At 54.6% G+C, this 142,285-nt stretch overlaps 2 protein-coding genes across 3 annotated transcripts in view; one reads left to right on the plus strand and one right to left on the minus strand.

Moving 5' to 3' along the window:
- Positions 1–4,914, plus strand: part of CEBPG (CCAAT enhancer binding protein gamma) — a 10,168-nt gene extending 5,254 nt beyond the window's left edge. For both annotated transcript variants that reach the window (XM_027044899.2, XM_027044900.2), the window contains exon 2: positions 1,336–4,914. In XM_027044899.2, coding sequence (XP_026900700.2) covers positions 1,432–1,875 — 444 coding nt within the window. In that variant the 5' untranslated portion in view covers positions 1,336–1,431 and the 3' untranslated portion in view covers positions 1,876–4,914. The remainder of the gene's footprint in view (positions 1–1,335) is intronic.
- A 3,222-nt stretch (positions 4,915–8,136) lies between these two features.
- PEPD (peptidase D) lies at positions 8,137–119,087 on the minus strand. Its single transcript, XM_027044898.2, has 15 exons — positions 118,990–119,087; positions 110,300–110,483; positions 108,186–108,313; positions 100,189–100,252; positions 94,337–94,384; positions 92,660–92,721; positions 85,729–85,773; positions 76,664–76,739; positions 75,683–75,729; positions 31,605–31,673; positions 29,851–29,928; positions 19,954–20,102; positions 12,169–12,353; positions 9,006–9,197; positions 8,137–8,639 (listed from the first exon to the last, which is right to left on the minus strand). Exons 1-15 carry the CDS (start codon positions 119,004–119,006, stop codon positions 8,502–8,504), a joined length of 1,482 nt encoding a protein of 493 aa, XP_026900699.2. The 5' UTR covers positions 119,007–119,087; the 3' UTR covers positions 8,137–8,501.
- Positions 119,088–142,285: the final 23,198 nt, after the last annotated feature.

Genomic DNA, 142,285 nt, shown 5'->3' on the forward strand with positions numbered 1-142,285 from the left:
CCAGTAAACAGTGTTTTATACGGAAATGCCCAGCTAAAAGTTTGGGTGAAGCTTCTGGTATTTACTAACTGAGCTTAAGAACTATGAGATGTACTCATTTGAGGCATTTCAGAATTCTGGCCCCAGGTTTTTTCCACTGATGTAGTTTTGGCAGTTTTGTGAAAAGAAGACAGGATAGTTTTATGGTTCATAACATCGCTTTCTGAATTTCCAAGAGTAAGTTGATTTCTTGCTGGACGTGGCTCAGCAGCTTAGTCAGTTTGTCTTGAAGTGGCCTCAGGATAGGATAGGTATCCTTTTGACACCTCTTGAGGCAATTGTAGGGGCCTAGTTGGACTCACAGTCATCCACACACGACCAGTTTCTGAAACTGTGGCTTCATTTCTACGGGCGGCACTGCCGTGGCACTTGGAGTCGGCGTTTCCCCTGAGCCCCTTCTTCAGTGGGCCGTGGGTGTGGGCACTGCCGCTGCTCGGCCTCTGTCTGGCCTCAGCCCCAGGCTTGCTCTGCCTTGGATGCATCTTTAAGGCTTTTATGTCTCTCGTTGCGGTTCAGGTTGCCCATGTTTAAATGTGTTTATTACGTCAAGAAGAAAAAAAGCACTGTTAGAAGAAGCATAGTGGGGTGGGACAGCAGACTGGGTGTCTCAGAGCTCCTAAGTCTAGGATCCAAGAAACAAACTCAGGAAATCTATGTAAACTACTTCTCTTTGAGGCACTAAATAAATAAATAAATAAATAGCCAACACCGCCCGCCCCTGCTTTTCAGAATATCCCATAAAGATGTACTCTGGGAGGAGAGGCAAGTCCTCGATGACTCCGTCCCTGTATGTCGGCATCAGGAGTGTGCGGCGACCCTGATGAGTAGTGGGGACCGGGCGCTGCGCTGCAGTACGCTCGTTTGACGTGAGCGGACAATCGAAACTTTTCTCCCCTTCTTTGCAGGTGTCTCTTCTATCATAATTGAACTCAGGTTTTCCATGTTTAACCCAAACATCTCATTTCTCTCTGGCAGATTGCCAAGTGCTATTAGTTCATATGTGCTACCTAATTAGCGGTATTCTTTTGTTTTTCCTTCCATTTTTGATAACAGTCACAGATGGGTAGTACCCTCAGGGGTTCAGGTGGGCTGGATTTGGCCTTATGGTGCTTCTGTACTAACTCACCTTTCTAAATTAAATGATTTAGACTTCTGAAACATTGGAACATTTGGCAGTTGCTGTAGACTTTTCTCAGCATAATCAATTAATGTTGGCCTGCTGTTAGGTACTTGCAAGTTTAATCTCATTTGATCTTGTCATTTCAAACATTTTAATGCAATTTATTTTTTAACTAGGTACATGTGAAGATTTCTTGGCAGCTTAGTGTGGAAACCGTTGATCACCTTGCCCTCATTTCTACCTGTTCCGTGTCAGCAAGAGAGCGTGCCCAAATGAGCAAGATAGCACAGCAGAACAGCACTCCTGGAATAAGTGTTATTCATACTCAGGCTCATGCCAGCGGCTTACAGCAGGTTCCTCAGCTGGTGCCTGCCGGCTCTGGGGGAGGGGGCAAAGCCGCGCCTCCGAGCAAGCAAAGCAAAAAGAGCTCGCCCATGGATCGAAACAGTGATGAGTATCGGCAGCGCAGAGAGAGGAACAACATGGCTGTGAAAAAGAGCCGGTTGAAAAGCAAGCAGAAGGCACAGGATACACTGCAGAGGGTGAATCAGCTCAAAGAAGAGAATGAACGGTTGGAAGCAAAAATTAAATTGCTGACTAAGGAATTAAGTGTACTGAAAGACTTGTTTCTTGAGCACGCACACAACCTTGCAGATAACGTGCAACCTGGTGGCACTGAAAATACAACAACAACTCCTGATAATGCAGGACAGTAGACCTCACCCCTTCCAAGTTCACGGTTTGTGGCTTGAACGTTAAAGGTGTGACTACCTACACCACTCGTATCAATGGCCGAACGTTGTCTTGTTCCATTATTCAAAGATCCATTGAAGGTTGTTTTCTAGGATCAGCACTGAAGAGTTGATTAGCTAAAAATGTTAGCCATGTAATTTGAATATCTAGTTTTAAATGATACGGATTTTTTTGTGGGGATAAAACAAAGTTTTAAGGTATATGGTAAAAAAAAAAAAAAATCCTGGACCTTGATGTTCTTAATAAATCCTCACTTCCCAAGAAATGCTTCTTTTCTAGGTTGATAAAAGGAACAGGGAACCGGCAGGTCCTGCAGGAGGTTCTTGGTTTTATTGGAGATGGTTAATTGGACTAAGAAAGTTGAATGCCATTTGGTTGATCTATTTGTGATTTTTTTTTTTTTCTAAATTATGTACTAAAATTCCTTAGGGCTATAGAAATCAATCACTTTGTGATTTGGAGTGATTCTATGTATAGCATAACCCTTGTTTTAGCACAATTAGTATTGTTTCCCCAACAAGTACAAGTTTCTGAGTAGCAATGCCATGTTAAATAAGCCCCATTGTGTTTTAAAAGCAGTATACAGCCAGTTGGCTTAAAAATACAAATAATTAGGAGGTGAATAGGTTTTTTAAAAATAAGAGTAAAGCATATTAGAATTATGCTTTTGGGACACCTTTGGGTTATTGGATTGGTGTTATTTTGTTTTCTAACAACAATAAACCAAAAGACAGCTCTGGTTTAGAGAAACTTGTGCACCAAAATTTTTGTTTCTGTAGATGCTAGTCAAGTAAGCATTTTTAAGTTACCATTTTGACAGCCAGGTTAGTAGACAGAATGGCTTGTTTACCGATTGAGATTTAGGTAGTTTCTTCTATGTCCAAATATCTGCAATGGGGCCATGATTTTTAAAGGCAGAAATGTCTTGGTAAGGATCATTTGGCATTTGATCCTAACCAGGTGATTATCAGAAAAATACATCATCAACTCTAGGCCATCTCCCCAAATAGTATAGTCTAAGAAAACTTGAAAATGTAAGGTTTAACCTTTAATTTATTTCACATAAGTACATCTTTTTATATTGTTCTTGTGACATTTCTTTTTCTAGTTAGTGGGCTATTCTAGACTTCTTGTACCACTGCTTCTGTTTGTTTATTTGTATGCTTTGTGTCCCATAAATTATTTTAGAAAGAAAATACTGATAAAACTCAGGATATTGACATCTTTGTCGAGACTAAAAAATGGCGATTACTAAAGTTGGGGAATCTCTAGAGTTTGGTTTGTATTATCAGTGTTGGTAGTTTTGATCGTCCGTGTTGATTTCTCTTCTTTTTTCTTTCTTCCTCTTTTTTTTAGCACAATTCTAGCTCAGATTTGTTGGTGTGTGTGTGTCGGTGTGTGTGTGTCAGTATCAGTCTAGGCTGGTGACAAGAGTCTGAGTCACCTCTGAGTCACCTCTGGTTAAAACATTTGTGTTACCAGGTATCTCATTTGAACATGGTCACCTTTTGGCCACATTGTTGTTTTGCGCTAGGACTTGGAACAGTTTAACCAGGATGTAACTCAGGTCGCACCCTTAGGTTGGTCTGTGCTCTTTTGGGCAGGCGAAGATAGCATGGTGACCTGCGATTCAACAGAGCCATCACTGTGTCCATGGAGCCTCTTCCGCATGTGACTAGGACCCAGTGCTGTTCCAGGAGAGCCACTGTCCCCGGAGGCTTCACTCCCTGGACAGCCAGGAGACAGGATCGGGGTTTCTATTAGGGTCCAACCCCAATGTACTTTGGCTGGAGTATCAGTGTACTTACAGGTTGATGGATTTTTTTTTTTTTTTGCCTAACTAGGAGATAGCCCCAGAATCCTACTGAATCTTTAATAGCTGACCCATGTTCTATAATTAACCTTATTAGAGGTACAGTTAGGCCACTTGAATCTTTAAGCACCTAGAAAGGTGTTACATTAAATCTCTTGTTTACTAAAAACTGTGTTTCAGAAGTTGATGTCCCTGTGGAATTTATGGTTACCAATTATATGGATTGAGTTAACTTGGAAAAAGAAGTTGTAGGGAAATCATCAGGGGTGTACACTTGATATTTCAAATCAGAACACAAGATTGAAACTTTTGGAAAAATTGACTCAAGCTTTCCTGTTACCTATGCAAACAAGAACTTTAGCACAAACAGTCATGTATTCGTAGAACAAAAATGTTAACTGTTGTCTTGACTGTCTTACTGAAGTGTTTGGGATTGAAAGTTTTTAGTTTGATAGATTCATTAGTGTAAAATTGAGGGAAACCAAGTATGGGGAATGGGTATGTTTAGAGCTTTGGGAATTGTAAAATGACTTTTGTAACTTTTGTTCTGTAGGTTACATATGAACCGTTAGGATTTGATCTGCCTTTGCAGGCGGGTCCAGTGGTTTAGGAATTAGGCTTTCGTGTAAATTTCTAGCTGCGTCTGAGTCTCCGGAGATAGGCGCTCTCTGGCCGGTGTTGGCTGCAGGTGGGGAGATCGGAGCTCTTCTGCTGTCTGGCCCCTTTCAGTTATTGGGATGTGAGCTTAGATACTTAGGATTCTTACTAAGAAGTAGTAAGACGTTAACAGCATATTACCAGATTTTTGAAATTCGGGTCATGAGTGTGAAATTCTGAAATTTACGTTTAAAAAAAGGTAGTATTTGCAATTTAATAATTGGTATTAAAAGAAATCAGCTTTTGATGTTTCTTAATCCTCATTAGAGGCTTGAAACTTTGTACCTGAACCACCCAGTTAGCACTCAGAGTGCTTTTTGATGCCTTAGAAATAGGAAGCAATTTTTTGTTTGACAAAAGCTAGGGAGGAGAAAGTTCATTCTATAGCTGTTAGATCTGCCTCTCAGGAAAAAGCCCTTAACTTGTTCTTTTGTTCCTGGCTTTCCTCAGTTTGTGAGATTACTCTATTTTTTTAAATATAATTTTATTTCTTTCAATGAATATGAAATAAAAACACACTTTGGAATAATGACTGCATTTCACTGTGGGTTTCTTTATGTTCGATACCAGGGAAGTAGTCCAGGTGTTGGCTCTACAGAGCAGGCGGTGCGGTCTCTCCCGTTTCCAGCCCAGGGCAGGGGTGAAGGCAGGGGAGCGTGGGGGACAAGCAGGGGTGCTTCTGTCCAAGCCTAGATTTCCCTGAATGGCCAGGAACATCATCTCCTGCGAAGATGGAGCGCCTCTCTAGTCACATGCTTTGTCGCGTGGTCTAATCCCCGCGAGTGTGCTAGACTAGGGGAGGCCGAGCTGGCGTTTCCAGCGCAGACACCTGGTGTCTCGGGGTGTGGTTCCCATTCACACAGTGGTAGGAGGTTCGTTCTTCAGGCTCTGAGGTAGACGGGGATGTCTTTCCCCAACAGTGCAATTTGTGGTACGTACACCATCTTCATTTACATGGTGCCAGTGTCTACAAAAGTGAATAAATACTGAATCCATGCTGACTTGAGTGTCTCAAGGGAAGATGTCATTTAGATACGTCTGTGATCCTTCAGCTATTCTCAGGTCTTGGGAAATAGGTTTCCACTCACTGCCTCTTAATGAAAATTGTAGTGCAGTAATTATTTCTGTGGGTAGGACGTCCTGTCTTGAGGAGTTTTATATAGAGGTGATTTGTGAAGGTGCCAGCTGTTTTTTAATAAAAGCACTTTTGGACCTGCTCGGTCAGTGTGTAGAGTCCATATGGCTTTTACTTGTCTTCAGACCACCAATCCTGAATGTTCTTTCACTGCCACACCCACTCCTCAAAGAGCTCTAGGCCTGCAAGTTAGGCAGGGGTGCCCCGGGGGGCTGGGGTTGCAGAACTGGGCTTCGAGGCAAAGGGGGTTGTGCTGGTTTGTAGCTCAGATAACTGGGTCTGGCCACACCCTCTGAAGCAGCTGTTAGAGCCAGGTGCCTTCCCACATCCCCGCCTCTCAGTCCTACCCCCTAAATGTGCCTCTCGAACCTGTCTGCTCCCCTCCCCTCCCCCGCCTTCTGCAGAGCCATCATCCGCTCCTGTCTGAACTTTGTCTCCTTGGACCATTGCATGCTCTCCAGAACCTTCTGTCATTCCCCACTGCACCCAGTGAGGCCCGGTCTCCTTGCGATGTGGCTCCATTTGGTCTTGTTGACTTAACATCCCTCCATTTTCTAGCCCTCGTTTCTTTGCTGTGGCTGCAGGGCTTTTCCAAGCTCTCTTTACTCCTTGGAACAGCTCAGGTCTGGATGCCTCCTCTTCGCCTTGCTTTTCACTTTGAACCCTTCCTATCTCAGCCCCACCCTGGCTTTCTAGACAAGGTCAGTCCTGTTACTTCCCTTCATGGCACTTTTCAGTGTATAAGATCATGTATTTGCAGCCTCCTTGGGATTCTCTCTCCCTCTCTGCCCCTCCCCCGCTCGTGCATACTCTCTCAAAATAAACAAACTTAAAAAAAAAAAAGATAATCTATTTGTGCTGGTTCAAGGCGGCGAAGTCTCTCAGTAAACTACAGGCTCGGAGAGCAGGGAATCATGTTTTTATACTACACTGGCACATAGTGGATGCTCAATTATTTATTGAATGAATACCTAGACCCTTCCAGGGTTTCAGAAAGCCTTGTTTAGTGCTGTTCAGCTTTCTGGAAGGGTCTCTAATGTATTTCTGAAGCTGTATGGATTTTTGCAGAGGTTTGGAGACTTGAGTTGGGTGCTCCCTCTGGAACACGGGGTGGAGGGGAGATCTGTTGCCGCCTCCCCCCCCCCCCCCCCCCCCCCCCGAGCCCTGCACCAGCAGAGAATGCCCTTTGCCTTACTGACCTGGGCAAAAGCAGTCATACTATGCTCCCAGTGTCCCTCTTGGACAAAGAACATTCAGTGACTGAGATTTTTCTTTATGCTTTTTACCTTCTTGAGAATCATGGGAAATGGGCAGTTTGGAGAGGAGATGTCCCAAGGAAAGGAAGGACAAAGATATATAATACATTCAGCTATGTTTTTTAACGAACACCAACTAAACTATCCATTTTCAGTTTCCACCTAACCGCCACTGATTCTATCCTGGCGGTGGGCGAATTGAAACCCTGTATGCCACAATGTGTCTCAGGTACAGCTGGGCTGGAGAAACGTTTGGTGAACTCAAACTCCTGACACTCAAGACTGTCGTTACTCAAACCGCTCAGCGTCACCAAGAACTTAGGGGCTGTCTGTGCACCAGCAGAAAACCTGAAAAAGTGGTTACAAATCTGAGAAGCAGGGTGCCTGGGGGGCTCAGTCGGCTAAGCATCTGACTCTCGATTTTGGCTCAGGTCACGATCTCACAGTTGGGGAGTTCGAGCCCCACATTGGGCTCTGCGCGGATAGCGTGGGGCCTGCTTGGGACTCTCTCCCTCCCTCTCTGCTCCTCCCCAGCTCACACATAAGATAAACTTAAGAAAAAAAAAAAAAGTCTGAGAAGCAAACAGGAAAAATGGTTTCGTTTTAACTTGGTCACTTCACGAGCACTTTTGCGTGCCTGTCGCAGGAAGAAATCATCTGTACTAAACGTTTCAGTGACTTTTCAAGGCATCTAGCTTGGGCCACAGAGTTTTCCACCCCATGGTGGTTTCACCTCTGGTGTCCTGTCTTATGTGCCCTTCATCTTGGCCTGGAAAGTCCTGGATGACGGCACCGTGAGGAGACAAACCTGGACCGGTTTGGCACAGAATCCCCAGCCCCGGGTTCTGCGGGAGTGGGGAGCTGGGCCAGCAGAGGTAAGGACAGGCATTCTGCCCTCGGCAGGGACCAGGCCCCGCCGGCCTTGAAGTCTCCTTGCCGGAGAGGAATCTGGCCCGTGGGTTTGCGCTTAGGGAAGACGTGGTCTCAGCAAACACGGAGGCCACGAGAAAGCTCACCACTGCCGTGGAGCTGAGCTGGGGGGCAGTGTCTCTCGGGCAGATGCCGGCTTGGCCAGCACGTCCGGTGTGAAAAGGAAGTCAAGGCAGGGAATCTCTGCAAGTCTCAAGTTTTAACTATGCCTTAAGTGCCCCCTTCAGAAACGCAGCTTTGAGGCTGTAGCCGTATCAGAAAGGCTTCTTCCTCTACAGCTTCACCTTCTCCCGTGCAAAGGCGCGTGGAGGCCGGCTCCAGCTACGCGCCCAGCACCCGGTGCTCTGCACCGTCAGCGCCCACGTCCTAGGTCCGGCCACGCGTGCTCATCTGCAAAGGGAGAAAGGACAGAGAGGGAGCCGCGCACAAAGGCCCATTTTTGGAAACTTTTTATTGCAAGTTCCATTCTGCATATTGATTTTTGAGAGAAAACACTGGAAATGGATCTTCCCTGAGCAGAGGAATACAAATGACAGCAAGACACATTTTAGTTGCTATTAAAGAACAGAACTGTTTTCCATTAGCATTTCAAAAGCCACTGTCATTCAAGCAAAGTAATAGCAGACTGAGGTGTGATCTTGCAGAAGGTTAAGAAAGATTTTCCCCCGAGGAAACAGCATGATCAAACACGGACCCAGCCACGTGATTTCCGAGCGCCCATCTGGCCGCTGGAGGGCCCGTCGTGAAGAAAGGTTGCCAGGCTGGGTCCCTGGTCCCACTGGGTGCTCCCAGCTGGCTCTATTTGGGGCCAGAGAAGGGAGTAAAGGCCTTGTCGCTGCCTGCCATGCACGCTTCGATCTCCTCCACTGTGCGGGGCACACAGGTCAGCAGTTCCATGCCGCTGCCGGTCACCACGACGTCCTCCTCGATACGGACCTGGCTCGGAACGGCAGACACTCAGTATTCCTGAGCTTGGCCTCGTGCACCAGATTAGAGTGTCAGAGGGGCCCCTTCTCAGGAGCGGTCTGTCCTGCCCCTGATGGAAGGGGCTGGCCTCCGGGCTTCCGGGGGAGGCCGCGGAGGGGAAGGCCCCTCCCATGGGGCCATCTGCTCTCGCCACCTGCCCACCCCGTCTGCGACAGACCAGGAGAAAGGACGGGCCCGGGGTCCTTGTCAAGTGAGGAAGCGAAGATCATCCCTCCTCCCACTAGGGCTCCTGTGTCAGGACAAAGAGGCGACCCAAGGCAGCGTGCCCTAGGGGGATGTTCTGGAATCAGAGACCGGGGGCCTGTGGGCACTCACCCCGCCAAATCCGCGGAAGCGCTGCAGGACCTCACGGTTGAAGAAGCAGGCGCGGGCCGGGTCCGCCAGGGCCTCGTCCAGGAGGTGGTCGATGAAGTAGATGCCCGGCTCCACGGTGAGCACCATGCCGGGCTCCAGGTGCCGAGTGGTGCGCAGGCTGCGCAGGCCGGGCTCATCGATGCGCTCCACGCCCTGCGCGGACAGGAAGGCCACGGGGGCCTGAGGAGGGCTGGCTCTACCCCGAGCGTCTGCGCTCCCCGGAGCTGCGGGGAGGCTTTGTGCTCCGGAGGGGCTCTGGCCCAGGTTGCCCCTTGCTGGGCCGTGCCCCGAGCGCTTCAGCGCTTCGGTAAGACCCTCTACTCCCTGCAGACTCTGCCCGCCCCCCCCCCCCCCATACCCCCGGAAGCGCCTGCGGGAGCCCCGGGGACAACCGGCGCGCACACACCCAGGGCCGCCCGCCCGTGCTGGCCATGCGGCCGCCTGGGGTCCGGCTGCCCTCACGCAGGCCTCTCCTCGCCAGAGGAACGGCAGAAGCCAAACTCGTGAAGCCAAAAAAGCTCTTAGGGAGGCTGCGAGGCTTCCCGTACCACATCTTTTCCTTCTAGGCGGCTCACTTGGAAAGCGGCCCCGGCGGTGCTGGGCGCTGCTCCCCCAGACCCAGGTCTCCCGTGTGGCCTTCCAGGAGGGGGGCCAGGTGCCGTCAGCAGGACGGCCCCACGCACATGCTCAGATGCACATGGAGGAGGCCACGTGGGCGCCCCTAAGGAATGGCTGCCCGCCTCCCTGCAGAGGCACCCTCTCCCCACAAACGCACACCTGGCCCGGGCCTCTCGACTCTCACGGCGTAGCCAACACCCGTGTCCCCGGGTCCCTGAGGCCCGGGGCCAGGGAGCAAGCGGGCAGTGAGCAAGCTCTGGGGCCGGGCTGCGGGCTTGCCCCGCCCCGCCTGCGGCTCTTCCCTGGAAGCCCAGCTGCTGGACACGGAGCTGTCATTTCTGACTGTTTAGGGGCCAAGAACATCAGACTTCAATTAGCGGTTCATGTAAGGTAACCAGAAACAGGCTGGCTCGGCCTCCACAGCTGGGCACAGCAGGGAAGGCTGTGACCGGGATTCCACGAGGGTGGGAACAGAAATGCGTGTGCAGCCACTCTGGCATGAGCTGGGCTGGGGCGGAGGTGATGAGGGGACGTTAAGGCACTGTGACCCCTGATGAGTCATGCTTTGGGTACAGACGCCTATCTGGCGTGGTACCGGGTCCCGTGACACTTTTTGCCCGGATGGGCTGGCGACACGGAAGGGCCCAGCCTGGAATGTCGGTCCCCGTGCTCAGGTGAGAGGTGCTTGCAGGGCAGGGCCTTCTGCCACCTGAAGTCTGTGGCTGCCCCCGGGCACCCTCTCCCTTTCCCTCACCTTCGTGCCACCCGAGCACCTATCCCTTTCCCTCCACTCCAAGGGCGGCAAAGCCAGGGCCCTGGCAGAGGCAGAAACCTGGCCAGGTCGTGTCTCCCCGTCCTCCTTTGGTCACTGTGTGCCCGCACTGAGCCACTCCATGGGTGTGCCCAGGGGAGGGGCCGTCTACGCAGGCCTCCGGAAAATTCCAGGACCACCACCCAGACTCCAGGTGAGGGGGGGAAGGGACCCTGGGGGCAGGAGACTATGCTGGCCCCGACCTCTACCCCTTCAGAGCACTGGCTCTCAGGAGTCTCCCCACAAGAACGCCCGTCCGAGCGGGGCCGGGAGAAGCATGGGGGCTGGGCAGGGGAGAGCAGGCCCCACAAAGGGGAGAGGCCGAAGCCCCGGCCCCTCCAGCCCAGGGACCCGAGCCTTGTGGGGAGCGGGGGCGCCTGCCCGTGCCGCACCCACACCGGCTTCCGCTGGGGCAGAGGGCTGGATGGGGCCTCTGCTTTGACTGGGCTCTGAGCAGAGGGGACCCAGATGTGTCTGCAGGCCTGAAATAAAACAAATGACTTTTATAGGAAAAGCCATATTTTTTCTACAATGTTTATCTGTCAAAAGAATAGACTCTGTGAGCACAAAGGGCTGCTTACTGGAAAAGATAAAAGCAGTTTGCTGCCAATTTTCTCTGGTGGAAAAAAAGAGTCCTGGCGACTAATGAATAACGAACCTCAGTTAACAATGTCTGGAAGGCCCTGCTCTTGGCTCCCTGTACACAGTGTGATGGATAGAAATTAGGAAATTAAAACTGATTTTGTTTCTCCAAATTTAACTGTTTACACTTGAGGAAAAAATAATTGAATAATAATGCTTCTCTTGAGCAATTTTTCCCCCCAAAAATCGTTCTTGGTGCTTTCAAAATACCCTGCAGCCAACAGGCCAAGCCTAGTCTTGGCTAACTGGCTGGTGGGCCCCAGGGTGTGCACCGATTGCATAATCAGCCCCCTGCACCTTGGGCACCGGGCCAGGCGGCAGGGCCGGGCTCACCCCCACCCACCCGGGGCCCGGAAAGACCGCAGCCACCTGCCGGGCAGGGCCTCCCCAAGGCTGGCTGCAAGCACCCTCTGGGTGGTCCTTTCGAGACTCGGTTGGTAGGAGGGGGAGGGGAAAAAGCCTCGTCTGGAAATGCCCACGGAAGCCTCCCTCCCCTGCCAAGGGTGCCTCTAGCGCCTGCAGACGAGGAGGCCACGGGGTGTGCTGGCCCAGGGGCTGGGTCTGCTGCTGGGCTTGTGAGGGGTGCTGGGCTCTGCTAGTCCCTGGAAGGCCCAGGGCCAGCCATGGTGCCTCACCACCCCCACCCGAAAGAAGCCAGAGGCAGGGGACAAAAGGGCCGCAGCACCAGCCCCATCACTAAGAGCCAGCTCTGGGGTCCCCACTGCTCTCTGGGGACCCCGCGTGCTGCACACTGGCCACCTCCCACCCTTCGGGGCAGCTGTCACCCCCAGCGCACAGCCTGGGACTCACCAGGCAGGGCACACCCACCTGGCACTAGGTCCTGAGGTGGCAGCCGCCAGGGGAGGCGCACTCCGGGAAACACCCCCGCAGCCGCCTGAACCAGGACCGACCAATGGGTGGAGGGACAGGAGGGGTGGGGGGCCTTGTGGGACCCACTACACCGCAGCTGATCCCAGAGCCCCGACCCACCGTGGGCAGGGCCAGCTCAGCTCCGCTCACGGGCAGGCCCCTGGCTGATGTGTCCACACTGACCTCGGGGTAGCCTCCCACGTCGTGCACGTCAATGCCCAGGAAGTGGCCGAGCCCGTGAGGCATGAACACAGCTCCCAGGTGGGCCTGGACCATGGCGTCGATGCTACCGCTCAGGACTCCGAGGCGGGCCAGCTCCTCCAGGTGGATGCGGTCAGCCAGGCGGTGCATGTCAGGCCACCAGACCCCTGCGGCTCCAAAGGAGGCTGCAATGAGCTGCGGGGACTGGCAGTCCGGCTGGGGCTCCCCAAGGGAAAGTCTGGGGGACACGTGGAGCCCTCACACTGGCTGAGGCAGGACGGCCGGAAGTGAGTGGTGAGGGTGCCGCAGCTGGGGACCCCGAGACCCTTCCTCTGTCTCCGTTGTGCCCTCAGGGGCAGGCTCCTGTCACCCGTGGCCGGGCGTCCAGCTTAGGTCTACTCCCCAGCCCGTGGCGTGTCTGCCCGCGGCCAGTGCGTGCTTCCGGGGCTAGTGAGCCCAGGAAGGTTCCTGAGCATCAGGAGGAGAAAAGCACATGTCCCCCACAGATGTGGGGCTGCCTCAGTGAGCCCCAAATCAAAGCTCAGGGCCTCAGGCTGTGGGGCGAGGGCATGGCTGCACACCCCCAGGCGGGGCTGAATCACCCCTGGAGCCACTGTGGGGAGCAAAGGTTTCAGGGTGAAGGTGCAGCTAGCACGAGCTAGCACGGCCTCGTGGGCTGGCCGGCAGGGGTCTGTGGCTCCGCCTGCCATGAGCCAGGGTTGACCGTCTCCACGGCAGCCCAGACATCCAGGCCCCAGACTGCTAATCCAACTCATCTTTGCCCCACGCTTCTGGGGCAAAGGTCACCGGGGAGAGCATGTCCCCAGGCACTGAGTTTCCAGGCAAGCAAGCTCAGGGGCTCTGTCCAAGGTTCTCAGGCAGCCACCCTCAAACAGCCTTGGCCATCGCGGGGTACGCCGGCCCTCCCCACTGGGCTGGCGGGGTCCCACTCCAACCTCACTCCAGGGCACTGGGCACTCCACCTAAGTACCACACAAGGACTGAGGTTGGTGAAGCTCCCTGCCCCACGCCACAGGGCTGATTTGGGGGCAGGCCACATGCTGGCTGAGGCCGTGGGCCAGGACACGTGGGGCCAGGCAGACGTGGGGGCGTACACCCCTGAGCAGTGATCCAGCCAGAGGGGGCCAGTGCCAACCCTTGCGGCCTCCTCCCTGTGGGGAGCGACACTGGCTCCCAAGTGGCACCCCCATGACGCCCTGCCCTCCACATCCACCAGCACGGATGATGGCAGCTGCAGAGGGGCGCCCTGGCATCCCGCACCATTGGGAACCTGCACGGACCCCGCGCCCACAAGGGCTGGACCAGCAGGTCTGGGCTCAGGGCTCCGAACCTCTGTGGCTGGCAGAAGGTAGCCCAAGGGCTCAATCCAGGGGTAGAGAGGGGGGCCCACTCTGGGACACAGGGCATCACCCTTCAGGCACTTGCTGGGCACCAGTCCTCCACCTGGGCCCCCTTCCCCGCCAGGGATGGAGACCCCACAGTTGGGGTCTTGGGCTGGCTGGAGGCACAGCGCTGACCCATCCTCCTGGATCCCTGCGGGCCAGGCTCTGAGCAGGTGGCGAGGGCTGCACCCCGGCCAGTTCATAGGGTGGGAGTCAGCCCAGGGCCCAAGGTGCTGGGAGGCCGAGGGGGGAAGCCCCGTCTCTAGAGACAGACAGCCTCCTTGGAGTCCAGCTCCTGAGGCCTGACCTGCCTCGGCCCACAGAGTGCCAGGGTAGTGGCGGCATCCTAGGGTCTGGCTTTACCCACTCAAGCAGCGGGGAGAGCCCGGTTCAAAGCCCTGATGGCCGAGTCAAGGTGGGCGGCTTTCCTCTGAAAGTTGGACATCCTGAAATGGAGGGCTGGGTACTGGATCCCAGCTCAGCTGCTAATGCACTTCTGGGAGCCTCAGATGCCTCCCTTTGTCAAAGAGCTGCAATGCTGGCCCTAGAAGACTGGCCACAGAGACTCTGGCATCTACTGGGGGACCGGGTCAGTAACCCCCGCAAAACTGTCGGCCAATATTCATCTGTTGCTTATGGCCCAGCCAGACCCTACTTCAACGCTGGATGTCCGCCGTGTCCTGGGGTACCAGCCAAGCCTGCCCCGGCCTCGGCTCCCCGCTCCCCCGAGGCCGACGCACCCCACCTCGCCCTCCCCAGGCCGGGCCACCTGTTACAGCCGCACACAGGCCGCTTGGAGTGAGACCCACTGCTCAGGTCTCGACATATGTGGGCCCTGCCCTGGAGGGACCTTCCCGAGCACTCTCTCCACCGTCCTGGTTATTGCCCTCCTAGCACCTTGTTCCCTGGACGGGTCTGCCTGCTGGCTCCTCGCACCTCAGGACCAGAGAGCTTGCTGGTCCAGGGGCAAAAACACAGCAGCTCTTCTGCAAGTTGTGCTCCCGCCCAGATCCCCTGGGCCTGAAAGTGCCCCCAGGCAGCTCTGCAAACTCTCCCGGCCCGCCTGGCCCTGGGGCTGAGGAAGGGCATCCTGCACCCGGACTCCAGAGCAGCTCCGTTTCTCTTGGAAAGGGGCCTTTTCCGGTGGCCAAAGGGAAGCCCCAGGAAGCGGCCTGACGTCAAGCCTGGCTGGCTTCCAAGTGGGCTGCGGCCTCAGCAGAGGGGAGTCAGGTATAAATCATGCTCGGCCGGCAGCTCGGCTCCTCTCCAGTCCTCTTGGGGCCAGACGCGAGGGCCCAGGCGGTCCCCACGGCGCCTCCAGTCTTCTTCGCCTGTGTCCTCGGGGCCGGCCCTGCACACGCTCTCGTGGCTGGCAGTGGGGCTGCTGCCTGTGTGTGGTTAGGGTTGTGACAGTGATCCAACCTCCAGCAACTTGGCCTCAGCGTCTGGCCCGGATGGTGGTTACGACACCCTCCGCCAGGACAGGGGCCCTGAAGTGTGTGAAGGTTGCCGTCCTTGGGCTGGGTCGGAGGAGTGGATGCAAACCAGGGGACCTCAGGCTCCCACACAACCTCAGCAGCTCACAGGCACCTCGGGGCCCATGCGGCCAGCTCGAAGCTCAGTGGTCCCCTAAGCCTGCTCGGGTTGGGGATGCCACACTGGGGACCACACTGCAGACTGGGCATCGGTGGCCCTGCCCGCCCTCCCACCTCCGGCAAGCCCCAAAGCTTTGTCTCACCTTCCCTGAAACATCTCTGGAATCTAGACCCTGACCTTTCCTGGACTCCTGCCTGTTTCCTCCCTAACCCTTGCAAGGCCTCATTTCCCTGCATCCTGCTTAGAACGCGGGAGCATCCTGCCCTGAGGACAGAGCCACGTACGTGCACCTCAGCCTGGCCTTCTCCAGGCTCACTGCCCTCCACCCCTGGGCCCACGACCCTCGTGCTGGCGCTTCCCTGTGCTTTCCACCTGCTGACCCCTCAGCTGGTACCACCTCTCCAAAGTCCTCACCTTCTCACACTCTCTCCTGTGAGCCTCTGTGTTAAGGCCTTCTCCGGGAAGCCCTCCCTGACTGCCCCTTCCTGTGCTGTCAGAGCTCTTCCCACCAGTGGACAGCACGCTGGCCAGCTGTGGCTTGGTCAAAGCCTCTGAGCCCTGGGAGGAGGGCCCTGTGTCCTGTTCCATGCCTGGCAAATGTGTGGCCTGAGCAGGAGCCCCGGCCCCCCTCATGGCTCTCTCCTGCAGCCAGTGCTGTGACCTCATGGGCCCAGGATCCAGGTGTGACCTCCCCCCCCCCCACACTGCTCCTCTGTGCACTCAGACCCTGGGGTGCCAGGGTAGCATCTAGGTTTGTGCCTGTAATCCGGCTGTTGGCTCAGAGAGACCAGAGAGCCCTGGTGCCCAGGCCCCAGGTCACAGGCTGATCTGTGCCCACCTGGCCCCCTTTCCCCACACCTTTCCCCAACGGGCCAGGGTCCAGGTTGGCCCCTGGGAGCCTCAGCGGCATCCCTCACCGCCTGAGGCCTCCCGTCCAGAGTGCGGCAGCCCCAGGGGCTCGGCCAGAGCTCAGCCAGGAGGGCCCGGAGAGCTGAATCCTCACTGCTACTTCCAGACAAAGAGCTCACTTCATCCAAAGACAATGGCCCTCGGGAGACCACGTGTGCGCCAGACCCTGGGGGTGCCGCAAGGAAGGCGCAGGGCCTGGTCCCAGGGCAGGCCCCGGTCCCAGGGCAGGCCCCGTGGGCTGCAGGGAGGCGTCTGGTGGGCCAAACTGGCGCAGGGCTGAGGGCCTCCAGCCCACCCCACCGCAGACCCGGCTGCTGCCAGGACCTCCGGGGACCCATTCACCCTGCGGAAGGGCAGGGGGCGGCATGCGCCCTGGGGCTGCAGGCGCCTCCATGCTGAGTGGAGCGCGGTTGCCTCTCAAAGTCTCCGCACGCTCCCCCTCCCCGCACCCCCCAACCTTGGCCAACAGCCTGAGGGAGTAAATGAGGCCAGGGAGGGTGGGAACTTGTCCACCATCCTCCAGCCAGCAGGGGGGCCTCTCAGGGCCCTCCCCAGACAGCCTCCTCTGTCCCGGCTCTTGCCACAGAGGGCGCCCGCAGACGGGGAGGCACACTGTCCCCGCACCCTTCCGCTCCTAGCCATCTCCAAGAAGGGGCCTGAGGGGAGCCCAGCCACTCCTGACCCTGTTCCCACCTGGCAGGGAGGCAGAGCTGGCAAAAGCACCCCGACCACAGGCCACAGCCGACACGCGTTGTGCCACGCGGGCCGGCACAGCTCCGGGTGCCCTCCTCCTGCTTGGTCACCTGATGGCTCCACAGCGTCCTCTCTTGCCACCTGGGCTGCTCTGGGGGCAGTCTGCTTCTGACTCTGTGCTGACTGCACCGGCCCTCGCCCCCAGGTGGCCAGAGCCCGGACACCAGCCGGGCCAGGAGCTGCACACAACTGCACGGGCGCAACGATGAAGGGCTTGTTCATACAGACCCGCCACTTTCACAGCCGTGGGCAGCGGGGCCCAGAGCCGAGCGAGCAGTCTACACTGCCTCTGTGGGGCCCTGTGGCGGTGCGGGCTCAGGAGGGCGGACCTGTAGCTTAAGCGGGGGAGGCCAGGGCGGGCAGGTGAGCACAGAGGGACACGGAGGGGAATCAAGTGCTGGAAGTGGCAAGAAGTGCCCTCAGTGCTCCATGGTGGCCGGAGGGACGAGGGACGGAGAATGCACGATGGACAGCAGTCTTTGGGGCGCTCCTGCTTGGGTTCACCCCAGGCCTCCCTGACGGGGGCTCAGGGGCCCCACTGGCATACTCCCTGGTACCCATGGAGACAGGGTGGTCTGCACGGGGTGGGCCGCTTGCCCCAACACAGGAGCCAGGGAGAGCTTCAGCTCCACCCAGCCATGGCGGCCAGGCCCCTGCCGTAGGACTGGCGTGGGGGGCACCCTCCCAGGTACGGCCCCTCTGAGTGGGCTCAGCCACCCTCCCCTGGCTGTCTGGGTGACAGGGAGGGAGGCCCCGATGCTGACCCGGGGTTCTGTGTGTTCTGACACACAGAACGCCTTCGGGGTTCTGGTCCTTCTGTGCTTCTCCTCTGGGCATCTCACTGCCACTCTGGTGTCTTTATTTTCGCTTCCCTGGAAGGTCGTCGGAAGCAGCCGTGCAGTCTCAGTGGGTGTGTGTCTTGGCCCAGCAGCCGGACCCACAAACCAGGGGCATTTCCGCTAGGACAGGACATGGGGCTGACCTGGCCACGGCCTCCTCACAGCTCTGGGGAGATGAGCTGTCCCCACGTGAGCAGCTCTGTGGGCACAGCTCGGCCTGCCTGGCGTGGGAGCCGACAGAGTTGGCCCTCGGGCACTGGCAGTTGTGTCGCGATCCCCAGTATCCGTGGGAGAGGTGGGGACTACAGCAGGGATCCGTTCCCACCCCGCACCCAAGGGAACCTCCAGGCCCCAGCACAGGCCCAGCCCGTGCCCCACTGTGCGCTGGGGGAGGACCACCCCGCCCAGTCTGTGCAGACCAGCTCCGCCGAGCCCAGCCTTCTGCCTGCTCCCAGAGGGACGTGGCCAGGCACATCCAGGGCACAGAGCACCAGGCCTTTCTCAGTGCAACTGGCCGGGGGCCCTGGGGACAGCGGGCCCGACTACTTTCTGGGCAGAATGAGGACCGCTTTGTCAGCCGTCGGCCAGGACGCCCACCTGGGAAGCGCTACCCAGGTGTGAGCAGACTCTCCCGAGGTGGGGGGTGCTGCCAGGTAGGCCGGGCTGGGGGCACAGTGTGGGGAGCACAGCGGAGGGAGCCCCTGGCCCAGTCCTGGAGGTATGCCCGGGGGCTGCGGGCGGCTGTGCTCACAGACGCCAGGGAGCATGCCACAGCCCATGGCTAGTGTTGTTCAAAACTGAACAAACCCTTCTCATTGTGGTGTCGAGGGAGCAGGAAGGGCCATGCCCCTCGGGGTGATGGGTGACTGCTTCTCGAGGCTGGACCTCACTGGGAATAGGGGATGTGTTCCCTGGTTTAAAGGTCAGAAACACCCCACGCCCACCAGCACGCTCTTCCGCTGCCTGGCTTCCAGCGCCCCTCCCACACCTCCTCCGTGGATTTGCAGGCACTTTTACACTCCCTTCTTTTACACAAAAGGGGGCCATCGGCCACTCCATCCTCCACTTTTCTGACAACTCAACAACCATCCTGGAGGCTCCCATGTTAATACTCAGTGGCCGCCAAGGCTTAAAAAAAATTTTTTTTTTAAGTAGGCATCATGCCCAGCATGTGTGGGGCTCGAACTCACGACCCTGAGATCAAGACCTGAGCCAAGATCAAGAGTTGGACACTCAACCGACTGAGTCACCTAGGTGCCCCGTGACCTTGGCTTTTTCAAAAATTAACAGAAGATGCTGCTTCCTTCTGCAGCTGCTGAAACACGCAGGTCCCATCACCTCGTCACCCCAGCAGGGGCTTAACTTTTAAGCTTTCCTTTCGGGTTGAGCTCCCTGTATTGGGACCACCGAGCTCTGTTCTTGCTGGATGAGTGAGGGGGCTGGGCTGGGGTCTGCCAGTGTCCCTCTGTGGTTCCCTAACCTCTGGTGGGGTTAGGTGGGGGGGCTCTGCGGCCAGATGGGGGCCATCCAGAAAGGCCTGCTCAGTTTGCCTCCGAAAGTGACAGTTGCTGAGGAACCCTCAAAAGCAGCTCTTGGCCTGATGACGGAGGCTGTAACTCATCCCAACAACGGGCAGTGGGGGCCCTGGGGCCCTTTAGCCAACACAGAGCCATCAGCCTCAAGAGGCCACATCCTGGGGATTTTATAGTTTGGGGATCTTTTCTTTTCCTGAATAAAGGCTCCATGGAGGGATGCCAGTCTGACTGCCATAGTCCCTCTGAGTTCAGAATGAGCTTAGAGTCCAGCCTTCGAGGGTGTCATGGCCAGGTCCCCAGAGGGCTCTGTGGCAGCCATTCACCATTCCCCAGACACTGGGGAGACACTCGGCCCACGCCAGAGCCAGCTGCGGCCTGAACAGAAGGGCGCCCTGACGTCCAACGAAATGCCAGTGTTGGCATTTGCTGATCAAGCCCTCTCTGGAGTGGACCCTGCTCCAGGAGAGGACAGCGGACATGCTGACATTCCAGTGGCCACTGCGACCAGGGGTTCTTGCTGGTGGAGAGTAGCAGGTGGGACTTGGGGTGACCTTGGGCTGAGCTCCCCGATTCCCAGCTCTGTCTCTCCTTGCTGGCCGGCCCCCTTTCCTAGGACTGCTCCTGGGGATCTGACACCGCCTGGAGTCTTGGCCAGCTGAGCTCCTCCGGTGACCGGGGACCGAGTCAGGCTGTGCAGTGCAGGACCTGCCCCACAACCACCACTGCCCTCACCTGGCTTCATGGCGCTCATGACAGCGCGGCAGCTCCGCAGCACCGCCTCATAGATGGCCTTCTGATCTGCGGTGAACTTGCCGTTGGCGGGGAAGGAGCAGGTGATGTCGGAAGAGAAGCAGTAATACTCCCCACCCATGTCGAACAGGCTGCAGGGAGAGGAAGGTGTGAGGTAGGGGGTGTCCTCCCCCCCTCCAACTCTCCACCGCGCGGCTCAAGGGCAGCCTGTCGGACCCTGGAGGTGCCGGGCGCTGAGACCGAGCCATCTTGCTGGGTCACCAGCGCAGGAAGCAGTATGGGGCCTCCCACCCCAGTGCATCCTCACGGTGCCATCAGCAGAGACCTCTGACCCCAAAGCAGGGAAGCCTGGAGTGGGGCCGATCCCTCACACATACCCCTGCCCTCCAAGGCCTATGGACGCCCAGCTGTGGGGACTGACTTGGAGAATGAGGAAGGGGCAGACAGGTCCCCAGGCCCTGACGCAGCATCTGGCCTCCATGCACTGCTCATGGGAGCCGTGCAGGGGCCATGGGGAGGAATGCCCCCATCCAACAGACAAGTGGGATAAGGAGCACCACCCAGCTCTCCTGGGCCTTGGTGTCTGAGTGAAAGCTCAGCCAGTGGCTCTGTCCCAGCACGGAGGTCCCCCGACCGGAGGACCCTGCTGGGATAACACAGATGTGCTCTTCCAGGGCCTGAGGGAAGAGCAGGGAGGACCTGGCAGAGGACGGTCCTCACACGCAGCAGGGTGCCCTGGCATCCCAGTGGCAGGGGAGGGACCAGCGGGCACAGGCAGAGGTGGAGAGTAGGAAGGCTGCAGAGGCCCTGAGCCGGGGTCTGTGAGCCAGCAAGCAGGATGGCGCCAGAGTCCGGAGGACAGGCCGGCTGGGCCTGCCCTCTGGACCCCCTGTGACAGGGCCCAGTGTGGCAGGGCTAGGAGGGGGTGGGGTGGGCCACTCCACCACCCTTGCTGCCTGCCCGGGCCTCAGAGCCCTCGCGGGTCAAGGGCAGGAAGGAATCCTGCCCTGCGCCCCCATGGCGGAACGCAGCAGGTCATGCGAAGGGCTGCTGGGTCACCACGCCAGAGGGGCCCCGGATGAGAGCAGTGAGGGGGGCACAGACCGAGCCCCCCTCCACATCCCATCCCACCCGAGCATCTCAGCAGGGTGTTTGGCAGCAGGCACACAGGGGGCCCCACCAGCACCCCCAGCCACTTCATCAGCCAAGCCATGACGCTCATGGTGACAAAACCGATTGAGGGCCACTGGTCTAGCCCCAGGCCCAGGATTCTGCTGAGTCTTCAGTGCCAGGTGGCCACAGAGTCGGGAGGAGCTGAGGGGTGGTGGGGCTGCCCTCTGCGACGGTGCCCGGCTCTGTCCTCAGCTTCTCCTGGGGGTTGGTCTGCAGCTGCACAGGTCCTGGCAAACCTGAGCCAGGGGCAGAGCTGTGCCTTCCACCGGGGCCTCTCCCCCAAACCCAAATCCTCGGGGTGAACACCACCATCCACAAACATTCCAGGGGCTGCCTGCGAGCCTGCCTTTGGGGCCCTGACCCCAAATGACAGAGCAGGGGGTCCCTGGCCCTGCTGGTGGAGCAGGGGGTCGGGTTATGTGGCCTGACAGGAAGCACCAGCTACTCCAAAGAAACAGATCTTTGGAGAAGATAAACTTGAATGCTCAGGATCCCTGGACACTTTGCTGGAATCCAAAGTCCCCAGCCAGGCACTTTTTAATCTCCTGTCTTTTTCCTATTGCAAAACACCATAAACAGTGTCAACAGTGCAAAAAGCAGGAGATAACACCTCAGGTGATTCTCCGGGAGTGGGGGGGAGCCCCAACCAGGATGGCACAGGAACTTCAGGCTGGGTCAAAGTCATAGACTCCAGCAGACTCTGCTTGGGGCAGGCTGATGGGGAGGACCTGGGCCTCACTAGAGGTGACTTGAAGATGAAACAGAGAGGCCTTGAGCAGACACGCCCAGGCATCTGCTCCCTGGGAAGCTCCAGATGCAACAGGGTGTTTGGGCCAACAGCTACCTGTAGCTTTACTCCTTCCAGGGGCACACTCACAGAGCTGGGTGGGAGGGCGGCTTAGCCCTAACCTGCTGGGAAAGTGAGGCTCTGAACACTGATCCAGCAAAGTCCCATGTCGGGGTCAGAAGCTCAGAGCCCAGGGATGGGCTCTCTTGTCCTGGCTCCAGCACTGGGTCTCAGGGCCTCAGCTTTGCTTCCTTTAAGATGAAGATGCCTCCACGGCTGCAGGTTTGTGTCCTTTTAGGGCCGATGTATAGAAAGGCGTGGGGAGCACGTCTGTGTGGGGCCATGGTCCAGTTTCACTCGGGGAGCAGAGCATTTTCATTGGGGCCCCTCAGAGGTAAGAAAAGAAAAATCGTTTGTGGTTTGTGGATTCAGAACGTCCAAGAATGGCCTGAGCAGATGGGACAGAGCCGGGAGCTTGGGGGACACAGACTCCTGGGGGCCACCACATCGGCAGCACCCCCCCGGCAGAGGGCTCTATTGGTCCGTCTGGTCTCAAACAAAAACAGAAATTGAACTATTTAAAAAACGAGGAAGCCCACAAAAGCGCATGGAACACTGGAGTCATCTAGAGCAGCAAAAACAAGATGCTTCTCCTCGGCAGACAAGACTCCTGACCAAGTTTTCCAAAAACTCTCCTCAAAAACACAGAACATGGGACAGTGGGTGCTGGACGCTCCTCAGCCAGCCTGGCCTTACTGTTCAGATTCTAGAAGACTTTGCTTGTATTTTTTGTTTGAAAATCATCTGCTTACTGTAGAAGGAAGTATACGCCCAGTCGGCCAGCTCCATCCTGCCCAGCGACGCGCGGGGCACGGGGCTGGAGTCTATTTTCGTGTTCTCAGTTCCCTATCTTTCTCTGCCCCCCCCCTTTTTTTTCTAAACCCCCCTCAGAGTTCCTACACACATAAGTTATTCACATTCAAGCTGCTCTGGAATCCAGGGACAAAAGCTATCTCTTTCATAAATCATCTCCCTCCAGCTCCTCTGTGTCCATTTCATCCGCCCTCTGAGCGCAAAGTGACAATGGGGAATTCGGTCATACTTTGGCTCCACCAAGCGCTCAGGATCCCTCCTCCCCGGCTGCCTGGGGACACCCACCAGGGCCGCTACCTTCTTTGGCCGAGTGAACGCGTATGATAATCTAAGACATCTGGGGAGATATTACACATCTCCAAGCAATACGCTGGCGTCTCTTTCCTCACATGTGTTTATCTGGTTCTATTTCTGGCCGGGATGAGAGGTTCTGTCTGCCCTTGGCTCCTCCCCAGCAGCCTCATGCCCGGGCTACCCGCCACCATTGGCTCAGCCAGACCCTCCCTAAGCCCCTACCTCAGCTCCCCTGGCCCCACTGCAGAGGCCGGCCGGCCTACAGGCAGAAGGCCTCTGAGATGGTTCGGCCAGCTTGGGCCGCATCTTGGGGAAACGCTGCTGTGCACGGACAAGGCTCCCTGCGCTCGGTAGGTAGCTTCACTTCAACCTCCCGAGCTGTGGCCTAGCCCTCGGCCACCTCTCACTCAGGACCGGCACTGTGCATGCACACAGGGCTCTATGCGATGGCAGGAGCATTTCAGATCGCAATTTGCAGTTGCCCCAGCCTGCATTCCAGGCGAGGCCAGGGGATTTCTGAGAAGTCGGAAACTCCTGCTTCCCTCCAGGCCTCCCTCCAGGCCTCGGGGTGAGAGAGGAAGACGTACTAGTCGCTTTCCCGCTGATGTACTCCAGCGGGCAGCCCCTCCAGATGAAGCACACGGGCTGCCTGCCCGCCTCCAGCCCAACCTTCTGTGGAGTGCCAAGGGCCTGATGGGACCAGCGGGGCAAAGGCCATCACTTGGAGGCTGCGGGCTGACTCATCAAGCAGACCTCTGCCCACACCTTCTGGGCATCCCTGCTCCACACCCTGCTCCACGGGGCGACTGCTCCCATGGGGCCCAGGCAGACAGGAAAGCTGCCCAAGCAACCACCCCCAGGAACCCAGAGCTGGTGATCCCTGGTACCCATGGTAACAAAAGCAGGCACAGGCTGGGGGCGTCCTGTGTGTCTGGAGAGAACGGCTATTCCCATTCTACGGATGACGTGGAGAGAAGCAGAGCAGCGGTGAGGGGTCAAGTCCCCAGGAAGGACACTGCATGGCACCAGGCCTGATGTGTGGGCGGGACACAGCACCCACCCAAGCCCTTGCCGCCACCGAAGCACCGTGGACAAAGCCTGGGCGTCAGGGCAGCGGCCTCCGCCAAGGAGGGACTCAGTCGGTGTCACGAGCACAGCACATGGTTCATTTCACTTTTTTGGAGTGCAGTGTCCCATGATGTGTGTGAGCACCCAGGCTGTCTGGACCAGTGCTTTTCAAACTATGGGTGGTGAAGTCAACAGAGTGTGGGGTATAGGCCAGGATGCAACAGACAGAAAGCATGTGGTAGGGGGATCTGATTATAACTGGGGCTGGGTTAGAACATCAAGGATACATCTAACTGGGCGGAAGGCTGAAGGTTACAGCCACCGGTCTGGCTGTCCAGGTTAGCAGGGCCTGTGCCCTCCTGACAGTGTTCTCTTGCCCTGAGGCCTGGGCACATCCGTAAGACCATCAAAAACTCAGGATGGGGCTGCCGGGTGAAAATCAAGTGTTCCCCTGTGCAAACAGCAAGGGGAGAGGGGTCTGGGCTGGGCCTGGCACCAGGGAGTAGGCAGGCCCTGGAGGTGACACTTGTTCTCTGAGGTCAGCCAGGGCATCAGGCACCAGGACAAGTGGGGCCTAGAACCCAGCCCAGACGTTCCACCAGCTGGGGAGGAGCCCCCAGGCACAGACTCACCCCTCCCTGTGGCCGCAGAACGGTCCTGTCAGCCTGTGGGATGCCAAGGGGGCGGCTGGGGCCCTGGATGAGCGGCAGCCCCCCTCCCCCATGGCCTGCAGGGTGTCCCATGGATGCAGGCTGCTGCCCATGGCACGGTGGCCCAGGATAGAGGGAGCGAGGTAGGGTCACTTCCCCAAGCAGTTTCACGCCTAGCCCACATCTAACCTACAGGACCGACTGGGAATGAGACAAGGGAAGGAAGGAGTTGGCGGTAATGGTGCTGGTGGCAGGAAAGGGTGGCCAGGTAGGGAAAGAGCCTGCTTGGGCCATGGCCCCTCCCAGGCCAGTCCCCTCATCTATGGAAGGAAAGGACGGGGCAGCTTGGGGCTGTGACATGGGCAGCAGGAGCAGTAGCATGTGTCACTGACATGCCAGCAATAGGTCAGAGGTCTCCAGGGGCTTCCCTGTGAGGAAAACCCTGGTTTCTCCAGGCAAAAAGAAGGGGGCTTTGGCCACTGTGTGCTGTGTCCCCACCTCTGCGTTAGCAGGGTAAGGCAAGAGAGAACCAGGGCTTCAGGCTGACCATCATCAGGGCGAAGAGAAACAGGGGTCCCTGTCTGCTGACAGGAGAGGAGAGGAGAGGAGAGGCGGGGAGAGGGTACTGCATGGGGCCGGATAGGCCTCTCTCCCCGAAAGTGGGCTGGCTCCCATGCCCCAGGGGCACACAGGAGAACGGCCAGCAGGGAGGAGGCCCGCCCACACATCCTGAGACAACACTGCCCTCTTCTGGCCAGTGCTGGGAGATCCGGCTCGGCACCCACATGCTGCCTGCAGCTGGGCCACCCAGGCCTGGTGATCCTTAGGTGTTCTAGAAGGTTCTCAGAGGGAACACAGGGCATGCTACCTCAGGAACCATTGCTCCGCTCCCTGATCAAATGGATGGAAGCAGCAGCTGAGGAGGGGTGTCCTGGCCGTTTTCCAAATCAGAACCCATTGGAGGCACAGCCTGGCCCCCTCCTGCTGAGGGCCCCAGGGGAGGCGGGAAGGCTGCCAGGCCAGGCTCAGACCCAGGAGTTCAGCACAAGAGAGGGTCCAACCCTGGGTGTACTGTTTCCGGGTGGACTTGAACATGGACAGTGGTGCTCCCTGGGTGCACGTCCATCCACTTTGGGACTTTGGTTTCTGGGAAGCCAGTGCAGTACATGGGAGCTATGTCTCTCCTCACACCCACCTGGCAGGGGCTGATTTGGTGAGGAGGGGTCTTCTGGGGATCCCCCCCAGGATGGGTGTCCAATGACAGTAGCCACCACCTCTTGTGTGAGCATGTGAAAAGCATTAATTAGCAAGTTTCCCACACTCCTGCCACCCTGGTTTACAAGGTCTGCCACTTGCCTCAAACTCCAAAACAGAAAGCAGCTAATGGCTCCTCTGGGATAGTGACGGGGAGATGGGGTTCCCGGTGAAAGGGCTCTAAGCCCAGGGCAAAGCCCCAAGAGGTCCCACAAGAGGCCTCACGGTCCTGAGTGAGCTGAGTACTAGGGCCCCAGCAATCTGAAGCCACATCAAGGTCACGCAGAGCAAGCAGGACAGCATCTAGCAGAGAGAAATGGGAAGGGGCCCACGGAGTCGGCAGGCCCTTACTTCTCAGCTCTGGGTGACAAAGCTGATGTGCAGGGAGAAGCAGCAAGCCTAACCTATAAGCCCCAATTCACAGGGAGACGACGGAGGCCAACAGCCGTCATGGCCCAGCTCCTAGGAAGGTGCTGGTACTGGAGGGACAGAGGCATGGGCGGTGGGCCGGGCCCAGCTGGCTTCATGCTCTACTTGGCACACACCTTGAGGACAGGGCTGGGGCTGAAAACATACCACAGGCCTTGAGACTCGAGAGCTGTCTGGCTCAGGGTCTGCCGGTGGCTCTCACCGCCAGTCTGTCATGGAGCCAGCTGCTGGAAAATGGCCTCAGGGCCCCGGAGCACAGGTATAAGCCCCAGACTGCTGGCTCTGAGGATGGCCACCATCGCAGCTCTCACCTGCCAAGGCCATGCTGTGCCAGGCTCCCCACTCAACACTGTGTATTCTCCCAGAGACAGGCGCCCTATCACCCCGTGACTGATGGAGAAGCTGAGGCTCAGGGTACCAGCCACTCAGCTGGGGAGGGGGAGGGCAGGGGCATCATCACACAGCCCGGGCTCTCTAAGGCTCCCTGTAGGGGTGCGGGGGCACGTGTGGGACTGCGAGAAGGATGGAAAGGCTGGCTACCTCAGCCCTACCCCCACCTTCTCCAGTACAGCCTGACTGCCCCGGCCCAGCTCTGACCCCAAACAGCCCCTCACTAAACGTTCAAACATCTCTGGGGCATTTTCCCCTGACTTCAGGGGACTGAAGCACCCAGAGCGTGCCAGCCGGTGGGCACCTGGAATAGCCGTGGCTCTGGGAGACACTCAGCTTCAGGAGAAACTCTGTGCTATGCTCATATTTTGGTTTCATACCTTATGATAAAGTATTGTGGCTTTTATGTTGGGATAACAGAGTGATTTATTATTTACCGAACACAGGAGGCACTCGGCAGATCAATTTCAATAAAACAATGGATTATAAATGCCGCCAGCAATCTGGCAGCAGCAGTAATCAACAAAACATGTTGTTCTAAATGCTGCATAATAAATTGACTATAATAAACTCATAATTATTCTACTGGCTACATTTCAAAGTTAGTACGAGAAAAATAAAATCACCAATTTGGACTTGGCATTAACATCCGTGGGATTCCTGGATCGCTCTCCTCTCTTAGCTGCAAGCGGCAGATGCAGGTGCCATGTGCTCCCACGAGGGCCAAGGCCGCATCTGGGCCGTGTGGAAACCTGATCTATGCTGCGCCCTGGTCAGCCGGGCCCCACCCCAGCAGTGGCCACCCCAGGAACATAGCCGTGACCAGCCTCTCCTGGGGTGAGGATCGTACTGGGGGCAGATAAAGAGGAGAGCAGAGAAGCAGACAGTCCTCTGGGGTATGCCAGACTCACAGAGGAGAAAAACTCATGGCCCCATGATGCTGCCACAGGGCCCTCCGGCAGGCCAGAGCTGGTCCAATGACAGCTGAAACCTGCTGGTAGGACTAGGTCTCTGCCTCTGCCCGAGGACTGATTCCCACATCCTGGCCTCCAGGCCCAGCCAGAATGGGCTGCACAAAGAGCATTAGGAAATGTTGCAGGAGGCAAGAGTGCCTGGGGATGCCAGGTGGTTTCTTGGGGCCACGAGTGGCTCAGCCATGGCCCGGAGGGCAGAGCCCTCCCCTGTCTTTCCTTTGTCTCCAGCTGAGCCAAGTCTGAAGCAGCCAACTCCCTCCCCAAATCCTTCTGGCTCTGCACCTGGACCCTCCTTGTGTCTCAGTGACCTCACCTACACATGGAGATGGGCAGTGGGACACAGGGTGGGGACAGGGTGAGAAAATCTACCCAAAGGGATGTCCCTGGTGCCAGGCACTGGGGAGACTCCTGTCAAGGTTTTTGCATGCCCTTAGCCCCTATGCCTGGAATGACTCGGGAAGGGTGCAGCCACTTTGGGTGCCCCCCTCTGTATGTTCTGGTCCCTGCCCTGCCGGCCCAGGCCCCTGGGAAAGGGCACATGAGCTCAGCACCTGCGTTTCTGACATGTCTCTTCTATCCCTCCATGTAGTCTTGAGAGGCATGTGCCACCTCCACCAACAGAAAAGTAAACTGAGGCTCTGGGAGGGAGCTAAGTGACTCTGTTTCCTCCCAGAAGGCTGAGCTGGGCTCTTGCCAACAGTGGCCCTACCCAGAACATCCCGTCCAGCCGCTGACCCGGGTGAGCGCAGCTAGTCACGGAGCCTGCAGTGCCCCTGGCAAGGACACCCTGGGATTGGGTGGGCTTCTGCAAACACATAGCGACAGCTCAGAACATGGCTCATGCCCCCCAGTGGATGTGGACCAGGGACCCCTGCATGCAGGCTCCCCTCCACCCCAATGCAGGGCTGAGCTACACGTGCGTGAAGCCAGGTTCAGGTTCAGGCCAGCGTGCAGGCATCGCCAGAGCTCTAGCTCGGGAATTGAGCCCAGCAGGGCAACGCCCACACTCTGAGAAGCAGCAGGATACCGACTGGAAGCAGGCTTGCTGAAATCTTGCTCAGGTGCCCTGGCAACCAGGAGGCGAAGGCACCAGAGAACCAGGTGGGACAGTCCGTGTCCCCCACTCCGCCCATGTGTCGGTGACCACAGCAAAGATGCCTGCAGGCTAAGGCAGGGTGGCAACGTGGGGCTTGCAGCCTTTAACTGGTTCTCAGTAGCCCTGTGGCAGCCTGGGCTGACCCTGCCTGATATGTGGGTGCTGGAGAGGAGAAGCAGGGAATGCCCAGCGCCCATGAGCTGAAGAGAGAGCTGGTCCAGGTCAGCAAGGTCACAGACCCCTCCCGAGGCCTGGAGCAGCTGTCTGGAGAGGAGCGGCATATGCTCAGCATGAGCCCTACAGACCGGGGTCGTGGGCAAGATGTATGATTCTGCCAACAGGGGCCAGTCCATCGGAGGGGTGGGGGCTGCAGATCCCGCCCACGCCTGCTTAGTCAGGGCTCCACGGGGTGCTGTGAGCACTGTAAGCTGTGCTCAGAAAAGCCCTGCAAACAGTCTTGAAGGTCAAGCACTGCCTCTGACCTCCTGGGCTAATGGCCATTTATGGATGGCTGAGGCTGGCAGGATTCAGAGGGGGCGAGGCTCCCTCCGGGTCTTCCCTCATCCAGACTAGGTGCCCACCCTCCTGGTACCGAGACAGAGGTGTGAGTGTGGCAGGTACGGGGCAGGGGCTGGGGGCCACCTTGGGCCCCCAGCACAGGGCCCTCCACATCCTCTTTCCCTGATGATGGACAGAAGGTGCCATGCAGGTGGGGGGCCCTGGCAAAGAAGTTTGGGCCCAGGGCAGGCCTGGGGGCCTCACTGTGCTCAGCCTTCCCAGGGTGGGGACCAAGAGATCCCAGTCTGTTCCCCTTGAGGTGGAGCCCCACTGCGGCCCTGTGGGTCACACGCAGAGCCAGGGCAGGGGCGCCTCAGGGCTGGCCTCACTCACCACATGTCTCCGTCCTGGATGGTCCGGTCATTGGGGGCCCCGGCATGTCCATAGTGCAGCACGGCCGAATTCTCACCACTGCACAGCAACCAGGGGAGGTCAACAGCCCATCTTCTCCCAGCAGGCCCCGGAGGGGGCACCCCACCCTGCCCCGTGGGCACTACCGCCCACCCTCCAGCAGAGGCCCAGTGGGGGCTGTATCAGGCCCACAGTCTGAGGTGCGGGCGGGGAGCACACCGGCCCCGGCACCTGTAGCCATACAGCTGGTGGAAGCCTCTGAGTGCACGGTTCACAGCGCTGCCACTGTCAGGGCTTCCCCAGGTGAGTGCTGTTTGGGCAGGTGCCCTTGGGCCTGGGGATGTGGGACTGGTGGGGGGGACATGGGTCTGAAACCCAGGGAAGGGAGTTTGAGGAAGCCCTCTTGTCCTGGCGGAGGGAGAGGGGAGACCCATGTCAGGGGCCACCATGCTGCAAGGCTGGCTCCTCTGCTCGAGACTGCTTCCCTAATGAGCGATGCCTTTAAGAAAAAAAGGACTTTTAACTCTGTCCAAAGGAAAAAAAAAAAAAACCCACCTGGGTGTAATATTTATGGCCCTGTTCGGGAGTCTCAGGAATCATAAAAGTAGAAATAATGATTTTTCTCTCTATCCACCAGAGAAGAACATTTCCAAAGACTGAGATGTTCACATGTATTATTCATGTGCCGAGGACGTGCACATCAGCAGAGCTGCAGGCTCCGTCCTGGCTGGGCAGAGGCCAGACCCTCTGACCCAGGGGGGCAGAGCAGGGGGAGACTGGCTGGGGCGAGCCTGGGAGAGGAGGGGCCACTCGCAGCCAGGTTGTGCCCCTCAAAGACACACACCTAGGGTGACACATGCAGACACACAGACACACAACACGGCACACTCGGGAAGCCTGGGTGGCTCGGTTGGTTAAGTGTCCAGCTTCGGCTCAGGTCATGATCTCATGGTTTGTGAGTTTGAGCCCCGTGTCGGGCTCTGTGCTGACAGCTCAGAGCCTGGAGCCTGCTTCCCATTCTGTGTCTCCCTCTCTCTCTGCCCCTTTCCCGCTCACACTGTGTCTCTCTCTCAAAAATAAACATTTAAAAAAATATATAAAAAAAAATAGTACACACTAACAACCATGAGCCGCCCCATACTCATGGTCATTTGTACCCCATGCCTCCAGCCACCGTGCAGGTGACACACACACAGAGACTCAGAGCTCCCTGCCTCAGCCACAATGTGCCACATGCAGAGGTACCTAGAGTGACACCCCCTACCGCAGAGACCCAACCACAGTGGTGATGTTCCTTACACAGCCACACTGACAACCATGCATGTGCGTGCGCGCGCGCGCGCGCACGCACACACACACACACACACACACACACACACACACACACACAACCACGGCCTCCTGCACTGACAGAGCTCCTTCCACCTCTGCTGCACACAAAAGCCATCACAGGGTAAAGCCACGTCCTGGCCCCCACACGCTGGGTGTGTGCTTGCGTGGAGGGGACGAGGAAGGCCAGCCAGCAGCCCCAGGGGAGCGGCCATCCTGGAGGAGGCCAGGAAGGGCACGGCAGTGAGGGGGCCACCCCGGCTGGGGGCCTCAGGAGAGGAGAACAATTTCCAAGTGTAAGCGGGCACTCATGTGGGCACGGTAGTGAGCAGGCGTGCCTGAGCTCAGGGGGGCGGCGGGGTCTCCTCGCCTTCTCACGACCTCCTTCCTCCATTGTTCCCACTTACCTGCCGCAGATGCAGGTGTAGGAGCTGTGGCGCATGCCACCCCGGGAGTAGCAGTAGTGCTCGAAGAGGCTGCAGGGGAAGGAAGGAAGGAAGTCAGGGTGCGGTTGCCAGAGCGTGCACAGCCCCCACCCCAGGAAAACCTTCAGCCCAAGCCTTGCTTGGCTGCACCCGCAGGAGGGCCTGAGTGACCCTGCATGGGTCCAAGGGGCTCATAGCCTAGAGCCCAGGGTTGGCCACAGGCCACAAGAGCACAGAGGCCAGTGAGGACAGGGAGCAAAACTAGAGAAGCCACCCCACCTCCTGGGCCCCCTGAGAAGCGGGGGCTACTGCTGTTTCTGCGGGGCTGGAGGGAGGGTCTCCCTGTGACTCCCAGGTCCAGTGGCCACGACCCACCCCACCAGGAGGGGCTGGACACATGGCCAGGGAGGGACATGAACTCTCCAGGCCCCAAGCTGGACTCAGATGGCCCTGGGCCTGACCCTGGGGAGGGGCACAGGGAAAGGAGAGCAGGAACCACTGGGCACTGGCCTGGGGGACAGGATTGAGGGGCAGGCCCTCATGCAGACCGAGCAGGGCAGAGCCATCTCTGGTCACAGGTAGAGGGGGTGGAGAGAGGCAGGGTCTGAGGACAGGCCCTGTTTCCCGTCCTCAGGCCAAGCAGCAAACAGGCTGGCCTCGTGGACCAGCTCCTAGCCTGGGAAGGGGAGGCCAGAAACAAAGTCTGGAGGGAAAGATGAGACCCTAGAGGGGGCAGCCAGCCCCCAGGCTGAGCCCAGAACCAGAGCCTGGGGAGGCCTCCGGGCGTGCAGGATGTCTGCAGACCCCTGAAAGCCCAGGAATGTAACAAAGGTCAGAGGGTAAGCCACCCTTGGCAAAGGTCTGGGCCCTGTCCCTGTCCCCCTGCCCCCACCCAAGGGGCAGATCCTGGAGATGACTGCAGGGGCTATTGGACCCGACCAGCCACATCAACACATTAGGAGCAATGAACCCCAGGGGACCACGCTGCCAAGAGCTCTGGGGAGGCCACGACCCTGCCCATACCCCCACCATAAGCCCCAGGATCTGGGGTAGGAGCTGGTCTTGGCATGGGACGCTGTGCTCTAAGAGCTCAGTGTCTCCAGGCCTCGCCCCCTTCCTCAGGTCCAGCCCTCCCGCATCCCTGGCAGAGAAGCAGGTCCGGGGGAGGGGGGGCCCGGGGGGGCCCACCCCTACCCCACCCACTGGCCACCAGGGCAGGGGACCAAGCACGGGGCTGTGCCGCTGTCCCTGTCCTCAGCACACCGAGGCCGCCCGTGGGCACGCTAAGTAGCAATCCTGCCCTGTGCATTCTAGGCCTGTTTTGGAGAATGTCTGTATGGAGGAGTCTAATCTTCCAGGCACTGTAAACACCAATTATGTATAATTGTGATGACTGGGTATTAAGTAGTTGTCATGCAGGAGTGGTTCTGCTACATTCAGTCGGCTTTCAGACTTGCTTTACAAACCTCCGGGATAATTGGGTATCTGCGAGCGAACTATTTCCTCAACATAAAGGATTTCAGGAACTGCCAGGAAGGCGAGGAAGGGCGCACACGTCCCCTTATCGGTGCCCTGTATTCACCAGAGAAAGCACTCTGGTGGCCGCCACCGACTCCCACCTCCGTCCCAGAGACCATGGGGTTAGTCACAGCCCCGAGTGTGGCCACAGCCCGGCCCATTCCTCCATGGGGCAGGCAAGCCTGCCCCGGGCAGCCTTGGACACCAGCGGTGCACCACCTCTGCTCCCAGCCTAGAGACCAGGGCCTCGGACGCCAGGCTTCCACACAGCGAGCCCACAGCGAGTGGAGAAGGCCCAAGCCACCACGGAGCTGCAATGCTCCCTTAGCTTTGGAAGACACAACCGTGCCTGGTCAGAAGCAGACCTTGGGGCTGCACGGCCATTCTCCAGGTGATGGGAACAGCGGGCCTCTCCTGGGGTCGGGGGACAGGCAGGCAAGTGCAGGCTGTGGGAGCCACCAGTGTCAGGAAGGACAGGCAGAGGGACAGCTGTGCCACCTGCACGTGCAGGTGACTAAACAGGAACATTCTGCGGCAGCCTGAGCATGAGGGGTGGGTGCCTTGTCTCCCTCCTCTGCAGCCAGACTCAGCGGCCTGCCATGTAATCTACTCAGTGCAAGCAGCCCTCGCGGCACACCCCTGGCTTCCATTTAAGAAAAAAGGACTTTTGGGGGCACCTGCGTGGCTCAGTAGGTTAAGCGTCCGGCTTCAGCTCAGGTCATGATCTCATGGTTTGTGGGTTCAGGCCCTGCATCAAGCTCTATGCTGACAGCTCAGAGCCTGGAGCATGCTTTGGATTCTGTATTTCCCTCTTTCTCTGCCCATCCCCTGCTCATGCTCTGTCTCTCTGAGTCTCTCAAAAATAAACAAACATTAACAAAAATTTTAAAAAAAAGAAAAAGAAAAAAGGACTTTTGGGTAAAAGGCATAGCTTACAGAAGCACCAAACTAAGCAATGGCTGACCCAGTTTTACCCGCAGATTGCAGCCCGGCTCTGGGTCATTCTCCACACACGGGGACAATCCCACACAGCGATAAGGAAGAGGAGAACGGCCACAAGCTGAAAAGTCACTCTAGCTGAAAACGATTTGAAGTTCTTCAAACTGGACTTCAGCACCTAATTTAACTTTTCTGATACGATGTGAGGACCAACTGGTGACGATGACAGGTGAATGCAACAGGCCCACATTTTCTGCTCCCACACCTCAGAGGCCCCTCTCTCTGGGACCTCGGATGTTCAAGTTCTGGGACAAGTGCAATGGCTCGGGGGGCTCATGGAGAGATGTGAGTCCGACATATTTCTGATTTTCAAGGGGTAGGGGTGAGCAGTGGGTGCTCCAAGCTGGGGCCACATCAGTGACACGAAGTTCCTGCAGAGCGTGGTAAGCATCGGCCCCGAGGACAGACCACAGCAGAGCCACCTGTTCCCACTGCACAGTTCACAGACCAAGGTGGCAATAGAAGGGCAATTACTAAAGATCCTTCTAGAACCTTACGGAAAATATGGCAAACTGTGAACCGGATGAGGGTCCAGGTGACTTATAACCATAGGAGCTTAACTACGGACTGACGCAAGTCTACAGCCAAATTCGGCCATAGGCTACCAATTAGCCCCTCTAGAGCCACAAGGAGATGACAGCAGAGTCCGCGGCTGGAAATCCTCCTTCTCCCACACTCAGAGGTGCTACGTAAAAGAGAATACGCAGAGCCACGTTCATAGGACAGGAAGGAAGGTGGGGCCAGAAGGAAGAGGGAGCTGTCAATCTCGGGAAGCTGGAGGCCTTGGCCTTGCACTGCCATGTGGGGCTGGCGACAAGGCCTCAGGGACATAAGAAGCAGGGGAACAGAACTGAGACCCCGCCCCCGCACGCGGCTGTGGCCCCGGGCAGGGATGCACCCTCAGCAGAAGGGCAGGCTTGGAGAAAACTCGCCAGCGTCATAACAGGCAATCAGGAAGCCTGCCTGGGCTTTGGGAATAAAACAAAATACATGCCCTCCCTCAGAATTCATAGTGTAGGCCTGTCCTCCATGGGGTTCAGGTTCCCGGTTTTGGAAACCCCCACCCCCACCCCAAGCCAAGAAATGAGCAGAAAGCTATGTTCCTGACTGGTGATGCCTGGAGCACCCGCACCCGGCAGGGGCAGACACAGAACCAACTGGGCTGTCACACCCTCGACCCAGGCCAGCCAAGATCTGTGCACACGGACACGCACATGCACATGTGCGCACACACACACACACACACACACACACACTGAGGATGAACTCACAATCCGAAAATAGTCCACAAGAGTTGTCTTCTGCTAACAGAACCGTCAGATGGAGACTGCACACATCATTTAAAATAACTGGCGCCTAAACCTGGAGCATGCAGACAGAACAGGCAGGGCTTGTGAAGAACCACAGCGGAACTCCTGGAGGTGACCAGTCTGTCCATAAGGAGACGGGGGCAAGAGGCCAGGCAGTGGTGCTGGAGGCCCAGAGATCACCTCTGCTTGCTTTTTCCATCTGCGGCTCTCCCGTGTGTCACAGTGTCCTGCTGGGCCTGACTGCCCTGCTCCCTCCTGCTCTACCTGCACAGAGCACCTGACCAGGCACCGGGCATGTGGCCCAGCCACCACTGCCTCCCGCCACCCCCCCCCCCCCCCCCCCCCCGCCTCCCGCAGCAGGAGGGCTTCCTGAGGAGCAGAGGAAAGCAGGGGTCTCTCACACACCTGCCACTCTGTGGCCCCTGACGCTCCCCCAGCATGGCCATTCCCCAAACTGTAAATTTATACTCCTTGCCTATAAATATCTCCCAAGAAAGACACAAGTGGAAAATGCTTTGTATCCAGGCATCAATGAGAACCTTTCAGTAACCTGGGAGAGTCTGTGCTGTGAATAACGAGGTGGATGGAGCCACCACAGCGACAGAGGGGCAGGCCCATTTGTCAGTGCCTAGAGTGACGAATGGGGCAGGGAGAGCAGATGGCCTCGGCCGGATCTGCAGGAAAGGTGTCTCCAGGGACAGCACTGTGGGTCTCCGCCGGGGACTGCAAATCCAGCCCACGGAACCTTCCTGGGCACACGGCCCAGCTCCTGCCCCCTGAGGTTTATCACCTGATGAGGAGATAGCCACAGCCCTATAAAAAGGCATGAGCTGCCCAAGATAATGGCAGAAGGGCTGCCCCGGGCAGCCGGTGTCAGTGAGCTATCAGTGCGAACGTGAGCACTGGCAGGCCAGCCAGGGAGGTCAGCGGGGGCCACATCAGCCCCCTCCCAGGCGGGGCCCTGATGCACGTCGGTTCCCGGGAGGCCAAGCCAGGAACAGGAGAGTGGAAGGGAAGCTGAGCAGGCTGGTGCAGGCCACTCGTCAGAGCTGCGGGTCTAGGAGAGTGAGCAGTGAGGACACAGGGTTATTGTGTGTGGGCCGAGGCACTCCGAGCTAAATGCGGGGTCCTCCTGGGCCAGGGTGCACCCCACACCCACTGTTACTGCGGTCTCAGGCGGGTGCCCCACGTTTTCTCCTGGCAGAGGCAGGTTCCAGTTGCTCAGACCTGTAGGTTCCCTACCCTGTCTGTGCCCCATAGTCCTTGCTCTGGGCCACATGCCTCCCGGGGCACTGTTCCGTTCTGACACTGAAGTCAAATCCTAGCTCTCTGCCACTTACCAGCTGTATGGCCGTTCCGTGACTCAGTTTCCTTATCTGTAAAATAGCATCATAAGAGTACCTCCCACAGAGTTGTTGTATCACTTAGGTGACATTATACATATAAAGTACATAACACACCAAGCCCTATGTACAGGACGCATTAGCTGTCACTGTTGTCATGGTTCAGGGGCCTCAAAGGGAGTCACACAGCAAGGATCCCTCGCTGAAGGAAAAGAGGCTGGGCTTGGAGCGTCTCTTGCCTACTCTTTTAAAGCCAAACAGAATCCCTCCATGGCCGGACACTGGCGCCCGCATATTCCAGAGCAGCCAGGGTCTCCATGGGCGCCCACCAGCCCCACACGCAGGTGGACACGTGCAGCATCCCTATGACCGACATGCACACGGGGCTTCCCCTGACACGGGGCATCTCAGCCGCCTCTGTCCTGCTCACACATCCTGAAGTCTCCCCTCCTCGGGGAAGAACCAGGGCCTCGGGGGATAAGAAGAGAGAGGAGTGGGGGTGTCTCATGATGTTTGGGGCAATGACTATGCTCTGTGCAGTTATCACAGCACTGAGTTACTTTTCATTCACATTTCTTCTGTTTAATTACTCTTAGTTTTGGGGTAGAAATGACCACAGCTGTGTAATGAATGTGATATTGCCTTTTGCAGATTTAGCTACTAAAAGAAAATTCTTGATAAGTAAGGAAACCACAGTCCCACAGAGAGGAGTCATGACATCCACTCGGAGGCGACTGGAGGGTTTTCCTGTTTTCCCAAAGTGGAGGCAGCAGCCAAAGAGGATCCAGACCCAGAGGAGAGGTTTCTAGTAGGACGAGAACAGCTTTCCCGGGGAGCCGGAAGCACAGACCACATTGTTTTTGAATTTCCGGGGAAGGGTGGATGCTGCTTGGCTCACTTCTTCCGGGGGTGATCAGATGTCATCAGAACGCACCCAGCAGGAGGGCCCCCATCCCGCCCTCATAATTGTTGCCATGCAGCGTGGTTCCAGCCACCCATCCAGGGCACGGCCCAAATTCCCAGGGGGATCCCAGCTTCCGTGACGGAGTTCTCTGTGGGCCTTCTGAGGGGTGGGTTCCGGGCTTGGTGGTGGTGAACTGAGAGGCTGTCCTGTCCATCTCCCTCCCCAGAACCCCAGTGAAGAAGGACACAGGGCAAGCTAGGGAGCCACCGCCGAGGGGTTTTAAGTGAGCGAGGAGCATCCACACAGTCTGTCACCAAGAAGGGACTGCCTTCAAGCCTTGGACTGAACCCAGACGTGCGTTAGTAATAAAACCAGAGCTCAAGGCACAGCTTGTGAGACTTGGCACCACCAGAGACACAGACCATGTGTAACGGCTGTGGTGGCTGTCTCCGTCAGCAGCAGTTCCTTCTGCCTGATGCTCCCCGGATCCCTTCCTGCTGCCCCACCTGGGTCCCGGACTGGGGACAGTGACACCCTCCCGGCCAGGACCTCCCACGGCCTGTAACAGAAACCGAACAGTCACCAGCAGCCTTCAGTTTTCCACAGTTGTTGGTGGGAAGGAGTGATGTTCCTACTTTGTGGATGGAAGAATCTGTGGCTCAGACAGGTGGCGTGCTGTGGTCAGGGAACCCACCGCATCTGTGTCTGAGCTTGGCGTCTCGGCAGGGTTTCTGACCCCGATGCGCCTGAAGCCTCAGGCCTGTTAGTGGTGCACGTGCGGGAACAGCACCTGCCTCGGCGGGGCGAGGCGACCCGCTCTGCAAATGCTGGTGGTGGATGGTGCCACACCGTGCCTTCCAGGGCCCTGGCCTCACACGTGTGCACAGGGCCCCACCCGATCCCGGGCCAAGGCCGGCCACCCTGGGACAGCGCCCCAGGCAGGACGGTGCAACATACGAGCTGGTGCTCCAGGAGAGGCCTCTGGGACGCAGAGGCCCCGCAAGGGAAGATTCCACCAACCAGAGGCAAGGGCAGCAGCAAAGACAGGGTCACGGCGGGAAGACGAGGAGCACCAGAGAGAAGCCACTCACTCTCTCCCTGAGAGCAGCGTTATCAAGGTACGAGATAATTAGCATTTTAATTGGATAATTGGGAATTCTAAATTGCCTATCTTGTATTAAGCATAACTGAGGACATAACATGACATTCAATTAACAAATATTCCTCTTTATTCTTGACATGCTTGATTAGGTTGAATTTCTGAGTTCTTCGGTATCAGTTACTGGATAAAGCCCTGGCCACGTCAGACTGCTAATAAATGCAAATCATATATATATATACACACATATATACATATATATACATATACATATATACATATATGTATACATATACATATACACACATATATATGTGTATATATATGTATATATGTATACATATACGTATATATGTATATATGAATATATGTATATATATGTATATATGTGAATATATGTATATATATGTATATATATGAATATATGTATATATATATGAATATACATATATATGTAAATATGGAAAAGATTTTAGAAATTCTCTACACAAAGAAAAAACTCACCCATAATCTTATGCCCCAGAGATAACCTCTATCAGATATTTTGTTGACCATCCTTCCAGGCATTTTTTTAATGCAATAAACACAGATTTAAAATTTTTTTCCATTTTATATTTCTAAAGCTTATTATTAATTTATTTTGAGAGAGAGAATGCACGTGTGAGTGGGGGAAGGGCAGAGAGAGAGAGAGAGAGGGAGAGAGAATCCCAAGCAGGCTCCACAATGTTGCAGGGTTCGAACTCACAAACTATGAGATCATGACCTGAGCCCAAATCAAGAGTTGGACACTTACTGACCAAGCCACCCAGGCACCCCTTAAACACAGATTTTCAAAAATAATAACTCTATACTAAAATAGTAAAACTGTTTTTTAAGTCACTTTTTGACTGATGTCTGATCTGACATGCATACAGAAAAGGACTACAATCGGGGCACCTGGGTGGTTCAGTAGGTTGAGCATCTGACTCTTGATTTTGGCTCAGGTCATGATCCCAGGGTTGTGGGATTGAGCCCCACATCTGGCTTTGTGCTGAGTGTGGAGCTTGCTTAAGATTCTCTCTCTCTCTCTCTCTCTCTCTCTCTCCCTCTCCCTCTCTCCCTCCCTCCGCTCCTGCCCCCCCCCCCGCCCCGCGCACTCTCTAAAACAAAAAATGAAAAAGAAAAGAAAAAGAAAATGACTACAGTCCTAAGGACCCAGCACAGTGACCTGTCACGAAGTGAGCACCCCCATCCAATGTGCCCAGCACCCAGGGGCCCCTCCCAGTCAGACCTCACTCCCAGGGGGGTGGCCTGACTTCCAACACTGCAGGTTAATTTCGCCTGTTTTTGAACTTTATGTAAGTGGAATCAAACAGCATGGCCTCTCTGTCGGCTTCCTCCGCTGCTCCCCAGTAATGCTAGGTGGTGCCAGGTGGTGGGTACTTGTCGTCGTGCGTTCTCATTGTCGGTAGCGTTCCACTGGTTCCGCTCTGCTGCTGCTGAACATTTTGGCCGTTTCCAGACTGCAGCTTTCACAGGCGGTGCTGCTGTGGACATCCTGGATTGGTCTTTGCGGGGCAGGGCACATGCACCTCCACCGAGCACACTCCGGGGCGGACATGCTGTCACCGGATTTTGTGTGGGCTCAGGGTTAGCGGGTAACACCAGTCTCTCCAGGTACTGTATCAATTTATTCACCGGCTCATAACTTCCTCCTGTGCACGGGGCCCTGTGCGCAGGGCCCAAAAGAGTGGAGAATGGCCCCACCCAGTCCTGGACGAAGGCTGGGATATTTCAGGGAAGGTTCTTGCTAAAGCAAGAATGTTTTCCCCTGTCAATAGATACATGTCTATACTATTTTTATTTTTAGGGCTGTCCCTCTGTCCAGAATCTGACTACTTCTCCCCACTAATGCTGGTGCGGGCCACGTTCTTCTCTCGCAGGTTGATGGTGACGTTGGTGTGGCTGGTCTCCCTGCTTCAGCCCTTGTCCTCTACAGAGGGCTCCTTCTTCACGGAGTCCTGGCTTCCCAGGAGCTGCCCACCTTCCTCTCACTTCCCGGTCTCCCCTCATCTTCTCCATCTGTCTCCTTGCTATTCCTGGGACCGCTGGGCAAGCTCCCACCTCAGCACCACTAGATGAGCCCCATTCTCTCCGCCTGGAATGTCTGCCCCACAGATCCATAGATTGCTCCCTACTTCAGGACTCTCCTCCAATGTCCCCTTCTCAGGGATGCCTGTCCTGAGCTTCCTGGATAAAGGACTCCCTCCCCTATAGCCCTCACCATCTAACTTTATCCATCCGGCCTTACCTCCATTAGGCTAGGGTTCTATTTTACGTTCACTCTAGTATCTCCTGGGCCCAGAATAGTGCCTGGCACACAGGCGCTTCTTGGTACGTTTCTGTTCAGTGGCTGAATAGTAAATGCTTGCGTGGGCAATACCACGGCCTATAATTTACTCAACCAATTTCACGCTGTTGGATATCTAGGTTGCTTCCACCTCCGTGTTACAATGGACACCCATGGCCATACGCCTGTCACTGTCTTTGGACTAAATTCCTAGAAGGAGAATTACATGGGCACATTTGGAGCCTCAGAGCCTGTTGTGCCAAACACACCCCAAAAGGTTCATAAGGATTTTCAGGGTCCTGAACGGTGCCCCATGGGGCCTGTCTGCCCACTGAACCGTGAATCTGGTGGGCAAAACACAAAAGTATTTTGTTTTTCATTGATTAAGTGGCAAGTTTACATGTTTATTTCCTCATATTTCTTCCTTGCTGAATGGCTCATTTCTTTTTTAGGAAGCTAGACGCTCAGTTTTCTCTTATTGATCCTTATGGGATTTATATATGAAGGATACTAGCTAATGGTTTTGACCATCATCTATGTAGCAAGCAGCCAGCCCATGCTGACCCTCTCTAGTGCCTTCTTGGATGATTCCCTGGAAGAAGGGCAGGGCAGCCGGGGCAGGGGCTACACACAAGGGCAGGGATGACTGGTGCCCTGAATGTGACAACATACAGGAAGACAAAACCTGGAGCCTGCAGCGCACGGCTCAAGTGGAAAATTCTATATCTGTGAGCCCCGACCCCTTTGGGGCTGACGTCTTGAACAAGTGAGAGGGCCCCAGCTTTGGGAGGCCCCTGGAGAGCTTTGTAAATGTTTACTGGTACAACTGACAACGATCTGCCTTAATCTGGGATCAGTGTCTGCTCACATCCGACCCAACCTCACCAGCCCTTGCCGATGTCATCAGTAACACTCTTTTCGGCCCCAAACGGAAAACTCTCCCTTGAAAAAATGCACCAGGCCATGCTAGGAATCATCCACAGAGGCTTAACGTATGACCAGGAAGGGGTAGAGGGAGATAATACTTATTCAACACAATCTAGAGGCTACTCTCCCTCCAAAGGATGCTTGCACCCCCACCTCCCCTCCCCAGAAAGGTGCAGGGGAAGGAAGCAGGCACATGGGGCACCTTCAGGAAGAATGATGGGGGGTGGGGGGCTTCCTGTGAGCTAGTATTTCCCATGGCATGACAAAAGTCCACAAGATGACATTATAGGGTAGACTGACAAACAGGTTTTATGCATTAGGTATTTATTTCAAAGTGTTCCACTCCATTTATGGCAAATTATACTGAGTTTCACTCACGACAGGGATATAAAGCTTTCTTTTAAAGGATATTTAAAGAAAAAAAAAAGCAAAGAAACTATTAAGCAAATAGTGCTACAAGTGAGACCAGGATTTGGCAGATGGTGAGAGCGTGTCACGTGCCCGATGCTGGGGGTTTCTGCTTCTCTGAGGAAAAGCCCGTTTTTAGTTCTGGGTGAGAATATATTGGTCCAGAAGCTCCCTGCCAGAGAGCACCTGCTGGTCTTTGAAAAACAGCTGGTGGGAAGGACTCAAACAGAACCCAGTCTTTCCTGTACCCCCACTTGCTCCTGTCCCTGGCCCAGCAGCCTTGGACCCTGGGCCACTGCGGACCCCAAGGGCAAATGCCACACGGGCTCCTCTGTCCTTAGCACCTGGGGTGAGGAGAGGTGTCGGGGAACAAGGCCACGTCCAGCAAATCTGGCCGCCAAGGGCCTCGGACAAGCAGATGCCAAGTTCGTACCACGTTGCTCTGCTCCGCCACTGACTGAAGACGAGGAAGAGCTTCCCCGTGGCCTGAATCCTGGCTGGAGCCTTACTTGGCACTGTTTCCGCCTTCCTTTATTTAATAGCTCCTCATAAAGCCGGGTCATTAGACAGAGGCTGTTCAGGGCAATGACTCTCTCGAACGCCCACGCGGGACCACAGGTGAACAGCACCTCGGGTGCCTGGCGGCTCCCTTTGGAGGCACCACTCGCCAGGAGGTCCCACGCCCCAAATTCCCGCCACCACCAGTGGAAGAAGCAAAACTTGCGCTCTTTCACCACACGGGTGCTTCCTAAATACCAATCCTGCGGAAGACGAGGGTCCGGGATTCCACTCGGTGCACTCAGGACAAGACCCCTCGTCATCCCTTCTAGAGAAAGAGAGGGCTTTGCTCCTCGAATGCCCCCAGGGTGGGTGTCTTGGTTCTACAGAGCCTGGTGCTACTTGATTTCCAAACATCGAATTTCTTTCTCAGTCCCATAATCTTAAAGTATTTCATAAATTTGCCGTTTCCCATGTAACTTTCATGGAAAGCACCATTTGACATCAATGCCTTTCTAAAGTGGCGCTCCAAAGTATCGGCTGGCTCTCCCCATCCCGTCTCCAGCTCTGGCCAGCCCTCTGGGGCTCGCTCCCCTCTTCTGAATGAGTCACCCTCTGGGTCTCACTGGTGTCCACATGTTGCCTCCCAAACGCCCTCTGCTCCAGGCTCTGACGCCAGCCGGGCCCAGCTGCGCACACACAGACCATTCGAGGTGTTTGAAGCACAGGACACTAAATACAGGGACCTGGCAGGGAGGATCACTGCACAGCAGAAGGCTGGGGCCACCTTTAGGCGGGAGGACCCAGGAGAGTCCCATCACTGCAGGATCCTGGTCACCTGCAAGAAGTGAGAAGCATGGCCGCCTCACCAGGTGAGCACTCCCCCAGGGACCTAAGACACAGTGTGTCCTCTTTGAGAACATTCTCCCAAGCTCCCGGGAACCACAAAGCCCAGGTTGGAGCCAAACCGGCAATGGAAGGAGGCCCAGACACCGTTGGGCAGGCCTGGATGGGCCCTTGGTGGAGACAGCCCTTTCTACTCCAGCATATGGGCTACTCTGCCTGGGCTGCCGAAAACCCTCTTCTAACGAGCCTTCGCGTCCCTGCTCACAACTCCAAACGTTATTTCAGACACACTTGGCTGAAGGAACAACGGCAATGCTATTTATCACTTTGAAAGTCTTTATCCACTTAAGATGATAAATGGGGAAAGCATTCAGGCTGCCCCTGTAGAAAGATCAGCCCTGAAAAGAGGAGGCACTGCCACGGGGGATGCTCCACAAGCACGGGCTGGGGAGGGGGGCGGACAACGGGGCAGTGGGCTCGACTTTCCCGGGCCCCAGGGCCTCAGCACCAGCTCACATCACATGGGCAGGTGGTGGCTGGGGGGGACGGCCACGGGTGCTCTCCACCTGCTCCCAACCTGTTGCAGGACGTCCACTCTGGGTCCATAGGGAACAGGTGAGGTGACTTAAGAACTCGTTCTCCTACTCTGGGCCTTTCCCCTGCTGAGTTCCTGCAGATGAAGGGCAGGTTCATGAAAGTACTCCTCCAACCCCCGTGAACTAAAAATTTCTGTAACGTAAACCTATTTATCAATAGCTAATTAATAAGGTCTAAGTCCTATGATGACAGGGTGATTAAAGGGTTTCTGAAATAATCCATTTTTAATTAAAATGCGACCCTCTCTTGGTTTCTGGATAGATTCAAAAGAAAGCCTTAACAGATGTCTTGTTTTTAAATACACATTATATGAAGCCAATAATTAGAAGAATTCATGCTTTTAATTATATTTTAATTATTCTTTGCCTATTGATGCAAAGTTAAATATTCTTTCTTTATGGTACTAATAGTGCTAACCAAAGCCAGCAGACAGCTAGCAGGAATTTTTGCAGGTGTGAGTCCCATTTCAGAGAGCTGTGTAGCAAGCAGCAAAGGCACTTTGGAACTCTGCCTTCATCCGGATGGCAATCTACTTCTGGTGAACCGCATGGTCTGGAGGTGCTCTCCTGGCTCCTGGTCTGTAAGAGTCATGCTCCAGGGCAGAAGCACCAGCCACGTGATAGGAGGGTCTGGGTCTCCCCTTCTCCTGTCCAGCCATGAGGCAGAAAAGTCCCGTGGCTTCTCCATCCCCTTCCTGCACATACCGTGAAGCACCTCACCAGGGCAACCCACATAAGCAACCAAATCACCCACCAAAATTCAAAAAGCTTACAAAATGCGATGAGAACTTGGAGGAGGGGGCAGAGGGAGTCACAGTGTCATGGTGTGCTTCCCCGTCTGCCATGCTGGCCACTGTGGGGAGCATCCATACAGCCCAGCGTGCCCTGAGCACTCTGTTCCAGGGTCTCCCTGACTCCAGCACAAGCCCTGCCCCCACTGCAGCACGCTGTTGGCTCCCCTCCCACCAGGATTGCTGCAGCCCCACCTCACTGGTCCCTTGAGTCCAACTGGCTGCTCTGCTGGCCTCGAACCAGGTCCCCTCATGGCCCACCTGCCTGCCCAAGAGGTGGTGGCTGGGGGGAGTTCTCAGTGGCCTCTCCCCCCTTTCACCATCAAAAGCCCTTCCTAGGTCAGCCTCCTTCTCCTCCCTCACCACACACCCTTCATGGCTTTCACTTTTGCATATGGCTATGCCATGGCACCTGTCCTTTTTCCTTACCGGTCTCGAAGGGAACCCCTAGACGTAGGCCCAAGGCACCCTATACCTGAGGCTGGGCACACAGTAGGTCCTCAGTAAATATCTGAGCAAAGGGTAACAGATGGCAGGGACAGCTGGCCTGAACATACCTAATGGTCAAAACAGAACACACACACACACACACACACACACGCACACAAGCACATGCATGTGTACACACACATACACGTGGCATTAACCCCCAGCTTCCCAGGAGGTGGTCTTTCTCTCTCCCCTCTCAACAGGGGCAGAGCTGGGCAATGGAAGCAGCCCTGACACTGGTGAAGGACAGCCGTGGGGCCTGCTTCAGGCTACAGCATGGCCGGGAATAAACAGTCACTGCGCTGACCCAGTGAGATTTGGGTTTTTGTTGTTAGTGCAGCAAAGGCTATCCTATGCTGACTAACACATGTAGTGGGCTTACCTGCCAATTCACAGGGGGCAAAAATGTCAGCATCCTTCTTACTCGTTACTTTTAAATGCACTGTAGGTAGACTAAAGAGTATAAGTATAAAAAACAAAACCATGTGGATGCATGGATTTGTCATACTATCCACACCAGTGTTGAAATATTTCATAACTGTAAAGTTTCTAAAGAAACTCATAAAATCATAAGGATAGGAGAAGGCATATGCAAATAGTTGAATTGTTTAGAGGCAGCAGAAGAGGCCTACGTACTCATGCAAAAGACACCAACTCTACAGGAAAGGATGAATTTAACCATTTATCAAATGGTCAAAGCTACGTAAGAAACTAGGAAAAATATTTTGACAAATAAAACTGAACATGAAGAGCACATGAAGTGCTCTTACAGATCAGTAAGTCAACCACGAATGTCCCAATAGCAAATTGTGCCAAGGACAGACAAGCCACAAAGACAAACGCCAGAGAAATACCCGCAAGAGAAGTGTCACCTCTCTGGTAATCATTGTTTCCCTTATCAGATTGGTAAAGATGAAAAACAATAAAAAATAAAAACAGCACAGTTAACTTTGAGGGCCAAGTGCACTCGTGTGTGTGTGTGTGTGTGTGTGTGTGTGTGTGTGTGTGTCTGTGTGTGTGTGCACCCGGCTCAGTGGTAGAGAGCATGGGTTCTACAGAGAGGCTGCCTGGCTCCTCCAAGACCCATCTGGCCTCTGTGGGATTGTGGGTCAGTTGCTGAAAGCCTTGGCTCTTACAGGCTTGGTGTCTGATCAAGTGCAGAAGGTAGGTCTCCTCACCTCAGGGGATTAGATGAGAAAATTTCTAGGAAGCACACAGTATGTGCTCACCGGACATGAACGTCATTGACAGCTATGAGGGAGAACAAGTTCCAGAGGACCAGATGGGCTCCGTGCATCAAAATTTCCCCCAGCGATTCCACTTGCGGAACCTACCCCGAAGACATGACCGGCTGAGATGGAGAAGAGATGGAGAGATAAGGTCGATCGCTGCAGTGTCGTTCACACTGGGAAGCCACTGCCGGTGCAGGACCTGTGTGAGCGGAGATGGCAGGGGCCCCACAGGTGCGCCGTGCCCTGGCTCAGAGACGGAGGAGACAGCCACTTTGCACAGGAGGAAGAACAAACTCTGCCCTAGCGTGATCCCAGAAGATCAAAGTCCGTTTGTCTGTGCCCCTGGTGAGACCCAGAAGCATGTTTGCTAGAGCAACAGGGGTTAGCGAGCCTCTGCATCACAGGGTTTTCTCGTATCTTGTTCATAATGTTCTGTACTAATTTTCCTACTGGAACAGGTAATATCCTTTTATCAGACAAAGCCATTTCACTTTGAAAATATTGTTTTGGAAGAAACGGAAGCTCCCTGTTAAAGACCAGCTGGCCTACACCCAGCCTTGCCCTGCTGGCCTGCCCAGGACTGGCAAGGTGCTGGCCCAGCGGACACAACCCACGCAGCCGCGATCCGGGACGACTCCGCGAAGCTGCCACAAGGGGTCGCCAATGCACACCGCCTGCCACCGCTGGCACAGAGCATCTGGAGAAACCTCAGCCAGGCTTGAGGGCCTGCAACGCAGAAACTAACTCTGTAGGCAAGACTCTCGGGTATGGGGTGTGGAGAATCCGAGACACAAGAAGGTCTTGCCAGTGAGCCCTGCTTCAAAAGCGCACTCAACTTCCTTTCTTCTCTGGAGTCAGATTCTGTGGCCAAACCCCTGTCTGCACAGAGGTCTCCCTCCTGCAGGGGGACACTTGGGGATGTCAGAGACTGGCTGGAAAACAGAGCTGCCTGCTTCTGCTGGCTGCCCACTGCACAAATGCTGCCCACCCCTCAGGGAAACACGGAGGGCTTGGGGCCCCCCTGGAGTGAAGAGAGCAAGAGACAGGATGGGGCCAAACGTGCAGCCCCGAAGGACAGAATTAAGACACAAATCTGCCTCCCGTGCTCTCCATCTCCCCTAGGGGCAGAAGGAAGCTTCCCTGCCCAGGGGGACTGTGCTGCTCCACAGAAGCCATTGTAAACAGATTCAGCAGGCACAGGGCAAATCACCTAGAACACACACAACATGACATTCACCAAATGCTCCTGGAAAGAACTCGGATTCAGCAAACAGCTCAGATCTGAGTGGACTTCCATTCGCAGCTTCGGAATCCCCTAATGGAATGCACTGGGGCCTGGCAAAGGTGGGATGCCGGGGCTCCCTGCACAGGCAGCCCGGAGACAGTGGCCCTAAGGCTGCCCGAATCACAGGCACACAACCCCCAGAGGCGCCCTGCCCCCGCCCCACTGCCGTACTGACCCACAGCCACGCCGGGTGAGGGGTGTCAGCCCTCCAGCGCCTGCAGCAGGGTGCTGTGGGGGCAAACACTTGAAGGGAATTGTTTCTACCCCACTAGTTCTGGAACGACCAGGGATCCCCAGGGCCCTGGGAGCTACACAAACACTTCTATCCCGTGTGAACTGGCTTGCCTTTCCTGGCCTTCCTCGCCTCGGGCACAGAACAAACTCAGCGATGCCTCAAAGCGCCAGCCTGACCGGAAACTTCAATAACTAGGGAAGGAGAGTTCTTTATGAAATTTTTGTAGTCTGGCTGCTAGTTCTCACCTCTTTCAGTGTGAGCAGGTGTTTTATCCTTAAACTACAGAGCCAGAGCTCTCCCTCCCTACTAAGGGGGCATTCCCACTGAACAAACACAGGGCACACCAAGGCCCTTGAGACTGTCTTAGAATAATGATGCCCATTTTGCACCTCCAGGGGACTTAACTAATTTAACAGGCAATTTTAATAATAAGTATATATTAATTCTACATTCCCTTTTTACCTATTTCTGTGACTATGAACTGTTAGGAATTAGGCAATATATTACAATAGGCTTCTAGGGACTTTTTATTAACTAATGCCCCATATTTAAAAACCTTCCTGTCAAATGAGAAACATTAAGAAATGTGGTCCCTTTTATAATTGCTTCTAATAGACTCAATATTCAGGTCCTGGCCTTAACAGACAGCCGGGGAGGTACTTCCCTAAATTGCATTTAACTTTTCATTTTCTTTCTGTCACTGGCCAACGGAATAACTCTGAAAGCACACAAATGGTCATTTTACTATGTCAGCCTGTAGCTCTCGAGAGGCCTATAAATTTGCAGAGTATGAGGACGGCTCACGATAAGGGACAGACAGCAGCCTTCCTACCCAGACTGTCACTGCAGTCACCCTGCTTTGTAGGTTTGCTCTTTGCTTTTTGGTTTCTTTGGTAAACCTTTTTATTGAAATAGAACACCTACAGAAGAGTACAAACATCTTAGGTGTCCCAGGCTGATGACAGTTCACAAACAGATCCCTTTGATCAAGATCCAGAACATTCCCGGTCTGGCAGGTGCCAACCCCACCTCTTCCCTCTGCCCCTCTGCTCCTCCACCACACTGAAGTTTTGCCTGTTGGGGAGCTTCATGTAAGTGGGGTGATACAGCAGAGGCTCTTGAGTTTGGCTTCTCGTGCCAGACACGGCCCGCATGAGAGCTGTCCGCCCGTGGTCTTGTGCACAGCGACAACCTGGCTGTCCCCACCACTCAGCAGTACTCGTCGAATGAACACGCCACAGTTTATTCATCTCTGCGGGAAGGCTTTGGGTGCCCCCGGTGTTAGAGTACGCCCTGTCCGTGCACGGAACGTTCTCGCACACATCTCTGGCCATGTCTGCTGTGTACTAAGCGGAAACGCTGGTTGCCAGGCATGGAGTGCTCAGCTTTGGTGATGCTGCTGGCTCTCTCCCAGTGATGGTTCCGGCACCTCTGCTCTTTATGTTCACTATTCTTCCTTAACAGGGAAGAAGGTTTCAAGCCCATGCCTTTATGAACCAGAGGCTTGAACCTGAGCGTGAGGCACCGGAGTCCCTGGGAGCTGCAGGGACCCTCCTGCCTTCCTTGACCATCTTTCCCGTGGCAAGACCTTACCCACAGGACAACAGCGCAGTGGCCTTCCCTCCACCCCAGGGCAGGACCACACATTTGTAAGAAACAAAGAGCTGCGGATGGCTTCCGATGCCCCCTCGGAGGTACCTGTCTTTCCACCAGTAGACGCCTCAGCAGAAATGGAAACTTAATCAGGAATAAGGAAGGGGGAGTGAAACACACAAACCAGTTCAACTACAGAGAAAGCTGCCAGCTGAGGGCACCCAGAAGTGGCTGGGAAAGGTCACACCTCAGGAACAGGGTCAGGAAGGAGCCAGGTGGAGGAAGAGGACGTCCAGCAGGCAGCAAGTGAGGCCCAGTCCTCTCAGGCCTGCCCTCCCTGCTTCCGATAAAGGACTGAGATGGGGCAGGCGGGGGCTGTAACACTAGACGGTCATAGACATTTGAGGACAGCAGAGACAAGGAGCCCAGACAGACATCAGCTCCCACGGGGAAGGAGCCCCAGGGCGCGAGTCTGTTGCACCATGAGGGACAGGGAGGGATGCTCAGGGGTGGGGTGGGACAAAGGAGGTGTTGGGGCAGCCAAGTTCGGGCAGCTGAGGTGACGGCTCCCTTGTCTACTCCGCACTTTCAGGCAGAGGAGAGAAAAGGCCCAGCCCCCCAGGACTGTCCCAGTAAAGCTACCAAGCTGAGGAGGATCCTTTGTTTTCATTTCCAAATTCAAAGGGCCCTGGGCTAGGCTAAGCCAGCATCTGATCCTGACTCAAAGCCATAAGGGACCCTGGTGAGCCCAACACAGAGGAGCCTCAGCTGTGGCAGCCCAGGGGGCTGGGAAAATTGAGGCCCCAGAAGCCAGTTTCAGAAGTTTATGAATAATAAATGCAATTAATGTGATGGAAAACAGAATCTGGAAGCTAAGCTGAGGTCCCAGGGCGGGTGACTCACCAGGTCACCCTCCCTTGTCACATCTCTGCCCAAGACTCTCAGAATAGACAGGTGGTATGGAGGCGGGGCATCAATCCCTCATCTGGCTATAGCCCAGAACAAAGGACAATTGAGGCCTGGGTCTGGCTAGAGGACAAAGGCTAGAGAACCATCCCCCCTTCTCTAGCCCCGGGCACAGTGCACCAGGTGGTAGGCTCCTAGCCCGAATATGTCTCTCTGGCCTCAGTTCCCTTCACTGTCAAATGGGGATGACAAACATACTTTGGATGTTGTCACGTAAGTGCTGACCTCAGAATCTTCAAAGGCTGCAAGCAGAGGACTGCCCCGGGCCCTCACACAACATTCCCATGGTGTCCCCCACTTGGGCTCTGACACCAGCTCCACATTGAGGGCCTCCTGCTAGTCTGAGGCCCATTCACATGGCGGTGTCCCCTTCAGGCTCTCAGTAGGTCCTCTGCCTGCCTCGTGCAGGAGGAGGGGAGCAGGTGTGGAGGAAGGTGCTGGCCTCCAGGAAGCAGTGAGGAAGAAGACAGGCGGGAAGAGCAGGGGGAGGAGAGGAAGAACCTGAGGTTCAACCGGCCCAGAGCTCCCCCTGACTTCCCAACCCCAGGCTGGTTTCAGGGTTCTGCTCTGGCCTAGGGGAAGTGGGGGAGAAGGATGGGGTGGGGGGAGGGACGGGCTCTAAGTGCCTCACTTGAGGCTGGCACGAGCTTTCTTCCGTGTCTCCCACTGGCCCAGGGCAGGGTGCTCCTGCTTGACAGGCTGGACACAGCCACGAGCTCCGGGCGGCCTGAGGCTGAGGAGACACCTACCCCACCACGGGCCACAAGCCTGGTGCCCCCGGGAGGCCTCGGCAGATGCCGCAGACCCTCCTCACTCTCCCCACGAGGGCGCCAGGGCCGTCCATGAAGATGGGTGAGGTATTACCAGGAAGGCTCTCTCACTTACTACAAATTGCGCCTTTATGGGAAAATCAATGACACTGCCTCCTTGGTCTTCCACACTTGTTGCTGGTCTAAAGTAATTACTCGGCAGGGCGACAGGCCGGAACTGGACTGGTGTTCCCGGGAGCGCCCGCTGGCCCCCAGCCCTGCAGCCTGGGGAGCCCAGGAAGGGAAGCTGTCTGGAGAGCTCCATCCATCACACCCGGTTCTCTGTGCTTGCTCCTCGGGTCTGCTGGAAACACACATACTGTGTGCCAGCCACGAGGTGCCATGATCACGGGGTGAGCAGGGCGGATCCAGGCCCTCTGTCCAGAGAGAGACAGAGGTTCCCTGAGTGAAGGTGCACAAGGCAGAAACCATGTGGGGAGGGGACCCGTGGGAAGACTCCCTGGAGGAGGAGGTCAGCAGAGAGGGCAGAGCAAATGGGAAATCCAGAAGCAGAGAGATGTAGGGCATGTGAAAGGAACAGCAGCAAGGCCCGAGGAGACAGCCGGAGCTCGGGGGGTGGCACAGAAAGCAAAGAGGTGGGGGACCCGAGGATGTGGCCTGGGAGGCCAGAGAAAAAAAACCCCTTCTGCCTCCGACCCTCAGAATGGCCGTGGCAACCCTTCCCGGCAAAGCCACTCTGAATGCTAACTTCTCGCTATAGTCTACCTCTTTCTTCCAAGATTTCTTTAAATGATAGCTTGTTTAACTACCAACATCAATTGGCCAGCAATTCCATGAACAAATGCTTCTCTGCTTGTCTCCAAGTTCAGCCACTTTTATTTGTCCCCGAGTATTTGGCAGGAACCAGTTACATCAATAAAGAAACGTCAATTTTTAACAGCCACATGAGATGCAAAAGCTTCAGATGGATTTTTCGTCAGCAAACAGGGCGCCTGGAGGAACAGTTATTAACAGCCATTGGAGACACACGGGCAGGCCCGGGAGACAGGGCTCCAGATTTAGCCTGGATTAAGGAGCCACTGCAGGCACCGGACCTCTCGACATCATAAATAATGCTGAAATTTTACACTGTGGTTGAACTCCTCGTTGTCACATCGTTTAGTCGCGGGGTGTGTGACGCTCTATAGCAAAATGACAAATCTCTTTCTCAACTGCTAAGTGGATAGAGCCCATCGGAATAAATCCAACCAAATTGCCCGCTACAGGTGAGCAGGCAGCGACACAAGGGAGAGAATGTGCAGAGGGTGGTGGCATCAGAAACAGCTTGGACAGTGATTTCCGGAGGCACCTGGACTGTGCGGTGAGGGGCCTGTCTTCTCGGTGCCCCTTGCCACTTACTGCCACATTGCCTCATGGTTGGAAGAGGTGGGGTTGCAAACCCTCAATAAGACAGGAGTCTGATGCCCAGGCTCTCCCCCAAAACAGCCGGGTCGCAGCTGAGCTAATGACAGGGCAGAGAAAAGTAATATAGGCAGAATAATGTAGTGACGTGTCTCACCGTGAAATATGAGGATGGGGAAGTGTGTTCATATAACGGGTGATCCTCCTGGAGAGCCGGAAATAGCCCTCTGAGTCCTACAGGCTGGACCACTGCCCAGACGGAAGTCCCACGGACATCACTGACCAAAGAGACTTCAGGAAGCATTGGGGGAACTGAGGCAGGATCTCGGAGGGCAGCCCCTGGGCACTGGGTTTCTGGTACACACACTCAGCTGAGCACAGGGTAAAGAGACCCATCTGCTCCCTGGGACTGGAGAAGAGTCCCAGCGGCAGGGATGCTACACCCCAATGGGGCACCCCCTCTGCCAGGCCCACGCTGTGCCTGTTCGGCGGGAGAAAGAGTGCCCGTCTTACGATCCCACCCTGGCTCAGAGCCCCAACCAACACAGCGGGGTGCTACCTCTCTTGGGCCAGACTGGCCTAACTTTGTGGTCATCAGACAATGGAACCTGCAGGGCACCAAGAGGCAGATCAAAGGGTTCCACTGGCCCTGCAGCCCGATAACATGAAAAGGCCAGACCACACCAACAGCCCAGCTCTGGCAGGGCAGCTGTCCTGGAGGAAAATGTTCTTCCTGCACTGGTTGCTCTCCTCAGAGTGGTAGACTGGAGCCTCATAATGGCAGATCTCTGGGACTGACGGGTGGTGGTCCCTCCCCATTCTTTAACAGGAACACAGGAAACAAGCAGAATGCTTTCCAGCAAAAAGGGATCTGTTCTCCAGGACAAGCTGGTGGCACCATTCTCCTCCCTGAAGTGCAAAAGTGTCTGTTCTTGGAAGGGACCTGGAGTAGAGGTTTGGGGTCACGGCCCAAGGAGGAAAAAGTGTGGTGTTGCTGGGGCCCCCATAACCTGGCATGTCTCACATGCACTCACAGCCCTCAGAGTATTTGGGCTGGGGCTGCGTCCTGCACTTCCTGGCCCCACACCTGCCCTGGGCTGGGCTCTTAAGCTTTCGGGGGCCATGACCTCTGCCTGGATTGGGAGCCTCCAAATCCTCTCCCAGAGGGGCCAAACCTCAGGCAAAGTTGGGTCAGCACCAAGGCTTTCTCCCCTGTGCACAAGGGCAGTGGGAAGGGGGGCCCAGGCACGGGCAGGCTGGCCTCTGTGCAGACTGGTTGGAATGCCTATTGAACCCCCCTGGGCATCTGGGTCTACTGCGGGACCCAAGCCATTGGTCTTAGCTTCTGAGAGCTCTCTGCAAAGGAGACGCTCAAGGTAAAAGGGACCTGAAGCAAACATGACCGCTACAGCTGGTTCCTCCTCTGTCTGCAGTCACGGAGCGCATCAGTGTCCTCCTGAAGGGTGGCTGGCGCCCCGACGGTCAGCCTGCTCTGTGACTACATCGGCTCACTTCCTCTCAGGTGCTACGACCCTCGGGCTTCGATTAATGCCTCGTATAGACCCTCCAGGGCAAATGCCAAACTTTACAAGATGAGGTTCCAAGAAGTGTCCTTAATGATTTTATGCTGGCTTTTCCTCAAGCACAGCAATGGTCCATTTATAACGACTCTAAATGACATCCAGTGGGACCTGTCGTAAGATGGGTGACTTTGGCTGGAAAGGAACTTGCCCCACATGCTCCTCTGATCTTCCACTGCTGCCTCAACTTCCCCAGGCACAGGTGGTCTGGACTCTTCTTCCAGCGTTCCCCACCTCACTTAGTAGCAACTCTATCCTTCCACGTGCTCAAGTCAAAAACCCTGGAGTCACCCTTGATGTGACAGCAAATGCTGCTGGCTCTACCCGGTCCGGAGTGGATTTCCTGAGCATCGCTGGGCCACCAGGTTCACCAGGCCTGGCATAAAATATGCCCAAAACTTGCCCACTTCTCCCCTCCAACACTCTGACTCCGGGCCGGTGCCCTGTCACCTGTCAGCCTTTAGGGGCCTCCTCACTGGTCCCCCTGCAGTCAGCTTTCCGGTGACCACCAGACCAAGTCCCTCCTCTGCTCGACCTCCAGCCCCAGCCCCGGTCCCTCTTCTCTGCCACTCAGGCCTCTCCTGACACCCCAGGGCTCAGCCCCCCAGCACCTCCAGGTCTTGTTGGACCTCTACACAAGGCCTTCAATGCCACCCTACTCAAAACCGCAAATCACTCCCAGGACTCCCTCTGTTATCTTTCCTGGTTTTATTCTTCCCTGGTATTTGCTACCACCAAAAATGCTATACATTTTACTTATTTATTTTGTTTATCTCCCCTCTGGAGCTTCACAGACAGGTTTTCCTCTGTTCTGTCTCCCTGCTCCTAGAACAGTGCCTGGCAGCTGTAGTTACCCAATAAATTTTTATAACCCAACGAACTGGCACAGGCAGGCTGGGAATGAGCCAGTACTCACTGGCTTGCCAAGAACAGAGGTGTGTGGCGGGGGGGGGGGGGGGGGGGGGGAGGGCATGTGTCAGCCTGCTCGGCCGAGAGCTACAAGAAAGTCAAGAGAGCTTCTGCTGTGCTCCAGGCAAGCCATCTGCATGATCGAATCGGAGCTCCCTGAGCTGGACAACCCTAGGTGCAATTCCTAGCAAGGTTCGGCTGCACCAACTACATCTGGAAATGTTTTGGAAAATCCTGGTCTTGTAGGGACAATGAGTCCGGTTTATGCAGGTTCCATCAAGCCCACAGAGATCAGCTCTGGCTTTCCCAGACCTCCTGAGATGGCATCGTAAATCTGCCTTCAAAAATGCCCTGGCATTTCACCTCTTGCTCGTCAGCCTGGCCAGCCCTGGGGCCACCTGTGAGTGATTGCCACACGTGCCACATTGCAACACCAGCACACGCCCCTTATCTGCCAGCGCAGGGGCACAGATCCAATTCCCCGATAACCACTGGGCCGTCGGGTTCACCAGGGCCAGTGACCACATCCACAGGAAGGGAGGCTGCCTGGAAGGGTGCACGGCCAGGGGTGAGGTGGGGGGTGGGACACGACCTTGTTCTGACACACATGACTTTGGCCCCAGTCGGGTGGACGCTACTTGGACCCTGAGTCCTCCGAGGGGTAAGTGAGGAGCCATCCTTCCCTACCACCAGAGGAGGAACAGGAACGTTTATTGAGCACCTGCTCTGTGCCAGGCCACCCTAGGCCCTGGGGCTCTGACTGCAGCCTGGAACCTGCTGGGCCTGGGCTCCTGGGACACCGTCCATCCCTGCCAGTGACCTCTGCCTACCCCTCCAACTGCTTTGTTCCAGACTCGTTACCTGTGCAGGGTCACAGACAAGAGGCTGCAGCAACCTCTGAAGGCCACACCTGGCTCTCAGGCAACGGCTCCTGGGCTTTCTGGCTGAGGCTGACCCTGGCCGGGGTGGGGGCAGGGGTGAGCTAAGCCTCCTACGCCTTCCTAGGCAGGGGTGGAAACTTCTACCTTAGGTCGAGGTGGCCAGATTCTGCCCCGATTCTGGCTTTAGGTTATATGTCACCATAATTCAGACCATCAACATTTTGTCCTTTCTAATTTTTACAGGTGTTTTAAAAACCAAGACCCCTTCCCCTCCCCCCCACCCCCCCAAACGAGACAACCGGGCCTCTGTGGTGCCCTGCGCCCTACAGTGGGAGCTGCTAGGCTTTGAATCCTGGCTCATCTGCCTGCCAAAGGTATGACCTCATCAAGTGACTTGGCCTCTTTGTCCCACACTTTCCTGGCCCACGGAAGGGACTGAACAGTAGTCCCTACCCTTGAGCAGAGAAGAGCAAGGGGCCCAGACCAGGCTACTGTGTGATCAGACCTCAGAAAATGCTGCCACCACTGCCGCTGTCCCCGGAACTACACCCCATGGAAGCAGGGCCATCCCTTTGCGTTGTGTCCCCAGAGCTCAGGACAATGGCAAACGCTTGTGAGAGAGAAGTGGTCTGACCGAGGGGACATGCCCCAGCCTCATGGGTTTTGCGTCTTACATGCTGGTCCAAGAACTCCTCCCCAACTTCCCCTTGCCTCTCCTGGAAATCACCATCTTCCTGTCCCCACATGTCACCACTGTGTCACTTCTAAGACCCCAGAACTACTGCCCCTGCCTCCTCCCTGCTCTTCTACCTGGATGGCGACCCCAGATTTGTACCCTGTCCCCGGGAAAGTTGTTGAGTGTTGTCAAAAGACTCACCTACTGCCTGCCCTGGTTCCTGTGCCTCTTGCCCGGGGCCAAGGGGGACCTCCAAGGGCCAAGCCTGTGCGCGCGCGCACACACACACACACACACACATGCCTGTGGCCCCAGGCAGGGAGTGTGAGGAGGTGTGCTTAGTGGGTATGCACACCACACACACACTTGTTGGAGGCTGGGGCACTGAAATACAACTAGGCCCTGACTGAAAGTACAGCACCAGGGCCCGGGGGATCTCTCTCCTGTCCAAATCCAAGGGCCTCATAAAAGCACAGCCCGAAGGCAGAGTCTCTGCCATTTTAGGCAGGAAATATGACTGGGAGGCAGGAGGCAGGACAGAAACCAGACAATGGGCGCCAGGGGGAGCAAAACCGGGTCTGCGCAGCACGGCCCGAAGCCACCAGGCAGCCAAGCCAGAAGTGGGGGACTCACTGCCATTCCTCCTCTCCCCTCTCCCCACCGTCTGTGAGTCCTCAGTTCCTGCTCCAAACTCACCCCCCACCCGCCCTCTCCTCCCACAGCAGCCTCCCTGCTGCCCTCCTGCTGCCCTCTGTCTACTTGCCACCCAAAGCCACAGTTTCAGCTGGTCAGGTCCCTCCCCCGTCACAGAAACCTCTGAGGGGCATCTCACTGAGACCTCGCCCCGCCACCAACTCCTCTCTTAGCTGCCTGGCCCCACCCACTGTGCCCTCTGACCACCCGGCAAGTGCCGGCTAGCTCCTCGCCCCCTCTCAGTCTCAGCTTGAGGGTCATGCTGGGCCAAGACAGCTCCCTGTTCTTTCCTGGACTCCAACTTCCCACCATGTGTAATTCTCCTGCTTGTCTGTCTCCCCCTCTGGAATATCAGCTGGGAATCTGCCCCCCACCACCTGCCCAGCCCAAGCCCTTCAGAATGCCAGTACTGCTGAGTTACCTAATGAACCAGCAGACAGGAAACCAGGCCTGATTTCTCCAGGGAGCAAAGGCAGTTATGTATGGGCTGAGTTGTGTCCCCAAGAATTCTTATGTGGAGGTCCTAACCCCACTCCATCAGAATGTGACCATATTGGGAGATGGGCCTTTAAGGAGGGGATTAAGTTAAACTGAAATCTTTAGTGGGGCCCTAATCCAGTCTGCCTCGTGTCCTTATAAAAAGAGGAAATTAACACAGAGACACCAGGATATGTGCCCACGGAGGAAAGGCCACGTGAGGACACCAAGAGAAGGCAGCCTTCTGCTGGCCAGGGGGATAGGCCTCAGAAGAAATCAAATCTACTGACACCTTGATCTGAAACTTCTAGCCTCCAGGACTACAGGAAAATAAATTTCTGTTGTTTAAGCCCCTCCGTCTATGGTACGTTGTAATGGCAACCCTAGCAAACAAGGTACCTTCGGGACAGAGGGATGAGAATGGGCTCTAGAGGGAGGGAGGCTGTGGCCACAAACCACCAGGCCTGAAATCACCCATGACCTGAAAGCTGAACTAGAGTCCTGCCAGGGTCAAAGCCAAGACCTTGGAGGAGCGGGGAGGAGGGGGAAGGGGAGGAGGAGGGAGAGGAGGAGGAGGGGGAAGGGGAGGAGGAGGGAGAGGAAGAGGAGGGGGAAGGGGAGGAGGAGGGAGAGGAGGGGGAGGGGGAGGCAGAGGGGGAGGAGGAGGGAGAGGAAGAAGAGGAGGGGGAAGGGAGGAGGAGGGAGAGGTAGAGGGGGAGGGAGGGGGAGGAGGGAGAGGAGGGGGAGGGAGGGGAGGAGGGAGAGGGGAGGAGGGAGAGGAGGGAGAGGGGAGGAGGGAGAGGAGGGAGAGGGGAGGAGGGAGAGGAGGGAGAGGGGAGGAGGGAGAGGAGGGAGAGGGGAGGAGGGAGAGGAGGGAGAGGGGAGGAGGGGAGGAGGGAGAGGAGGGAGAGGGGAGGAGGGAGAGGAGGGAGAGGGGAGGAGGGAGAGGAGGGAGAGGGGAGGAGGGAGAGGAGGGAGAGGGGAGGAGGGAGAGGAGGGAGAGGGGAGGAGGGAGAGGAGGGAGAGGGAGGGGGGAGGAGGGAGAGGAGGGGGAGGGGGAGGCGGCCGGGAGACAGAGGATGTGAGGAGCCCCTCCCTCAGGCCAGCTCCAGCCACAGCTGTGTGGTCTGCAAGGAGGGGCCGGGATCTCTGTGGCAGAAAAGTGAAGTGGACCCACCGCCAGCCCGTCCCCAGCCCCACAAGGAAGGACTGCCAGTGCGGAGCGTGCAGACCGTAACCTCTTGGAGATTCATTTCTTGCCTCTTCAAAGCATTATAGATTGATTGCCAAGTCTTGCCGTAAATCAAAAGAAAGTCACTACTCATTACCTACTTAGAATTCCCGGAGTTCTTCCTGGGAAACCATTTCTCAGCTGTTTGATCTCTGAGCCACCAGCACTATCTCTAGGCATGCCACCCATCACGGCAGCCACCAGACACTTTCTTCTTCCAGGCTCCTTTCTCAGCACCTAGATGAATTTCCACCTTTCTCAGTTTCAAGAAGAGCTGCCAAGACAAATGATTCAAAGACTCCAGGACTCCAGCTCACGCTGAAAATATATGGACTGCGTACAGCCTGTTTGGAAACATCCCACGCCGGAGGGAAAGGCACGAACCACACTCGTGTCGGACAGGTCATGCTGGCGGCCAGGCCCCAGACTCACCAGGACACCAGGACACTCTCTTGTGTCCTTTTGCTTGTGGGACAGTGACACTTGTCCAGCTTCAGCTAGCAGCAGCTGCCCTTTCCCTGGTCAAGACCCTCCTACCCTTGAGCAGAATGTCCCCAAGGGCCCCAGGAACTCACTAGCTGGCTGGGGCTAGTAGGAGCAAGGAAGTGCCTCACTGGAAACTGTGCATCCAGGAGGGGCCTCCTTCCCAGTCCTGCAGCTGGTACCATCTTCCCAAGGAACCCCTGCCCCAAAAGGGCTCCTTCACCCCTCAAGAGAGCAAGTGGTGCTCGGCCGACATCAGCTTCCCCCACCCAGAGTGTCTGTCTCTACATCCACCAGCCGGCTCCAGCAAGAGCAGTCAAACCCCACTTCTCTTGCTGGGATGAACAGCAAGACAAAGTAACACAGCAAAAACCAAGTCCGGCCGGGCCCAGACCCCTAACAGCCACCAGGCGTGTGCTGTGGCGGGGGGCTGGACGGGCAGGGCCTTCCACCAACGAGCCCCAGTCACCCCTGGCTGGAGGGCAGTGCACCTGGATCTTGCCAGGAAACCTGGAAGACCCGCCCAGGCAGCCCACAGTGCTGTTCCTGAAGGTCATGAAATGGGGGCAGCCCCAGCCCAGGCCCAGACACAGGTCAACAACCACCACTCACGAACAGGGGAGCCAAAGTACTGTCACACGTGAGGGTGTGTGGCACACTCACAGAGGGCGGCCCCAGGGGAAGGCACAACGCAAGAGCAGAGGGGGCGGGGGAGGTGCGGGCGCTTGTGCTGCGCCACCAGAGCACCGTCTTTTCTAACAAAACCGTAGAATAAACATGAACGCGGCCGGCTGGGCCTGTGAGGAGTGGTGCCGGAGCTGGGAGAAGCCAGCCCTCACGGCTGGGGTCTCGCCCAAGGGCAGTGGCTGCCATCTCATTCCACTCGGAGGAGCGGGGAGCAGGAGAAGACCTTGGAGCACGGCAGCGCCAGAGGCCCGGGAGGAGCCTGCGATGTTCCACGGTGACAACGTGGAAGCCCAGACCCCCTGGCCTGCCACCACCAGCAGCCATCAGCGGCCTGGCTTGCAGACGCCTGCATCTCTCCTGGACCCAAGTACCACGTGTGGGGTCCCGCATCGGCGAGGGCTGAGGAGAACAGCAGTAGAGTGGGGCAGAGCTGCCCCAGCCCCTCTGACTGGCCACCCCGACCCCACACCCTCCTCTGGGGCGGCCGCAAGTGGAGGCAGCCGGGGCGAGGACGGCAGCCTGGACTTCGGTGACCACTGGAGGAAGCCGGAAGGCTCGCACTGACTGCACGCACCATCTAGCCTGCACACCAGAGACCAAGGGGAGCCGCGACGCAGGCCAGCAACCGGTCTGGCCCGGGGCTGGGGACCCTGGGCGACTTGTGTGGGACATGAGCCCGGCTTCACAGAGAACCCAGCACCTAGAGCCTGTCATTGGGGCCTCTAAGTGGAAAATCCCTCTCTGTGGTTTCATCAAAAACTACCTCCAGGTTTCAAGAGCAGACATGCCTGCTGGCAGATAGGGAAACGGGCTTTCTGAGTTCCTGGATTCAACCCTTCATGACATCTACAGAATTCTGAGTTAGGAGGGGAAAACTCCCAGCCCAGAATAATTGCTCCCACAGGGAGCATCTTTCTGCACCAGCATGTAATAGGCCTGGATGAGAATTTTCTAAAGACCGGCACCAAACCTCACCATATGATCACAACTGTCTGCCTACTCTGGGCGCGACACCCGGACAAAGGCTCCTACTGGACAGCTCTGCGCTGACGCTCCTGGGACTTGGGAGCCCTGCTCTCTGGTGGTCAGAACTGAACAGGACTACTCCCCCTCCCCGATGGACACGGGTCCACAGGCCGCATCCCCACCCCTCCTGCCTGCCACTGGGCTCCTTCAGGGGGTGCAGGGAAAGAAAGGCTCTTCCGGGGTGGGGGTGAGGCCTGGGGGCACCTGGCAGGTAACCTGTAAAAGACTGAAGCCAACCAGAAATTTACACACGAAACATGAGAAACAGTCTTTTTTCCCCCCTACAGCTCTCCCATTTTTCTTAAAATACATGACCCTTTGGCTCTTATTTTTCCTGCTTTTGATAGAGACGTTGGTATGAGAAATCTTTCTTGACTCTGAAAGCAGCTGCGGCCTCAAAGTGATGAAAAGGGTGATGGAAGAGGGCCGCCTGGCGCTGGGGGGAGTGGGGAGTGACAGGGTGGGGTGGGGTCTGTGGTGGGTGCCTGTAGCTACTCAGTGCCCACTGGGTTGCTACTCCTTGGGAACTTCAGCCCAAGGTTACCATCCATTTCAATTTCTAGGAAAAGCCAGAAAAGTCTCCTGAGTTTTCATTATTGAGGTTAAACAACCAGAACAAACCCAAAAACCCCACTGTGTGAGCCCAAGGAAAGCCACCTATGTCCTAGAGTCTAGCCCAGAGGCTACCAGTTTACAAACTCTGGCCTTTGTCTTGCTAGAAAATTCCTCCTTGGGAGTGAGAAGTGGGGACACCCAGGGTCTTCCCACCAGGACCCTAACCTGACAGAAGCTTCTAGAAGCCCACGGGAGCTACAGGCAAGTCTCACATGGGCCCCAGAGGGGAAAGCAGGCCAGCTAATGGGGTGTGGCCAAAGCCAACTCAGCCAACTCAATGATCCGCTACAGAGAAGAAGAGGTCTCCTACCGCCACCAAGAGAAGGCTCAGCATTGCTACAGCCAGACCAAAGTCGTGGTAGCCAAGTCATAAACAAGGATAATTAGTGAGCAGTAGAGCCGGTATATGGCGGTTACCATAAGTGAATGGGAAGAGAAGCAGGAGAACTTTCTACTGGTGCAGAAGTGGGAATCATGACAGAAAAGATAAGGGCCAGAGGAGGCATCCAGGGGACCCCATGCAGAGCAGGAATTTAAAAGGAAGATCCTGAAGTGAGGAAAGGTTTCATTGTTCAGATTAAAGAACCAGATCTTGGGGCGCCTGGGTGGCTCAGTTGGTTAAGCATCACACTCTTGATTTCGGCTCAGGTCATGATCCCAGGGTCGTGGGATTGAGCTCCATGTCGGGCACCGTGCTGAGCATGGAGCCTGCTTGGGTTTCTTTCTTTCCTCTCTGCCCCCACCCCTCATGTTTTCTCTCTCTCAAAATAAATGAACAAACATTAAAAAAAAAAGAAAAAGAACCAGATCCTAGGCTCACAGGGACAACTCTAATCCTGTCTGCATGGCTTCTGGCCCCCAGACAGGTCACCACATTAGCTTCTGTAACTGAGAAGGAAGCCACAGAGAAACTGGGGAGTGACGTCTGTCAGAGTGACATGATAAATAATAGTATCCCAGGTCTCGGATAATGTGACCCAAGAGGATAAATGCCCCTGGGGAGTGACCAGGGAGATAACAGGAAACACACAGGCATGATATTCCCACTTGAGTGTGCAAACAGCCACCACTGCTGGCCTGTCCTGCATGGACAGACCAGCCTCGCTTGTGGCCAAGCTGCTCCTGACTCCACAGGGCTGTTGCTGACATCACAGGACCTATCACCTAGATCACAGTCAACCTGCTGTGTCCTCTACCCCGTCTGGTCTGTGTGTGATGTATGATGCTCTACCAGCCACTGGCCTAAGTCAGAACACACCTGATCTATGTCTCGACCCTTGAACCGTGTGGCCCTCCGTACCCCCCAAGACCCTTGCTGACCACTGGCTGCAGAACTGTATGCTAACGCAAAGAGCTCACACCTCTTCTCAAGGGGACGCCTTTGCCTGGGCCTTCAGGCCAGCTGGCAAGGCTGGTGGGATTCTGACACCCTAAGTACGGCTGGAGCCCAGACCAGCACCAAGAAATAGCACCAATCCTTGGGAAATCCTGTCACCCTCAGAATAAAGAAAGACTCCTATAAGCATCAAGGCAAGAAAATTACAAAGTTCCCTAGAAAGGAGAAAGAAGATGATTTGCCTAAGATCTCTGGCAACAATGGAGGGTATGGTTTCATGGAATGAAGATTCAATACCCAGTGAAACCATCCTTCACAGAGGAGGCAGCAGAAAAACTCTCCGATGTGCAAGGTCAAAGCGAAAGCATTCAAGGAAAGGAAAAACATGGTACAAAACAGGGGTCCACACTGGATTCAGTGAGACAGTGCTAATTCTGAACTGTTACAAACATGATTATAAAACAACACAAATGTTGAAAATAACTGCTGGAAAGAGAAGTCAGATAGTAAAAAACTGGAAGGCAGAGGTGGTGGGGGAGGATAAAGAGTAAAACCATGCTGAATGTCTCATTTTTCAAAGTGAAGAATCGATATTTTTCACAGAGGTAGAGACTATAGAGAAACACAGGGCCTTTCTTCTTAATTTAAAAGTAACTCTACACCAAAAGTGGAATGTGTAGAACAAAGAAAACTTCAGCAACTTTCCAGAATGACAAAAAAATTTAAAATCCTGAAAGGTGGTACAGAGCCAGAAAGCACCAAAGCGCATGAGAGAGGAAACCTTCTGGTCATCAAGACGGATGCAAATGGCTCTCCTAACACCTAGGGCCCTCCATCTGGAACACAAAAACTGCAGCTGAGAAAGTTAAAAGCAAGAGTAAGCAAAGATACACCAGGAAAATGCAAACACACACACACACACACACCCACCCACCCACACACACACGCGCGCGTGCACACACACACACACACACACACACACACTTAATATCAAAACCAGTAGCAGATAAAGTCAAATTCAAGACAAAAAAGATTAATTAGGTCAACAGGGGTTCCTCGAAGCTGTACAAAGGTAAAATACAAAATAAAAAACATAACAACCATGGGAATGAATAAAACACAAAAATCTGTTAAGAACCACAGAGGAATTCATAAAACCACCTCTCTTAATCCTAGAGAAAATGTACAAAATTAAGGGACAAGGCAGGAAACTGGAATAAGATAAGAAACAATACATCAAAGCATGTACTCTAAAAATAAAAAATTAACATTTTCCAATAAATGTTTAATGTTTGATTTTATCCCACAAAATACTGACAAAAATAATTTTAAACAGGTCACAAAGAAAAATCTCAAAATTAAGGAAAATAAAATTTACATAGACTACACTTTTTTTTCTTAATTTTTTAACATTTATTTGTTTTCAAGAGATGGAAAGAGAGAGTGCGAGTGGGGGAGGGGCAGAGAGAGAAGGAGACATCGAATCCGAAGCAGGCTCCAGGCTCTGAGCTGTCAGTGCAGAGCCTGATATGGGGCTTGAACCCACTAACCGTGAGATCATGACCTGAGCTTAAGCCGGATGCTTAACCGACTGAGCCACCCAGGTGCCCCTACATTTTCTAACTCCAGTGGAAACCAGTAACCAAAAGTTAACCAAGAAAATTAACCAACCACATCTATCTGGAAATGAGAAGAAATGCTCTTAGTCCATTTCTTAGGTCAAAAATCAAATCAGCTAAAACTTCTTAGGATATGGTAAAGGCAGCATTCAAAAATATATGAGCCAAAATTCATTTATTACTCAACAAGAAGAAGATTGGAAAAAAATGAAGTTTCAACTGAAGAAGTTTAAAGACAGATGTTCATAACGAGGTCAGGAAGGAGGAGAAAGGAACAAGCATAAAACTGGGGATCTAGGAGGCAGATCAGCAGTGGAGCTGATAATTACATCTGGAAGCTGATTGTATGAAGATACCATCAAAGTGGCCACACAAAGCTTCCCCATACAGAAAGAGCAGACAGTCAGAAACAGGAAAGGAAATGTAACTAACAGACACAGAGCAGGTTTTCACATTTAACATAATAAAATAACCCGGTTCTAATAAGTTCAAAATTCTTGATGAGAATAAAAACGTTCCAAGAACTAGTTTAATATTACATGTCAACTATACTTCAATTTAGAAAAATAGATAAGGGGCGCCTGGGCGGCTCAGTCGGTTAAACGTCCGACTTCAGCTCAGGTCACAATCTCGCAGTTCGTGGGTTTGAGCCCTGCATCGGGCTCTGTGCTGACAGCTCGGAGCCTGGAACCTGCTTAGGATTCTGTGTCTCTCTCTCTCTTTCTCTCTCTCTGCCCCTCCCTGACTCATGCTCTGTCTCTCTTACTCTCAAAAATAAATTAAAAATAAATAAATAAAAGATGGGGCGCCAGGGTGGCTCAGTCAGTTAAGCATCTGACTTCAGCTCAGGTCATGATCTCACGGTTCGTGGGTCAAGCCCCACATTGGACTCTGCTGTCAGCACAGAGCTCACTTCAGATTCTCTGTCCCTCTCTCTCTGCCCCTTCCCCATTTATTCTTTCTTAAAATAAGTTTGAAAGAAAGAAAGAAAGAAACAAACAAACAAACAAAGAAAATGATAAAAAAGAAAAACACCCTTCCAGGAAAATGTACTATATGAACTCTAAGAGGAATAAAGGATAAAGTCAGACTGAAACAATGCCTTAGGAAAACCTGAAAAAGTTGTCCAAGAAATCCTCCCCCCAAGAAACAATAAGTTCTGATAGTATCGAAGGATTTCTTTAAACGTTCAAGGAATAGACATGCCTCTTTGCCTTCTTTTTCTTTAATTTTAATTTTAATTCCAATACAGACAGCATACAATATTATATGAGTTTCAGGCGTACAATAAAGTGATTCAACAGTCCTATACATGCCTCAGTCCTCGTCACCACAAGCGTACTCCTTAATCTCCATCATCTATTTCATCCCCCTCTGGAACCATCAGTTTCTTCTCTATAGTTAAGAGTCTCTTGGTTTCTCTCTCGCTCTCTCTTTTCCCTTTGTTTGCTTGCTTTGCTTCTTAAATTCCACAGGGGTGAAATCATATGGTTTTTGTCTTTCCCTGACTGACTTATTTCACTTAGCATAATACTCTCCAACTCTATCCATGTTGTTGCAAAGCCCCTCTGCTTTCTAAACTGTTCTAGAAAACAGAAAAATGTGAAGAACTTCCCAAATCACAATCTCAAAAACCCTGTTCTCAAAATATGGCAAAGGGAGTTAAACAAAAAAAAAAAATGTGTAGCTCGATCCTCTACTTTGAGCCTTTATAGTAAAAGAGTTAACAACAAAACAGTCCTGGTGATGAGGACTAGATGCCAGGCCTGCTCTACATACTGTCCACATAATGATTCACTGGGTCCTCCGAATCATCCTATGAAACGCTTATTACCTTGTTCCCAGATGAGGAAACTGAGGCACAATGAGTGGCAGAACTGGTATTCAGATGCGGGGCGCACCAGTCTCCGGAGGCCGTGCTCTAACCACCACTCTTTACTGCCTCCCCATCTCAGTCATGCGGCTTGTTACAGCAGAAATCCGCCGTGACGAAGCAGTGCGTGACACAGACGCCACACTAGCTCCCCACCAGGAGGTCCCCGCAGAAAATCCACCTAAGGTACACCTAGTGCCCGATCCCGGCGTCTCATGCCCCGCTCCGATAAAAGGAACTGCGGCTCCTCGGAGAAATGGCTGATTCTAGGCCTGGAGTGGGGAACACACAAAATGAGCCTGGAGCATCCTGCCGAGCCAGAAAGTAAGACAGAGCTCAGAAAGCAAACTGACCGGGGGTGGGTGATGTCAGAGGGACACAGGAGCCTAACTGAAAGAGCCCCCGATGCCCAAAGCTAGAATGATTTGAGCAAGAAAATAAATAACACCAGATTCTAACTCAAAGTAGAAAATAATCAGCTATGAATCCATATAGATAGAAAATAGTCCATAAATGAGTGATTCAGCAAATACATAAACGGAGAAGAAGAGACAAATCCCTACACAGAAGAATTACAGACAGCATATGTAGACGCTTCCAAACCAAGAGGACAGAGCACAACGCGGTACGGGAGGGGGGAAAGAGAAGCTTATGGTGGAGAAACTTGACAAACGCTGCCTGTTAGGTGAGGGAGGTCAACACCAGGGATAAGCGAGGTTGACAGCACGGAGCCCTGATACGACACGATGCCAAGAGGCACTCTGCTTCTGTGGTCTTCCTCCCAATGACCCATGACCCCAGTGTAACCCTGAGAAAGACATCAGAAAAACGAAAACTGAAGGATCTTGTACAAAGTATCTGACCAGCATGCCTCAAAATTGTCAAGGTCATCATAAGTTAAGGGCATCTGGGAAACTGTCACAGCCAAGAGGAGCCTAAGGAGACCGGACAACCAAAGACAGTGGGTGTCCTGGGTGGGATCCTGGAACAGGAAAGGAGTATCAGGTAAAAGGTAAGGAAAACGGAATAAAGTGTGGACTTCAGATAGTAATAATGTGTCAACGTTGTCCACGAGCTGTGACGAATGTGCCAATCATGTTTAACGACGGGGAAATGGGTATGGGGTATGCCTGAACTAGCTAATATACTTGTAACTTTTCTGTGATCCAAAACTATCATAAAATTAAAAGTTTATCAATTCCTCGAAACACATACACACAAAAAGGCCAAGGGAGACGCCAAAAAGGCATCTGACAAAATGCAACATCTTTTCCTGATAAAATCTTCTCATAAGTCAGGAAGAAAATACTACTTCCTTAAGCTGATGATATCTATTTATGAGAAGTCAACGGTCAGAATCGGGTTCAATGGTGAAATACTACAGGAAAATCCATACAGATGCCTGCGGGCACCGCTGCTACTTACCAGGATTCTCAGGGGGCAATTTCCCGAGCATTTGAAGAGTGAATGCCTATTTCTATTGGCTTTGTCCCCAAAAGCTCTAACTAGGGCTGCATCAACCAGGCTGCTTATTTGCAGGAAGCCTTTGTCTCTGGTTCTTTGTCCACATTTTGCGGCCGAATACCAGACCTGTTTGCACCCTAAATGCACCCATTTTCCAGTTACTCTTGTGGGCAAAACGCACTACTTTGCTTTAAGCCTCAGAGGCCCACAGCCCCTCCACCACCAAGGTCCCAGCTACACTTTCAGACACGGGGTCTGCTGAACCTCACAGAGAGAGCTACTCCCCTCCCTCATGTCTGGTCGTGCGGACATAGAAGGCTGGTGAGCACGCGGGACCTGCCCTGCCCAGTACGGGATGGCCCAGGATGAGGCAAAGCCTGTTCTGAACACTGAGGAATTGTCTCCCCAAGGTGGGCCTGCCTCTTAGAAAGGGCTTGCTCAGCTCACTGAGGTACAGCCAGCTGGGTGCAGTTTCGTGGGCTGCCTTCCTGAAGGGTGTACCAAACAGATGGGGGTTTCCTGACCCCTCTCGTGGTAGGCTGAGTGCGGCCTGCCTCCAACAGCCAAGGAAGTGCTGGCAGGAAACCTGCATCAGCCTCACAACACAAGGCAAAGAACGGGTTCCGCCACACCCAGACCTGGGGTCTCAGCAGGCCCTTTATGAGCCAGCCGTGCCGTGGCTTCGTCCCTCAAGGTGGCCAGTGGACAGAGGATGTGCCTGCCATGGAGGGGACAGGACATGCCCACGACAGTGACCAGGCCCACAGAGAAGGCCTGTCACATCCGTTCTCACCCAGGGGGGCTCAGGGTCAGAGGATGACTGGACCCACACCTGCCCCAAAGGCCCCGAGCAAAACTCTAGCACCTTCATGGAGGAAATTAAACGGAGGGTGGCCTTACTGACACCCAGGCTTGCCTAGAGGGAGACCACATTAGGTCAGACCACTCCCAGGGGACTGAAAGCTATACATCTCCAGAGCCTCCAAGAAGGAGGAGAATACGGGCTTCCTGGTAACATCCATCACCAGTGAAACCTGGATCCTCTGCACGACCCATAAGGGGCACGGCCAGAGCCATACAGGGCCATGTCTGACCACCACATCCAGCACGGAGAGCCCCCGGCAAGACCCAGAGCCAGAGTGGGGCACGCGGGTCCAGGCACCTGAGAGATGGTCCTTCGGGGATTACAGTGCACCGGGAGGGCTGGACAAAGAGGGAGCTAATCTGAGAAAGCCTGGCAGTCTCAGGACACCTGGAAATGCAGCCCCTGCAGATATAACAGAGAAGCTGGGGAGTCTGTGGGTCCTGTGGGGGAGTTGGGAGTGAGGGATGAGCTCAGGGGTCACCTGTGCCTGGTGAGGCCTAGGGCTCGGGTCACGGGGCAGGACAGGGAAAAGCAGCTTGTCTGCGCCAGCTGCCTGTGTTTCTACAGCCATAATCGCCGCGAGTTAGTAGGCTTGTGGTTGTGGCGTTTTCCTGAAAACTCTCCCATCTTCCAATTATCCTCACTGCAGTTAAGCGTTCTAGTCCTCAAAAGAAGAAAAAAAAACCGGACTTATTTTACAACAACACAGCAAGGGTTCTGCAACCTGCTCCCTGGGGTGGGTGAACTGAAAGACCCAGCACCGCACAGCTTACATGGAGAGAGAGAGAGAGAGAGAGAGAGAGAGAGAGAGAGAGAGAGAGAGTGTGAGAGTGTGTGAGAGTGTGTGTGTGTGTGTGTGTGTGTGGTGTATATGTGGGTGCAGGTGTGAGTGTATATGGTGTGTGAGCGGTGTGGTGTACAAGGTGGTGCACGATGTGGGGGGTGTGTGCACAGTACTTTGTAACTGTGTGTGTGATACGTGTGTCTGTGTGGTGTGAGTGATGGGGCGTGTAGTGTGCGTATGTGTGGCATATGTATGCGTGGTATAGGTGGGTGGTGTGGGGGGGTGTATAGGTCTGTGGGGAGTGTGTGTGGTGTCAGTGGGTGATGTCTGTGTGCGTGCACACACGGGCGCACAGCGTCAGGGGAGGAGACCCTTCCGCTTGGCCCCCATCTCCCATGCCCGGTCTGGACTCAGAGGGCACACCGAGCGCACAGAATCATGACTCACTCGGTCCTGCCGGAGGGCAGGGGAGGTAAGACGACCTCAGAGCGGCCAGCACAGCGGAGCGAGTTCTTCAGCAACCAAGGAGGCTACTGGTGTGGGCTGCTGTGGGGACACAACAGCAGGGGAAAACCCAGGCCTTGTCAAGGGTCTCCAGGCAGGGTCGGGGGCGTCTGCCAAGAAGGACCCCAGCCCGGGGAGGAGGACGGACAGCCATGCAGTCCCCTAGCACACCTCACAGACCTTCTGCCTTTAAATCCCTCCCACGACCCCCACGGAAGTGGTCACGGGAGAGCCCCAAATGCCCCAATCACAGCCTGGAGAGAAAGCATAATTTCAATTAAGGTCCCAGGCTGTCCAAAACATCGTTATTAATCTCCTTGTGGCAAACGTGAGCCGGGACCTGCTTATGCAGCCAATTGAGCCTGCTCTAAATTAGCGTTTGCAGGTAACTGGTTCTGCCGCCAGCCCCACACCAGCCGCTACAAGCTGGTTATGCCTCTAACGTGAAATAATATGAGGCGGTAAAATGGATAGCCTGGTTGGGCCTGCACTCAGGTGCCCTTGGCGCCCGATTTACCCACACATTAACGTCTTCTCGCTTTAACACAATTTACTATACCTCAACTGCAGAAAATGATGTTCGTTCCCTCTGAAAACCCTACTCACAGGCACAGCCCAGAGGAGAGGGGGATCCTAATAAACGCCATCAGCTCACTTTTTCTTTTAACATGCCCTCAAGATTTTATAACAAACCTTTGATTATAAAACAGACAAACAAAGATGAGGACCGGGTTTCCAGGCCAGCATCTCTTTGGCCTGAGTCTGGGCACCACTGCCCTGATGGTCTGCCCTCTTCTGAGAAAATCAGCCCGTCTCAACCCCCCATCCCCTGGGCAGGCTCCCACCCTGCCCCCAAGTTCTGACACACAGGAGTCCTTGCTCATCTTGCCCTGTGTCCCTCTGTGGGGCTGGTCAGGCTCCTGGCACAATGTCCAGCAGGTTCCAGGGATGCTGTTTTGGGCCCGTGGGTCAGCAGCCTGCACAGGAACCTGGGCTCCCTGGGCCTTCCCGGGCATCGGTCCAGCCTGGCATTAAAAGGGCCACAACCCATGGGGAAACAATACCTGCTTTAGAGAGGATTTTATACTCCCCACCTAGTTAAGAAAAGAATTCTAAAAGTTCATGGTGGCATAGAGGACAGCAAAAAATAGCTCAGGACATTTTCTTCTCTCTCCCATCCATCCATCCAACTCACCCACACATATCTCCTGACACCAACTGTGGGACAGACACTGGGGATAAAGGAGACAGGACTTCAAGAAGCCTCCAGCCTCCCAAGGACACCAACCACAAAACTGTGTCACAGAGTCACCCGGGCAATGACAGAGAAACGTGCCTGTGGGGAGGAAGCTTGAGGCAGAGAGAAGTCAGCCCATCTCACCACAGCACGTGTCCCCAGGGGCTTCAGCTGGCCCTGGCCTCCTCAAATCTGGCCTGGGACATCCCAAAGGTTAACAATGACAACCATCTTCCCACTGCCCTCGGGGGTGACACCCTCAGCCCCCAAAGGTCACCCTGCTCACCTGTCCTTCAGGAACAGATTCCGCCTGGTTCTCATCTTCTCTGCCTCAGCTTTTCCCCAGCACAGTCCCAATCCCCCAGTGCTGTGCCCCAGGAACGTCCCTGTTTTCAGCTTCCCATGTGCACCTCCTGCAGCCAGCCGTAGTGTGTGCAAGGCATACAGTAGGTGCACGATAGCATGCACACCTGGTGCATCCAGTCAAGCTGAATTAATGCCACTTGGCATCCTCAGGACAGCTGCTCTGCTGTGAGCTTCAGGCTCATGTTTCTGATCCACAGAGGAGGCGGCCGTGGGGCCAAGGGACTGGAGGGCGGGGGCACTGAGCAGTTTGAAGACGAAGGCATGGTGTCCCCAGAGCTCAGCTTAACCAAGATCCCTTCAAAGAACAGCCAAACTCAACGTGGAGACTCCGGATCTTGATGCAAACAGACCAGCGTGGACTAGGTATTAGTAAGATTAAGGAATTACTGTTAATTTGGTTAGATGTGGTAATGATGTGGTGGTTACATAAAGGGAAAAAAACCCTCATCAGCTGAGACACCTACTGCTGTATGTACAGGTGAAATGACATCATGTCTGGAGTTGGTTTTAACTTTTTTTAATGTCTATTTATATTTGGTGGGGGGGAGGGGCAGAGAGACAGGGAGACACAGAATCCGAAGCAGGCTCCAGGCTCCAATCTGTCAGCACAGAGCCTGACGCGGGGCTCAAACCCACAAACCATGAGATCATGACCTGAGCCGAAGTGGAACGCTTAACTGACTGAGCCACCCAGGTGCCCCGTGGGGGTTGGTTTTAAATATAACTATAGCAAAACAAAAGGAAACACAAACTCTGCTGGGGACTTTCAGGCTCATTATATTATTCTTTTCTCTTTTTGCATAGGGTGGTGGATTTCTGAACTTTCTCATGAAAAGAGAAAAAAAACCCTGCACTGCCTTGGGTCGGGGAGCAAGGAGCTGGGGGAAGCATTCCGAGGGCCGCTGGCCAGAGCTCACACACAGGCCCACCTGGGCTGCAGCGGCCTCAGGCTCTGGACAGTGGGTGGGAGGGCAGCTCATGTCCCTCCCAGGAGCCAGCTTTGGAGCTGGACTTCCGGCAGCTTAGGACACGGGGCTGCCACCGCACAGAAGACGTTAGGGCTCCACCCTGGGGCAAGCTAGTCCTGCTCTGATTTCTGGGTTATTTTTATTTGAGGCATCAGCTATGGGCCGATTCAGCGGGGAACAGATTTGTGGGGCAGTGCCAATCTGGGGGACCGCTGCCCGGCCTACCTCCCAGGTAGCCCTGTAGAACCCCTCCTGGCCCTGATCCTGGCGGGGGGCAGGAGCCGCGGGACTACCAGAGCAGATACCGCACTGCAGCAGACCCCGTGGAGGCAAAAGCTGGGACAGCTCTGCGTGCCTGTCCCTGTCCTCCTCCAGCGTGACAGAGCTGGGTCCTTGATGAAGCACTTGTTCCATGCCCCCTCCTGGGACTGCACAGCAACAAGGGCCCTCAAGGCCATGTTAACCTCTCACTACTCGGGGTAAGAGGAGAGAAACACAGAGGCCCTCTGTTCTGGACTCCTTTCAGGGTTAGACTTTGAAAAAGATGCTGATCCCCAAGCCACATGAGGTGAACAGAAATGCCCACAGCGTCCACTGCTGATTCTGTCTGCACTTCAGTCTCACCCCACACTGACAAAGCAGGCAGGCCAGAAAGGCTGAGAGAGGGACGTGGAGGCACAGCAGGCCCCGAGAGCACCCGGGGGGACTCAGCAAAGTGGGGAAGGGGTGACAGTACCAAACCCGTACAAGGGGCACCCCACCAGGGGGCGGGCAGCATAAAGGTGAAACTCTTTTCTGTACGTACACTTCTGACACCAAATGTGAGTGACACCGAGCAATCTTCCAATTCTCTGTGGTCACCAAATGGACGTCCTACAATTTAGTTCTGACATGAACGGCCAGAGTGAGTACAGACCTCCCAGTCCCACAAGCCTGCCCCCACTCCAGACACCAATCGCAAGTCCAGGCCTCTGGTACTTCTGGCTGACTGGCTATAAACTGGGGGTTTCTGTGACCCCCTCCCTTGGGTTTGATAATTTGCTAGAATGGCTCACAGAACCCAGGAAAGTGTTTTACTTACTATTACCACTTTATTAGAAAGGATACGACTCAAGAAGAGCCAAACAGAAGAGGGAGGCACAGAGCAAAGTATGGGGGAGGGGCAAGGAGCTTCCATGCCCCCTCCAGGTCGCCACCCTTCCAGCACCCCCCCACATGTCCACCAACCCCACTGTGTAAGGTTTCTATGCACGTTCCCTTCTGCAGGCACGACTGAGTAAATCACTGGTCAGAAGTCCACCTCCAGCCGCTCTCCCCCTCCCTGGAGTTTGAGGGGGGGCTGCAAGTTCCAACCCCCTAATCTCAGCAGTGGTTCCTCCAGCAACCAGCGCCCACCTTCCACAAGTCACCATATTAGCATAAACTCAGGTGCCCTTGAAAGGGGCTTATTATGAATAATTCAAGAATTCCAAGGGTTCTAGAAGCTCTGTGCCAGGAGATGGGGGCAGAGACCAAATATGTGTTTCTTATTATATCACAGAGGGTGTCCTCTCCCCAGTGGAGCTTCTAGACGGTACTGTCACCGGCGGGAGACCCGGGACTGGGGGCCTCCTGCCCCAGGACCTGGGTGGGAGGAGAGCCACAGGAGCAGTTTGGGTCTGACCCAAGGGCTTCCTCATGCCATGGGCAGCAACCTGCTGACCCCTGGGTCTTGGAGAGGGGCTGAGGCGCTGGCCAGGCCACACCCCTCATGCTGGGCAGCCCCGGGAAGCGCTCCAGTGGGGCGCTATAGCCTAATTGGAGCCCAAGGTCAATGGAGTTCTCCAGAATGCTTTACGAGCCACTTAACCATTCCTCGACCCAGTCATCCAAGCACAGCAGACATAATGGCAGTGTTTACACATAAAAATGGCAAGCTTTCTTTACTAGCGGCTTTCAGAGTCACAATAGCAGCTATTTGGTAAAGTTTCCTGCAAATTGCAGAAACAAAGTCCAAGAGTGGAATGATGGGGCACTAAACCATCCTGAAAAGTAATCAGAGACCATTACCATCAAACACTCCGCCGAGAGCCGGGGAGGTGGCCACAGTCGGAAGACAAATCCTCTGCCCACGATGCCAAAGCCCTGCTCACGATCCCCACTCAATCTGTGCGCGGGGCTGCGGCGCCTCATCTGTTACTTGCTCAGGGAACATAAATTACTGTTTTTTACATTTTAATCTTTACCCAGAGAAACACGGCAGCTTACCTTTCCATCTCATATTCTTTCATTCCCACTTTTACAGCCTTCATTACCTGGAGGATGGATATTAAGCAAAGACATTTGTATTAAGGAGATAAGTAACACTGCCTTATAAATAATGTATAGCACTTTTTCAAAAGAATCTCTTCTTTGAAAAAAAAAAAAAGAGGGATATGTGCACACAGTGGTGCAGAGATGTAACAAATTAGAACTTTTTTAAAGCTCCAAAAGCCGCACAGTTTATTTAAACCACTCTGGAGCACTTCCATTTGGAAGCCAGTGGGCATCCAGCACCCAGCTCTACAGCACAGGCAGCGGCAGACCGAGGGCAGCAAAGATTTAATCCAGATGCCTGGTGAATACTTGATGCTCAGAGAGCGACAGTGACCGTCCTAAAAGGTTTCCTTTGTTTAGCCGTCATAGAATGTGCAGAAAATGAAACGCATACAAGAGGCTGTGGCTCACAAACACACAAAGCCACGACCACCACTAAGCAGGCACCAGGCCACCCGTCACCCTGACCGTCCTGCAAAAAATGCGCCTCCTTACTTGCTCTGGCTCCTCAGGTAAAGTGGGAAGGTTTGGGAAGGAGGACAGTTTTTGGAAAACGGAGGACAGTAATCCATGTGCTTGAATCATGGGTGAGGACGAGAGTCTTGAAAAGCAGCTGGAACCTGCCGGAGTGCTGGGAAGGAGAGCCCTGCCCTCTTGGAAGTGGGAGACTTGTGGCTGGGAGATGCCCTGAGGGTGGGTGCCTTAAGGTGAGGAAGAGGGGCAGAGCCTCTGTTGTCCCTGCCCCCACGGGGGAAGAGAGAAGAGCCATCACGAGTCTCTGCTGGAAGGGACACCTGCTGCCTGTTCATGGGGCACTTGGGACTAAAGCTCCCCAAGACCACCCATCCCAATGGGGCCCTCCTGCCCCGCTCAGAGCAACACCACTCACCCACCCCAGCTACCAGCACCCCAACGAGCCTGTGCCCAACTTACCTCCCGGTGGGCCTCACTGGAGATTCTGTTGGTGTAACGCAAAACCTCCAGCTCCATGTCCGTTTTAAAGACCCGGCTTCAGAGAGAACAAAGCAGCAGGTCAGTGACTCCCAGCAGGGGCTGGCTGAACGAGCCCCTCCACCACCGCCTCCACCCCACGCACCCCTGCCAGGGAGACCTCGGGGCCCGTCACACCTTGCACAGCCTGGGAAGGACCACAGGGCCGGCTCACGCCCAGCCAGGCTGCAGATGGGCCGCCAAGGCCCAGGACAGATATGCTGCGCTAAGTACCGCCTATCCTGATTTAATGCCAGCCTTGGGCGTGCAGGCTGTTTCCAGTTTCAAGATCTAGAACCCACCGTGGGTGGTGGAAGAGGCCCAGATTCTATAGCCAGACACGCCCTACCTCACTGAGACTCAGTTTCCCCATCCATAAAAGGGATAAAATCTACCTGGCAAGGCTCTTAGACCTGAATCAACTGTGCTGACTCCGGGGCTCTGCCCAGTTCGCTGAAGAGGTCTCCCGTTTCCTCCCTACTCCACCCGCCTGCCCTCGGGGCAGCCCAGGAATACCCCCTGACTCTGAGCCAGGGGTGGGAGTGGGGACAGCAGGTGGTGCAGCCACTTCCAGCTGTGAGTGCAGGTAAGAATTATAGAAACAGCTGGTCTGCAGAGAGGAGACCAGGAAGACACGAGAAGAGAGGGGGTGCTGTGTGGGGCAGGCAGGCACAACCCAGAGACCCTCCTGTCCTTCTGACACTTAGCTGTGCCTCCTGCCACTGGACTCCAGGGGGTCCTGGGGTCCTCATAGTAAATTCATGTTAGTTTTCCCAGATCTGCTTAGGTCTTTTTGTAATCGATCTCATTGCCAAGTAAGACTCAACCAGAGAAGCTACAGAAATACTGGTTGTCTACCCCTCCACTTCGAATAAGCAACTCTAGGCCATGGGCAGTGGTGGCCGCGACCAGTCACTAATAGCCCAGCATCCTCGGTGCATCCCCCATGGCCGGCTTCACCAAAGCTCCCCTCCCTCTCACGAAGGGGACACATTCGAGCAACCTCCGGATCAGCAAAGCCAGAGTGTCTGACGATGGCCCGCCCCTCTGTTCACAGTGTATCTGTCTCTCGTCCGGCCGCCATCTGTGCCCTGAAGCCCGACCCGGGCCAAGGATGGCAGCGAAGGTGCCCCCACCTCCATCAGGGGCAGCAAACCTCTGGAGACTGCACAGAAGTAGCCGCAGTCAGCCACTGACTCATGCCGTCTGCATGGTGCCATCCAGCTGGGACAGCCAGCCATCTGCCACGGGGAAGTGACAAAGGTATCCTGGAGCACCGAGACGCCCTCCTAAGACCGTAAGCTTTCTGGGGCAGGTGGAAAATATAAACCCCTGAGCCCAGTGAGACTTTTCCCAAATGAACATCCTTTCTTTCTTGAGAAGGAGTCCCTGAAGGCTGACATTTGGCTCTTTATCATCATAAGGTGTCTCTGATTCTCCACCAGGACACTGGGAGCAGCCCACCTGGGGACCAGAGAGCTGCTTCCTGTGCCCTGGAGGTGAGGGCCCAAAGCCAGAGCAGGACTCAGGTGAGCGGCTCAGGCTCCTCAGGCCCAAATCCACTCACAGGATAACCTAGCAGCCTGATGCTTTGCTCCCCACTGCCGCCTGCTCGGTTCCAGCCTGAGCGACTGGTAAGCAAGGAGCGGGCCTCTCTGTTCTCAAATGCAGTGATGACCAGAGTAACAACGCAGGTGGGAACCGGGCCCAGGCTGTGCCTGCCTCCAGCCCTCTGACCCTCTGTTGGGCTTAGACCTCTGGTCCAACCTGCCAGCTACCACTCCTGCCAAAATTCCAGACTCCCAGGCCCTGTGCCCACCCATCCACGTGGCCTTGACCAAACCCTCACGAGGGATGAGCCAGAGCCCGTGCCTGCTGCCCCCATGTTCCAGGGCCATGAAGGCCTTGGGAAAATCCGTGGCCGGGCGGATGGCACAGCAAAAGCTCCCAGTCACCAGCCCCACCAGTCTCGCCACGGCTCCAGTTCCGCCGTGAGTTGCGCGGGGGCGTGCAGGGCGGGAGGGCTCCTTTTAACTTTATCTCCCCAAGATCTCTCCCTTCCCCTCCTTGGGCCCCCTCCCCAGCTCAGTGCATAAATGCACTCCTCTCTCTCCCCTCCTCTCCAAATTCTCAAGCCTTCCCCTCCCCACCCACTTACAAGGGAAGGGGTGGATCAGGCTCAGCACCCTAACACACACCTGGGTTCAGAGCCCACGTGGCCCCTATTACCGGGAGCTCTACGACCACCCACTTTCCTCCCCCCCCCCCCCCCCCCGTCCTCCTCCTCCAGCCAAGCTCTATCCTCCGCTACTCCGCCACGTTTCTGGAAGGGAAACCACAACTGTCCTTGCTTTAGGCGGGGAGCAAGAGGAGCTTTCGTGTTTGATCTCAGAGCTCTCCCCCAGCCCCTTCCCTCCTCTCTCCCCTCTCCTCTTCTCCCTTCAGCCCACCCCTACCCCCTGCCAGCCCCCCTCTCACAATGTGTGGGAGGACCCCAGGCTGCTAAATTCAGAGGCCTTCGCTGAGTGCGAGAGGAAGTAGCACAGCGACCCCCGCCTCCCCTGGCACCGCTGGGCTGCTCCCATCTCCCGATAAGGCCTCCCTCCCTCCCCCTCTCCACTCTGCCTCTGCACCTGCTCCCGAATGGCTGTCTGTGGCACAGGCCTGTCAGCCGCTCCTCCACCCGCAGGTCCCCCAGGCACCTCCAGCTCGGCGGGATGCCACCTCCCCCACCTCACCCCACAGCGGCAGCGCCCCCCTGCCACTTACAACAGAGACCTGCGTGCCATCCCAGATCCCTTCCTGTCCCCTATCCATTGCTCCCACATCCAAGTGATGACCAAGGGCTGCAATTCCACCTCTATACCCTCTCTCAGACCCTCTGTTTCTCTCCATCCAGACCCCACTGCCTCCGGCCTGGACAACCTCTCTGGCCTCTTCGTGCCTCCAGGCCCATGTGCTCAGGGACAGCGGCTGTGGATCTTTAGTAAACGCAAATGTGATCGTGCTTTTCCTTGCTTAAAAGCTTTGGTGGCCATCGGCTTCTCCTCCAAGGGGACCTGGACTGGAACCACATTCTCTTCTCATCAGAGACGCAAGCACTTCCAGCCAATGGAGGCCACGTCCTGCTTTCTGGCCCAATTTGAGTTTGTGGAAGATGACACATGAGGCTTCTAGCTGCTTTACTCAGGACTTACTTGTAAGTCATGTTTTAAACAAAGGGGGCTTCCTGAGTGGCTCAGCTGGTTGAGCATCTGACTTCGGCTCAGGTCACGATCTCACGGTTCGGCTCATGAGTTCAAGCCCTGCGTCAGGCTCTGGGCTGACACCTTGGAGCCTGGAGCCTGCTTTGGGTGTCTCCCTCTCTCTCTGCCCCTCCCCTGCTTGCACTCTGTCTCTTTCTCAAAAACAAACATTAGAAGGAAGGAAGGAAGGAAGGAAGGAAGGAAGGAAGGGAGGAAGGAAGGGAGGGAGGAAGGAAGCAAAGAAAGAAAGAAAGGAGGAAAAGAAAGAGAAAAGAAAAGAAAAAAGAAAGAAATCAAACTGAATCAGGACAAACTATGCCACAAAGGCAGTTCTCCAACGAAACCGGCCTGGCCCAAATGAATCCAAGCTTTAAAGACCCCGAGAACAGATGCCTGTGTGCTGGCTCACCTGATTATCCACAGGGCATTCTGGACCTAAGTCTTGTCCAGGTGCCGGGCGTTCAGCCTGGCCCCCTTATCTCCAGGACACAAGCACCAGAAACGGTTTTTAAGATTACTGTAAAAAAATAACAAGACTTTCCAGCATCTGGCAATTTCTCGCTATCTTCGGGAAGGACTGACTACCCTGAGCCTGAGGAGGCTATTTCCATTACTCGTGGGCAGGAAAAGATAAGGAAAAAGGGATTCCACCACGGCCCCGCCTCTGTTGTCCCAGCGGCCTCCGGGGTGAGGGATGCCTAGTGTCACACTCGGCCCCAGCCTTGTTTGGCCCCGGGATATGTGGGGTGGCAACAAGCAATATAATCTGCAAGTTTTCTATCCCCAGGAAGGGACCGAGGCTGCCTCCTCCACGAGGCATCAGAGGACCCAGGCTTAGGACAGGACAAGATGCAGTTAACAAGTCTGCGCTGGAAACAGCTCAGGCTCCTCGACTAGCAAGAGGAGGTGGCTGATGTGTGCAGGCGATGCGGCACTGGTGCAGAGTCCCCAGGCCTGCGGCCACACCCGTGAGCATCATCACAGCCAGCGGGCCACTCAGCGGGAAGGCAGCGCTATGGGCAGGGGAGCAGGAGTGGAGAGAAAGTCCCTTCACTATGCCAGGCCCAGAGTCCCCTGCAACAGGCCAGAAATGACAAAAACCAGACTAGGTTGAGATTTTTTTTGTGCAATCTGTTTTTTTTTTCCCCTTAAATATGCATAGGTCACAAAACTGCCTCTGGGCATTAAACCCAGGATTAAGGCATTAATGAACTGAGGTTTGAATGCTCCACTAATTAAAATAGTAGCAAGACAGAATGAAGTATTTCCAAAATCAGTGTCTAAGTGTCAAAGTGCCACCGTGTTGAACAAAACCCATCTGAAGGGACAAGTATTCCATCCCTCCTGGAGATGAATGTGCAGGGGATGGGTCTGTGGGAGCAGGCGGGCAGAATTCAATGCCACAGGACCCCACATCCATTCCCTCTATACCCCATGACCTGGTGTTGCAAAGGATAAAATCCCAGAACAACAGGAGGGACAGAAAGGAAAGAGCTAGTTGGAATTACATATCTTCAGGAGGCTCAATCAATAAGCCCTCTCAAAGAAATCAGAGCCATGAAGAAAATAGCGGTTTCGCTCAGCAGTGAGCTGAGTGTGCTTGAGACGTGGCGTGGGCCGCGTGCAGGGGAGGCATGGGAGGGTCCACCTCTGCGTTTGCTGACTGGGGCCCGGCCACGCCTTCCCCTCTGCCTGATGTGCCCACACCCCATCTGCTGCCTTCTGGAGCACAGTCACTCTGCCCTAGGATCCCCACTGTCCACTTGGCTTTCCTGTTAACGTAGGGTTAAATGCCTCTTCCTCAGGAGACAAAGGCAGCAACCTACTGGAAGACTTTTCACGTACACACCAAGAATCTAGGTCATCATCTACGTATCTTTTCTAATTCGGGACGTGTTACCAGGATGCAGGGTCCTGCTGTGCCATCCACACCTCACCATCTCCTGCGCACAGAAAGCCAGGGGAAGGAGAAACAGGTATGTTATTCCACTGCCGGATTAATACACGCAGGACACCTTCACTCTGTGTAATTAACAGTTCTAAAATCGGCGTGTGACTCAATTTAACACAGTCTCTCTTAAAACCCAAGAAGGCACACGGCAATTGCTGACATGCTTGCTCTTCTGTGACGCTTCCAGTGGTACTTAACTGAAATCCAAGGCGCCGAGCTATTAAGACTGCACAAAAGTATCTCCTTTTATTTCCTAACCTGCCTTCAGATCAATTTAATCATCTGCAGAACAGGAAAGGAGAACCACAGCCTAAATTATGGAAGTGAGACGCCTGCTCTTAAGTTTCAACTTTTGACCTCCACATCCAAACTGCAATACCCAGCACAAGAAAAGAAATTATCAGTTATGATCTTATGTTTCTGGGGAAGAGTATGATGATAGAGGAATTTACAGGAAATCAAAAAGGCACTGCTTGAGAGAATGGAAAACAATAAAGCAGTCACAGAAAGGAAATGAATGACGCCCAAACAAACACTAGGAAGGAAGCGTCCTCTGTGCTAGCAGAGGCTGCTCCTTGCCTATCAGATAGGCTCTGGGAGGAATCCCAGATCCCCAGCCCAGCAGCTAACCAGGAGCCGGGGTGCATGAGTGGCAGGGGGCAAGGTGCTGAAGGAGGTTTAGCCACACAGTCCTGGGCACCTACCTGCACATGCTGACCTCACACAAGACCCATACCGGGGCCTCTGAGCACCCCTGCATCTGCAGTGGCCTAGAGGGGACTTTGAAATGGCTGAAACGCAGGCACCCCTCCCCCCCCCCACTCCTCCAGGGTGCCCCTCAGATATACAAGGGGCAGCACAAGATCCGGGAACTACCGACCTGGGCTCAGCCCCTGGCTTTTCCTCAGGCAAATCATCTCCCTGTGCCTCAGTTTCCTTACCTGTAGAATGGGGATAATCGGAGCACCTAGCTTAAAGCGTAAGCAAAATATCTCTTTGAATGAGGTGACATATGTCAAGTGCTTAGCATAGTGCCTTGCACACAAGAAGTCTCAAAAGGTGACATTTTATTAAGCTGAGTTAGCACTTGATTTCTACTCTCATTCAAGCCTTGAGCCATCATCCACCAAGGGAGACCACTTCTGTTTTGCAGGTGAGGAAACTGAGGCTCCATGCTATAGGCTGAATATCTGTCTCCCCCCACAAAACTGATATGTTGAAACCTAATCTCCAACGTGTCGGCATGCAGAGGTGGGGCCTTTGGGAGGTGATGAGGCCATGAGGGCAGAGCTCTTGTGATTGGGATTGGTGCTCTGATAAAAGAGACCCCAGAGAGCTCCCTGTCTCTCCTGCCATGTGAGGGCACTGCAAGAAAATGGCCACCTCGGGACCAGAAAGTCTGTTCCCGCCAGACACGGAGTGTGCTAGCACTTGGATTTCCAAGGTTCTAGAACTGTGAGAAATACATTTCTGTTGTTTATAAGCCACTCATGATGGTAAATGTTATGGCAGCCAGCATAATCTAAGACACTTGGTGAATCTTCACAAGTTAGGTATTACTACAAGCTCACTGACAGATGCAGCTGAGGCTCAGAAAAGTTAAGTGACTTCCCAAGGGGTGCAAGCTGGGGTGAGAGTTTGGATTTGCCTGCGTGGAGGCTTTTTGTGTCACCCCAGGCATTCCCTCTCCATGGGGCCTAGACAGAGGGGGTGATGAAAGCATTCAGGACGCAGGGGCCCAAAGATGTACCAGTGAGTCATAATTTAATATCACAGAAAACCCTCTCCTATAAATGAGGGACCAGCCTGCCATTGCACCCAGAATCCTTCCTTCGCTTACTTGAAGAGGGCAGTGATCAAGACCACCATGGATCTCACCCGAGAATGACTGCAGTCACTACAGAGGCCAGAACCCATGCTATTAAAACACACCCTTGAGGCAGGAAGGACAGTGTGACATTTCTAAAATAGTTCTACTGCCAACAAATGCCAAATAAGTCCTTTCTGCTGCTGGCTTTGATAAAGTTGGGAAGTATTCTTATGAATGCAGAATCCACCTCAGAGCCTTGGAAGTGTCACTAGAATTAAAGTGTGCTTGTTCCAAAGTAACGAGCTAATGGCTGATCCCTCAGGAGATGCCGGAGCGGATAACCCAGCCCGGTCTCCAAAGCACCCGAACTGTTAGCAGCCGTGAGGGAATGTCATCTGTGGGGTGTAAGTGGGTGCGGGCCCATTCCTGGGTATCCAGGATTTAGTCTTCTGTCCACTGGGAGCTACAGATGGGCCAGGCGTCTGTTACTTTACAAAAACAAGAAAAGGAGGCTATGAACGAGAAGGACCCAGGCCCCATCCTCAGAGGGCGTGCGGCTGCTGACAGAGCTGGGCTGGCTGGCCTGCCCTCCGGTGAGCACTCCCAAGGGGTCAGTCCTGATGCCAGTCCCGACGGCCCTCGGATTTCCACCTCTGGCCCAGCCCCTCTCCCACCGGAACCTGCTTCAAACTCAACATGCCCCAAACAAGTCCCTGATCTGTCACGGCACCTGCTCTTCCCAGCCATCCTCATTTCAGTGACACACCACCCAGCTGTTTAGGACAAAAAAACAGAGTCACCTCCAACTCCATCCTCCAGTCGTGTCACAGCCGGCTCCTCCCAGGGACGTTCCCCTGGACTGCCACGCCACTCTCAGCTCTGTCACACCGCCTTTCCCCTGCCACCTGGGCCCTGCAGCAGCCTCCCAGCTGGCAGCCTGTGCCCTCTTGCCCTAGAATTGAGTCTCCAGACTGAGGCCAAAGCGATCGTTTAAAACACAAACACAATCCTACCATTCTCCTGCTTAAATTCGTCATACGTTTCCCACGGTTCCCGTTTCTCTCAAGATCAAGTCCAAGCGGACACCGTAGCCAACCCAGCCCTCTGCCCATCTCTCTGACTGCCCTCAAGGCCTCAGAACACGTGGCCCCTGGACCTGCATCATCTTCTCCTTCTTCCTGATGGAGCTTCCCCTAGTCGGAAGGTGCCCAAACTCCAAGATGAGGTGAGCAAGATCTCCCAACCAGATGGGGAAACACAACCACAAGGTCATAGCATCAGACATGAAAGGTCCGCGCACCTCCCCGCTGTCAGGTGATGAGGTACCAAAGGCCCCACCTCGCCACTCTTCTACATTCAGAGTAAGTGCAGCCTTAGAACCAATAAAACACGTGTTATTGCTGAGCAACTCTATGGCTTAGGAAGAAAACTGGCGGCACGTCAGAGCTGGAGGGCCACTTCCAGGGCCCACGGAGGGGATGCCCAACCCGAGAAGGTTTGCCTTGCTGTGACCTAACAGAAACCAGTCGTGCTGCAGGACCGGGCTGCCGGTATCAGCAAGGGAGGAAACTAGGCAACACAAGAACACATACAAAAGGATGGCAACTTGTCAGGACACAGATGCCACAGGAGGAAAACACGTTTACCTTTCTGGTAATAGCATTATGGATGATGTCTGTTTTTACTCTTTTCATTATCTACTTTAAGTGAGCTATATAAGTGTGGCTCGCTTAGGGTAGGAGTTTTTAAAAGACTGCTTAACAAAGGAAAAGATAAATTTAATTGACATTCAAGTGATTTATGCCCTTTCAGAAAAACAGACCAACTGGCGCGCGCACACACACACACACACACACACACACACAACCAGAGAAGAGAGCTGTTCTGGGGACTGTCTCGTCTGAGGGGCTCTCTGAGATGGAGCAGGTGGCGACAGCCGGGTCTCTGAGCTTCCTGAGCGGAAGCACAACAAACAGCCAAAGCAGCCACAGGCAATACTCACCACTCCACGATCTCTGGATGAAGAATGGTGTTGTTGATGTTAAACCTGCAGAGGAAACACAAAGCAAGCCTATTAGTTCAATGGTCCATCATCTCCCAGCAAGAAATACCTCTTTCAAGACATACCAAGAGAGGACATGACCCAAAGAGGGCCGCAAACTACAACTTCACGACCCCCCGGCCCACAGAAGACCTGCCGCCCGCTGCTTGTAGCAGACATGCGGCCGCACCGAGCCCCCTAAGTGCTGTCACTTGGGAGAGCAAGCTGCTCGGCTGCAAAACTACCCTCCACTCTTGCCAGGCAGACCTAGCCTCCTCTGTCAAGTGTACCAACACACTTACAACAGGAGTCCCAGAAGAAAAGGAGAGATGAAGGAGAAGAATATTTGAAAAAATAATAGCCCAAAACATCATCGATTTAATGAAAAACATTAATCTACACATCCATAAGGCCCAATAAACTCCAAACAGGATAAGTCCCAACAGATCCACACTCAGACATATTATAATCAAACTTTCAAAGGACAAAGAGAAAATCCTGAAAGCAGTAAGAGGGGAAGAGAAAAAAAAAAAAAAAAAGCATGACATACAAGGAACCCTCAAAAAGATTAATGGCTGATTTCTCATCAGAAACTATAAAGGCCAGAAGACAGTGGGATGAAAGAAAAAAAAGTGTCAACCAACATTCTATATCCAGCAAAGCTGTGTTTCAAAGATGAAAGAAAAATCAAAACAGTCCCAGATAAACAACCTGAGAGAATTCATCGCTAGAAGACCTATCCTACCAGAAATACTAAAGGGAATCTTTCAGACTATAGTGAAAGAACCCTAGACTCACTCAAATCCACGTGAAGAAAATGAAGGCATTGAAAAAAGTAATTACATAGGCAAGTACAGAGACAGTGTAAATGTATTTTGTGTAACTCCTTTTTTCTCCTCTCTGACTTAAAAGACAACTGCAAAAAGCAACAATCATAAATCTGTGTGGACCAACACAACATACGAAGATGCAATCTGTATGCAACAACAGCACAAAGGAGGGGACAAAACAAAGCTATATAGAAGCAAATTTGTTGTAGACTACTGAAATTGACATTAATGCAAACTAGACTGTTATCAGTTTAAGAGGTCATTTGTAATCCCCCAGGTAACAACTAAAAATATAATTAAAACAAGGGCACCTGGGTGGCTCAGTTGGTTAAGCCTCCAAATTGGGATCAGGTCATGATCTCATAGTTCGTGAGTTCAAGTCCCACATCAGGCTCTGTGCTGTCAGTGCAGAGCCTGATTTGATTCTCTGTCTCCCTCTGTCTCTGCCCCTCCCCAACTTTCTCGCTCACGCGCGCGCTCTCTCTCTTTCAAAATTAAAAAAAAAAAAAATAGCTTAACGAACTGAGCTCATCAGCATATAAAAAGGATACACACCATGACCAAGTCCAATTTAGCTCAGGAATATAAGGTTACTCTGACAGACAAAAATAATCAATGTAATATGCTCTAATCTATTAATTATATTAATAATTTATATCAACAGAATACAGAACAAAACCACATAGATACAGAAAAAGGATCTTACAAAATCCACAACCTTTCGTGATAAAAAAAACTCAGTAAACTAGGAAGAGAAGGAAACTGCCTCAACCTGATAAAGATATCTACAAGAAACCCACAGCCTACATCATAGTTAGCGGTCAAAGACGAAAAGCTTTCCCCTAAGATGAGAAGCAAGGCAAGGATTTCCTTTCTCTCCACTTCTGTTCAATACTGTATACAAGAAACATCTGTCACAGTGATCATACACTGGAAGTCTCAAGAAATTTCAAAGCACTGAGATACAGAAAATGTACACTGATTACAGTAGAATTAAACTAGAAATCAGTAACAGAAAGAAAACTATAAAATCCCAAATTGTTTGGAAGTTGAGCAACAAACTTCTAAAGTCCCACTGTTCAAAAAAGAAATAACAAAATTAGAAACTAAAAGCATGAAAAATCAGAACTGGTGAAATGCAGCTAAAACAGCACCCAGAGGAAAACTGATAGCTCTAAAACGTACTTAGTGGAAAAGAACACTGAAAACAATGATCTAAGCTCCCATCCCAAGAATGTCCCTTTCTTCTCTCTCAAGAAGCTAGAGAAAGAACAAACAAACCTGAAGAAATTAAAGGGAAATGAAAATGTACAGAAATCAATGAAATAAAAGGCAGACATAAAAATAAAGAAAAATCTACAAAGTCAAAATGTGTTCTTTGATAAGATAAACATAACTGACAAGGGGACCCCAGAAGACAAAAAGATCAGGTCGGGGTACATCATGTGTGACCCAGAGCCCAAGCTGTCAGTGGGAAAGCTGGGGAAGCCTGACATGGCCCAGCACAAAGCACAGGCCTCAGCAGAGAAGCTCCAGCAAGCCTTCAACCCTTTGGATTCTGAGCCCTGCTCCATCTCAGGTCAGGATATTACACACAGGGCATGCTGGCTTGTGACCAGGCAAGGACTCTCCATGGCCCCATTACCAGGATTTGAAAAACACCTATCTAATGCCGTGGTTGTGCAGCTGGTACCCCCACTGCTGGCTGAGCCCATCGAAGAAGGAGGGACAGAGGAGAGAAGGGAGAAGGGGGCATTAGCAGGCCGGGAGGATTCTAGCTCTCCAAAGCTGTTGGGAATCCTAGCTACACAAATTCAAAGTCACCTGACTAATTCAAAGTCACCTGAAATGCTGTAGAATCAAAGCCCTACTTGTGAAATATCAAAGAGACCTCAGGCAGCCAACATGGTTTGGAGTCAAGAGCAGAGCAGCAAATGACATAAATCAAGACGACAACCCAGGCTCTGCCTCCCATTTCCCCAAATGTCACTTTGACATTAGGAAAAGCAATGGCCTATCTACTCAGCAGGCAAACACAGCAGTAAAATCTCACTTTATAAAATGTACATATGTATGCACACGTGCACCCGTGCACACACAAGCAGCAGAGTGACCCAGCGCACAGGTAACATGGATATAAAGAGACAGGTAAGATGAACACACACACAGGCAGGCATGCGCTTAGGAAGAGATGCACGTAGACACACACAGATGTGTATGCAACACACACACACACACACACACACACAAACACAGGCATGTAGACGCACCCAGACTAATACACAAAGATCCACCCCTAAATATACACACATAAACCCACAGATGCACACAAATGCACACTCAGATACAAAAACACTCAAGACAGGGGCACCTGGGTGGTTCAGTCAGTTAAACGTCTGACTTCGGCTCAGGTCATGATCTCACGGTTTGTGGGTTCGAGCCCCACATTGGGCTCTGTGCTGACAGCTCAGAGACTGGAGTCTGCTTTGGATTCTGTCTCTCCCTCCCTCTCTGCCCCTCCCCCGCTCACGCTCTGTGTGTGTGTCTCTCTCTCTCAAAAATAAACAGTAAAAAAAATAAAAATTAAAATTAAAAAAAACCCACAAAAACCAAAAACACTCAAGACACACACAGAAGAGTCCAAAAGACATTCACCGCAGCATTGGTGGGGTTTAACTTGGGGTGATGAAATTTGGGTGTTACCTCTGTGTAGTCAGCATTTTCTATGATGAGCATGTATCAACTGAGTAAAAACAACAACAAACCCATCAGTGCCTATGAGGGTGGGGAGCGCGTATCCTAGAAGCAGAGGGTAATTCCCTGATGGGCTCTGCCTGAGGGACGGGTGACAAAGGGTGAGCAGTATGGGCCCAACCGTCCCTGTCCCTGTCCCTGTCCTCCTCCCTGCAGTTTCTAACCCAAGGAGGGAGGCGAGGCTTGCCAGAGAACAGGCCCTAGAAGGGCCCCCCACTGCCCACCCTTGCTAGGGGCTGGGGTGGGTTCCTATCTCCTCATGGAGACTCCATGGGCCATAATGAGAAGCCCACACCTCACATTGATACACAAGTTAACAGTAACCACAATGCCAAGTCCCCACGCCACAGACCGGCATTTTGTTGCGATCATCAGGTTTTAATAAAGTCCCTCTATTTCCTGGATTTAAAAATTCACATCTTTGAATATTAATACTCCTACATTAGCAACCCCCAAATTCAGCAATTTCATATTTAACTGCTTATTTAAATGGAATTCATTTGTAACCAATTGTCTTCAAATATGCAAGGCAATTTAAGTAAATGCCAGAAGATAAGAGATATGCTTGTCCCGAATAACCAGCTGATGTGAAATATCGACCATATTTCTCTCTCAGACAATGGCATGACACTGAGCCCTCAGTAACTCACTGCCCTGGCCTAGGGCTCCTGGGCAGTCTGCCTACTTTGAAGGGAACTATTTCATGCCAAGAAGGCACCCCCATGGGCCACTTGGCCCCCACAGATCATCTTCTCCTTCATGGTCAGTCTCTCTCTTTCTCTCTCAGGAAAATCTGCTCTAAAATCTACCTCCTCAGATGCTAACAAAGATTTATCACGCCTGCCTCTGCTCCCAGGCTACAGGAACCAACCTCTCCAGGCAGCTGTGGGAGGGAGGCCACGGGGAGACCTCACATCCCCCCACTCCTACACAACCAGCCTCTTCACCTCAGCTCTGGCTCACCCCAGCCACAGAACAGTCCTGGCCATGCCCTCTCCAGGACCCGGCAAGAAGTATCCGACCCCACTCTCCAGAGCCCATGGGGTGTCTGATCCTTCCACATCTTCTGTGGGACTTATCCCTGCACCAGTGTGGCCACACGTGGAGCCGTGGCCTGCGCCAGAGCCCAAACTCAGCACAAAGCCCAGCAGACTCTCCCCACCTGTTCCTGTCGTCCCAGAGAGAATAGACACACTTCTCGGTGACCCCAGGGGCTCTAGGCCATCAGGAGGCCCCGGTGCATTTCTACCCTTCCCACCTCACCCTTGTCTTCCTGTTCCCTCTGCTCCTGTTCTCTACCATCACCACCACTGGGAGATCAGACACATTCCCCGACGTGGGTAGCAAGCGGCCTGACCCTGATCTGAGAAGGCTGAGACAGGTCTGAGGTCTCCCAGAACCAAACCCACAGCCCCACCAAGGTCACGGACCCAGAGGCAGCCAGCCCCGAGGAGCCATACTTGGAGAGAAGGTCGCAGGCCAACTGTCCACCTGGACCAGTGCCCAGGGGGTCTGGACTGGGTGGACATGTTGAGGCCACTATTCTACTACAAGCTCCTTCCTCCCCTCAGGCCAAGGGATAAAGATGGCCTGGGATGGCCCATCAGCATAAACCAAGAAGCGAAACCGGAACTTCTGCCACAGCAGGTCAATCAAAAATCCAAGATGCAAGGTGTTTCAGAGAAGTTCAAAAGGGTCAAAACCAAAACCTCCGGGAATAAGGTGCTTTATTATAACCGATGATAGAAGCTGATGGAAAGTAGGACAATAGCAAGATTCACCTTGCTTAGGAAACAGGCTATTATTAGCCCCAGCAAACAGCTGGAGACAAGGCAGGCAGGTGAACGTGGTGGCTGAGCCGCAGCAGCCCTCAAGGACAATGGCAGAAGTCAGGAGGAGGTAGAGTCAAGGCGCTGGCAGCCAGGATGGTGGGAGGCAGGGGTCTGAGCTGCACCCAGAGCCCAGGAATATAGACATGACTTTCTGTACAGAAGCCACTGGTGGGCAGCTGGAGGCAGAGACTGGGGCCCAAGGTCATACCCGTGGCGGTGGGGTGGGGGCACCTACCACAGGCTCCTCCCCAACAGAACCCCTGAGGGTGGAGCTGCTCAAAGTGTGCCCCAGTGGGATGAGAGGCCCAGAGGGAAGGGAGGGAGTACCACGGGCACGTTGGTGTTGGCCAAGATGGGTGAGCAGGGCAGCGGCACGTCCACAGTGCTGGGGGACCGGGGGAGGCTGGGCCCAGGACAGGCCACGGTGGGCTGGGCCCCACACCTCCCCCTCCGGGGCCTGGGGAGAAATGGCAGCTCCACAGCCAGCATTTCAGAGAGCGAGCGCGTGGCGTGGCCGTTCTGAGGAAATTCCCAGGAGGACGCAGGGATTTGAGCAATGAGAAGCAAACCTGATACCCGCCCCCCTCCCATTGCTCTGATCATTGGGGGAGTGATACATATTTATGAGCTCATAATCCTTCCTAATCACCCCTATATCACACAGCCGCACAAACTCCCTGTGGCTCAGGCTCATACATAATTATAAGGCACTTCCTCTGTCACTGCCTCAGTCCACCAAAGGACGACAGGACGTGGTGGCAGTGGTGCAGAGTTAGGCTCCAGTGGGGGAGGAGCTAGGAATGGAGGCCCAGGAGCAAGGCTGGGAGCTGTCCACACTCAGCAGCCTGTAGGAACAGGTGCCTCCATTCAAGGGCTCCTCTGCTGCAGCCTGGGGCCCCACAGACGCCCCAGGGCCAGGCACGAGCCGGCCCAGGGACACAGCACAGCTAGCAGGCGGCACTCTCCAGGGGCCTTGGCGTGAAGGGGACAAGGAGGGCAAAGTGCTCTCTCTGGGCCCCACATCTGCCTTCCTGCCCGGAGAGGCCCAGGAGGGGAAGCAGGGATTGAAGACTCGACCTGGAGCTAAATGGGGGAGTAAGGGCAGGTAAGGGGGTCCCTGAGACTGGGGCAGCAGGGGACTCAGTCTGGGAGAGGTTAGCAGCCAAGAATAAGAAGGGGCTGAGAAGAGCAAAGACCACAGAGCTCAGAGCAGGTGTCCAGAGGGAGAGCAGGCCCCCGCCTGTGTGTGCTCCCCAAGCCTAGGCAGGTCTGCACTTGCATTATGGAGCTCAAAAGAGAAGAAGTTGAAGTGATTTTAGGCAGATTGTTTTCTAAACATTTCCTCAAAATGCCCAACTAACTCCTTAGCCTCTTCCTGTTCACGTACTTTACGTCTAGTTTGTAGACAGAGCAAGGCCTGCTGGTGAGATGTGAGGGGGGCAGGACGGAGACCATTCCGGGGGCCCCAGGACTCACCTGCTGATGCCCTCGAAGGAGGCCTCCCTGCAGACACTGCCGCTGTCGGTGTTGACACCACGCTGCAGAGACAGAGGGAGCGTTAAGGGTAGACTCGTCACACGGGGCCACGGCGCAGGTCCCCACAGCCTGCGTGGGAGTGCCTGCCCCTCCTCCATCCAGCCTTAGGACTGGGGAAGAACCTAGAGCCCCCACCCCTGCCCGGCAAACATATCCATCCCTTCCTGCCTGTCAGGTAGCTCCCAGCCAACCTCCCCCTCCCCACAAAGGCAGGCAGTTCCTTTCTCTGCTGCAGCTTGAAAAAGGAGGAAGGGGCCACACAAACAGTGTCCCCGGGGCACAGGAGCCTCCTCTATCAGATCACTTTGCCGAAACCAGCTCAGGCTGTGCAGGCACAGATGGGGGCGACAGGACCAGGCTCCACCACCGATCTGCTCTCCCGGGCCGGCCTCATCTCCCTCACAAACATATGTGTACACACGCTCCCCACTGACGGGGTCCAAACAGCACTGTCAGATCCAGCCCTCCCGAGATGCAGGTAGGACCCAACTCAGGCATGACGGGCCCTCCCCGGTGACACGAGGAAGCTGCACTACATCCCTCTTCTTTCTCTAACTGTAAGGAGACTCCAGGTGGAAAGGACAGGAGACAGACCAAGGGACTCAGAGAAGAGTGTGCCATCCCCACAGAGACAACACCTTCTCTGACCCACCCTCTGCCCTCAGGAACCGCAGGCTGATGTTTAAGAACGGCCCCCAGAGAAAACACACCGGACCGTCTCTGACCACAACCATCTCACGGAATCTTCCTTCTTGGCCATCAAAAGAGCAGAGCGGAACAAAGAGAACATGTGAAGGGCTCAAGTAAATAAATAAATAAGCAAGAAGAACCATTTCTGAAGAAGGATCGATTGACAAGGGAGAGAAAGGTCACTTCGGGAGGGAAGAAGGGTTGCACAGGTTGCACACTCTCCATATCTGAAACTCCCCAAGGTCAAAAAAGCGCAAGACAGCAGGCTTCTTCTCTGAGCCACTCCGCAGCCCCAGTGCCCCCACAGCCCTGTTTAAGGCACCACAGGCCCATCGCGCACCCCAGCCAGCCCCAGGTGGCACCAGGGACCCACCACACACCCTGCCCCACGTGGTACTAAGGACCCACCATGCTCCCCACCCCACCCCACCCCATGTGGTACCAGGGGCCAGCCGTGCACCCCACCCCACCCTCAGGCTGTGGCAGGCCCTCGGCCATTCAGTGTACCCGATTCTAAATCTGATGCCACAAGCCCAGCACCCTCGTGGGCAGATGCCACAGGTGCGTCTTTAAGATCCTATTAACAATGGAGGAGACACAGGGTGGAAGCACATTGATATTCTACATCCACGGACTCCAGGAGCTCAGCCTGACACAAATACATTCTCTGGCTGGGTTTTATTTTAACCCTTAGAGTAGGTATCTCGTCACAGCGGCCTTCTGCCAGAACACAGCACATCCCAGGGACACGGGAGAATCGAGGTCGTGACCCTGGACACGTTCAGCCACCCCGGATGAGAAGGTGTCGCTCTGTGTCACCGATGACCATTCCTCTAGGTTCTCAACCCTCCCCTATGCCTCTGCTGGGACAGGCAGCTCCCCGAAACCCTTCCTCGTGGTGTCCGGTCCTGGATACCAGCCACTTACCAAAGTGAGGAGCACAGAGGGGCCTTGTGATGTTAGGACACTGGCAATCTGAAAGGTCAGAAAGAAAAATCCACTTTTGAGCAACCGTGAAGACGTTTGATGGAGATGATACACCACCATTACTTAATCATGGCGGCTCACATTTATGGAGCACAGTGTTAAAACGGGCAGTGACGTTGCTGTCCCCATCCTGCCGCTGAGGACGCCGAAGCTCACAGAGGCCAAGGGACTTCTGAAAGCCACGCGGCTATCAACTGGCAGGGATTCAAACCCAAACATGGCACACATTCCCACATGCTGCCCTACCTCCAGGCCCCACACACATCCCAGGCTCCAAACCGCCAGACCTGCCCACACTGCGAGGCCAGCACCTCTGTCCATCTGCCAGTCCCGCCTAAAAGACCTGTTCGTAAGAGCTCTTAGGCACTGATCCCAACAGCCACCTGTCCCCAGGGCAGACACTTTCCTCCCTGTCCCCTATTCATCTCCTAGACCCTGTCTACCCTCTGTCCCCCATCCTACATCCCTACTCTCCATCCCTGCTCCCCCTTGACCCATGCAGGCCTCTTGCCCCTGCATGTTGGTTGCTTTGCACCCCGACGCCATGAAGGAGCGTGTCCTGCAACCCCATCTCTCCACGCCTTTGCCTGGGCTCTCACCTCTGCCTGGCGCGCCTCCTCTCCACCTCATCAGTGTGTACTGAGAACCGAGGCCCTCTGGCCCCCCGAGACAGGCTCGCTCATTCTCTCCTCTTCTGCCCCATTCCTTCAGCAAAGCACCTACCACCCTGCATTAGCCATGACATCTGTACCCCAAGAACGCCAACCACCCCAGTGGGAGCACTTTCTCCCTCTCCTGGCCCCCACTCCTCAGTCTACCCTGCATCTTGACTACTGTAGCTCCTACTGCATTTGAGCCCCCCCCCCCAAACTCCTTCACACCCTGACACAGGGCGAGAGTGAGGAAGATTTGTTTGTGTCTTAAACAGCCTTACTGAGCTACCACTGACATACTCTATAACGCACATATTTAAAGTGCACATTTTGATAAGTTTTGACATATGTATATCTATACATGATTTTTTAATACTGAAAGGCTCCCAGAGAAAACCTGGAATATACTGAAAAGTATAAGAAGATAAAATACACCTACAATCCCATCCCCAGAGACTTTTTTTTTTTTACCTCTGCACATAAAAACAGAGATCTGTAATGACATTTGGATCATAAGGAGTTACACACTTCACTTATTTCCTGAGATTAAGTACTCTTCAGCCACGTGACTCCCACCAGTCACTACGGCCGGGGATGGTACACAGCCAATGAGGCCCTGATCACGGCCTGCGCCAGTCCTCCAGACATCATCTCATTTTGCCACCCGTGAAGCTGGTGCTACAAATGTCCAGATTTCACATATGAGAAAGACTATGGGTTCGCTCATTTGTGGAGGTTCACAGTTAAAAAAGAGCGAGCCTCGGAGCTGAACATACGGCTGCATGGCCCTCTCTCAATAGATATGGCACACGATTTACTTACTCATTCCTCCACTGGACACTTAAGTAATTTCTCATGGTTAACCAGTATAAGTAATGCCTGAGGAACATTCTTCTACACGTGTTTATTTCCTTAACATAAATTCCTTCAAAAATTTATTTCCTTAAAAACAAAATTAGACCCAGTGAGACTGCTAGGTGAAACGCCATATACGTTGAGCTTTTTGATGCCACTGGCCAGGTTACTCTCCACATGTGCACCAACCGTCTTCCCACCACGGTGCACAAGGCTCCCTCCCCACCCGGACCCTCCCCTCTGACTCGGAACCGCTCTGAACACTGAATCGCCCACCTCTGTGCTGCACAAACCAACGGCTTGGCTGAATCCCCGCCACTCCCGCAGGCCCTCCTGGAGGAGTGGGGGGCGGGGGGGGGGGACTCATTAAAAGAACAAGAGCTGTGCATGTCAGGCCCCTGGGTGTGTTGTCACGTCGATGTGAAGGGTCTACATTCATCAGCACGGAATGATTCCGTCAATTACGGCAGCAGCACTGGAGAACAAGCAGGCGCTTGGGGATTGTATGTGCTACTGTCCTTGGGAGAGGGGAGCCACATAACAAATGTGTGGTCTGACGGTTTTTCTCTTGGCAACGGCTCAGGACGTGCCGGTTAGGAATAATGCAGAAAGCAGTCCTCTCTGCACCGCCTGATGCGCAGGCGGGTCGAGCCCCGACACCGAGCAGGCTGGGCGTCTGCTACTTCTGGCAGGGCAGCGTCTTTCATCGATCACGGCTGCTTGAGGGGGCCCTGGTTACCTTTGCGGTTGCAAAACCTCCCCCAGCCCGGCAGCTCCACCCGCCCTTCCCCACGGACACCCATTAGCAGTACATTCTCATCAGCAGACCCTGATTCCAGGCCTGGCGATGAAGGAGACGGGACGCGCCTGTGTGTCGCCGGCTCAAAATGCAGCTCCAGCACACGGGACGGCACGGCTCTGACAGCACAGGGCCTCATTTCCACGGAGCGGTGGTCACTGGGGACCCATCAGCTCTCACAAACCAGTGCCATTAAATGCCCCTGACTTGCTTCGTACCACGGCCAGCATCGATTTCCCGGGCAGCCGGGCCTCTCTGGCAGGTCGAGGTAGATGGCACACACAGAATTTAGCAGGGCCTTGTGCACAGGGACCCTCCCCACCTTGGGGACAATCAGAGGCTTCCCGAGGACATCTCATGCGCCTTCATGTCCAGGGTCCCAACCAGGCCTGAAGGCTACTCTTCATGGGTGATGATCCAGAGAAAGGGGCAGGACAGTCCTTAAATGGTGCTGGTAAGAAAGCCTGCGCTGCTCTAGGGAGCTGGACCTTGCAAGCATCTGAGCTTTTAAAAATGAACTCTTTTCCATGGCAGTCAAAAACAGGGGTGCAACTTGGTGGCTGGGAATGCATTTAAAAACATGAACTTGTTTCAAAAATTTAAGTATCAGGAAAGATCACAAACCACATGGATTTGCAGCCACTCCTGACAAAATGAAGTTTCCAGCAACTCTGGACCAGCAGTCCAGATGTAGCAGCCATCCCCACAGGGCCCCCCACACCCCTGCCCTCAGACCCCACCATTCCCTGATGCCTCTCCACACCGAGGCAGACAGGCAGGCAGCATCTGTCTCTGTGCCACCACAATGGTATCTCTTTCATCCATCCGGCCTGCATCTGAGCCAGTGACGCTGGCACCTCCCAACATGTGCCCGGCACCACAAAGGAGAGCAAGCGCACGAAACGTGCCCTCCACCCTGCAGCTGCCCTCCCATGAGGAATGCCAGCCTCTGCACCACACTTGAGTGAGATGTCTTGAAGCACCTGCCAAGGTTCTCCTGAGCACCCCGTTCTCAGGGAGGCACCATTTGCTCTACCTTCCTAATAATTCACATCAGGTTGTCTATGGGGATGAAAGGAACCAGGCAGCCATGTTTCCTATATCAGACGCCTGCATTTTATACATGACGTCAAGTGACCAGCCACAGCCTGGGGTGCGGGCCTTCCTGCCTTCTTTCAGAAAAGACAAGTGAGCTGCTTCCCATCTGTGATTTGTCACAAATAACCAAGGCTGCCCAAAGCCAGTTGGGGCTCGGCACCATAGAAGTGGCCTGAGGCGTCCTTTCCTGATCCAAGGGGCTTCCTGTCACCGTCTATGATGGAGCAGGTCCCAAGCACCTCAAGGGCCCCCCAGCACAGGTGTCTTAATCCAGTAGTCTATATTGTCAGGCTCCATTTCGAGCCACAGAAAATCGAAGTCACTTGGGAGTCTATGTCATCCCCTTTGTCTGACAGGGCAAATGCAGAAGTGGAGGGTCTCTGGGGTCCAAAGGTCCTGGGGTTGCCCCCTAACTCTGCTGCTTCCCCGGCTAAGGGCCCACGGTTAGGGCCTTTCACCTTGGCCTTGGCTTCCTCTGCAATGGGGCAGGGGCTGTGGCCTGCATGGGATAGGGCACAAGGGATGTTGCTGGAATCAGCAGGTGCCACCCCAGAGTGAAGCATTTGACGAGCTGTTAACAGTGAGCCTCGTGTCCAGTAAGAACCACAGTGGCAACAGTGATGAGAGTACTGATGACAGCAGCGATGATGGGACACAGAAAAAGCTCCTGGACCTGAGATCCTGTTCTCTGAACTCCTCTGAAGACCTCATTTAATATTCTGCTTTGTACATACAGACTCAGAGTGAGCTGCTCTCTGGGGCTGTAATTCTACACTATCACTACCGGCTCTCCCGTCTCGCCACTCCAGACTCTGTTTCACTGCATTTGGAGGCCAGTTCTACTCTTCTCCCCCCAGATCACAGTACAAACGGAGTTGAGTTTCCCCCAGCCATAAAAGCAAAAATGTCAGAATGCAGCGGGGGAGGCTGCAGTGAAGAGATGCTCTGACTTGGTGAGTCCCAGGCTGCCCCCTCCAAATTTCTGGAAAGGTCAAGGTCCCCAAGGACGATAATGTTAAAATGCAGTTTATAGAGGCAGGAAGGATGCACTTGCCAAGGAGAGGGTCAGGAACAAAATGGGAACGAAGGATGAGCGGGTCCCTCGCTCCCTGGTACTTAGAGATGCAAGGTAAGCAGCAAATGACCTCATTAGGAGCACGTGAGTAAATGTTCAGGCTATTTGAGATCCTATACCCAAAGAAATCAATACAACAGGTCACAAGTGTATTAACCGACTCTTTAGATGCTATGAGTTGCCCCCCAGTAACTCAGTATTGAAATCCAAGGACAAAACTCAGTATTGAAATCCACCCTCTCTCCACAACCCAACCAGGCAGAAGGTGCTGCAGAAACAGGTGCCCGTGGCCCTGGGCGTATGGGTGCAAGCCGCACTCCTTCACCAAGGCCCCCCTGACCAGGCACCGAGGGCCACAGTCACCGTCTGCACCAGACCGTGTCCTGGCTACGGAGTTCAGCCCTGGGTCCCAGCAAGCTCTGATGCCCACACACCCCTGGAACATTTACTCAAGCTGGCTGGCTGGCTCCTCTGCTGCTTCCACATGACCCCCAGCACTCAATGTATGTCCACGTGCCACCTTGGTCTGGGGAAATTGGCATGCGAGGGCCCCATCCCGCCAATCCTGCCAGGCTGGCGGTAGGCCTGGAGCAGCAGGCACTGACGTGCTTGGGGCACGGGGCCTGTAATACAGGCCTCCCTGTGTACCTGGCAGTGGCTGCAGTGTTGGAGGCCTTGGTCCCCCAAGGAGACCATGGGGGCGCACGGCTGTGCGCTCACCTCTGCCCCAGTCCTGCCCCATCAGCAATGAAAGTCAGGGGCAGCCCCTGGTGACTGTCTGGATTTGGGACAGATGCAGAGTCCCAGAAGGACAGTCATTCACCTACCCAGGCCACATGAAACCCCTGGGCACCCACGTTGGGAAGTAGATTAAATCCGGGGGCCTCCAACTGCACCCCACCCACAGGTCTCTCAAAGTCTGGGGTTTTTCTGACAGCAGCATCTGCAGCCGGCAATGGTCTGTGGGGGAGCACCTCCCCACACGCGAAGGCCCGGGCTGAGCCCGAGGGGCGCTTAGATCAGACCTCCCAGAGCTGTCCTCCCACTGGGAAGCTCAGCAGCCACAACCCAGGTACAGAGGCCTCCAGCTGCCGAGTCAGGGCACCGCCCAGGCACCTCCCCTTCAGGGAGGTCTGAGGTACACACTTCCCATCTGCTCTCTGCAAACGTGGGCACTGCCGAGGTGGCTGGCAGCCGGGCGGTGGCATCCCACAACACACAGCCAGGCTATGGCAGCGAGAGGAAGGGGATGCCGGAACGGAGGGGTGACGGAAGCCCTGACCTGCACAGAGAGGAGCCGGCTGCTACTGACCTCGTCTGCATACTGGACGTCATCCACGGCATACTTCTCCTTGAAGTACTCCTTGGAGTGGATCCTCAAAGGGAAGCACAAAGAACACCAGGGTCAGGGTCTGGCCACACTCGGCACGGGCTGCGTTCCCGCTCTCAAGCCCAGACCATAAAGCCCCGGGGCCCATTCCCGCCCCGACACAGAGCAGGCACAGACTCGGATGGCAAGGGGCACTGGGCCACAGATTTAATGCTGAACCGTCTGCCTCTCCTGACCTCCCCAGCTGACCTCCACTCGTCCTTGGAGCCTGTGACCCTGGCCGCCCGCAGCAAGCATCAGCAGACCAAACTTCACCCTCCACCACCAGCAAGAGCCCACCAGGCAGCCAGCCAGTATACCCTTTGGGGCATGAAATAAGCTGCCTCCCAGGAGCTGCCCCCCATGGAGCCTCTTTAAAGGAAAGTTTTAAAATTAACATTTTAAAGAAGTCAATATCAGTATTACTCATTGTGATGAGAACATTCAAGCTTACTCATCATCTCTGAAAAACCAGCCATGAGAAGACAGACAAAGGAAGGAGGAGGTTGGGCCATCTCCCGGAGGGCTCCCAGTCATGGTCATGGTCAAGGTCAATGGTCCAGCCAGCACCCTCCCATCCCCCCGCCTCCCGGCAGGTGGGTGAGTTGATGTCACTGCTGGTGACAGAACTCACATGAAGTGGAGCACTAGCCACACAAGGGGAGGGTGTCACAAGCCAAGTCTATTGACGCACACACGCCATCCTGCGCCATCCCACGCCTGGGCACCACATCAGCACAGGGGATATACCCCCCAGCCTGTCTGTGATCACATGGTATTCTAGTCATCGAGTGTTAGATCCGAAAGCGGCCTCGGGAGAAAACAGCAGATGGTTTTCAGACTGTGCTTCCTGGACTCGCAAGGGTGAGCAGATGACAGGGGGGTGAGGGTGCCAAGGGCAGTGTGCCTGGGGACGCCCAGAGGGGGCAGGGGAGGGAGCACACTTCCAGACTTGGAGATGGCCACCTCCAAGAGCAAGCTCCATGTGCCTTTAAGACATCAGTGACCAGCGTCACTGCCCGGGAAACAGAAGCCCACTACCCTCCCTGAGCCCTGCACTGCTTCCCTCTCCACTCAAGCATGCGCCAGACAGATCATGGCCAGGAAGCAGAGAGCATGGACCTGGGGGGCAGATGGGTGGGCCTCAGGGATCAGCAAGGAGCTCACAGCCACACACGGCGAGCAGGGCTGAAGAGATGACAGTCTCACTGCAGCGAGCCGCTCGGTGCCCCAGAACGCTCTTTGCTTTATCTCTCTTTTGGCTTCTCTGAAGTGGGCACTGGGTGTCAAGCTCTTGCTGTTAATTAAATTTGCACAACCCAGTCACATTAGCTTCCACGCCTGAGTCAGGACTCAAACGTCAAATGGCCAAAGTCTGGCACCACCAGCAGTACCACCTGAAGGAGCTACGGGGCAGGAACAGATGACAGGCACCTGGATGCGGGAGGCCCCGGTTCTCCGCTTACTGCGGACAGCTCACTGACCCTCGGCTACTAAGCGGTGACACTCTCAGCCATGCGCAAAAGCACATGCCAGAAGGGAGGGGTGGGGCCATCAGTGTCATCACCACGTCCACCCTCGACTGCACCAGCTTCGGTCTCAGCTCCAGGACGGATGCCCTGCATCCTCGGCAGGTCCCCAGTCCACCTCTGGTCCCCAGCCACTTCATCGCTTGCAGCTGTGGCAGGCACCCACCGCCAACTCCCAGCAGATTTGGGAAGTGCAAAGGGCCTGCTTTCAGGGGATGCTCCCTACAGGTGGGCATCTCAGCCATTACCCCAGGGAATGTGTGCCTGCCTGCCTGCCCTGCCTGGGAGTCTCGGTGGTCAGGCTTCAGCACAGACCTAGACTGGAGACCTGAGAACATCTGCACACACTCAGCCTGAGGTCAAGGTCTTCGCGATACGGAACCAGGGGAGATGGGAGGAGGAGGCGTAATGGCGAGGCAAACACGAGGTAGCTGTGACCTGTGGGTGGCCCCAGGGCTGTGCGCTCACCTGTCCACCCCTCGCCTACCAGCCATAAGCCGCTCCACTTGCCACAGGGGCCGAGGAGCAGCCAGGTCCAGCCAGCCCACACGAGAGCCTGCTGCCGCCACCCTGATTATCCGGGAGGAAGGCAGGGCAGGAGTCAGTCCCACCACATGCCCCTTGCCCTCCTCAAAGAAGTCGAATGACACAGTCCTGAGCACCCACTGGACCTCAAGAGTCAAAACCACTGACTAGCCACAGGCCTGGTTCGAAACAGGAACGATCACTTCACAGATACAATGTGAAAAGCATCTTTTCTGGCACTTTGCCTGCCATTCTTTCCTAAAGGGCACAGATAATTAAGTTTGAATACTACTTGTTTTTCATGTTTTGAGGCTAATTATAGTAAAAATAATTTAAACGTCACCCTAAGGGAGACGTGTGCCAGGCCACCGCATCAAGCCGGCCACCAGAGACTCAGCCGTGATGACTTGGTGGGGTCGACCAGGGAAGGAGCGGCTGCTCCAAGAGCCCCGCTGGACAGGCAAGAGAGGTCAGCGGGCAGCTACAGGACCCACTGGGGGCCAGGCTGGCGGCAGCCACACGGAGGGCCTGCACTCTGCCCTGTCTGGGGTTCGGGGTCCAGCGGGGCAGCTCATGCCAGATCCCATCACATGGCAGATCCAGAAAAAACTACTGGACCAGGGGAGAGTGGGTCAGCAGAGAAGCTGACCTCACCCTAGAAACTGTCCCTTCAAAGGGAAGGGACGGCTTTGGCAGGAGAGAAGAGAGAGCGCCCCACTCAAAGCCGTTTGTGACTTCACCACCAGCAGCCGGGGTCAGCATGAGTTAGAGGTGGCCTTTCCCAGAACTCAAGGTCAGGGTTGACACTGTGAGTACCCACGCCCCGTGCAGGGCCTCCTGTGGGAAGGAGACATTAAGTGAATGCCTGTGGTGTAGACACAATGGAACCCTTCAGAATATGAAATTTCCAAGCACAGGTCTTGCCAGCTAGCTGCCCACCTGTGTGCGGTTAATGAATAAATAACAGGACCAAATTACAGCAGTCACCATCAATTTCAGCGGCCAGAGTCTGCCTTCAGCTACACGCAACGCTGCTGCCTCTCATCCTGCTCACAGCACAGCACTGGCACTCGCTCCCAACGTGGGTCGGCAACCACTGCAACATTCCAGTGGCTCGTCAGAGAACAGGTCTCTCCAAAGCAGTGCAGGTTCCTGATCCTGGGGATCACAGCCGTGAGGCGGTGCTGGGCATCGGGGGAGCCAGGGCTCCGGAGGTGATCAAAAGGAGGCCCGTGATCAGCAGAGCCAGAGCCCCGGGAAAGGTGTCCAAGGGTTCTGGCAAACGCTTAGCCAGGCCTCGGGCTGCCTGAGATCAGGCTCCCCCAACCCCGGACTGCCTGGGGTAAGAGCCAAAGGGGCTCCCTCAGCCTCCTCGGGAAGGCCTGCACCTCCATCAGTGCCCCTCCCTGAAGACAGAGGGAGGGACAGGGTGAGGCCACCAGGTGGGCTGAGGCAGCCTCAGTCCTCCTGACCCAGGTGTGTGTACAGGGTGCGGAACAGTAGCTGTGAGAAACCATTCACAACATATACAACCCGCAATATGCACACATACCACATCACACCCTACCACACGCCCCCGCACACCCCATCCCACACGTTGCACATACACACCGCATACCGCATACACCCAAACCACACCCACCCACAACCACTCCCCTGGCACCCACACACACATCACAGCACATGCGCATCAGCTCCCATACCAGAAAGAGCAGGGCTCAGGCCCTGAGGCCCTGAGCCCGGGGGGAAACTCCCCCTCACCACTCCTGGGCAGAGCCCTCAGTAGGATAAGCACCCTCCTCCCTGCAAACCCCACACCAGGCCCACTGCCTCCCATACCAAGCCACAGTCTCAGCCAGGAGACAACAGGAGCAGAACACGGTCAAGCTGCAAAGGTTCTAGTAGGGCCCCCCAGACCCCGCAGGCCCAAAGTCACTCACCCTCTCTGGGCGCTGAGGCTGCCCGGTATTGAGTTACGGAGACAATTTTAGAGGACCCCAGACACCCCGGCAGCCAAAGCTGCCACCAGCTAAGCCTGATTCTGACAAGACATGATGGGAAACACTCTCACGTCCAAAGGCCCCGGACTTTTGTCAGCAAAGATTCCAAATGAAAACAAATGAGAAGCTACCCTACCCCTGTACCCAAAAAGGCCCGGGCTGAGGAACAGGCCGGGCAGCAGGCAGACCCCTCGGCGTCTGCTGCCCTGACAACGGGACAGGCCCTCTGTGCAGGAAGTGGCAGACCCGCAGATGGGGGTGTTGTTTCCCTGGACGACCGTGGATTGCAGGATCTGCCAGATGGATTTTCAAAAGCCATCAGAGACTGAAAAGGAAGCTGAGGAGCTGAAGGTCAAATGTTCAGGCTGGTGGGTTTTGATTGCAAAGGCCAGGTAATCCCGCAGCCTCGCTCCTGAGCCCTATTGATTATGAGTGTCTGGAAATAGCCACATGCAATCAGATCCGGCCATTCCCCAGCTCCAGCCCCAAACAACCAACTCATTTACCACTGCCCCACTATAACTGAGCCTTCTCTCCCAAAGGCTGGGGACATGGGGACCGGGAAAGGGGCACGCCAGAACAGAGGAAGGGAAAGGCCTGCCCAGGTGGCCACAGTGGGGAGCCAGGTCTGTAGGAAACCAGGGTCTAGCTCTCTGCTGTGGAGCCAGAAGGCCCCTGGGGACCAACCTGCTCATTCCGGCCCACCCAGCATGGAGCCTTTCCAACTGGGAGACCCACACTGCAGACCCATTTCTATACTCAAAGGCCGCACAAGCAGCTGTGTCTGCACCAGACAATCAGCTGGCTTGGCAAAGCAGGGACAGACTGAAGGAGAACTTTTAACAGTGGTCCTGAAAGTCAGCCATGACCAAAGCACAGAATATTATTCCTGTATTATTGAAGATTATGCTTCAAAATAGCCAACTGCTAACAGCTGTTCCCTGACCAATCAGGTCCTGGGTTTTAAACCCTCCAGTCAAGTGCCATGTGGCTCCCCAGATGGTGGCTGTGGGGAAACATAGTGAGATTTGCTCAGATTTTCCCACTGGATGGTAGAGTCCCTAAGGCAGGGACAGACAGGCCTTTCCTCCCACTGCCCCAAAAGACATCCACCCTCCAGGACAGGCACTCCCCAATTTCACACAAGAGTCAGCCCTACATAAAAAGCAAGCAGACAGAAGAGAAAATGCACTCAGATGCTCCCCTACATTTCCAGACAGAAACTCCAGTGAGGTCCTGCTCACACCCTCCCCTAGCCCCCCCACCCAGGCCCACGTCTCCAACTGCAGGACCGGCACTCCTGGAGACAGTAGGGAGCCACAGGGAGGATCACAGACAGCCAGCTCACAACCCCGGGTGCTGCAGAGGGGCCCCGGCTCTTTGTGGGGTATGCCACTGGCAGCTAAGTGACCGCCTAGAGTGCAGGAAGGGTCTGGAAGGAATCCTCTTACCAAGACCAGACCTACACTCTCACCAGGAACCTTCTCACCACAGCTGAACCAGTCACCAGGGTTTTGTAGCAAACCATACTGACACTCTTCACTTTCACGGACCCTGAAGGTCTGGGCTTGCGACAGAGCCCAGAGTGGACAGCTTATCTCTGCTCCACAAGGTCTGGGACCTCAACAGCAGGACCCAAGGGCTGGGACTTGGGAGTCACCTGTTCTGATGGGTGGTCTGGCTGTCAGCTGGGCCTCCACTCCTCTCCATGAGGTCCCTCCTACATGGGCCCCCTCACGGCATGGCAGCCGGGTTCAAGGGCCAGTGTCCCTGAGTAGGACCAGGTACAAACCACAGTGCACTTTATCGTCTGTCTACAAGATGACCCTGCCACACTCACACATCGAGGCAGTCACCAGGTCCTGACCCAAGTCAAGCAGGAGGGGACAGATTCCACCTCTGCATAGGGAATGGCCACAAATATTACTGTGGTCATTTTGGGACATTACAAGCTGCCTGTCCCTGCCATCTACCACCTCACTTCAGTGTCACAAACATAACCGTCCCCACAGTGACCATCACTCTGACGACAGCCCTGGCGGTGCCTCATGAGCAGCACTGTCACTGTTCCCCAGATAAGGAATCAGAGGCCCCAGCAGTGGCGAGACCTGCTCCACAAAGGGGCCATGCTGAGCCGTCCGGCAAGCTTCCAGCAAGACGGGCCCCCAGGACCTGCACAGGCCACACCACCACACTGCTGTTTCCTTTCAAAGCAGGGCAGTTGTACGGATTCAACCAGGAATTTGATGAAGACTGACTATAAAGGCTACAACAGGATGGAGAGGTGGAACCCACCCTCCCAGGAGTACCCATGTCTCCAGGCCCGGATATGCTGATCTAACAGGAGGAGGCGTCCAGGAAGAATGGACTGAGGAAGGCCTGCCCCAGGCCAAACCTGAGGCCAGTTTCTCTGCAGGTACAAGACACTGTGGCAAGGCAGGCAGGGAGGTCCAGAGGACAGAGCAGACATCTGCCTCTGCACTCCCCCACACACCCCCACCCAGGCCTGGGCAGTGTAGAGCCTCTGGGGGCTCTCACTGGGCCTGGCTCACCTTGACCAAGGTGCCGCCCCATGTCTCTGGGAAGAAGACAGTACAACCTTCCGTGTCCACCCTGACTCGGGTATGGAGGCCAGTGGGAACTTGATCGTTACAGCAGGGACACATTTACGCCATCTGCCCTGAGGCCTCTGAGAGGGCCAGAACCTACGTGGCTGCTCAGTCACGTACTCCAGAGGCCAAGTGGATCAGGCATGGCCACTTCCCACCCTCCTCCCCCAGAGACAAGCAGGAGAATGTCCGCCAGGGAAGCACAGCCCACTTCTCTTCTGCCGTGAGTGCTGCCTAAAGCTGTCTTTACGGCAAAGCTGAAGGCCTGGGGCCAGGAAGCCCCAAAGCAAAAACATTACCAACCTGTGAGCCTAGATCCCTTGCCCCAAGATGACAGAAGAGGGATCTCTCAGGCCAACCAAAGAAGCTATGGAGTCTGCACTGAAGGGCCGGTGGGGAAGGGTGCTGCATGAGGCACAGGAGGCCCTGTCCTGGGGTCTGCACAGAGCAGCTCCCTGTAGCAGCCACAGGCCCACCAGCCCACCTGGTAATGAGTGATCGAGGACACTAGGCAGCGAGGGCTGCAATTCAGACGTTTGCCCAGAATGACCACCCTCCAGGCAGGAACGACATGCTGAAGGTGATGAGCATCTTCCGGGATCCCCTGAGCACCTCAAGCACCCACGGTGAAGTACAGCGTCTGACTCAGCACCTCTGTGCAGGCAGCATGGCTCCCAAGGTGGGTGGACATGGCCAAGGGCCCTGGAGCTGGTAGAGGCCGTGGATGATGGGGAGGAGGCCTCTGAGCACAGCCCAGCCCTGGTCCCACACTCTTCACACAGCACAAGCCTAGAGCCACTGACCTGTCTCATGGGTGAGCCAACTGAGGCAGGGCCTCCATCTGAGCCAGAGACAGGCACACGACAGGCATCCCGCAATGCCACATTAGCGATGGGCCTCAGAGAATGGTCCCAGGCTGCCCTCTCTGACCCGAGCCAACCCCCATGACACCCAAGGTGGGGCCGCCTCCCACTGATGCCATGCAGGAGTGATGGTTCACTGGGGCCACAGCCTCTGACATTTTAACAAAGCTGAGAATCCAGAATTTCAAGATTAATAAATAGTACCTCCAAACAAACATGACCACAGTCTGTGGCTCTGACACCCCTTCCCAACCAAGGCCGCAGGCTTCTGGCCCTGAGCAGACAGTCAATGGGCCTGACCACTGACACCCCGCCCCCCATCCCCGGCTACTCTTTCCCTCCTTGTCACCACAGGCCAGACCCTTCCCCCTGCCCCAACCCCAGCGGTGGTCAGCAGCCCAGACTGCTCCTTACTTTCCCATCCAGGTGGCATAGCTGGCAGGAAGCCTGGGCACAAATAGGGTTGACTTCCCGGTGCCGACATCAATTGTGCCGTAGCAGCCTGGATCCGTGACGCCAAACGCCCAGTGAAAGAAGGACTCCTGTGGTGAGAACAAGGACCCTGGTTACCCGGTCAGCAGGACAAAAACATGAGGCACAGGGAGAGGTGTGGGGTGTCAGAGTGAGCACCGAGCACCCTGGAAAGTCAGCTCAGGGCCCCCCAGCCCCACACAGTTGTCCATCTATCCACTCTGTCCCCTGACAGCTGCGGGCTGTCTCCCACTTCCGGGATTTGGCATGGGGCAGCCCGGCTGGCTCCTCCCACCCTGCTTTCAGCTTTCTCTGATGATGCACAGTTCACGACATGCCCCAGCCCCACCTGCACCCCTCACCGGCAACACCCTCATGCCCCCCCAAAGGGCACCCTAGGGCACGCCAGGACATGGGTGCCCATGAGCACCACGGGTCCGGCTCAGCCCTGCCCGCGCCTCTCTGCTGCCCCCATGCCCGAACGTGGGCAAGATGCCACTCTGACTTAGACACCGAGGCCAGACATCTGCACGGAAAGGAGTCCTCCATTTAGGACTTCTTACTTCCTTCTCCCACCCCCGGGGCAGCTGATGACTTCAGTGTTTAGCAATAAACATGGAGCTAAAATAATGTTCGAAAGGTATGAAGTGGAGGAGGATCTCTTCTAAAATTAACCTTGCATAACAGCAGTCAGGGAGCCAAAGGCTGAATTTAGGAGATTGATTTTTAAACCACAAAATACGTAAACCTCAGGAAGCATCAAGACTAGGCAGAAAAGCCTTACTGAGACCTCCACGTCTCTAGCAACCAGGGGACTGCAGGCTTGCAGCTGCAAGAACAATGTGGCATGGGGAAATGTGCAGCGGGAGCCACTTGCGGCATAAAAACACCACAATGGCTCTCAGCAGCCGACAGCCCATCTGTGTCCTGTGCAGGGGACACAGCCCAGCTGGGGAGGCCACCACTTGCCGCCCCTCCACACTCAGGTCCCCTTCACATTTCCCTGACTCCTCCTGGCCTGGATGCTGGACAGCCATGTCCCCAGGGAGGTTCCGGAGTTCCCAGGGTGCCAGGCCCCAGATCTGCAAGTGGCAGGGAGGAGAAGGGAGCCCTATACTTGGAGTCCAGAGATGCGACTCTAATTAGTCCCAGCTCCCCCTCTGGCAAGTCATTTCCTCTCGGAGCCTCGGTTGCATCATCTATAGAGTGAGTGCGATGCTAAGATCGATGAGTGGGGCTGGCTCAGGGCGTCTCCGGCTTTCTGGGTGAGCCTCTCTGCTCAGTGCCTTTGCTCCTGTTCCTGGGAACTGAGTGATGCCAGCGATTCCCAGCCAAGGCCGCCACATCCAGGCTGCAGCTAGGCTACCCCTACTACCCTCCCCCGCACAGGGTTCCAGATCCTTAAGGAGTCCCTAGTCTACTTCCCAGGTCAGGAAACTGAAGCCCGGTGAGGGTCAGTGAGTCAGCAATGGCCAAACCATGATGAATGTCTGGGCCTCCTACTCCTGCTCAGCACCCTGTTCACACGCCCCCTCCTGGACGTCTACAGCCCCCTGCAGCCCCCGTCTTCCCTAGCACAGGAAGAATCTGGCCCCAGGAAGTCAGACCTCCCCATCTGCACCTCTGCCCAGCCCACCCTCTTACCACCCACTCCTGTGGACACTACCCTCTTCCCCAGCCTGGAACACCCACACCCAACTGCACTTCTCAGAATTCACCCTGGCCTTCAAGGGCCCACACCGAATACTGCTTCTTCCGTGAGGCCTTCTTGCCTACTTGCTCCCCCAAGAATGTCATCTTTCTGTATTCTGACCTAAGAGCTGAGACTGGCTGGCATCAGCTCTGCCTTCAACCACAGCTAGGAGGGATCTGCCCCTCCAGACTATTGGGTATGGGCTTCCTGGGTGCCCACACCTCGACCTGCCCTCAGAGAGCCTCTGCAGGGTCCCCTTGGGGGTAAAGCTGCCCAGGGCCTACCAGGCCCGATGGTGGAGGAGGGCGGGCAGCCCACAGAAGGCCGGATGCACGCTTACAGGAAGCTACCAGGGTGGGCTCACCTGGCGGAAGAGGACCCCGGTGTCGGTGCAGTAGCGCTGTGTCTCCTCCCCGCCCTGCAGCAGCACCACAGAGCCCGCCTGCACAGCCGGGTTCTTCCGCAGCCGCTCACACAGGCGCCGCCTGTTCAGGGCAAAGAGTGCCAACGGCACCTTCAAGGTTTCATTCCCCAGCCAAAACGAAGGTCTGCAAGACACAAACACACATTGCCACATAGGCTCTGTTAGCGCCACCAAGCACGTCCGCCACCCGTGGCCTCAGGTGACTGGAGGGCCGAGCCTGCTGTGGGACCCCCATTAGCATGGGGCAAGCTGGTCTAACCTCAATCTGCCTGACCTAGAGACAGCCCCTCGCTGGGCTGCCGAAGACCACAGGGCCCCCTTGGCTGCACCCTTCCCTGCTGTCCCCGAACGCCGGGCCCCGAGAACAGATGAGGGAAAACAGCATCTGTTTAACCAGCTGGCAGGTGAGGCCCATGGAGGGAAGCCTACAATGGCTTGGAGACGCACTCAACTTCTGCCCTCAAGGATCCTACTATCCATGCAAGAATGAGCTGTAACCTGGCCCAGACAACACTGGATCCCTGCCCAGTGCCTTTATAATGCTGTCTTCTCAAGTCACAGACCCAGCATCCTGGGCCGGGACATCCACCTGGCCTCAGCACACACATACACAGGACACCCAGTACCAGGGCCTGAAGGGAGTCTGTGCCAAGGGGATCATGGTGAGATGGACTGGGCAGTGGCAGCCCTCAGGGTGCTCTCCTGAAGGACCCACATCACAGGAGAGCAGGTGGATGTCTCTCCCCACCCCCACCCCAATCCCCTCTACACTGAGAAAACAGCTCACCCTCCCAGCACCTACCCCCCAAAGTCCACCTGCCTCCAGACCCTGCATCTCATGTCTATTCCCCGGTTGCTCCAGCATCAAGTTTTCCCTCTCAGGATCGCTCTTTGTAACCAACGTACAGGAACCTCACCCTCGTAAAAAATAAATAAGGAAAAACACTTACTCCCCTTGACCGCAACGCCCCTCCAACAGTTGATGTCTCTGTCCCCTTTGCAGGAAATATCCTCTGCAGTCACTCAAGTCCACTGTTCTACTGCCCATGCTCTCCTCGATCCCCTCCCTGGCCTTGGCCGGGTCACAGTGACCCCTGTTCCTGAACCTGCACCCAAAATCCTCATGTGGCTTCCCGGTCCTCGCCTAGCTTCTGGGTTCCTAGGCACCTGGGGGCCACTCTTTCCACAGCCCCCCACCAGGCTCAGGCTTGCTCCCCCCTCAGTGCCACCTCCAGCTGGAGGAACCCCTCTCCTGCCTGGACAACCACAGGGACCTCTCCAGGCTCTCTCAGTCCCAGCTTCCCCCAACCAGAGGGACACTTTACAATGCAAATCGGAGCAGGCCCTCCCCTACCCACCCCCTCTGCTACCTAGTGCACTTGGCCCAGAGCTACCAGGCACTGAGGGGATGCAGCCCCACTCTGCCTGCACTAGCACTCCAGTTCTTCCCCAAACAACAAGAACACTCCCCAGGGGCCTGGATGGCTCCCGTTCTCACTGTATCCGGGCCTCTGCAGAAACGGCCACTTTCCAGAAGCTTTCCAATACTCTGTCCAAGACTTATCCCCTACTCTCCTGACTCCTCTCTAGAGCACAGGGCACTGGCTGACATCATTTATTTACTTGCTCATGGTCTCCCCAGGTAAAACGTAAGCTCTAGGAGGGCAGGAACCTCACCTTCTTTCTGCAAGAATGACCAAACAGAGGACAGGGGACAGAAGACAGAGGTAACATCCTAGCAAGTGTGCTGGGGACTAGGAAGGCTGCCCGGCCAGGCCCAGGGGGCGGCGGGGGAGTCAGGCAAGTGCATGTGGTGTGTGTCCCAGGGAAGGGGGCAGCAGGTGAGCACGCAGGCCCAAGAGGGCAGAAACAGCCCAGAGCTGGTTGAGAAAGAAGGCTCTGCCAGGGACCACAATGAGAGCCAGGCACCGCACTCACCTGGCCATGGGCCCCTCAGAGACGGGGACACATGAGCAGGTGACACCCCCATGCACATCATGGCTTAAAAGCCACCGCATTCTGGTCTTCCCCGGCTTTCCTCTTTACACGTACAGCTCTCTCCTCTCTCCCCCCACTTAGCACCCTCCAGATCCACTTTCCCTGCTCCGCCCAGGTCCCCCTAGCACTTCAGTAAGGCTCCAGGTGGATTTAGCCGCTGGGAGGCAGGGCAGGAGACTAAAGGGTGGAGGGAGGACACAGAATCCATTCCCTGCTCTCCCTGGTGAGCTGGAACCTGATGGCTGGTTGTCCCGCCCCGCAGGACCACAGCTTGGCTTCCCTGGCTCCTGACCAGCTTCCCTCCTCTTCTCTCCCAGGTCCCCTTAACCTGCCCACAGCTCTGTAAACTGACCCTGCATGAAACTCTCTTCATCACCCCTTTGAGTGAGGCCCTGCCAGGTCCCTGGCTGAAATGACACATCTACCTTCTTTTTTTTTTTATTTTAATTTTTTAATGTGTATTTATTTTTGAGAGAGAGAGAGAGAGAGAGAGAGTGTGTGTGTGTGTGTGTGTGTGTGTGTGTGTGTGTGTGAGAGAGAGAGAGAGAGAGAGAGAGCGCAGGGGAGAGGCAGAGAGAGACAGACAGAATCCGAAGCAGCTTCCAGGCTCTGAGCTGTCAGCACAGAGCCCAACACAGGGATTGAACCTGTGAACCACGAGATCATGACCTGAGCCGAAATCAGGTGCTTAACCGACTGAGCCACCCAGGTGCCCCGACACATCCACCTTCTGACACATAGGCAATCTGTATGTACTGGTGCTCACTGGGGAGGTCCGCCTCCACGCACAAGAAAGTAATCCCATGGAGACAGATCTGGGCCTGCTCTGGTCACTGCCACCCCAGTGCCTAGCACTCCGCTTGGCACACAGCAAGTACTCAATAAATATCTGCTGAGTAAACAACGGTCACAATGTGGGGCCACCCACACAGCTGTGCAGATCAGAAGTTGCCACGTCGGCTCCAGTGGGGCAGGAAGCAGGACCCTTGGGCCCACCCTGGCCCAGAAAGGGAGGAAGGGTCACGCACACCCCACACGTGTCGACAGGGCTAGAGCTCCCCACCCCAGTCCCTGGGCCTTGCCCTTACAGAAGGGTTGTACAGGGGCCAGGACTTCCTCTGAGCTGGGCTGCTTTTCTGCTGTGCTCAGCCACAAGGATCAAAGGGCAGAGGTGACAGCTCGTGAACATGCCTGCATCCCAGCTGGCCATGCAGTCAGGAACCGAAAGTGCAGCCACCAGCACCCGCACGGCCCCCCACACTCTTTCCCCTCACTCAGCAAATCCCAGGGAGGGGATGGCACAGGGAAGAACCTCATCTCTACAGACTCCCCAGTGGCCCAGCGGGAGCATCACTAAGACACTGCTGCAGGTGGCCTCGGCCAAAGTTGCCCACATGCACAAAGACTCCATAGCGCAACTGGCTGAAAATGCCCAGTTACAGCCAGCACCCATCCCCTCGCCCGGCCCACCTCATCCCCCACTACTCCTCACCCCTCTCCCTGACCCTCTCTCCTTAAACACACCAGACACTAGGTCCACCTGGCCTGCCACCATGCCCCCACCAGGAAGGCTCTCAGAAGAAGAGCTGGGCTTCCTTTTGTCCAGAACCTTCTGAGAGGCCTACATGTTTCAGAGCATCTGGACTGGGACCTTCTGGCCCAAGGGCCAAGCAGCCCAGAACAAGACAGGTAACTTGTTAAGAATACTGTCTAGGAGCGTCAGCTGTTATTGTGAAGAAAACGTGCAATACTCCCTAAGTCTCCATGGGGCTCAGCCCGAACGGAGAAGGGCAGCCCAGGCCAGCCCAGGAGCTGCATTACTGCAGGGCACCCCCAGAATCAAGGTTTATAGAGACGCGCCCTTTAATTTCTCCGGACGTAAACCAACCCTCTCCCCCCATCCCCAACAGAACATGGGGCCCAGAGCCAGTGCAGGTGACTTCCCGCAAGCTCAGCAAAAGCAGCACCAATAAAACGCCTCCACCTAGTTTCCACTGACGCTTTCACAGATCCCCAGAATTGAAAAGGCAAAAGCCAGGTCATCCCCAAGTGCCAGCGTAAATAAGTCAGCAGAGGCTGGCACACCAGCTCTGGGGCACCGGAGAGACCCAGAGAACAAACTCCGGTCCCCACAGGCCAGCCCACCCCTACCAACCGCCAGGGCCCAGGAAGCAGCCAGTGACCAGGAGTGGGGCCAGCCTCGGGGAGAGTGTGACGCTGCTGTCCCTGCAACCCATTCCTATCCCCCCAAACCATACTGAGCCACCCCCTCCTTTGCCTCAGTGGCCACCTGCGGGGTTCTCACCCACGGGGGATTCACCCATGAGGATTCACACACAGAACTTAGGGATTCCATCTTCTTGGGTGGGGAAAAAGTAGATCTTTCTTGCCTCTAACCTCTCATTCAACTGTACATTTTCTTCAGTTATTATTAATGTAAGGAACTAACCAAGGCAGCATCAGCAGTGTATGAATCTGTCACCAGCAACAATCATATGTGTTTTCCTATCATATTACTGATGTCATGGGATCTCAAAATATCACTCTTGTTCATCGCTACTTCATAATTAGGGTGGTCATTAGGCCTGCTGTTTTTATGACTTAATGTGTTATAAAGAAGCATATATTACTATACAGCAAATTTATTAACATTTTAATAATTGTATTTCAATGTAATTAGTTTTCCTTGTAATTCTCTGTATTTTATTTTATGCATTTAAAATTTTTTTTTCATGTTTATTTATTTTTGAGAGACAGAGAAAGAGAGCAAGTGGGCATGAGCGGGGGTGGGGGGTAGGGGGGCAGAGAGACAGTGAGACACAGGATCTGAAGCAGACTCCAGGCTCTAAGCTGTCAGCACAGAGCCCGACTCGGGGCTCGAAACCACAAACTGCGGGATCATGGCCTGAGCCGAAGTAGGACACTTAACCGACTGAGCCACCCAGGAGCCCCTATTTCATGCACTTAAAAACATGTTGAGAAGGGTGCACAGGCCTCACCAATGGGCATGGGGTCCACAGCACAGACAAGGACAAGATCCCCGCACTAGAGTGTAATGCCACTTCTAGATGGGGCCCACACTGCTAAGTTCCCAGCAAGAAAGACCAGCCATGGGCCTCTGCTTCCTCACCCTCAGCCTTCAGCTTGGGCTGGGCCCCAAGCCCACTGGCTGGCTGTCAGCAAGGGCAACCCACTCACCCTGGCTGGAGGGGCCTAGAGGCAGCTGACCAACACTCCCCCACCCTGCCTCCCTCTTTCCTGGGAAGGGTCAGGGGGGTCTAAGCATACACAGAGACCAAGAGAGAGAGAGCTATGGAGTCAGGACCAGGCCTGGAAAAGGGCCAGAGGAGGGCAAAGGAGCACTCAAAGGCCAGCCTGCCTCCCACAGACCCACCCCTACCCACCCACCAGCGTCAGCCTGACACCTCTTCTCCAGGAGCAAAAGGTTCGTATCAGGGTGGGGACAGGCTTTGATCCAGAACCTGACTCCTCCAGTTACTTTCTCTCCCTAAAAATGCTGACTCCGGCATGACCTATGACCCAACAGGTACACACCAAGGGCAGCTCATCTGCTTTTCCACACTGGCAAAGGCTCCCTGGGAAGCAGCTCCCTGGGAGCCACTCGGTTAAAGAATTAAAGGTATTTCTTGGGGCGCTTGGGTAGCTCAGTTGACTAAGTGTCCGACTTCAGCTCAGGTCAGGATCTGGCTGGCTGGGAGTTCCAGCCCTGCGTTGGGCTCTGTGCTGACAGCTCGGAGCCTGGAACCCGCTTCGGATTCTGTGTCCCCCTCTCTCTCCGCCCCACTCCTTCTCGTGCTCTCTCTCTGTCTTTCAAAAATGAATAAACATTAAAAAAAATTTTTTTAAGGTATTTCTTCATCTTACTTGGAATTCTGTCTCCCCCCCCCCCCCCCCGCCACATTTCCTTTCCTCAATCACTGAGAGCCTCCTTGCAAAGCAGGACAGCACACTGGATTAAAGTTCCCCTTTTATTCATTAGGCATCACATCACCCAGCACCAATCACAGGGTGGCCAAATGGCCCTGAAGGTACAAAATGACCTGATCCCTGGGATCCAAGGATGCCAGAAGAGGCATAAAGGGAAGCCACATCTCAACCACAACTGGCAGGTGTGCTGACACGGAAAAGCATCCTGCCAGCGGAGAAAACTGGGAATCTCTGGAGTTCTGAGCAGGAAGCTTGTATCAGAGGCCAGGAGGGAGGGCAGTCAGGAAAGGTTTCTAGGAGGAGGAATCATCTAAGCTGGGCCTGCACGTATGTGAATAGTTACATCGGAGGCCAAGGGCACTCCAGGGCCAGCAGGTGAGTGGGCACAGCCAAGAAGAGAAAGGAAAAAGCCAGGTGAGGGAGGAGATGTAGGCAGCTCTGGGTGCAGCCAAGTCTCATCTCTGACCACGGAAGGCTCAGGCATGGCTCAAAGAGGGGGCACCAAGTGCTATGGGATGAGAGGTCGAGCTGTGAGGGAGGGCTTCAGAGCAGACCCTCTGGGGGCTATGGGACCCTCCATCTCATACATGACGTCCCTGCCCAAGCTGGTAGGACAGAGTGGGGTCAGCCCTGAAACACTCCCCAGGGGAGCTTTTTATTGCACCTGGTCTTCTAGTTGAATCTGAGATGCTAGTTTAGGGCTTCCAAGTGCTCCCCAAATCACATGCAGCACACTCCAGTCCCTGAGACTCTCACAGCCTCCCCTGGCCCAGGCTCTGGAGGACCCTGCAGGCAACCAAATTCGACCCCCCGAGGAGCCCATGACCGTGACTTGATGGCATAGTGTCTCATTACGTCTGACACCCTGATCTGTCCTGTGTGTGCAGATGGGCAGAATTTTGCTGGAAACACACTCAGAACCTACCCCCCTTAAAGAAGCTGCTAGGGTTTGACCTCAGATTCAAAGTGTCCGGCAGGATAGTCCCACACCACGGCCTGGGATGGCTCCTGCCAAGGAGGCCCTGTCAAGCTCCGGAAGCTCCCTGCACTTCCAGTGGTGCACCTCTCCAAGAACCCTGTCATTTTGTGTCACCTCCCTCACCATCCAGCCCAACCCCCCCCCCCCCCCCACCAAGGCCCAGAGGATCAGCTTTGCTGTAAGAGCCCTCCTTCCAGGATTCGGCCAGCTCCAGGCTCACGCCCATCCAAACAAGGAGTCTGGCTTCTCTGTACCTTCTCTGTACCTCTGGCTTGCTCTGAACCCAAATGCAGCCCCTGGAACTCGCTGTGGCCACCTAACTAGCCCAGATATAAATACAACAGACCCACATCTGGACACTGGCCTACACTTGCTCACTCTGCTCCTTCAGACAGGGTCATAGGCTGGGTTCAAGGATCTGACCCTGGGTTTTTTAACACTCATCTGGGATTGTGCATGCACAGTTCTCTGCCTGAGGGGCACCCAGAGACTGATACACACGTCATCCATTAAAGGTCGGCCCAGTACTGTCCCCAGAATACAGCAAGTGACCAATAAATGTTTGATTTGTATGTCCCAAGCTCTCTCAACCTTGGGGGCTACTTGAGGGGGCCATTTTCTGTTGCCATTCTCCCCGCCTTCCAAAAAGAGAAATGCAGTCAGTCCCCACTCTGATCTCAGTTCCTAGCAGGGCATTTGGGGCAGTGCCCCCTAGCTATGACTTCCTCTCCTAGCCCCCAGCACCACTGGGCCCATTTGCCCTACCCATTACTGGGCCTCCCCTTGAACTCACACACAGTCCAGGGTAGCAATCGTCTAAAGAGCACATATGATTAGATTAAACACTTGGATAGCTCCAGCCCCTCGGGACAAAGTCTGGAGAAGCCAACTGGGACACCACGCCCTCCAGCACAAGGATGCACCCCATTCTCCCCTGTCCCCAGCAGTCTTAACTCTCAACCTTTGTCACTCGCCCTTTGTTCAGATGTTCCCTCCTCTGGTACACTCCTCCCAACGCTGCAATGAACCCATCTGTCCACGCTTCCTCCCAGCAGGACCACTCACCCATTTTTTCCTGCAGAATTTAGGAAGCACCTACTGCATGCAAGGCACTTACTAGTGAGATCCAGGAGTGAACCAGCGAGAGGCCCTGACCTTACTTTCAAATGAGAAGACGAGAAACAAGTAAAATAAATGTACTATATAGTTTATCAGGAGGGGATAAGGGCTGCAGAAGTGAGATAAGTGCTGAGGGAAAGCGTCTCCGAGGTGACGTTTGGGCCCCGAAGGAAGCGGGAAAGTGGCCCTCTCGGGAGGGAATTCCAAGCCCTTTTCAAACACCGCCTCCTCCCGAGAGCACTGCGTCCCGGACGCCGGGGCAACGCCGCCTTCCCATCTGAGGGTCGTGGCAGTGAACGCGCCTGCAGACGCGAGCCCCTGCCTCGGTCACACAGCCGGGCCGCCACGCGCGCGGGTGTGTCTGAGCGCCAGGGTGATCCCGAGGACCACCCTGCAGCGGGCAGGGGAGCTCGGCTGCCCCTGACTCGGAGCGCGCAGCCAGCCCCCCGCGCGAAGAAGCGCGCTGTCCACGGCCACACAACTCAACCAGCGGGGCCCTCGCCCGGCGGCGGGGGCTATTGACCGGGAGACCCAGGCCCTCTCTCCGCGCCGCCTGCCAACGGCCAGGGACAGGAGCAGCACTCACCCGGTGGCCGCCGCCATGTTCGCTCGGCACCAGCGTCACGTGAAGTGAGGCATCAGCTGAGCCCGGCCAGGTCCCACGGCAGGAGGCAGGGCCGGGGCGGGGCCGGGGCGGGGCCGGTTGTCCACGCCCCGCCCCCTCCAGCGTCTAACTCCTGGAGACCCAGAGGAACTGAGCCTGCAAGAGAGGAGGATCCGTCTACTCACCGGCAACCCGCTGTACTCGAGGGGCAGGGCTGGAGTAGGGGGCAGGGGTCTTTCCAGGGTAGAAGGGAGTGTCCCCAGGCCACGGATACCTTGATTCAACCCCCCACCGGGCGTCTCAGCGCCCACCGGGGAAAGACACCCTGGGAGAGAGAGAGAGACCTTGACCCAATCTAGGGACAGGGAAGAGGTGATAACTGTAGCTTAAGAAGGGAAATGACCTGAGCAGAGGCCAGGACTACTGGAGCAACCAAAAAGTTCAGTGTCCAGGAGAGGGGATGTGGGAGTGAGAGGTAAGACCTCAGAGGTAAGCAAGGGGCAGATCCTGTAGGGCCTTGGAGATGGGGCTGGGAAGTTAGGTCCGGTAGGACCTTTTCAAGCTCCCTCAACTGCAGGATGGAGAAAGGCCCAGAGGCAGGGAAGCCAGTGAGGAGGGCTGGGGAGAAGTGGACCCAAGGAGGGCACAGTTCAGGAGGGAGAATCTACCAGAAGGTATCTCCCTTTGCTCTGCTGGGCACTGCTGTTGGGTGCAGCGTCCCCCAAAGAGTTGGAGGAAGGGGTGCCAAGGAGGGAGATGGGAAGCAGATGTTCTAAGGGAGCAACCTAAGCTGCAGGTGTTCTGGAATAACAGTAATACTAACAACTACTGCCAACAGGTACAGAGCACTTACTGTAACCCAATGCTTTGCAGAGTTAGCTCACTGAGTCCTCACAAGAGCTCTGCGCAGCAGTCTCTGTTCTTAATGCCTTTTAACAGATGAGGAAACTGAGGCCTGGAGAGGCAAGTAACTCACTCGAGCTTACGCAGGAGGTGAGTTTATGCAGCCACACCCCTGACTAGTTACCCATGCTGGCTCTGTCAAGGAAAGGGGCCCAGGGCTGGGGTGGGGTGCCCCTGGGATCCTGGGCCACATGAGGGTGTGCATATGTGTGAGGTCAGGAAGTAGAGCCCAGCACAGGCCCACGGGGATCCTGACCCGAGCCCCCAACTGTCTCAAAGCTAGAAGTAGCTTCTGGTTGAAAGGCTTGGGTTTGGGGTACCTCTTGTTTCTTTGACAAGGATGTGGGTCACTGTGGCCAGGCTGGGGGGCCCCAGAGGCTATGAGATGGAGAGGGAGAGAGAGCTACTATGTGTTCCCACAAAGCTGGGAAGAGAAGAGGGGGAAGAACCAAGCCAGACCATAAGCAGAGTGGGTGACACAGCATGGCCACTTTGGATCCCATCACCACCCCCGGTTGCCTCATCTGTCAGGTGAGATCTAATGGTACCACCTTGCAGGGCTGTTGTAGGGTTTCATAAGCAAACCTCCAGGCATCATTATCCTGTGGCACAGCCGAAGAGGTCAAAGCCGTGAGGAGGAAGGCAGCACCTCCAAACAGCTCTTCACACCTCCCTGACCCAGTTAAGAAAGACGAGAATTGACAGAAGAGGGGGGCCCCATCCTCCCTCCCCCTTCCTAGTACATATATAGCAGTTCTCAGGGGTCTCTGTCCCCCAGGTAGGACTCCCCCAGAGAGGGTCTATCAGCCCCCTTGTGAGTTTCCAGGGAGAAGAGCAGAGGTACCAGGCTCTATAGCTTACCACCTGGCCCTGGGCCCCCAAAATCTTGAACCCCTCCTTTAGCAGTTCCTCCACCTCCAGCCAAGGAAACTCAGTTCCCTAAAAAGAGACACTTGTTAAAATTAACAAAGGGTGAGCAGAATGAGCTTTTCATGTTCCTTTGTAGAAGGAACACCTGCCCCTGAGCTAATTACAACCCCTCCACCATTTCTTTTGACGTAAACTATGTCAAAATTAAGCCAACTGTCAGCTCACAGTGTTTATTAATATGAAAAAGAAGCAATTATCCTAAACATCCACACAATAATAGAGGGAGGGCACCTATCAACTCAGTGAAGCTCCCTGGTGTGTGGGCAGTAATAGGAGGGCCCTGCCCGTGACGCCTGTACACCCAGGCCCGTCTGGACAGAGGCCTCCCCTGCCAGTGTCACAGGAGCCTGGCCTAGGGGACTACCCGTCACCACTCACCCCTCCCTCCCCATCAGAGGCTCTGGGAGGGCTATTCCCCACCCCACCTCCACCCCCCACCATCTGAGCTCCGGCAGGGCTGGTCCCCACCCCCACCCTTCCCCATCAGGAGCCGGGGCTCCAGGAGATGCAGCCCTGGGAGTGGGAGAAGATTGCATAGTTACTCATGCAGGGCAGATCCGGACGCTGTTGGGAGCCAGGAGGCAATTGGAGAAAGATTGATTTTAGGGAGTTGGAGCAGGAGTGTGTAAATCAGCAAGGGAGAACACTAGGCAGCACACTCAGGCCTTAAGCGATGTCATGTCCGAGGTCACAGGCCCTTGGCTGAAACAGTCTCCCATAGTTGTGACCTATGGTGTGTGTGTGTGTGGGGGGGGGGGGGGTGTTTGTGCTCGGCCATCTCAGCAGCCAGAGCATCATAACTCTCCAGAAGTGCCCTGCCCCAGCCAGACACTCACCAGAAACCTGGTCCCAGGAAGGCTCCTCCTGGGAGCTTCTGTGGCTCCCTAAGACACTGTGTCCTTCCAGGTTTCCCTGCTCCACCCACCCCTCTCAACCTAGCCACATGTTCTTGCAGCCCCATAGAGAGTGATGACAGTTGGCTGCCAGGCGATGGCAGCCCCAGCAGCGTTGGCCAGCCAGATGGGCACGTGAGCCACCCTTGGGGCCTTGAAGGGGTGTCCCCTGGCAGAGCTGGGACATGGGCCCCGTCCATCTTCGGCTGCATACTGAGGACACTGGTCTGCTGGAAGGCTCTGTGGGACCATGCTGGAGGTGGCCTGGACGCTGGCTCTGACCCTGGCTACCAAGCTGTCCCCCGTGGTGCCACTCTGTGACTGGTCACACTATGAGGGGTCAAGGCCCAGACCCTGCCCTGGATGTCCCAGGACAGAGGAGGAAGAGGAGCCCACCATCGGGAAGGCTGCTGTTTCCTCCTGCAATCAGTGGGGGGGTTCCTGATTCTGGGCAGGAAAGCAGGGGGGGCCAAGCTCATGTGTGGGGCTCGAGCTCCGGAGGGTCACAGGATGGACCCAGAAAGAAGCCAGCAAGAGACCCTGTGCCAACCACATGGGAACACCAGCCTCAGGGTGTGGCATGTGACATGGGGTGTCATTTGGGGTATCCTTGATCGTTTCGCTTCTGCCGAGAACGGAAGACGGGGCTCAGAAAACCAGCACCAAATAGACTGAACAGAAGGAGTAGAGGGGGCGGGAATGGCACGTTGCTACCCGACCTCTCCGCCAGGGAGGAAAGATGGAAATGAAATGCCGGGAGGCTGCCTCTCCATCACCGCGCTGGCAGGTCCCAGCCTTCAGCCTCTGCAAAGTCAGCAGGGATAGCAGCCGCAGGCCTCCCACCCACCCCACTCCCCGAGGCCCGCGTGGCCAGCTCCTTCCTCCAGGCCCACGCCAGGGCTATCACCCCCATCCGCCAGCCCCCCACAGGAGCCCCCACATCACGGCACACTGCGCCTGCCCTTCCTCCCCACCTGCCTGCCTGTGTATCCGTCTTCCTGCAGAAAAGAGGCGGCAGCGGCTGAGGGGCCCTCCCTAGGAAGCCCGTCACCACGTCAGATGAAGTGGTCCCTGCTGAGTGCTTTGCCAGGGTCTACGAGGCAATTCAAGATGAGAAATGGAATGGTGGCTTCGGAAAAGCAAATCATTCCAACAGCACCTTAAAAACATCGACGGAAACAAGCTCTTTGTGTGTGTGTGAAAATGGGGAATATATTGTTTTTCACTGTTTGGAAGACTGTTTTCTCATCTTGAAATCACAAGCTGTTTTCTTCCAGAGAGACTTATAAATACATCCAATTATCGACATTCAATATAGGAAATAAAGTTCTGGAATGGTTTTCTTCCGTACACGCGGAGTGGGCCGGCCAGGTTGCGCAGGTGATAATGACTTTTATTTCTTGTGAGTTGCATCCGCGCAGAGTGGCTGGTCTCTGCACCTTTTATTGCTTTCACCTTTATTACATTTCCCGTGTTGTGCTGGGCTTTTCATTGGTGTAACCTTATTACCGCTTTCAAGATCTTGATAAAAATGAATGAGAGTCCTAATTTCAAAAGTAGGAGTGTGGGGTCCCAGAGCAAGGGGATTTGCTTAGGTGGCCGGTGTCCTGCAGAGAAATCTCCCTGGCGGGGGACGGCTCTCCAGCTGTCCAGCTCCAAGTACTGAACTTGTTCTGCTGACATTCACAATGGCCCTCTCCCATATTCCGGTTGGTGTGGCATTTTAAGGAGGGCACGTTTGGCCCTTCATGAAATCACCCCCAGACTGTGTCCCCAGGGGCCATTAACCTATCCATGCCACTGTTAAGGCTGGGGTCACCTGTGGCTCTGCCTTTTCCTGACCTCATGCCTATCACCCCTTCCTCTTCAGTGCCTTGTCCCTCCCATGCCTCTTCCTTCCTGAGGGCCTTTGTCACCACACCCCCATGTGACTGCCAAGGCTCCCCGGCTGCCTGCCTGCCTTCAGTCTCTCCCCATTCAGAGCCCCCATGCTCATTAGGATTCTTTGTAGCAAACAGCCCTTGAGTCTGTCTATCTCAAGCAGAAGAGGGATGGAAGGATGTCAGGCAGCACATTTGAAGGAGAGGAAGGCTCAGAAAACAGGCAGGAGCTGGGCGGTTGGTAGCCAGACCAGGCCACACCACATGCTGCTGCCCAGGACCCTTGCCACTACCTCTGCCCTTGGACATAAACTTGGACTGACACAGTATCCTGGCTTCCCTGCCCCCCATGGCCAAAGCCCTTGACGGGCAGTTCAGCCCATTACAAAGTCCAAGCCTTGTGCCCACTCTGGCTATCTCATCCCTTTCGGCTTCAGGGCAGGGAGCAGAAGGGGAGTATTGGCTACCTAGCATCTCACCGAGGCCCATTCACCAAACAGGCGGGGGTTAGATCCTGCTATGTATACACGAAGCCTTATGACGTACAGTGATGGCTCAGCTTGAGGACTAGCAACTCCTCCTCAATGAAACCTTGAGAAGTCCACAACTTGGACAGACTAGTCCTGAGTATTGTGAGCCAAAAGCCTAGAATGCAATTATTTCCATTTCAGCGCTGTGGGGAATAAGCTTAGAAATTCCCTGGGCTTACACCAATGGGTTAACAAGGCATAAAGAATTACAAAGCCATAAGGTGTTCTCACCCAAGCTTGAGTGAACAAGATAAGACCCCCAGAATGAAGTGGGGGGGGGCAAAGTCCCCAGAATATGCCACAAAGGTAATATGCCAAAGCAAGATTGGGCAATTCAGGGCGAAAACGCCCCCCAATTTAGTACTATAGCAGAAAGCTGCTTTCACAGGAAGGAAGGACCAAATTAGGTAAGCTGGTAAATAGGACTATAGACCTCTGCTGCTGTGGGTGATGCTGCCCAGAGCGGAGCTGATTAACAAAGGAGAAGGTGCCTTGATGACCCTGAGGTTATTCGCCCTATCTGCCTTATCCCCTAGGCTAGCTAAGATAAACAGACGCGGCGCCTCCTGTCTGCCATTAACAACCATCTGCCCATCTGCCCGGCGCCAGGATTTTGTTTTATATTGACCCAAACCCCAACACCGTATATCTTCAAACCCCCTTTTCCCTCATGCCCATGAGTTAATGTTCACCGATTGTCTCTTTGTGCATACCCATTACGTTTGTAAGCCTTCTGATCTTAATAAATATGGAGCAAGGACCCTTATTCGGGGCGCTTGTCTTTTCCGGGACATTAGTCATCTCTCGCTTTAATCCTGCATCCCGCTCTTTAGCTTGACAAGAGAGAACTTTAGACTCAGAGTCTGTGACACAGCACAAGTGTGAATTTCTTGTTCCATGGTTTTTATTTTCAGATTACATGGGAAGGTGTACAATCTTCACCTCTTCGGCTCTAAAGATCTTTCCTGGAAGCCCTGCCTCCGTCTCACTGACAAACAAAGATCCCCACATGCAAAGTGGCCCATTAGAAATCACGTCGTGTGGAAAGAAGCGCGTGGCCTTCAGAGTCAGAAGCTCGGTCCTCTGACTTCCTTCTCTGGTCCTCACTCTTTCCATTTGGAATTGGACCCAAGATGCCTTTGCCTCCGTATGGGGCAATTCCAGGGGTCAAATGAGGACTTGGGAGACAGTTTATACAAATGTGGCAGTAGTCGCTTGCGTTATTATGATCCTTCTTATTAGAGAACATTTACACACGGTGGTTAGGAATGTACAATACCAGGTCCAGTTCCTAGCTTTGCCGTTTACTCACTGTGTGGCATTAGGAAAGTTACTCGACCTCTCTGAGCCTCAGCTTCCTTGTTGGTCAAGTGGGGGTGATGGGTCTCAGCCTGGAGGATTATTGAGGAGATGAGAAAGGGTGGTCCTATGAAACACAGCACAGCCCCTGGCTCATGATGGCCACTATCCTTATTTCAATGGTCAGGCAACAAGTAGGGGCATCAGGAAAGGACTAGGACCCTTATCCCATGCCCTGTGAGGTCACTCTCAGCCCTGTCCACCTACAGAACACTTTTACACAAATAAGTGAATCCATAACCCCAAGGCCAGGTGGCCAGGGCTCACTCCCTTCGGGAGGACTGGCTGGCTGAGTGCTGGGGCTGCCTGGCCACCTTGAACCAGCCCTGGGCTCCCTGTATGTGGACTGGCAGTCCAGCCAAACCCAGCGATATGGAAGAGCATCTTGCAGGGAAACTGAGTGAATGGGGAAAACTGCAGGGAGGGTGTTCCTGGCTGCACCCCGGACCTCTGACCCAGCCTGGAGCTTCAGTCTGCAGGGCTCCGCTAGGAGGCACAGATTTGCGTGTTTGTGAGAGGGGCTAAGGACGTATAACAGATTGCAAAATTGGCCTCAAATTCTTGCTGCGTCCACCCCCCTGCTTAGTGATGCTGTGGCCCCTCCCACCTGGAAGTGGGGTCTATTTCACCAGCCCTTGAATCCGGGGTGGCCACTTGACTTATCTTGGATAATAGGACGGTAGCAAAAGCAGAGGCCTTCGAAGGTGCTCGCCTACTGGGGCTCACCCTCTCGCAGCTCTTGGATGCCCTGCCACCTTGTAAAGACGCGCTAGCTACTCTGCTGGAGCATAAGATGCCTGTTGGACAGCCTGCATACAACAGACATACAGGCTAGGTTGGCCTAGATTATCAGCCTCCAGCCAACCCGACGGCTGCGTGCCGATGCACGAATGAGTCCAGCAGAGACCAGTTGAGCTGACCCCTGGAATCCTGAGCTATACAAATGACTGTTTTGAACCATTACATGGAGTGACCTGTTGTACCAGTTTATCAGAACACACACAGGGCAGAGGGAGGAGATCCTGGGGCTCTCCCTACAGCCGGGGCCGCGGACAGATGCGGTAGGGGCTGTTTTCACAAGGAGCTCTGGGGGATGCAGGTCCAAGCAACACTGCGGTGGGGCCCTGAGGAGAAAGTGTGACGTTCATCTCACCCCTGCCTGGAGCACAGCCTAGCTTCGGCTTGGAGAAGGTTGCGGGGACGCTGATTCTGCCCCAGCACTCTGTGGTTGCACTACCGTGGGGGCCCCAAAAGGCACCATTTCCCAAAGCTGCTTTTCTGCAGGCGGCTGGGCAGTGGTAGTGTAGAGAAGTGGGCAGCAGGCTTGAAGCACAGGAAGTGGGAGAACGCTGTGAGCTTCTGTAAGAATCCTTCTGGGGACCCCTGGGGACAGCTGGAACAGATTTTCAAGGAGACTGGCAGGTCCATGGAATAGAGATGGGGCTGGAGCCAATTAAATCGAAATGATTCTGTCGATGGAACAATGTGTGCACCAAAAACCAATCAGTGAGCCTGGCCTGGGGGCTTGGCCTGCGCTGTCACATCCCAGAGCAAGGCTGGCATGGGGCGCCCACAACATGGGATTGTACCAGGTGGCCTGAATGCGTGCCTGAGAAGTGACAGTCAGCAGGGAGTTCACCCCTAGGTTAGCCTTGGTCAGACAGACTCAAACTTCGTGGGTGCCAAGCATATGAAGACAAAGGTCCTGCTGCAGAGACACCTGCCCAAGTCTAAGGTTGGGACTGTCCAAGCTGAGCGCCCTCCTTCACCTCTGAGCACTGGCCATTATATTCTGAGCCTCTTTGACAGAGATTAATAGACACTCCAGAAGGTGCCACTGCTGTGATCAGTCCAGACAGTAGCATGGTCTCTGCATCAGATGTCAAGTTCACCAGTAGTCTGATGAGCCCTCCGGGGTCTCGCTCCCCTCCCCATTTTTTTTTCTGAACATTCCATTCAAACAGGCTTTGGGAAAATCACAATTTTATTTCCAGATCTGAGAGATCAATATTTAGGGCTTGAGGGAGAATTTACTGGAAATCATCTCGCAGTGGAAACAGCAGAGGCAGGAGCTTCCGTCCATGCGGCTTCCCCGAAGAGGCGCCTTGTCTCAGTTCCCAGACCATGAATTCACCTGTAGGACCAAGCAGTCCGCCAAGCACCGGGGGGTCTCCCGGCCTCCTCCCTCCCGGGTGGGCTGCCAGAGCCTCAGCACCAGTGCCGGGCCTTTCTTCACAGAACTCTGGGAGGGGAAGGGACCGAAAACTTGCGTCAGGCACCACCTCTGTTTGAGGGACAAAGAGGCCCAAACCAGGCTTGAGAAGAGCTCCTGAAATCTTTGTGGCTGTTCCCCAAACTCTGGTCTGCAGAACCAGCCGCACAGAAAACCAGTTTTAGCTTTGGATCTGGCACCACGGGCAGACTTTGTCACTTCTGTCACTAGGGGACACTGGCTATGTGAAAATTATGGGCCCTTTCTTCCGGGTTCACATCCTCTGGGGACTTGGACAAGCTCCAAGCTCCTTCTGTGTGGTTTTGGGGGGTGGGGTTGCAGAGGCGGGTAACATTCAGGCCACCCCTCAGAGATCCTGACTGGCTGGGCTGAGGGGGGCCCTGCCGGCTGCCCCTCCAGGGATGAGGCGTAGGCACTGGTCATCGATCCTGAGTTCATCGGCCTCCAGCACCCACACACTTATCCCCTTCCTTCCCTGCAGTGAGGGCCCTTCATGCCCAAGTCTCGCTCAAGTCCCGCTTCCCTGGGAGGCCCATTCCTGCCCTTCCCACGGCCTAGTCAAGAAAGTTCACTGGCCTGGCCAAGGCACCTGTGGCACCCACAGGGGGCCCCAGCCTGCTGGCCCGAGAGCCCGCTAGCCCATCACTCCCCTCCAAGACTGCCATGAGGTAAAGCTTGCTGAGACAAATGTTAAGAGGCTGTGGAGAAATAAATTGAAATGGCCACTTTGGAGAGCACTTTAGAAATATCTACTAAAACCAAAAAAATTAAAACGAAGCTTTCTGACCCATAATTGCAACTCTCATGATCTACCCTAAGGCTCCCCCTCCACATGAGCGGGAGGAGATAGAAGCCAGAGCCCTCACTGCAGGATTATCTGTGATAGCGAAAAATTGAAAGCAATCTGAGTTCATAACTCTCTCCAGCTCGCGTGCTGTGAGAGCAGTTAGAGGGAATGTTCTAGATCTACAGGTATCCACGTGGAGAAATCTCAACAGCACTTTGTGGAGTGAAAAGCGAAGGCACAGAGCATACCTTGTTATGTCGTTAATGTTTACAAACCCATAAAACAATGGACTGTTCTATGAATTCTCTGTGGGCACACGTTTATGTTGTAAAAGCACTTACAAGGTCTGGAGGAAGATAAAAACCAAAGGTTGTCTTCAGGGAGTGGGGGAGGGTGCTGCGAGAGAAATCGAAAGGGAATGCAACTTTATTTAGTGGTCTAATTTCCTAAAAAGGAGCACATAATCATGCGTTCGTGTTGTCAAAAATAAATAAAACTACTTTAAAAAAGAAAATGCCTATCTCTGGGGCACCTGGGTGGCTCAGTCGGTTGGGCGTCCGACTTCAGCTCAGGTCATGATCTCACACTCCGTGGGTTCGAGCCCCGCGTCAGGCTCTGTGCTGACGGCTCAGAGCCTGGAGCCTGCTTTGGGTTCTGTGTCTCCCTCTCTCTCTGCCCCTCCCCTGCTCATGCTCTCTCTCTGTCTCAAAAATAAATAAAAACATTTTTTAAAAAATTTTTTTAAAAGGAAGAAAATGTCTATCTCAAGGAGGCACCGCAACCTGTAGGGGTCCCTTGCAAACTGAGGAGCTTGTTTTAATCCAGAATCTGTTGGAGGCTCCCAGCTAGCACCGGCACCCCCCACTCTAGCCCATCCCCACCACTGTGCTTCCCTCCCCACACCCCGCTCCTGGCTCTGAAATCACAGTCAGACTCTACCAGGAAAAGGAGGCAGGTTGGTTTGTGTGTTGACGGAAAAGGCCTGGTTATCATTTACGAGGCTCATATGCAGAGCGTTCCAGGGCAGTGCCCAGAGAATAGTTGTGATGCTGGCCGGCTGGGTCCAAGAACCCAGGGGAGGCTCCCACAGGACCAGCCAAGAGCGTCCTTGGCTTGACGCAGGGTAGATATCAAACACAAGCCAGAGAAAGTGAAAACAGAATTTATTGAAGAGCGTAAGTGACACGGTGCATCTTGAGAGACTTGGAGAGGAGAGGAAAAAAGAGTCTCATCGTTGCTTGGGGCTGGGGGTTTATGTCAGAGGAAGGTCTAGGGTACGTGTTCCTCCAGGAATCCGGGGTAGGGTCTGGTCAAAGGCGAGCGTCAGGTGAACAAGCGACGTTACTCCGTAAAGCACTGAAGGCAGGTGTATTGATGCTGGTGTCAGCCGAGGTTCCATGATGTCCTGGCACATGTTTGGGATCTGGCTCTTCTTAGGTGTTACCAGGTGTTTGGGGCCTAGGATAAAACTCAGAGAATGATTACTTTTCTTGCTTTCCACCCTGAAGCGGGAACATAGCTTCTTTCGCTTATACAGAGGCATGATATGGGACACGAGTAAATGGGGCCTAACTGAAAAACAGCAGAGATGGGGCCTTTCTAAACTGGAATCCCTCGAAAGCTTCCCTACTTCAGTTGGGTAGTTGGGGCTGTTGGGTGGGGGGACTACTCTGGCTCATGAGAGCCCACACCCCATGTGCCACCCCTGTCCCCCACCATGACTCCCCACCCCACCCTCCTGCCAATCTCCACCTCCTCCCTCCTAATGCCATCTCCCAGTTTCCACCTCCACCCCAGATTCCCTACCCTCAACACTTCACCACCACTGACCCCTGAACTTTACCCCCACCTCACCGCACCAATGGCTACCTGATCCTCAGTCCCCCAACCCCCGTTTCCCCCCTCCTCTCTCCCTATCCTGACCCTTGCCCCCCAACCCAGGGCCTGCAAACTCCTCCCAAAGAGAGAATCCTCCGGCCCTTGTTTTGCAGACCTTGAGTGAAACCGGTGGCCAGTCCTCTGGTGCAATGGCTGCCAGTGAAAGAGAAACAGTGTTTTAGGCATTTACTCATCAAGAAAGGGAGTCCTCCTCCCCCTCCCCAGGATTTGCAAGACAGAGCTCAGCCCCCTCCTCCCTTCTGATTTCCAGCTTTCTCTGTGGTTTCCATGGATTCCAAGATTGCTCCCAGCACCTGAGCCCAGAGGGAGGGGGAGGGGAGTGATGGAGCAGCCCAGACAGCCAGGGGAGGGCAGGGGAAGTTGCTCAGCGGCAGTCCCCCTCAGGCCCACCTGCCTGACCCTCCTCCCAGAGAACCCAGAGGTTGGAGGGAAACCTGGGCTCCCAGGGGGCCTGACTGTCTCCTCCTCATTCTGGAAAGCCCAGGGCATTCCAGGAAACACGCCCTACCCCAAATGACTTCAAAGCCAGCTCACTGAGGGGCTGTCACTCCCAATAAGAAAATGCCAACTGTGGCCACAGCAAGAGGGGACAGTGTCCACACTGGCTGGTAAGGATCACACTATTAGTGAGAAGAGCCGGAGTTTTAGGGAAGTGGACAAGGACATCCCTGGGTCAGTCTCTGTTCCGTGGGACCCAGGGTAGCAGAGAGCTCACTTGGGTTCCATGTTCCTGGGGCTCTAAGGGCTAGCTGCAGAATCTGGACCACCGGAGAGAAGGTAAAAAAGGTTAATGATGGAGAATCACTGACCATCGTTCACCTGGGGGTATCCATCGTGCCCTGTTTAGTCCCTTCCAGAACATTCTTCACCCCACTCCCATCCTGCCAGAGCCCATGGGGCGCTGTGACTGTGGCTGCTCGGCACCCCAACATCCTTTCTCCCTTGAGCACAACTGTGCAGACCCCAAGCATGGCCGGGCCAGTGCCCCGCTCAGCCAGAAAGGCTTCAGCGGGCTTCTGGAGCACTGTAGTCAGAGCCAGTGCGGGCAGCTGCGTGGGCTACAAAAGGAGCCAGTCCCTGTGGGGCCTCTGGGCAGAGGCTGTCCTTCCTGGGTCCTCCCCCAGCCTGGCCCCAAGTTCTGAGAGCTGCCTCACACCCTTCCAGTGAGGTCCTTGTCACCTTTGTTTGCCCAAGTCCACCTTTGAGAGCCCTGCCTGACATGCGTGCCCGTGGGTGGGTGGTCTCCACTGGTAGGTAGATGCTTGGGAATCCATTGTGATATCAGGGACCTGCCACTATCAAGACCTCTTCGTGTTCTGCCTCAGCTTCCAGAAAAATCTCCCAGAGAGCCTTTAAAAGCTCGTGCCTGGCTTCACCCCAGACCAAGTGAATCAGAATTCCTAGAATGGAGACAGCACACTGGGATTTTTGAAAACTCCCTGGTTGATGCTATTGAAAGTCAGGACTGAGAGAGCTTTGGAACAGAGTCTTCCCCAGATTTGTTGATCGGGACGGTAGGGTAAGGGTCCTACCTGACCGACTTCACAGTCAGTTCCCCACTGGGTCCACATCCCTCAACTCTGCTCCAGCCTCTGGAAGGCTGCCCCCGGGCCCGGCCTCCTCCTCCTCCTCCTTGTTCCTTTCCCTGAAATCCCAAATCCTTAAGGCACACTGCTCACCTCTGATCCGGCAACCCCACTCCCGGGATCGCACCCAAGGGGAAGCCTGAGCGTGTGTCTATCAGCAGGCACTGGCCAGCCTGCTGGAGGCTGAGCTGCTCCGAACAGAGCCGTGGACTGGGGCGACCCAGGGGCCTGTCAACGATAGGATGGATAAATAAAGTCGTGTTCTCATACAGAGGAATGCACGCCAGGAAGAGGAGGAATCTCAGAAGCACAGTGAGGAGTGACATCAGCCAGACACAGACGAGCACATGCTGGATGATTCCATGGCTGCCTTGCTCTCTGCAGTATTGAGTAACTGCCACAGAGACCGCAGGGCCTGCAAGCCTAAAATATTTATTACTTGACCCTTTACAGAAAAATTTGCCAACCCCTGATCCACATGGGAGGCAGAATGGAAAGAGACAGGGAGGGAAGCAAGACTTCTCAATGTGCACCCTCTTTTCTATCACTTTGGGTTTTGTTTTTTTTTTTTTTAAGTTTTTATTTATTCTGAGACAGACAGAGAGAGAGAGACAGCACGACTGGGGGAGAGGCAGAGAGGGAGGGAGAGACAGAAGTCCAAGCAGGCTCTACACTGTCAGCACGGAGCCTGATGTGGGGCTTGAACTCACAAACCATGAGATCATGACCTGAGCCGAAGTCAAGAGTCTGATGCTTAACTGATTGAGCCACCCAGGTGCCCCTCACTGGTTTTTTGAACTTGTCAATCAATGTATGGCCTGTTTACTTAAAACAAAAAATACGGTAAAAACAAGATCAATGAAAAAACATTTTTAAAGAGCACTAGAAAACTCATCTAAACTGTGGGAAATACGAATCATGGCCACCCACGGCTCACAGGGCCTGGAGGGGGCATGGGAGAAACTTTGGCCCTGGTGGTGATACTGGGTTTAACTCCTCTTGGCGGCCCCATGGGTACATTCAGTTTGTGAAAACGCATGGGCTGTATAGGTAGGATGTGTGCACTTTGCCCGGGGTACACTTGTATACACTTTTGCTAAACATAAACAAAACGTTGCAGTCATTGATGGGGATGCCCTCTGGGAAGATGGGGGAAGCATCTGCAGTCCCTCTTACTAAGGCAGGAAAGAAAAGGAACCTAAACTTGCAGGTGCATTTTAAAGTCAGCGGAATATTTGCATCCTGCTGGGGATCTGTCCCTCTGAGCCCCCAAAGCCACCTTGTACCCTACCACCTAGGTGCTGGGAGGTACGGACTGGAGGAGAGCCAGAGCAACCCAACCCCCGATCCTTGTCCCCCTGCAAGATCCGGGTGCCTTTCAACCTTGTCTTACGTGGCCTCTTGACACCATGGGGTGCTGGGGTCCACTCTCTCCTCCTCGAAACTCTCCCTGCTGTGTCTCCCACCTGCCCTCCCTCTGTGGAGACTCAGCCCAGCCCTCACACCAAGGGCACCCCCTCCCTGGGTTCTGCTGCAGACCATACATCCTTATAACTGCTGCCCGCACGCTAGCGGCCACAGCTTTATCTCTGGTTTAGATTCTTCCCTTGGTTCCATTTCTGTGTTGCCCAGTGGAATCATGGGGCCTCTTGGGAATCATCGGGCAAGACAAACAGCCTCAAACAGTCACTCCTTATCCTCCATTGTTATTCCCCATCTCAGTGACCGTGCAGCCAGCTGTCCACACAGAAATCTGGTGTCACCTCACCTTCATGGATACATCCCATCTGTCACCAAATGCAGCCAGCTCTCCCCTAAATATTTCTGGAATCCTCGCCCCTCCCACACCCACTGCTCTGGAACAAGCTCCCTCTCTCTTCACCAGGGTTATCGCTAGAACCTTCAACAAGGCTCTCCCTGCGGCATCTGCCCAGGAATCCTTTAAATAAAAGAGATCTAATCTTGTCCCTCCCGGCTGCTCACAGCACTTCAACCCTTAGGCTAACGCAGGGAGGTGTCAGGCAGGGCTTCATTTTAGAATCGCCTGGAGAGCTTTTAACAATGTTGTATCCCACCTTACCCCAAAACCCCAACTGACCCCAGTCTGGGGCCCCAAACATTAGTACAACTCCTCCTGCTTCCTGCTGTCGGCCCCATCTTTCTCTGGGCCCACCTCACCCCCTGCCCCCCTTCCCTAATTCCACATTCCTGGCACCCTGACTCTTATGGTGCCAACCCTCACCCACCAAGTACGCTGCTCCCCCAGCCTCGGACGCTTGTCTTCCCTCCACCCCCTGCAGGGACCACCTGGACCCTTTCCCTCCTCCTGTCTACTGAGGAGTCCTTCCCCCGTGTACCCCCTGCTCTGGTCTTTTCCTCCTTATCCCTCCCCGTGAGCCCTGCTCTCTGTCTTCCCCACTAGGACCGAACTCCATGAGGGCACTGCTCATGTCTGCCTCCGTCTCCTTGACAGAGACTCTCTCTTTGCCTAAACTCCAGCTCCTCTGACCTGCTTCTCGACTAGGCCCCAACCCTGGCCTGTGAGGGCTGCAGACCCCCCCCCATCCCAACCCCCCCCCCCCCCCCGAGAGACTTGAGCACACTCTGGCATGATTTCTGACAGCTCAAGGCCCTAGTCCTGCACAGCCCAGCCTCCCTTAAGCTTATGCCCAGGAAAGCTGAAGGCTGCCTTAGAAATGTGCCCTTTGCTCCTGCCAATGTCTGAGGGTAGGGCCCCCTCTCCCAGTTTCTGGGGGAGGATAGAAGCCTATTTCAGTGAGCCCCAGTTAGCAACAACCACCTGCTTTTGGCCATTTTGCACTTCCCTGACTGCCCCAGCCCTGCTTGCTGGCCCTCCCCATGCCTCCCCCTTTACACACCCAGTCACCTCCACCCAGAGGAGTTGAGCTCAGTTATACCCGCGGCTCTTTCTCCTTTTGTAGTGGCTACTGAGATCTGTCTTTACTGCCTTCACCTAGCCTTCCTCTGTCTCTCTTGTGCATATTCTGCTACCTTTTCTTGAGAGAAAGGCAGGCAGGGTGTAAGCAGGCTGGTTCCCACGTTTCTGATGAGGATCTGAGGCCCCAGGCTCTGCACGTGGCCAAGCCCACTCAGGAGGGAGTGCCCCTACCCCTAAGTGAGCACCCCAAGGGTATTGATCTCCAAGGGCTGCTCTAACAATTCGCCACACACGGGGTGGCTCTAAACAACAGAATTTGCTCTCTCATGGCTTGGGAGGTCAGCAGCAAATCGGGCTGTCTGTAGGGTTGGTTCCTTCTGGAGGCTCTGAAGGAGAATTTTTCCATGCCTCTTCCCTAGCTTCTGGTGGCTTGCGGAAGCCCTCGGCCTCCTTGGTTTGTGGTTGCATGGCTCCAGTCTCGGCCCCCGTCTCACATGGCCTTCTCCCCTGGGCTGTGTCTTCTCCCTTCCTGTCCCTTATAAGGACACTTGTCATCGGGTTTAGGGCCCGTCTGGATTCAGGATGATCTCGTCTTGAGATCCTTAACTTAGTAACCTTCACAAAGACTCTTATTCCAAATCTGGTCACATTCTGAGGTTCCGGGTGGGCATGCTTTTTGGGGACCACCATCCAACTCACTAGACCTAGGGCATGGTGGGCACCCCACCCTCCTTGCTGGTACTCACAACAGCATCACCAGGGTGATAAGACAGATCCATGGGGGAGAGGGCCTGGCAGGGAAGGTCTCAGGAGTATGGGACGGCCTGAGACAGAGGGTCTGAGAACCCCACATTCCAGCAGACAAACCCTCCCGTCCTCTGTCAACTCCTCCCCACAGATGAGCACTCAGCTCAGACAGAGTCAGGACACCTGGGTTTGAGGCCTGGCTCTGCCCCTCTACTCACTGTGATCTCTGGCAAGCAGGTCCCCTCTCCAGGCAAGATGAGCCCCCCACCCCCACCCCTTGCAGCTTGGCTCCAGGACTGTGAATGTGAACCACAGTACATCCTTCTCACATCTCAGAGAGTCAGATCTCCCCCACACATCCCAGCCCGGGAAGGGGGAGAAAGAGTGGCTGGGTGTGCCTGGGGGCAGGATGTGCCTGAACTGGTCATGCGGCATGATTTGGGGAGCCCTAAACTTCCCAGATGGTCATGTCCCCACCGTGGTTTGTGTAGATGGCTTCTTCCAGCATCCATTGAGTCCCCTGCAGACAGCAGGGGAGGACACATGTGGCCAAGCACAGAGCAGGATGCAGTAAGCCAGACACCATGGGGAGTCGTCTGGGAACAAGGGTGGGGTTGCGAGCCCTCAGCAAGGTGTCCCGGAAATCCATCAGTGGGGTTTGATGTCCACACAGGATATCAGGGGACTCGTCTGCACAGGAGCCCATGGGGCAGAGAAGACCCAGATGGAAACAAGAGATCCGTACCCACGACACTTGCATGGACCCCAGACCTGTCCTAAGGTGTGCAGAGGAAGAGCACATACCTGTCCACCCTCACCCCCACACTGAGACATGTGACCTTTCCGGTTCTGGGGTGATGCCAATACCCAGGATTGGGCCCAGAGTTGGGCCATCCACATTCTCTTGTTGAAATATTCAGGTCATGGAGTGCAGCCACAACCAGGGTGTGTGTGGCCATGTTTGTGCAGGGGCTAAGACGGGGTGGGGGTGGTGGGGGTGAGGTGGGGGGGGTGGTGGAGGGAGAGGACTGATACTCATTCAGTTCCAACTCATTTCGGTCTCATAACGCACTGATGACATAAGTACCATTAGTATTCCCATTTTATAGATGAATACACTAAAGCTCAGAGAGTCTAAATAACTAGCCTAGGATCACACAGCTCTTCAACAAATAAGACAGGCTTCCAACCTGGTTCGTCTGGCTTCCAAGTTGCTCTTTACCACCTCGGCCAAGGCCCAGGGCAAGCCATGAATGGCATAATGAACACATCACATGGGCTTATCAGCCAACACCAAAGACTCTGCCATGATGGTCCCCAAATAACATTTTCAACAATGGTTGTATTAGGGTTGTGGGACTGTAAGGGACATTCTTCTCTGTTTTCCAAGTGTTTGTTAATGTGCTGATGTTATCTTTAAAAAGCTAAACATTGAAAAATTATCTCCCCAGTTGCTCTTGTCGAGAGTACAGCTAGGATAATTATCATTCAGAAGCGGGTGCTCAGGGGACAAGCTGGCCATTCACAGATTCTGCAAGCCCTATTTCCCCCATTTCAATTCAGAGCGCCAGAAGGTTCCACACCAGTACTGCCTGTCTGCACGTTCACACAGAGCCGTTTCTACCAACCCACAACTTAATGCTGTGCCCTCAGTTTCTGCTAAGGATAAATAGACACAATCCAAACGTGTAGATAGTCTCTGCATTTTCCATAAAACTGCTCTCACAGACACCATCTGCTGTGTTGTTCACATCCCTTGCAAAGATCCAGTTGACAAACCCCAATTCATAGTGGGAGGAAACACTCTCTTGATCAACCTGTAAACTCCTGAAGAGCTCAACTATGCCTGTTTCATTCACATAGTTTTCATTGTTTTCAAATGACCAGTGCTACACTGGGCATTTACTAAGCGCTCAAGCATTATTTGTAGAATGAAAAAAATAATAATGTATTGACTTGCACAACCAAGAAGTTGTGAAGAGGTATGTCTTGCCTCAGGTACAGCTGGATCCAGGGATCCAAATAGTATCATTAGGTGTCCACCCTCCCATTCTTGGTTCTGCTTTCTTGTGTTGTTTGCCCCCTTTCTCAGGAAGGCTGAGTCCTTATGGCAGCCAAGACAACCACAAGAATTTCCAAAGTTATTTCTACACACCAGCTTGTGATCCCATAGAAAGAGGGTACTTCGTTCCCCCAAAGACCTAGGGAGGACTCTGGTCAGCTGGCATGGGCCACATGCACATCAAGAAACCAACCAGGATGGCTAAGGGAATGAGGTCCTCTCATTGGCCAGGTCTGGGTCATGTCCCACCCCTGAAGCAAGGGGGAGGAGTCAGCTGCAGACCACTCTGGGACACAGAGCCTCTTCTGCCTAGCGAGGACAAGCTCTAGCACTAGAAGATGTGGAGGGAAGCTTGGTGAGTCGGGGCCACCCCCAAGCCCTACAATGCCCCAACCCCGACTCCAGATTTTTCCCCCTCTGTCCTGTACTTCCCCATCCTGATAAATGGTACAACCACCAACTATTCAGTTCCTAGAGCCTGAAAAGTTCAGATTATCCTTTGCTCTTTCTTTCCCTCTCCTGTGGGCTTACGGAAACTTGAGGCATGTGGCCACATGGGCCCAGCCACCCAGCAGTCCAGCCTTGGCCCAGCAGCTGCTTGACCAGGCCTTTCACAGCCCAGGAACAAAGAAGTCATTATGCCCATTCTATGGATAAATACACCAAGGTCAGGCTGGGCTAATGATGCCTCTCCTAAGGATATGCAGAACCAAGGCAGAGTCCAGGTCTCCCAAGACTGAGTTGAGAAATACACCCCCTACTGCACCACACCTTGGCTTGTGGCCCTGTTTGCAAATGACCACCTGTACCAACAGGCCATGGCCCAAGGTCTCTGGCTTGGGAGCACTGGGTTCTCTCACTGTGGGATAGGAGGAGACAAGGCTCCTGTGTGGAGAGGGACTGGTGGCCACCACTGGTTGGCACTGAGCACATCTTTCCTCAGGAGCTCCTGGGCTTGGGTTCTGAGGCTAGCCATCACCATAACAGGCTTCTGGACACCCAGGAAGCTACCAGATGTGTCTGCACACAGGCTAGGCTCTCAGTAAAGCAGAACCCCACATGGTGGAGGGTAGGAAGGCCTCCAGACAGGGCCAGTTGTTCCTGGAGACAAATATGCCTTTGCTCATGGGCTCCTTGGATTTGGGGAATTTTAGTCTCTGATACAGAAGAAAGGCTGTACTTTGATTTAGAGAATCCAACTCAGCTCACATCACCTGAGCCCCACAAGGTGTCTGGCAGGTGCGAGGTGCAACTCTGGGCAGTGCTGCGCTCAGTTCCTGTGCACGGTGACCCCGGGAGTTGTGCATCCTGGCCTGGCATTCGCACTTACATTATTACATATTACATCATTACATTAAATTATCTCATTCCAACCTCCCTGAAGCCCCATGATAGCCTGGTCATCTGGGCCAGTCAGGTCCTCCAGGAAGTGGAAACTGAGATGGAGTTAGGGGTGCAACAGGTTTATTGAAGGCAATGTCTGTGAGAGATAGCAGGAGATGAAGTGATTGGGCAGGGAGAGCCTCAGATCCCAGTGGAGATGTGACAAGATCTCAGCCAACCTTACAGGGAGCTGCACAGCAAACACTGCCCACTAGCGGAGTCCTGCATGGACGCAAACAGCCAGGTCCTAGTACCCCTGCTGTGCTCGGTCACAGCCAAGGGATGCCCAGGAAGAGCCTGGCTGCGGCTTGCAAGTTCTTTGCAGCTCAATGACAATCCCTGAAGGGGACAGGAGGACTTTCATGGCAGCCTTGTGACCATTTCGCAGATGCAGATGCCCGTGCCAAGAGAGGTGAGTGACTCCCAGAGACATGTAGCTGGCATGTGGCAGAGACAGGCCAGTGAGGGACTGCCTGGCTCAGACCATGCCCTTGTCAAGCATAGGCTATGCCCTGCTCTTAGCTGGTGAGACGCCATTTTCTGCCATTGGTCAGGACTCCAGGACACATTCCCTTCCCATTCTCTGGAAGAATGACCGCTGCAGCCAACTGAGGCAATGGCCTGTCAAAGGCCCCAGGTCCCTGCTAAGCCTTGCCCAAAGCTCCTGTCCCTGGGAAATGTGAGCAGGGACAACAGGCAGAAATTCAGTCTTCCTGAACATCACAAAACTCTTGCTGTGTAATGAGAAGCCACTTGGATGTGGAGGCTCCGGTTCTAACAGGGATTCATCAGAAAGCCGTAGTGTTCCCCCATTCTTCCCAGGGCCATTCTGAGCCATCTACCTGTCACCCACAGAGGTGTCTTCTCACTCCCACCTGCCCTACTGCCTGTGACACAACACGAGAGGTGATTTTATGGCTGCCTTTTCACCCTACCCTGTTGCCAGCTGCCACGATTGTCCAGAAATGCTTCTGGTTTGGGTTTTAAGAACTGGGGAAGGCAAAGCTTTTGATCCCCATGTGTCCCACAGATGGAAAGCTGACTCCTCTAAAGGGAAGCTCAGACACACGTAAGTTCATTCTCCGACCCCAGACTTTTTTCTCCAGCCCCCCAATTCCCCCTTTCAGCAAATGGTTCCACCCTCAGCCCCATTGCTCAATCTAAAACTTCAGAAGTCAGTACTACTCCCTCGCCTTAGCTTCCCCTCCCCTGATCTCAAGGAATGAGGAGCAGACCAGCAAACCCTGTGGTTCTCAGTACCCTGGGGTTACCCCTCTCTCAGCGGCTCCACTGCTGGTCTGCCTGCTTCAGCTTGAAACCTATGAGGCCGCTCTTCACCCTGGAACTGGAGGGGCCTGGTTACATTTTACATCTGGCCACCCTCCTCTGGTGGGTCTTCTGGCACTCACAGTGATAGCAGACCATGAGGTCCTCAACCCTGGCTGCACATTTCAAAATTGTAATGTCAGGATCTCACCCCTGAAATTGGTCTGGAGTGCGGCCTAGACCTTGGAATTTATGAAGCCCAGGGTGCCCGAGTGGCTCAGCTGGTTAAGCATCTGACTTCATCTCAGGTCATGATCTTGCAGTTCATGAGTTCGAGTCCCACATTGGGCTCTGTGCTGACAGCTCAAAGCCTGGAACCTGCTTCAGATTCTGTGTCTCCCTCTCTCTCTCTCTCTCTCTCTCTCTCTCTCTGCCCCTCCCCCCCTCATGCTCTGTCTCTCTGTCTCTCTCAAAAATAAACATTGAAAAAAATTAAAAAAAAAGAATTTATGAAGCCCTCCAGGAAGGCTAGCTTTTATGTGCATGCAACCAGGACAATGGCATAGAGCCCCATGCTCAAAGAGGGCCCTGTGCTTGGGGCTGAATCTCTGCAGCCACTGTCTTGAAATTCCTAATAATTTTTATCCTTGAACTGGTGTTTTATTTTGTAAATCGAGTCCAAAGAGACAATGGCAGGCAAGTGGTGGTTCAGTCGGTTGAGCATCCAACTCTTGATTTCAACTCAGGTCATGATCCCAGGGTGGTGGGATTGAGATGCACGTCAGGCTCTGTGCTGAACATGGAACCTGCTTAAGATTCTTTCCCTCTCTCTCTGCCTCTCTCCCCTACTCGCACACCTACTCTCCCTCTCTCTCTCTCTAAAATAAATAAATAAAAAAAATAAAAATTTAACAAATTAAGTATTTCACCATGCATATCTTCTTTTTAAAATGTGACAATGGGGACGCCTGGGTGGCGCAGTTGGTTGAGCCTCCGACTTCAGCCAGGTCACGATCTCGCGGTCCGTGAGTTCGAGCCCCGCGTCAGGCTCTGGGCTGATGGCTCAGAGCCTGGAGCCTGTTTCCGATTCTGTGTCTCCCTCTCTCTCTGCCCCTCCCCCGTTCATGCTCTGTCTCTCTCTGTCCCAAAAATAAATAAACGTTGAAAAAAAATTTTTTTTAAAAATAAAAAATAAAAAATAAAATGTGACAATGGAACATGTGCTGAGGGCTTGGAGTGTCCCACTTTTATCATCTCCCCACATCCCAGGACGGGTTCCCAGATGCCTACTCCCCAGCTCCACCCAGCAACTGCTGTCACCTTCCACTCCCTGGGGGCCTGAGCAGAGTCAACGGGGGTTGGGAGTCAGTGTTGGGCTGCAGGATGGGGCCTGGGGGCCTCTGAGGATCTGCATTCATCCCACAAGTATCGTCTATGCCCAAAGGAGGGAGGCATTAAATAGCAAAACAATAAAAACAAACAAACAAACAAAAACCCATCAAGAAAGGAGGAAATGTTTCCTGCTTTTTGAGCCAGCTTGCTTGCTTGCTTTCTCTTTCTTTCTTGCACTGGGCCCTGCAATAATGTAGCCCTGACTCCAGGGGTCGCTGTTGGTGCTGGTGCTCACCATCTGAACTTATACTGGATCTCTCTACTGACAGCACCATGGCGCCTTCCCAGGGGCCTTTTTCTGGGAGAAGATGGGGCAACCACAGCTGCAGGAGAGTCTAACAGGGCAGATGGAGGACTATCACCCTTTACCCCCTTGTCTGTCAACCTCTCTGAGCTCCAGTCCTCTGCTTCCCCCTCACTCCCTACCCATCAACCCCTGGCCTTCTTTCCACCCTCTCCTACCCCTCTGTGTCCCCTTTGCTTGGACTACTCCTTCCAGCCTTTTCCATGGCTGGCTCCTTGGGCTTTC

The sequence above is a fragment of the Acinonyx jubatus genome, chromosome E2 (genome assembly GCF_027475565.1).
Source record: "Acinonyx jubatus isolate Ajub_Pintada_27869175 chromosome E2, VMU_Ajub_asm_v1.0, whole genome shotgun sequence".
In the NCBI taxonomy this organism is placed as follows: domain Eukaryota; kingdom Metazoa; phylum Chordata; class Mammalia; order Carnivora; family Felidae; genus Acinonyx; species Acinonyx jubatus.

What these genes read in the sequence shown, in the direction of transcription:
- PEPD (XM_027044898.2), bottom strand. An exon ending in ACGTCCAGTATGCAGACGAG is followed by an intron (nt 94,385 to 100,188) that starts GTCAGTAGCAGC and finishes CTGACCTTTCAG; the next exon opens with ATTGCCAGTGTCCTAACATC. An exon ending in CCTCTGTGCTCCTCACTTTG is followed by an intron (nt 92,722 to 94,336) that starts GTAAGTGGCTGG and finishes CTGTCTCTGCAG; the next exon opens with CGTGGTGTCAACACCGACAG.